This window comes from Pseudophryne corroboree, chromosome 1 (assembly GCF_028390025.1).
Source record: "Pseudophryne corroboree isolate aPseCor3 chromosome 1, aPseCor3.hap2, whole genome shotgun sequence".
Taxonomy (NCBI): Eukaryota; Metazoa; Chordata; class Amphibia; order Anura; family Myobatrachidae; genus Pseudophryne; species Pseudophryne corroboree.
The window spans coordinates 452864302-453008480 of record NC_086444.1 but is presented as its reverse complement, the minus strand read 5'-3'; the positions used below and the strand labels follow the sequence as shown (position 1 = coordinate 453008480).

Genomic DNA, 144179 nt, shown 5'->3' with positions numbered 1-144179 from the left:
ACTACCAAAATAACATAGAATACCTAACCAAGTTACTACACATAAAATACAATAAAAACACAATTACTTTTAAAAGGGGAAGGAGAGAGAGAGAGAGAGAGAGAGAGAGTGGCTTACAATAACAATAAAGGCAATATGGTTATATGGCTGCAGAGAAACTTACACATGTTAGAAACAATCGCTGCGCAGTTAGTCAATGCTGAGAATCTTTGTGGAGAGAATACTTGTTCTTACCCAGGCTGGCTGTCCCTATATACACAACACCCAGCAACAACACAATGGTCCCTACAATACCGCATGGGACAGAAGCTAGACTCCATTTTGAGAAAAACTCACATGATTCCAAAGACTGCAACACATGGTTCAAAGGGGGAGGAGAAAACACCCAGCAGCAGCCATCTTCTACAAACCAACTAATTATATTCCACATTCCAATCCAACTAATTATATTCCACATTCCAATCCAACTTCCTAGAACCATCTTATTCAATTTCACATTCCAAACAAACTTCGTTTATTGCCTACAGTCCATGTTATATGAATCACCAGATCACAATGTAACCACACATCCCAGCATGCCATTGCTACAAAACCCATATTCACAAGTAACTGCATGGCGGTATTCATGATTGACAAGATATATTATAACAAACCAGCACAATCTATTTTAAATCACCATAGGCAAACAAATACCACAAATGCTATGCTACAGGTTGTCTAATGTCCCAGCTACCATCACAGATTCCCAAACAAGTTACAATATCCTAATTAAACCAGCATCATTGACCTTAAAGCCATCTGTCTATATTTCCTTATCTAGCCATGTGAATTCAATACTTAGCCTTTCGCTTGGAGGTCAGTCCTGGGGATGAACCAGCCATGCTGCTGGGTGCTAGCTTAGTTCTGAGTGAGTGTCTGTGCCCTGTGATTTCCAGTGGATATAATCATACCTGCATTCCAGCTGTGGGGGTGTGTCAACCACAGGAAGTGTGTGAGTTTCACAGCATGTGAGCTAGCTGTATCAGTGGCCTTGGTTATGCAAAACGTTGGGTGATGACTAACACATTCCTGTCTTGTGGAAAGCTATTGTTTGGTGAATACAAAACAACCCTGTCTCTGGGTTTTGTTAGGTATTCTCAATGTCCACTTTCAGTTGAGACAATGACATCTCAGCAATCATTCTTCTGGAGAGATTCCTAGAACCCAGGTGTTGGCCCTCTATTGAATTTCAAAGCTTAGTGTAATTAAAGGCTATTGTACTCCGTCTGCGGGACAGAAACTGACTATTCTTAGGTGTAATTTATTCGGAATACAATTAATCTTCAATTACTATTCCTGTCCTTAACTATGCATAAGAACATGTGAAGCCCTTTTAACATGCAAACTATTGTTTGGGGAATCTCTAAGGTCAAAGAGCCATCTTTAATATACCATACTTTGCTGAACTCAGGGGAATATTAACTTATAAAATACATTATTTTGATTAAATATGCAGCGTGCACACACACATGAAGTGCATATATGGCAACGTGCAGCGTGATATTTTTCTGACTTTGACAGTCCACCCTTTGGCAGTCACCAATAACTGCCACTTCCTAAAACATTTCAAAAAGAGAAAAATATATGTCATATGTAAATACATTTCTATGATTGGGTAAGGGAGGAGAGAAGAAGGTAGGAAAAAGGTATGACCTAGTGAAATAGTAAAAGTATGTATGTATGAATCCATGTTTGGGGGGTCATGTATCATCGTGTCGTACGTGTTTTAAATCAAGCTTCGAGGTATTGCGAAGTATACATTTGAATTCCTTCTTATCCCGTATTAAGGGTCTGTGGATGGGCTGTCAAACTTTACTGAGCTCGTTTCGGCTTTTGGTTGCAACAAAATGGGGGAGCACATTTTAGTTGATGATACATGAATGGGGGAGGTATGTGAGTGCTGATATCTGTGCCTGTATTCCCTATCGACTATGTGTGTTATTACCTGAAGGTTGTAGAGATGAAGATAAGAAACAATTATGGTAAATGCAGTGATATTCTATGTGAGGTTAATAAACATTTGTTGATTGGAGTCTTGTCTGATGTCTTGTCTTGATGTACATGTTGACTGTAGTCTCCTTGGGCTTTTGCAAAGTGCGAGCAAAAGCTTTGTCAATGTCCATAGACTTACAAAAAGTGTTGGGCTAGCGTAAAATTAACGTGACTAGGGATAAGGGGGTCTATGGCATAGTCCATCTGTTGTCTGTGTACAAGGTTGTCAGACTTCTTCTTTAGTCCATCTGTTGTCTGTATACAAGGCTGTCAAATTCTTCTTCCAAGCGGATGTCTTTTCACCTTGGAGAGAAACAAAGGAGAAACAGGTGAAAGAAACGGACCGTGGAATCACATTTTCATCACAACAGTGTTTCTATCGTTGGGTCATAAAGCAAATCCATTGGAATTACAATGTCCTCACTCCTTAAACTCATCACCTTTGTACTTCGTTTACACTTTGTTAAAGCCTGAACGCATCTAAATATCAAGCCAATCGATATGACAACACCCAAGATAAACAGAAGAAATTTCCCTACATCCATTATAACTCCTTGAGCCCATTCTCCTAAACCAGAGAACCAATTTCGCGGGTTCAACCATGACACCCAACCGGTCAGCTCATTACCCACAGTAGCAAGGGTGAGATTGTGTCTCCTGCGAAATTCCCACTTTAACTGGAGAATATCGTCCATCTTTTGGTCTATGACCTCGACCAGGTCCTCGGTGCTATTCGTAATATACGTGCAGCATTTTACGCCGTACTGCGTTGCCAGTGTGACACAATATCCACCTGTTACTGCCGTGAGATAATTAAGAACCATCCTATGCTGAACCAGTTCTGTTTTATAAGCTTGGAGCTCCCTTCCGGTATATCTAAAAGTGTCGTCATACATTTCAGTGATGTTGTCTAATAAATTTGCAAGCGCAGATATGTATCTATAATTCAACACTCCTCTGGCGGTGCGAGTGATGTCTAACGCGAGTAGAACCTGAATCCCGGTGGATTCATGGATCAGGTCAGAGGCCGGATGCTCTGCCCTTACTGTCAGTTGCCTTTTAACTACGTGCTCGTAATGAGTGTGAGTATAAGGAGCTTGGGCACCATGGTGAATATCTTTCATTTTGGTATGCGATACAGTCATTACCTCAGGTAGTACTTTTCCAATATAACACAATCCTTCTGAGTTTGGGGCAAGCCGCTCATACGCCTTTCTCCCGCATATGAAATATGCATCATCGGGGAGAACATATGGGACTGAATATGTCATTACCATGTTACACATTTTCCATGTGAACTCTCCTAACCCTAATTCTCCCATCTGTTTAGTACACCTATCAGTTTGTACGATCTGTGCACTGTATCCTGGTGATACTTCTCCAACTCTCATGGTCCTACTTCTTAGGGTATACCTATATCGGAAATATTTTCCACTATCGGCTATGTGGCGTATGAGCTCTGTATCTGTAGGCATTCTATCGGCTCTATGTGAAAAGGTCATGGTTTTGTTATTCCATGACACTTCCCAATTTCCCGGCTTTCGGGGATTGGAAATGTTAAAACATATTAGGGATCTATCCACATGGTATTGGTGGAGCTTCAAACTAGGAGGACTGGAGATTTTAAACCTCCTGTCCACCGGCCTCCCACCACTTAACTCAAGTACCTCCCCTACCGTTAAAGGGAATGGTACTAAGCCTGATTTGCTATGGCCTTGAGGTACTTGAAAGCATACCCAACAATCTGTCTGATTTAACACTTTACCCACTAAGGAGTGTTAGTCACTCAATGGATGCCGGTCCATGTGGATATTAAAACTGGACTGACATTTCTTGATGCACCCATCCTCTACTACACTGTCACAGAGTCTACAGATACAGTTCTTTTTTTTTTTTTCAGCTAACAATCCTTCACAATGTTTACAAATAACATGGCTGCTAGATCGTTTCCGGTACTCGCCTTTGCTTGGTGATTGTGTTGCTATTGGAAATTTACACCTCCGTCTCAGTCATCAGAAACCCATTCTGGATCCTTTCTCGACCTCACTGGTACTCTCACCGAAACAGACTGCTCTGGTCAACATCAGGGTCAACATGAAAACACGGATCACAGTCTCTTGAGGCGAGTCCATCTTACAGGAGGAGAAAAGGAGAAATTTGTAATGGGGGTACAGGAAAACAGTTTGAGGGGGAGAGAAACTTGTTATGATAATTAGTTCTCTAGTCTTGTTGTTCTTCTTGTTCTGCTGTCATCTCAAAGGTGCTGTCTCTCAGTCTTCTAAACATTCTGGTGATACAATATTTCTTCTAGCTCAGCGCTCTTTCTGTAAGGAGAATAAATCTTGCATTACCATTTGTCCAACTAATGTGTGACATACCATCTGTAACGTTATGAGAACATGAGAAAGAAGAGAGAGAGAGAAAAAAAACAACGAGAGAGAGAGAACCGTTCATATATATATGCATCACATATATCAACAATAAACAACAACAGAAAAAAACATTGTCAGATCTTCCGTTCACCATTAGGCTGTCACATCTACATGTCCAATGGTATCCTTGCATAGTCTCTCCCACCAGCATTTCCATACCTACACTCTGTATCTGGCCAGGATACATCGATGCTGGCAGGTCATACTGGGGTTTGGTAGACTTCTGCAAGGACCAAATAGCTATGTGATATTTGGGTCCTGCCGATGAACTTCAGAGATGGGGAAAAGAACATTTACAGATGAATTACAACGTCTACCCGGCCGTCCTTGTGCCTGCAAGGAACTGACCTCCCATTTCATTAACTGTAACCTCAGGCTTACTATCAGTCCTAATGATCACCTTTCCTGATTGCATGTTACAGGTGCGGCCCAAACTCCTTCCTATGTGATCTCTGATTACAATTTGGTGTGTCATAACTCTGCTCATATCTTTGTCTAGGGGGTTTATATGAATTTGGTCTACTTCTTGATCTACAATCTCTTGCAAAATGACCTTCCTTCTGGCAATTATAACACCTTTTCACCTTTGACTTACCCACAGGGATCTGGGGCTTCTTTGTTTCCCTGTGCTTGATGATGTTTTGCTCATGCCCAACAGCGGAGTTCCTTAATGCAGTTACTGAGTTATTTCTCCAGTTAGGTAGAGAGGCTTGTATACTCGTTCTTAATACTTCCTTTAAACCATTTATTAACACCTAAACTGCTACTTTCCTGTAGTGTACATTTGTTTTAATATATTGTTTTCACCCTGACAGGATTAAATTCAATTACATCACCTTGTGTTGGTCTTACAATATGGATTACATTTGTTTGTGCGTGATATATAACACCGTACGTACCTGTGGACACGACCTCACCTGACCCTCCGTTAGGGGGTTTGATTACTGCCTTTACCGGTTTGGTCGCGTCCACCTGGATGTCTTGTGTGATGGCTGCTGGAAAAGGTGCCGACATCGTGCTGGGCTCACTTTCTTGCTTGTAGTCCTGAGGGAAGTTTGACATGGGGTGCGACTTGCACAGGTTAACATTTGTAATTTTTACACTTTCATTTTTATAAACATTATTACATTTGTTACTTTCATTCTTAATACAGTTACTAAGTGCATTTTTATCGTACAACATTGTGCCATTTCTCTGCAACCATAATCCTCTCCATTGCCATGTCTCTCTTCCCAAGATGAGGGTCAGATATGTAAGTTAAATTTCTTTGCATTTCACTTTCCTGTTGCCATAACTGTAAACAATCATAATGTCTAATTCGTTGTTTCCAGGACTTTATGAGACAGATCCTTTGCCTTAAATTATGCAATACCTCTGAGTCAAAACTACCTATCCCAGGAAATGGTGCTTTATCTCCCACAGTCATTCGTGTCCATTCGTCACAAAAGGTCTCAGTGTGGGGACCATATCTTCCCCACATTACTAACCGAGCAGACCCTCGGGGTCTGCAAGCCTCTGCAGCCTGAACTCTGACTGCTAAACGTCCCTGTGTTGTGCACTTGGCTTCCATTGTGGACCTTTTTAACACAGCCTAAAATGCACCAAACACAGAAGTCTACGGTGGAAGTTACCCAAGCTCTTCCACCAGCTTCTTCTACTCCGAGTACAACGAATCCACCCCTTTTTAGCAGACCCACGTAATCATTGCAGGCCCTACCAGCGAAAATTTCTTACTTTACACAAATCACGCTTGCATGTGCTCCCTACAACACGTATGAGGGCAACGACCTCATATCACGTTGCGTTATTGGTCACACATACAACCGTGCGGTCCAATCGTACCACTTATAGACACTTGTTGCCCATAAATGGTAGGATCATTGGAGTCTCCCTACTGTGCTCCAAAACAGCCAGAGCGTAATACCACGAAAACTTTATCACACTCCGTCGCACTAGTTCACCAAGACCGTGCACGCACATTTTCACCTAGACCGTGCTCATCACGTATTCACCTAGACCGTGATTCACCAAGATTTACTTCACCAAGAATTCACCAAGACTTCACCAAGACTTCACCAAGAGGAGTTCAATACACTCATACCGTTTTCAACCCACTATCATTCTATAGTTTTCTGATCAGAAAAATAATTTCCCGTAATCTGATAGCTCTCCCCAGAGGCACTACAGTAAAGTAAGGTATTTAAACTAAGTTTTGGAAACTGAAATCAATTTGTGCTATTATTACATGGCTATACTATACCGCCCCCACTAAAACAATGCTATTGTGCGATTTGAGTTTCGGTGGGCGTACCCAGACGCTCCGTTGCGTAATATACGCTGCGTGCGTCGGCCTTTGTGTTGCGTACACTAGTCTCACCCTTTAGAGACACGTGTATGCCAGCCAGATATGTCCACCGAAATACAATTAACACTTTTATCAAAGTAGATGATCTTTAACCGTAATCATCTACCGAACACCACACAGGTCTCTCCTTGTATCTTTAGGCAAAGCTGTGTGCGTGTTTTACAAATTACCCCTTAATGTATTACTTTTACTCTTTAACTACCAATAGCAACAAATCTTTCTCAGCACGTTATCAATTATGAAATGGCAACCAGGAAAGTGAGATGTGAAGATTACACAAATGAACATGCAATTCTAAATTAATCTAATAACATACATTGATGTAAGCACACGCATATAGATATTACATATAAGTACCAATCACTATTACTTATGATTGACTATGATATAGATTAAATAAATGCATTAAAAAAAAAACTCATTAAATGATGATTTCTTTTTGACAATGGTTGGCTGATTATTTCCTGAGTCAACTGAAAATCAGCCGCTTAGGGGAAAAAAAATGTGACCTTCCCAAAATGGCCGCTGCTCCTCCCCCTTTCACCTCCATGAGGGTCACACAAAATGGTGGACAGACCATGCGGCCTCTTGTCACAAAGAAAGTCATCATTCAAACTCCTAAAGTTATTCTAGGCCTGAGTTTTTTTTTAAAAAACTATATCAAGGCTATGCAGCAACTTTTAAATGTACTTTTAAACCTACTTAAACAGATAAACAATCTAATCTTAATCAAACACGATATGATCCATTTGAACCTTGTTTTGTAACAATAAAAATATATTTTGGCATCTTAAATATTATGAGAAACGCCTTGTCCCTTAAAATTTCCTATCAGCGTCTTACTGATACCACAATACATTAACGTGGATGTTTTTTTTTTTCTCAGCATTTTGCGATGCGTCCATCATTAGCCGGTCAATTACAGCCGCGTTTGTAATGTACAGTGCATCATCAAGAACGTGATATCCCGTGAGAGCCCCAATTGACAATGCCTATTTTGTCGTACTTTAAATCACTTTAAAAGGTTAAGAGACACAGTACGCAATTGGCGCAAAAAGTACCGCAAGGGTACGCCCTTAGCGTAGCAGACGCTGTGCACAGGGTGTGAACACAGGCGTTGCAGATACTTACAGAATTAAACTAGAATAACTATACCTTAAGGAATGTACTTATAATGTAAACCTTTGTGCAGTGATAATGTGTAGATGTAATGCAGTGTAACCTTGTTAGCTTAAAAGCTGTATGAGCGGCTGTGATGCTCTGAGAACCCTTTATCAATATAATAATCAATCAAATACCGGTCTAAGGTTCTAACGCCTTTAAGGAGAGAATGAACGTTCACTTATCAAAAGAATATACAATACAAGTTATACACTACCAAAATAACATAGAATACCTAACCAAGTTACTACACATAAAATACAATAAAAACACAATTACTTTTAAAAGGGGAAGGAGAGAGAGAGAGAGAGAGAGAGTGGCTTACAATAACAATAAAGGCAATATGGTTATATGGCTGCAGAGAAACTTACACATGTTAGAAACAATCGCTGCGCAGTTAGTCAATGCTGAGAATCTTTGTGGAGAGAATACTTGTTCTTACCCAGGCTGGCTGTCCCTATATACACAACACCCAGCAACAATACAATGGTCCCTACAATACCGCATGGGACAGAAGCTAGACTCCATTTTGGGAAAAACTCACATGATTCCAAAGACTGCAACACATGGTTCAAAGGGGGAGGAGAAAACACCCAGCAGCAGCCATCTTCTACAAACCAACTAATTATATTCCACATTCCAATCCAACTAATTATATTCCACATTCCAATCCAACTTCCTAGAACCATCTTATTCAATTTCACATTCCAAACAAACTTCGTTTATTGCCTACAGTCCATGTTATATGAATCACCAGATCACAATGTAACCACACATCCCAGCATGCCATTGCTACAAAACCCATATTCACAAGTAACTGCATGGCGGTATTCATGATTGACAAGATATATTATAACAAACCAGCACAATCTATTTTAAATCACCATAGGCAAACAAATACCACAAATGCTATGCTACAGGTTGTCTAATGTCCCAGCTACCATCACAGATTCCCAAACAAGTTACAATATCCTAATTAAACCAGCACCATTGACCTTAAAGCCATCTGTCTATATTTCCTTATCTAGCCATGTGAATTCAATACTTAGCCTTTCGCTTGGAGGTCAGTGCTGGGGATGAACCAGCCATGCTGCTGGGTGCTAGCTTAGTTCTGAGTGAGTGTCTGTGCCCTGTGATTTCCAGTGGATATAATCATACCTGCATTCCAGCTGTGGGGGGGTGTCAACCACAGGAAGTGTGTGAGTTTCACAGCATGTGAGCTAGCTGTATCAGTGGCCTTGGTTATGCAAAACGTTGGGTGATGACTAACACATTCCTGTCTTGTGGAAAGCTATTGTTTGGTGAATACAAAACAACCCTGTCTCTGGGTTTTGTTAGGTATTCTCAATGTCCACTTTCAGTTGAGACAATGACATCTCAGCAATCATTCTTCTGGAGAGATTCCTAGAACCCAGGTGTTGGCCCTCTATTGAATCTCAAAGCTTAGTGTAATTAAAGGCTATTGTACTCCGTCTGCGGGACAGAAACTGACTATTCTTAGGTGTAATTTATTCGGAATACAATTAATCTTCAATTACTATTCCTGTCCTTAACTATGCATAAGAACATGTGAAGCCCTTTTAACATGCAAACTATTGTTTGGGGAATCTCTAAGGTCAAAGAGCCATCTTTAATATACCATACTTTGCTGAACTCAGGGGAATATTAACTTATAAAATACATTATTTTGATTAAATATGCAGCGTGCACACACACAACGTGCAGCGTGATATTTTTCTGACTTTGACAGTTGTATAGATAAGAAAGCTAAAATATGTATCAATAACATTGTAATTTGGATTATCTGCAGGAAAAGAGAATGATTGGAATCTAGAAATAGTAATGAGTAGAAAAAAAATCAAGTGGGCAGTTTACTTCCTGCTAACATGTATGTGTGGCTCCATCAACATTTCCCTCCTCCAATACCAAAAAAAATGGTAAAGAATAAATGTGCGTACAAATTTTATGTTTTTGTTTGTACCACTTATAATTAATGATGTAGAAAAAAGTGTCAAGGAGCTAAGTGTTATATTTTTTTAGCAAAAAATACACTTGCTAACTATTTTGAGTTACTTATCACAAATGTCTAACTTGTATTTTTTCAAGTTTTTTTGGGTGGCTGCTTGTCTTGCCCTTTGCCTTTAGCACTGTCATGTTGTCGTGCTCTGGTGGAGCGTCTTGGTGGTGATGAGACTGGCGTGATATTTGGAGTAGTCATACCAGAACTGCTGCTTGTTTGCTGTTGGTGCATGCATCTGAGTGTTTCATTCAGGTTAGTGAGGGTGGCATTGAGTTCACGTGTAGCAGCATTTTGATTGTCTACTATTCGGAATAAACTTTCATTAATCTTTTGATTGTTTTGAAAAATGCTCATATAACTTTGCTGTTGTCTGTGCTGTTCTTCCATTATGCGCTGTAAGTTGCCCATGACCTGTGTAATGTCTGTATGCATGAGTTCCATGGTATTGCCTATTCTGGTTGTTTGTTCATTTTGTCTACTCAGATTTCTTGATATTCTTCTGAGGTGAGATGGTAGGCTTGCAAACATTTGTGTCTGCTTACGCAGGCAATCTTCATTAGTGGCCTGCTGTCTAGCCCAAATAGTCCAAAACACCTGATCAGGGCCTTGTGTTCCTGGTGTTGTTGGGCTGTGTTGTGGTGGTGGTGTGCTTTGCTGTGGTGGTGTACTCACAGGTGCTGGGGGGCTCATTCCTTGCATTAATGGCTGCATTTCTAAGATGTTTGTCTCCTCCATGTCACTGTGTTGCTGTTGTTGCGGAGGGATGCTGTTCCCAGGACTCGAAGCTGAAATGTTAAACAAATCTCCGTTAGCTATCCATATGTTTGTGAAATGTAAACAAATCACTACGCATGGAACACATGTCATTCACTGTTGCTTTCAACTATTCTGGCTAGCAACATCATCACTCATAGCTTAAATACATACATATGCCTGTTTGAGGCAAATGTGTCTGGTTACTTAATTGTGAAAGCAAACACTTTCGTTTTATTGTAGCTCACACATACTCCACCATAAAAACACATTGGAATACATAATGTGTTACCTTATAGCTTTGTTCAAACAAACATAGTAATGTTTTTATATTTATTTTGCAATGTTACCTCAAGCACACGTGAAATTTGGAAAAACAACCTTACTTTTTGCAAAAAAAACAACATGCTTTTTTGTTGCAGCATCTTACACACAATGTCATACTGTATGGCTCAAGTGGACATACATATCTTTACTGGATGTGGACAAGGCCATTTAGCTTGGAATCCATTTCAGCTTTTACATACTGCGGTAAGTATTTTAGTTTTTGATGTGTTTTGACTTAATGCGGTTATGAAAGATTTTGATTACGTTCTGACATTTTACACATTTTTTTCAGTTTGATACTCACAATCAAGAATAGGGGAGTGTGGATGACGTCTTGGTGGTGTGTCCAAAATTTGGAGTGGGGGTACAGAACATACGGACGATAATCTTTGTGGCGGGGTAGCCTGCTGTGTTTGTGCCGGGACATACGTTACCTTGCTTTCTTTTCGGCCACAGGTTTTTTGTGGTGATGTCTTACAGAAGTGCCACTTCTGCTGCTCCATACTTCTTTTGATGGACCTTTTAATGAAAGTGCAATTTTGGTATGGCCATTCCTTTACAAGCATACCCTATACTACAATCCCCACTTTACCTGCTTCCGCAGCGTCATCATCATCAGATGTGATAGGAGTTACTGGCCGACGAGTAGTACTGCTTTTTTCTAACACTGTATAAAATAAATAAAATAAAAAAATTCATGCTATTGTGTTTACATCCACCCATTATGCTTATAAACATTTATTCTTTTAGAAATGCTTGGTTTTTATTTACAACAAACATAAGGACCAGAATTAAAAAAAAAAAAAAAAAATAACTAAAAGCATTGACCAAAACACATATGCACTATGGCAACATCAACACAGGAAAACATGTACAGGACACTGACATAGGCCACAAGTTAAAGGGAAAAAAAAAACACACACACACAACTTCATTTTGTATTGAAAGGAAAAATATTACAGATGCAATATATAAATTGCTCTGTGATGTGGCACTCCAAAGACACATTACCACTATATGAGCAAAAACAAAATGCAGCAATTTATATAAAAATTACACTGCAGTGTGGTGTCACAGTACAAATACAAGCAAATAAAAAAGCAAAAAAATATTGTTTTTTTAATTAAATAATTAACATTATCTAAAAATGACATTACACATGTAAGTGGTTTCCAAACCACTTTCCAGTACTCCAGCCTCTAACATGACAACCACTGTTTTTAAAACATTGCACATGGATCACTTAAATATAAAACAGTCACAATTTTAAATGAAAAAACGGCCAAAAGGAAAACAATATTGCAGGACAATTCAGAGACACAGCAAGTCCAAACTACACATGCAAAATATCTTTCATAAAAACACATGACATACAATAAAGTAAGATGTTGGCTTTTGTATAAAACATTAACCAAAACAATGTATTTGCTGACACACACTTGAAGATGGGAGTAATATGCAACGTCACATGACACACATTTAAAAAAACAACATAGAATGTAAATGCAAATACACATGCTCACCATTCTTCCTGGGCCTATCTGAATCCCGGACATGGGTTGCAGAGACAACTTCTGGAGGGATTACACTCCGCATGGGCTCCTCATACTCCAGATAACTTGCAATATAGGGCTGCCCACCACTGGTTTTCCGAGCCGACTTGGCCTCCTTGGCCATTTTGGACTTGACACGTTGCTTTATGTCATAGTACCATTTGCGGCACGTGTCCTCCGTCCGCTTGACCACCCCCTCACTATTGACAGCAGCAACAACTTTCGCCCACAACACCGTCTTCCTCCGTGTTGGCACCTTGGCGGACTCAGGGCCAAATAGCTGTCTCTGATACTTCATAAGTTCACGCACCAATGCCACATTTTCAGCAAAACTAAACTTTACATTCCGCCCAGTCTTAGTAGTGGTGCATGGCTGCGGAGCACTCTGACTGTCACTGTCACTTGAGGCTGCTGCAGCAACCTCACCCACCTTCTCCACCTCACTAACCTCACTAACACTTACCTCCTCCACCTGACCAACCTCCTCCCCCTCACTCACACCCTCCACCTCTGAGTCACACATAATTGTGTGTCTAAACAGTTAACACAGGGAAAAAAAAGACAAACAACACACTCCTCCACTACCACTACACAACTCACACACACACACCCACACACACACACACACACACACAAACAAACAAACACTGACAAGGGACTATAAAGAAAAATAACTTGGACTAAAAATGAGACAAAACCACAAAATACAAGACAACAAGAATGACAAGACGACTTTCAAACACAATACCACACTCAGAAATTGCTACCAACACTCCTCACCAAACCACAAATTCACCTACCTCCACAGCACAACCTCCCTTCTCCTCACCACTAACTAAACCCACGAGGTGCGGACGGTTTGGGGCGTATTTATATGGTTGCGCACAGACACTCCTACCATCTGAAACACAACCAATCACGAACGGGGATGAAAATCGAAACTGAAAGTGAAAATGCGGCCGCAGGAAAAAAAAAACTCTGCCGCGTTTAACTTAGGAAAAAAACCAGCAAATACAACAAATACACGTACGCAAACGACAATGAAGGCCGTAAATGTGCCAAAAAAAACGACTGGCATCGACATCGGAAAACACGAAAACCATAAAGTCGACTGCTTCGTAACTTTGCGTATATGGGCCCTCATTCCGAGTCGTTCGCTCGGTAATTTTCATCGCATCGCAGTGAAATTCCGCTTAGTACGCATGCGCAATATTCGCACTGCGACTGCGCCAAGTAATTTTACAATGAAGATAGTATTTTTACTCACGGCTTTTTCTTCGCTCCGGCGAACGTAGTGTGATTGACAGGAAATGGGTGTTACTGGGCGGAAACACGGCGTTTTAGGGGCGTGTGGATAAAAACGCTACCGTTTCCGGAAAAAACGCAGGAGTGGCCGGAGAAACGGGGGAGTGTCTGGGCGAACGCTGGGTGTGTTTATGACGTCAAACCAGGAACGACAAGCACTGAACTGATCGCAGATGCCGAGTAAGTCTGAAGCTACTCTGAAACTGCTAAGTAGTTTGTAATCGCAATATTGCGAATACATCGGTCGCAATTTTAAGAAGCTAAGATACACTCCCAGTAGGCGTAGGCTTAGCGTGAGCAACTCTGCTAAATTCGCCTTGCGAGTGATCAACTCGGAATGAGGGCCATGGATTCAAAAAGTTGCATGAAAATGCACCCGATACAAAACGAGTTTAAAAACTACACAAACCGACTCAAACACGAATATTAGTAAATATTGCCCTTTGTGTTTATTTAGCCGCTGTTTAGCGGATGAGACTGTGGACTTCTTGGTTCCCCCTTACAGAGGAGGAATTGGATGTTGCTCTTTCCTCCTTTCCACATTGCAAGGCTCTTGGGGTTGATGGTGTTCCGACAGAAGTGTATAAAAAATTAAGAATTTGAATATATTTTAAACATTTTGAAAAAATACATGTAGAATTAATATTTGTCATGTTTCATTTTAACAAAGAGAAGTTTCTATAGAAAAATATACAAAGAGTCGTGACAAATAAAATGATTAGTCTTTCCACCTGATGCTTTTGAAGTTAGTAATTTGTATGTTCAGACAATTACCAAAATTATTAAAGGACTAATAGTTTGGACTAATAGTTTCTATTGAGTTACTTAGCTCATTTGAGTTTAAAATTGGTGTACAAACAGATGTGTCCGCGCTGATCGCGGGTGCGACTATTCACACTATTGCCCAGTACAGGGCAAGGCCGCCCAGCATGTGTGGCACTGCCCCGCGATGCATATCTAATTGCATACGCACCAAATAGAGGTTGGCCCTGTCTTGCTGTGTAAGCAGGGGTCCAGCCGCCATGTTTCAATATGGTGGAAACGCAAGCAATGCCATAGGCCGGCTCAGAAAATGGCCATGATACGTCTGTGTATCCCGATTGCCGATGACCCCTCCGAATCCCCCCCCCCCTAGCGCGGGGTACCTGTCGCCTGTGAATCCTGGGTAGCACACATGCACTATGGCTGGTGCGCGTGAGCAGACCCTATGGACACAGCATCTGAATAAGGTCCTGCATTTGCAAAGGTGCTACGAGCAGCTTTGTAATTGCAGTCCATGCTGAATTAGGGCCTAAGAACTATAATGCACTTTTTGTTAATTACCAAAGGTGAACAGTTTAAGACTGGGTTTTCGCTCTGTCATTACTATTGGACTGGATAACCCTATTTGCTGACGCACAGCGCTGTTTACTGCACAGTTGTTTCTATCTGTATCTCTGCCTCCACAACCCCATTACTTCATTTACCTGAAGGTCTCCCCCAAGCGTCCCTTCTCCCCCCTCTTCGCTCTCTACATCTCCTCACTCTGAAACATCATCAACTACTTTGGCTTTCAATACCATGTATATGCTGAAGACACTCATATCTACCTCTTCTCCCAGCCTTTCTATCTCCATCCTCTCTTGCATCTCCAACTGCCTTTTCCTCCTTCCAGAAACTTGTGCATTGTTCTTTGATCCGCCAGGGTCCCACCACCTCTTCCCCCAACCCCCTGTTTATATCATTATATCTTTTTTGTCCCCAAAATCCATTGCCTCAGTGTCATCTTTGACTCTCCTTCACTCTCTATTTTCAGACCATCTTTCAATCCTGCCATTTCCACCTCTAGTACATTACTAGAATCCAGCTCTTCCTCACCCCGTTGTCACCAAACATCTTATTCACACCCTCATCATTTCTATCTTATGGTGCATACACACAGTGAGATTTTGGCTATCTTCGATTTTGACTGTACTATGTGTCACAACCCGGGCAAGTTTGCCCTGCCAATGGGTCACTTACCCCTCCTGCCGCATGCAGATTCGCTCCATCACGAAGTACTCGTGTCCGCTGTCACTTACAAGACATACAGGCTTCAGTATTTCCCGGCCTGCTAGGCCACAAGCTACATCAAGGCCTGACCTAGAGTACTGCTGCGCCAAGTCCCAATCACCTGACCGTGGTTCAGCCAATCGTTAGCCAGTATGATCTCTCTGCACCATCTGATTCTGCTCAGCGTATCCCAACTAGCCAAGGGATATATGTTCCGGTTAGTGGCTCTCAGTCATCGCTAGTTCATTGTCTAGCTCAGCTCTAGCTGAGTGAACTTAAATGTGAATACAAAAACAATGGAAGGTAAGAATCTACTGCACCCACAGATAACTGAAGTGAGGGCATCCAGGGAGATGTCACTCTATCTCAACCAAAGCAATCACAAAACAAATACAAGAGTCCGCCTTCTGCTGCGCCATCAACAAGTCCTTAAATGGAAATGGTAATGATCTTTCAAGAAATTAAAGTCCCAAACTTTAGAACCCAGAAGAGAGGGCCACTAACAGTCTAGATAATTCAGGGTAAATAATGTTGGAAATCCCAAATGATGGTAATTGACAGATGTATATCGTGAGGAAATGACAGGAGAACTTCTTACAGGTACGCACCGTACTCACATGTACAATGTGCGCAAAGTATCCATAAAGGTATCTTTTTCCTCCTTAAATGCAGCGGGTTCTATCGGTCTTCTTTCTTTTTAGTAGCCCCTCATGAAACAAAGAGGAACAGAGAGGGGTGGGAACCCCAATGGTGTAATACGTTCGGTATACTATCGTCAACAAGATTCAAGAAAACCGAAATGGTAGTATAAATCCTATTTCAAGTAAACGCACCAGCCAATAAGCTCCGATATGTAAATTAACAGTTAGGAGCTGACTGACTGGTGCATTTATCACCTTGCATGTATCACTGGTTTATCACTTCCATATGCCATCTCCAGGTTAATACATCTGCCCCAAAGTTAGGATGGTCTTATGAAGCTCTTCCTCATTCGGTAATATCACCGCAGGTAATCTTAGAATATCAGAACTGAGCAGGAATGGAAGTCAGGATGAAGCAGTAAGCTAAGAGTAACTGATATCCTGTCCTGCAATGGAAGCAGACACTTTCTAGAAAAACTTGCAATCAGGTGTACAGGGGTAGGCTCTACTATTGAAGTAACTGCGCACACTAACCAGAAGTAGCAAACCCTGGTCCTCGAGAGCTACCAACAGTTATCGTTTTCCAGGTCTCCTCACAGAATCACAAGTTAAGTAATTAGCTCCACCTGTGTTATGCACACCAGTGCCAGCAGGAATGTACTGGTGTCTGAACGGAGAGGGATGCAAAACAATTGAACTCACAGACAGACTGGGGAATATGACATTACATACATAGAAGGTGATAGGGTAACAAAATAAACACAAAGTGAACAGAGAAGCCCAAAGGCTAAGAAACTGGGTGTCTCCCTAGTATTAGGAATGCTCAGATGGAAAGAAGCGAGATGTCGTGATTTAATACGTAGAGAACCCGAAATGCTGTTGCTAAGGGCAACAGCAAAACCCTAAAGGGTTACCAACGGGTGTGGCAGTAAACTCCTTGGTCAGAGATGGAATAATAGACACAAGGAGAGTCTCCACAATCCTAGTCCTCACTTGCAGTGCACTGGTTCAGCTTACTGCCACTAAACTGACACCTGAACACCTTGCACAGTGAGAAAGGATTTTGGCAGGCAAGTCTGAGAATACAGCCGCAAACTTGCTAGGTTCACAGAGTAGCAAAAGAACCCCAGCAGGTTAAACGACTGACTCCAGTCTTACTGCTAGGTCTGGATTGGCAGAGTGTAATACCAAATCCCAAGGCCTATTTGCAGTAAGCAACAAACAAATACAAAGTTTACACAGTACTAGCTAGCTTTCAGGAACTGACTAACCAACAAAGATTCAGCAGCATCTGCCTAACCTGAGAAGAGGGTTTATATAGCAGGTGCTGTCCACGCCCCACTCAGACCTCACAGACTGTGAGCACAAAAACCAGCACCGGATCCCCTGCCGTGCACAGAGCCTGTAACCACTGCACAGCAAAAGACCCGAACCGGAGTATCAGCTACGCTCAGGTTACTCCGCTAGCACTTGTCTCCCGGTTGCCATGACGACGTGGCAGCACAGAGCAGGAGATCCTAACAGTACCCCCCCTCTGACGAGGGGTCAAAGAACCCCTACCACCGGGTTTATCGGGGAACTGCGATAAGAAAGAGCGTAACAGTCTGGGGGCATGAAGATCACAACTGCGCACCCACGACCGCTCCTCCGGGCCATACCCCTTCCAGTGCACCAAAAATGACAGCCGACCCCGAACCATCTTGGAGTCAAGAATCCTTTCAACAACAAACTCCCTCTGGCCACGTATCAGAAGAGGGGAAGGTCTTCCACTGGAAGAAGGATTACTAATCGCCCGTTTTAAAAGGGAACAATGAAATGTTTTATTGATACCCAAAGAACGGGGTAGATCTAACTGAAATGCCACCGGATTGATAACCCTAGTGATCTTATAAGGACCGATGAACCGGGGGCCTAACTTACTGACTAACCAACAAAGATTCAGCAGCATCTGCCTAACCTGAGAAGAGGGTTTATATAGCAGGTGCTGTCCACGCCCCACTCAGACCTCACAGACTGTGAGCACAAAAACCAGCACCGGATCCCCTGCCGTGCACAGAGCCTGTAACCACTGCACAGCAAAAGACCCGAACCGGAGTATCAGCTACGCTCAGGTTACTCCGCTAGCACTTCTCTCCCGGTTGCCATGACGACGTGGCAGCACAGAGCAGGAGATCCTAACAACCTGTGGATCTTTTAAAATGTGTCACTGAGTAATGAGTGCACCTGTGCACCAGCTAGGTGAGTTGGAAACCGTGAACAGTTGGTAGCTCTCGAGGACCAGAGTTGGCTACCACTGCTGGTGATGATGGTATTCATACAGGTATACAGTAGGTTATGCACTCTGTAGGTTAAGAGTGGTACTGCACACAGGTAATGGATGTGCACTCTGCAGGTTGTGAATGAAGTGCACTCAAGTACTGGATGTGTACTCTGCAGGCTGTGAGTGAAATAAACACAGGTACTGGCTATGGAAAAGATTAGCAGACAGGAACTGCATAGAACAGCAGTGGTTAACTGCACAGCTTTGCTAGCTTAATATGATTAACAGTATTTAAACACACAGGATTACAGGCAAAATCAAGGTAGGAGAGGCTGAAACAGAACTGGAACCGACAAACTCAAACTTGGGTGTGCACCATGGAAGGTGTACCAGACAGCAGATTTAGCAGTCCATCTAGGACTCAGGAAGCGGCGCTGCTGATGTGTTACGATCCTGATGCTCAGGACAAGGGAGATCTTATGTAGTGAGTCCTGAGCACCAAGACGGAATGCTGGGATTGGGAAATGGGAAGGAAATAGCCCCTAGCACCCTACCTCCGTTGTCTTACCCGTGTTATCAATTCACGCCTGAATGACTATGGTTTCTTGGGCCCATGGCAGCCGCGTTTGCAGGGCGGATTAGGTCTGCCCAACTCCGATGCCCCCTCAGGTCTTAAAGAGAGACAAGGCGTGAACTGAGACAGGGTAATAACAAGGGGACCTCTAACTGAAACAACCACGCTAGGGGCTATAAACTACCTAAAACTAAACGTATGTGCGGCACGCCGCCAAAGGAAAAGAACTACAAAGAAACCACTGTCCACTCCCCTACACGGCACCGCCGAGTTCCGGGGAGGACAGTGAAAGCGGAAACCTCCGCAAATGCACCAATTCAAAGTAAAGTAAACACTAAGCGGCATAGGCCGCAACACGCGGCAGAAGCCGCTACTCACGAAACCGGGCGAGAACCCCAGATGACAAACAGGTTCGCAAGGACTAGAAGGATTCCCAGGACCGGCTTCGGACCTCCAAAGTACCAAAGGGCAGGGAGCAAGATCCACCAAACACGGCTGACAGGAACAGAGTTCTGCAAGGCAGGAACAGCATACAAGAAGCTATCACTGGCGGGGCTGCAGTGTGCTGGCTCACATAAAAAGGCCCTGCTGGCCAATAACAGGAGGGCCAGCAGGACCAGCCCCCAGACCCTAATTACTAGTTGCCGTGCAGCTGCCCTGCTGCACGAGCAACCTAATTAACTATTCTTAGCAACGGAGAACGCGGTCCACCTGTGGCGTCCCCGTTGCTATGCACCCAGCGGCCCTGCATATTGTGCGCACGGCGTCCTGGCGTTGCTAGGCGCTGTGCGGGGGACAGGGAAGGAGAGAGGTGCGGCGGCCGTGACCGCTGCTCAGTCAGGGTACGGCCGAAGACCGCCGCGCCTAACAGTACCCCCCCCCCCTTGAGGAGGGGTTAAAGAACCCCTAGAGCCAGGTTTCTGAGGAAACTCATGAAAGAAAATCCTCTTCAGCTTGGGAGCATGTAAATCTTTATCCAACACCCAAGATCTTTCTTCAGGGCCATAACCTTTCCAGTGAACCAAAAAATAGAGCCGACCCCGAGAAAGCTTAGAATCTAAAACCTTCTCCACCAAGAACTCTTGTTGCCCCTGAACATCCACCGGAGATCTACCCTGGGAAGTCCTCCGAGGAAATCTCCTGGAAGAAAAATACTGTTTCAAAAGAGAACAGTGAAAAGTATTGCCAATTTTGAGAGATCTCGGCAAGCGTAGCCGAAAAGCAACTGGGTTGACCTTCTTAATGATAAGGAATGGTCCAATAAATTTGGGTCCCAATCTAGCCGAAGGTTGTCGGAGCTTGATGTTGCGAGTTGACAACCATACCTTATCTCCCACCTTAAAAGTGCAAGGACGTCGGAGCCTATCAGAAAATTTCTTTTCTCGGAAGGCAGCTTTTCTCAAGGCAAGGTGCGCCTTTCTCCAAATTGTTCTGAGATGGGAGGTTAAGGTCAACGAGGAGACTGGAGAATGAGGAAAAAAAGAGTTGGCTCTAGGATGAAAGCCAAAGACTGAAAAGAATGGGGACTCCTTGGTGGGAGAATGACAAGAGTTATTATAAGCAAATTCGGCTAACGGAAGAAATTCAGACCAATGATTCTGGAGTTTGGCCGAATACAACCGTAAATACTGTTTTAATGACTGGTTAACTCGTTCGGTTTGTCCGTTAGATTGTGGATGGTACCCAGATGTTAAAGAGAGTTTCATATTTAATGAGGCACAAAAACGTTTCCAGAAACGAGCAATGAATTGCGGACCCCGATCAGAGACAATATCCCTGGGCAACCCATGGAGCCTGAACACATGACGGAGAAACAAGACTGCCAACCCTTGAGCAGAGGGTAATCGGGGAAGAGCAATGAAATGAGCCATCTTACTAAAACGATCTACTACCACCCAAATGACTCGAAATCCGGCTGAAAGAGGAAGGTCCACCACGAAATCCATGGATATATGTGACCATGGCCTGAGAGGAATGGCTAAAGGTACGAGTTACCCAATCGGCAATGAACGAGGAACCTTATGCCGTGCACAAACCTGACAGGAATGGACAAATTCCCTTACATCTTTAGAAAGACTAGGCCACCACACCGAGCGAGAGACTAACTCCAAGGTCTTAGTGATACCTGGATGACCAGAGACTTTGTTGTCATGAAACTCAGCTAAAACAGTGCCTCTCAGAAATTCAGGGACAAAGAGACGATCAGCAGGAGTCGGTTTAGGAGCCTGCTGTTGAAGCTGGACTAACTGAGTAAATAAATCCTGTGTGAGGCCTGCCCGGATGACAGATGATGGAACTATGGGGGTAGTAGCAGGATGGTTATTGTGAACCGGAAGAAAACAACGTGACAGGGCATCAGCTTTAGTATTTTTGGAACCGGGCCTGAAGGTGATAATAAACCTGAAACGAGTAAAAAACAATGCCCAACGTGCCTGCCGAGCATTAAGCCGTTTAGCTGACTCAATATATTGCAGGTTCTTATGGTCAGTAAACACTGTAATAGTATGCCTAGCTCCCTCCAGCCAATGCCTCCACTCCTCGAAAGCCCATTTAACTGCCAGCAATTCTCGATTACCAACGTCATAGTTGGATTCTGCGGAGGAGAATTTCCTGGACATGAAGGCACAAGGGTGTAATTCCCGAGACTCCGGATCTTCCTGATATAGGATAGCCCCCACTCCAACCTCTGAGGCATCTACCTCGACTATAAAGGGGAGCTCCGGGTTAGGGTGCCTGAGAACAGGAGCCGAGACAAAGGCCTGCTTTAAGGCCCGACAGGCAGACTCGGCTGCAGGCGACCAATTAGAAGGGTCCGCTCCTTTTTTTAGTCAATGCTACTATAGGAGCGACCAAATCAGAAAAGGTATGAATGAACCGCCTATAATAGTTTGCAAACCCTAAAAAGCGCTGAATTGCTTTTAAATTTGTGGGTTGCGCCCAATTAAGGATGGCCTGGAGTTTTTTCGGTTCCATGAAAAATCCCTGGGGAGAAATAATATACCCCAAGAAGGACACTTCCGTGATGTGAAAATCACATTTCTCTAGTTTTGCGTATAAATGATTCTCCCGTAGTTTTTGAAGAACCAGACGCACATGGGTAATATGTTGTTCCATAGACTCAGAATAAATCAAAATGTCGTCTAAATAAACGACAACGAACTTTCCAAGAAAGTCACGAAGAACATCATTGATGAGGTCTTGAAATACCGCAGGAGCATTTGACAGCCCAAAGGGCATCACCAGGTATTCATAATGACCCGACTGTGTGCTGAAAGCCGTCTTCCACTCATCCCCAGATCTTATTCGGATGAGATTGTAAGCTCCTCTAAGATCGATTTTTGAGAAGATAACGGCAGAGCGTAACTGATCAAAAAGTACTGAAATCAAAGGCAACGGGTAGGTGTTTTTAACAGAAATTTTATTCAGAGCCAGAAAATCAATACATGGTCTGAGCGACCCATCTTTTTTCTCAACAAAAAAGAATCCTGCACTCAAAGGAGATTTCGAAGGCCTAATGAAGCCTTTTTTCAGGCTTTCCTGGATATAATTATCCATAGCCGTGGTTTCTGGCCAGGAGAGGGCATATAATCTCCCTTTAGGTAAAGTGGCCCCGGGAACTAAATCTATAGCGCAGTCATAGGACCGATGGGGAGGCAGAACGTCCGCATTTCCCTTGGACAACTCATCGGCAAAATCCTGATATTCCAGAGGAATAAGTTCTGGGGTAACTGCCGCAACCCGGACAGGATGGGAAATACACTCCTTAACACAAAAAGGACCCCATTGGGAAATCTCCCCAGACCGCCAATCTATGATGGGATTATGAAAGGCAAGCCAGGGGTGACCCAAAACTACTGGAACTGCCGGACAATGTGTAAGGTAAAATTCTATTTCTTCTGAATGTAGGGCCCCCACTGTCAGCAATACTGGAGGTGTGCGGTGAGTAATAACCCCATTGGAAAGCGGACCCCCATCCAAGCCGTGCATGGTGATACGTTTATCTAAGGGTATAAGTGGAATGCCTAAAGCCTTAGCCCAAGCTAAATCCATAAAATTTCCTGCAGCTCCACTGTCGACGAAGGCCGACACCAACGAACTGAGGCTGCCAAAGGAAATCTTTACCGGAACTAATAGAGAATTATTAGAGGAGATTAACTGCAGACCCAAGTGAACCCCCTCACAATTCACTTGGTCAGAGCGTTTCCCGGCTTGTTCGGGCAGTTACGTGCGATATGTCCCTTACCACCACACTACAAAGACCAGAACTTAACCTTCTCGTTCTTTCCTCTGGGGACAGCCGGGAGAGACCCATTTGCATGGGCTCCTCGACGTCCTCAGGAAAAGTATATACACATGGATTAGGCCTAAAAGTTGTTCCTCTTTCAGCCCTCCGCTCTCGGAGACGACGATCAATTTTAATAGCGAGCTCCATGAGTTTGTCTAGAGTCTCAGGAGCGGGGTACTGAAGGAGACTGTCTTTAATCACTTCCGACAGACCAAGGCGAAACTGACTGCACAGGGCCGGGTCATTCCAGCCAGAGTCGTTCGACCAACGGCGAAATTCGGTACAATACACCTCTGCTGGATTTTTGCCTTGCTTAAGGGCACGTAGGTGACTCTCAGCTGATGCTTCTCTATCTGGGTCGTCATATAAGAGGCCTAAGGATTTAAAAAAGGCGTCTACTGATAACAAAGCAGCATCATCCGCTCTTAGCCCAAACGCCCAGGTCTGTGGATCACCCTGAAGTAGGGACATCACAATCCCGACCCGCTGAGACTCAGTACCAGAGGAACGGGGCCTTAAACGAAAATAAAGCTTACAAGCTTCCTTAAAATTAAAAAAATCTTTTCGGTTACCCGAAAAACGGTCAGGTAAATGCATCTTTGGTTCTGGAACCATACTCAGGGAGGCTCGCAAAAGATCTTCCTGCGATCTCACCCGAAGAGTAAGGTCCTGAACCATCTGAGTTAATTCCTGTATTTGGTTAACCAAAAGCTGACTGGGGTTTGGCCCTAAACCTGCCGGATTCATGAGGCCAAATTTCTAGGCCCACCAATACAACGGAAAACATTAAACCCCCTTTTTTTTTTTTTTGTGGGCCGGTGATAATGTTATGATCCTGATGCTCAGGACAGGGGAGATCTTATGTAGTGAGTCCTGAGCACCAAGACAGAATGCTGGGATTGGGAAATGGGAAGGAAATAGCCCCTAGCACCCTACCTCCGTTGTCTTACCCGTGTTATCAATTTACGCCTGAACGACTATGGTTTCTTGGGCCCATGGCAGCCGCGTTTGAAGGGCGGATTAGGTCTGCTCAACTCCGATGCCCCCTCAGGTCTTAAAGAGAGACAAGGCGTGAACTGAGACAGGGTAATAACAAGGGGACCTCTAACTGAAACAACCACGCTAGGGGCTATAAACTACCTAAAACTAAACGTATGTGCGGCACGCCGCCAAAGGAAAAGAACTACAAAGAAACCACTGTCCACTCCCCTATACGGCACCGCCGAGTTCCGGGGAGGACAGTGAAAGCGGACACCTCCGCAAATGCACCAATTCAAAGTAAAGTAAACACTAAGCGGCATAGGCCGCAACACGCGGCAGAAGCCGCTACTCACGAAACCGGGCGAGAACCCCAGATGACAAACAGGTTCGCAAGGACTAGAAGGATTCCCAGGACCGGCTTCGGACCTCCAAAGTACCAAAGGGCAGGGAGCAAGATCCACCAAACACGGCTGACAGGAACAGAGTTCTGCAAGGCAGGAACAGCATACAAGAAGCTATCACCGGCGGGGCTGCAGTGTGCTGGCTCACATAAAAAGGCCCTGCTGGCCAATAACAGGAGGGCCAGCAGGACCAGCCCCCAGACCCTAATTACTAGTTGCCGTGCAGCTGCCCTGCTGCACGAGCAACCTAATTAACTATTCTTAGCAACGGGGAACGCGGTCCACCTGTGGCGTCCCCGTTGCTATGCACCCGGCGGCCCTGCACGCACGGCGTCCTGCGTTGCCAGGGACCCGACGGCTATCGTGTGCACGGCGTCCTGGCGTTGCTAGGCGCTGTGCGGGGGACAGGGAAGGAGAGAGGCGCGGCGGCCGTGACCGCTGCTCAGTCAGGGCACGGCCGAAGACCGCCGCGCCTAACATGATGCTTGTACCACGAACTGATAAGATGCAAATTGTACTGGTAATGAACAGTTGCAAGTGAGGGGTTTAAATAGGGTGCTCTGATCAGTCATTGGTGCCTTTGGCCATGTGGATGCTAGCCCCTCTGTGATTGGGAGAAACCGGAGTCAGCTGATCAATCCAACATGGCGGCACCCATGCAGTGCTGAAGTCAGGAATTGGACACCAAATCACCAGAAGCTAACCGTCATTAATATGTTTATGTTTACTGTAATGGCCAGATGGTGCACCTCAGCAGATGAAGTTAATATGATGCTGTACAATGCAGATTTATTTTTATCTGATAAAAGAAACTATTTTAGATTGTATGTAAATTAATTGGGTTTAATAGTCTATTTTTATTATAATGTCCTCTTATCTTCATTTTTATTACTTTGCATTTTTATGTCTTTTTCCTAGATATGGTTTTCTTTAATATGGTGAATGTTCAGAGCCGGCCCCAACCAATATGATGCCCTAGGCAAGATTTTGGCTGGTGCCCCTTAGCACCACCGCTGGTTCCGCCTCTGACCTTGTACCCCCTATATTTTAAATAGGAACAGTTCGCACATTTGGCACACAGCCCAAAAAGGGGTGTGTTTTTGCTGGCAAGGGGCATGGCCACACAATAACCCCAATTCCAATTACGCCGCACAGTACTGCAACTTTATTCACACATGATCATGCGATAGTGTCCATAATTCATATTACATCCCACAGTAGTATCACTTTACCTTATAAACGTTACTCCTCACAGTAGAGCCCCTTATTCACATTACATCACACTGAATTGCTCCTTATTCACATTACACCACACCCTATTGCTCTTTATTCACATTAGATGACACAATAGTGCCCTTTCTTTACGCAATGCCACATAGTAGAGCACCTTATACACATAATGCCACACATTAGTAATGCATTTACACACATTCCACACAGTAATGCCCCTTACACATATGAGACACCTTATTAATGTCCTTATAAACATAATGCGCCTTACACATTATGACAACCTTTATTAATGCCCTTTTACACATAATGTCCCTTACACATATGCCGCACATTATTAATGCCCTTATACACATAATGACACACAAAGTGCTCCCTACACATTTGCTGCACATTATTCGTGCCCCTATACACATAATGACACACATACAGTAGTACCCTGTTACACATATGCCGCACATTATTAATTCCCTTATACACATAATGACACACATAGTGCCCCCTACACATTTCCTGCACATTATTAGTGCCCCTATACACATAATGAGATGCATTCAGTAGTACCTTGTTACACATATGCCGCACATTATTAATGCCCTTATACACATAATGACACACATAGTGCCCCCTACACATTTGCTGCACATTATTAGTGCCCCTATACACATAATGACACGCATACAGTAGTACCCTGTTACACATATGCCGCACATTATTAATGCCCTTATACACATAATGACACACTTCATGCCCCCTACACATTTGCTGCACATTATTAGTGCCCCTATACACATAATGACACACATACAGTAGTACCCTGTTACACATATGCCGCACATTATTAATGCCCTTATACGCATAATGACACACATAGTGACCCTTACACATATGTTGCACATTATTAATGCATTTTTACATGACACACATAATGCTCCTTACACATATTCTGAACACTACTGCACAACCAACCCACTCACATGCACACAGCACTCACACTGCCACTAACACTGTGACCTCTGCCTCTGCTTGGATACAGATGTGTCCTCATAAATATTGCCTCAATGCTAACGTCGGGCACACCTTTTTTTTTAATGAAAATGCATCTGATTTGCATTGCTATGTGGCTAGGATGCACAAGCAGCTTCTGCTGATTAAAATGATATGCAGCATGCCTATATACTGTGTGAGACTGTGGCTGTATCTGCATATGAAATGCTACACACAGAATATAGGCATGCCGCATATAATTTTAATCAGCAGAAGCTGCTGATGCCCCTAGGCATATCAAATGCCCTAGGCAATTGCCTAGTTTGCCTATGCTTATGGCCGGCTCTGTGAATGTTCACCTTTACAATAAAACATCATTGTTCTGCACCAAATGGCAGGGAGAAAGGGGCAGAGGTTGTGAGTAGAGGGGGCAGCACAGCCTCATTTAAGTCTACCTATGACTTTACCTGTAGGATTTGTGAAACTATGAACCCCCGTGCTGAGGCTTTTAGTTCCACAATATCTGTTGTGCAGAAAATACACTGAAGCTTGGCTAAGAAAATCGAGTCTCTACACTGGTTGCGGGACTACAAATTACAGAGTGCCGAGACATGTGGTTGCAAAATAGTAGACTATAGATTGCATCTCTTCTATACAATATTTACCGATCTCTGTTATTGTCTTGTTTTGGAAATGTATTACAAGTACAGTTGCTGCAAGACTATGTCCAATCAAAAGATCAGTGTAACAGTATTGACCCTTGTCATAAAGAAACTATTTGTCTTCTATGTATCTGTGTGCATATAACTGTATATCTGTGTTGTAAGACTGTCTTTGTGTATCTTATGTAGAACTAGTTATTTCAATAGACTAGTACCTATAGTATGTTAATTAGATTTTGGTTTCCCTTTTGTTTTATACTAGGGGACTGACAATAGATCTATTTGTTACTAACAAATAAATGTTTACTTTGATCATGTCCAAATATGCTAAGACATTTGACAATGGCTTATCACAATCCAAAATACACAGAAGTAAAGGCTGTTTGACTTGAATTTGAATTCTATGTTACAATAGATTTGGCAATATGGTATCACTGGGTTCAGTAAGATTGGCTGCCGCCCAGGATGCCGAATGTCTGTATACCGACATCGGCATCCCATACCGTATCACTGACCAGGGGCCTCCCACTGCCCTGAATTTTAATCTGCTTTTCCACTGAAATCACAAATCCGACCTCGTATATCTAACCCAGCTCTCAGCCAGGATGGACCCAGCTCAGGCCCCATTCCACTGAACTTGGGTCAGCCCTGTAAAACCTCTTGTATGTATGTCATTGAAAATTGACTTTTTTCAGGCTCACAAAGATGAGGTCACCAGAGCCGTCTTAACAGCAGTGTAGGCCCCTGGGCACAGCAATGCACTGGGGCCCCTACCCACCCACCAGCAGTAGGGATGGGGGGTGCAATCAGCGGCATCTTTGATGTTCCGCGGGGGGGTAGGGGGGTTCTATCTTTCGCTCAGCATGTAGGACCTGGAGAAATCATTTCTGCTAATTACTCCTTTACTGCACAAATGGGGCGGGAAGGAGAACACTAAACTGTAGAAGGGAACTTTGTGCTGAATGAAGGGGCCCTGGAACATAACTTCCAGGGTGGTATGGGGTGTTTAATACACAGGGGAGGGGTGGATAGTGGAGTGGGCTTAATATTCATAATTTTCCGGGGGTCAGGGCAGCTTGCTTTACTGAAGATATCTCCAGTTCCTGGAAATAGTTTTCTTAGCTTTAATGGGATAAAAAAAACTAGAGTCCCACCTTTCAGGAGATACTGGGGACTTGGGGATCAGACTTCAGGAGCCAGAGCAATCCACCAACAAATATATAAAACTGCATATTAGGCGTTTGGAGCTGGAGCAGGGACCAGCAGCTTGAAGGCTGATATTTCTGGTTCTGGGCATAGTAGAGACAAGCTGCCAGTGTCCACTGAAAGGGGAGAGTCCTAGATTTGGGAGTGTACCCTCAGAAAAACTCTGAGTCAGCCAGAACCTGAGATATCTGGCTGGGAAGAACAATTAACAGGCTTGGATGGGGACCACTGCTTTGAAGTCGGATATCTCCGGTTCCCCTGGGCCGATTTTCAAAAATCTGGTACCCCTGGAAAGAGGGGACCCTCAGCTATCAGCCTAGGGCCCTTTTACTCATGGGGCCCTTGGGCAAGAGCCCATTGAGCCCATACGAAAAGACGGCCCTGGAGGTCACACAAGGGAAGAAAAGGGAGAGAGGGACTGCTCACACCATTGCAGCAATGATGGCCGGCGAGTTACTACTGAGTAGTCCGCAGTTCCTGACTGTTTGCAGCTTTCTGCAGTTTGATGCATCCACTGAGAGCATGATGCAGCTTCTGACACTGGGGGCTATTCAAATCCTGTAGCAAGTGCTATGGGAAGCTCAAAGTACCGAATATTGATATGTAGCGCGTTTGCAGGATCCGATTGACAGTCTGATGCCATTTTATGGGTGGGGAGAGGGTGACAACGGGCTCCATTTGGGAAAACAGAGGTATATCACTGCCATTTAGGGGGAGGGAAGAGGTCAGGGATCTCCGTCATTGGACAAAGATTTCCTGGCCTCTGCAATGGGTGGCTTGTGTACCACCATGGATGTCACAAGCTGCCCGATGATGAGTGACTGACCCATAGGACGCAGGTTGGATGGCTACTGCAGCAGAAAGTGTCTCCTTGTAATAGAACCCTCCTTCTGCATTACCATACAGTGATATCACTGCTGCTTCCAAGAAAGCAGCAGTGATAGTAATTCCAACCACATCTGAATCAGGCCCACTGTACTGTCTACTGCAATGTTATTTCAGGAGGAGGAGGGTGTAATTTCTCATGGAGAGGGCTAATTTTCAATGTATTTGTGCAAGAGAAGAGCCCTGATTTCATCCACCATGTCTGTGAAACAGCCGAGAATGTGGGTCAGAGACCATAAGCATGGTGAGGCTTTCATTATGACTGTGGAAGACTTTCAGGATGAGCAGTGGATGGCACACTACCCGATGTTGTGATACCCCAACTGTGTACAATGCCATTTTGCCCACATTGACCCCGTGCTACAATAATATGTTGCCTTGGGGGGATCTAATATGGCTCGTGCTGACTAGTGTGACAGTTGGAGGTCACATGCAGCTTCAGAGAGAGGGTGGCTCATGCTGGCTAATGGGACAGTTGGTGGCAGTTAGAGCAGCCATCTTAGGTGTGAGGACGGATAGGGGAGTAGTGATACAGCTCTTTTCGTGGAGACAAGCAATGAGCAGCCCGGTGACTTGCAGTGTGTGAGAAAGCTGCTCATCTATCCTGTGCAGAGTGGTGGTTCCCAGAGACCTGAGGCATTGTAACTGGAGGTGGCTCTTACTCCAGCAGGTCAGAGTAAACGAACAGGCAAGAAACAGGCTTAGACACTGAGGGCGGAATTCAAAGGTTTCTGCTGGCAGCCATTAGATGGCGCCCAACAGAGCTATTCAAATGTAGTGCCAGTGTCTACATTTCAGCTGACACCTCCCGGGGGTGGCAAGCTGAAATGTGTGAAAAGTGACCTGTTGGGCGCCCAAATGGCACTTTTCCCGAATGTACCCATTAGTTTAGTCTGGCACTTATGCAGCTAAATCCAACACTAATGCGATCAGGGGCGATAACAATTGAATTCCTCCCTTTGTGTTACTTAAGTACCATATGTGATTACAGTCTGAGGTAGCCGTCCAGCTACTTGAAAATAACAGTACATTTAAAGAAACACAGCTTATGTTCTTAATGGGTAGAGCAGCTTTACGTAAGGAAACAGAGCTTTAAAGTAGACAGAATACTTCTGATGGGCTATTGCCAGTAGTTATACAAGATAGAGACTTCAAGGATTGTCCAGCAGCCCCTATAAATCGTCTATGGATATTGGTGCTGCACAACTCCAGAAGGATTGTTACTTTGTAAACTAATTTCCTATAGCAAGTGCTGGAAGGAGCACCCACAGTCCAGTTTCTGATATTCAAATTGAAGATGTCACTGCTGAAGTACACCAGGATGAGGATATGGGTGTTGCTGGCGCTGAGGAGGAAGTTTACGAGGAGGATTCTGATGGTGATGTGGTTTGTTTAAATCAGGCACCGGGGTAGACAGTTGTTGTCTGTGGGATGAATAAGCCCATTGTCATGCCTGGGCAAAATACCAAAAAAGCCACCTCTTCGTGTGGAAGTTTTTCTCCACAAATCCGGACAACAGGTGTCAAGCCATCTGTTACCTTTGTCAATCCGTAATAAGTACGGGTAAGGACTTTAACCACCCAGGAACATCCTCCCTTATACGTCACCTGCAGCGCATTCATCAGAAATCATTGTCAAGTTCAGAAACTTTGAGTAAGAGTGTAAGCAGTACACTGACACCTAAATCCCTTCTTCCTCTTGTACCCAAGCTCCTGCAAGCCACACCACCAACTCCCTCAACATCAATTTCCTCCTCAGTCAGGAACGTAGGTAGTCCTGCAGGCCATGTCACTGGCATGACTGACGAGTCCTTTCCTAAATGGGATTCCTCCGGAGGATCCTTGAGTGGTACGCATACTGCTGCTGTTGTTGCTGCTGGGAGTCGATCGTCATCCCACAGGGGAAATCGGAAGACCACTTGTACTACTTCAACTAATCAATTGACTGTCCAACAGTCCTTTGCGAGGAAGATGAAATATGACAGCAGTCATCCTGTTGCAAAGCGGATAACTGAGGCCTTGACAGCTATGTTGGTGTTAGATGTGCGTCCGTTATCCGCCATTTGTGCAGTGGGATTTCGACAACTGATGGATGTAGTGTGTCCCCAGTACCAAATCCCATCTAGAGTCCACATCACTAGGAAAGCGATTCCTGGACTGTACAGGGACATTAAGAAAAGTGTCCTCAGTGTCCTGAAAAATGCGGTTGTACCCAGTGTCCACTTAACCACAGACATGTGGATAAGTGGAGCAGGGCAAACTAAGGACTACATGACTGTGACAGCCCACTGGGTAGATCTATTGCCTCCCGCACCAGTAGCAGCATCTCACAAACGCCAGCTTGTTCCTAGGCAGGCTACCCTGTGTATCACTGGTTTCCGTAAGAGGCACACCGCTGATGACCTCTTACGGAAACTGAGGGACATCATCGCACAATGGCTTACCCCACTTAGACTCTTCTGGGGATTTGTGATATTGGACAACGCCACCAATATTGTACATGCATTACGTCTGGGCAAATTCCAGCACGTCCCATGTTTTGCTCATACAATTAATTTGGTGGTGCAGAAATTTTTGGAAAAATTACATGGGCGTGCAGGAGATGCTGTCGGTGCCCCGAAAAATTACGGGACACTTTCAACATTCAGCCACTGCATGCCAAAGACTGGAGCGTCAGCAAACACTCCTGAACCTGCCCTGCCATCACCTGAAGCAAGAGGTGATAACGAGGTGGAATTCAACACTCTGTATGCTTCAGAGGATGGAGGAGCAGCAAAAGGCCATTCAAGCCTATACATCCATCTATGATATTGGCAAAGGAGGGAGAATGCACCTGACTCAAGTGCATTGGAGAATGATTTCCATGTTGTGCAAGATTCTCCAACCCTTCGAACTTGCCATACATGAAGTCAGTTCAGACACTGCCAGCTTGAGTCAGGTCATTTTCCTCATTAGACTTTTGCAAAAGCAGCTGGAGAAATTTATGGAAGAGCTAAGATGGAGCGATTCTGCAAAGTATGTGGTACTTGTGGATGGAGCCCTTCATTTGCTTTGCCAGGATTCAAGGGTGGTCAATCTGTTGAAATCAGAGCACTACATTTTGGGCACCCTGCTCGATCCTATGTTTTAAGCCTATGTTGTATCTCTCTTTCCGGCAGACACAAGTCTGCAGAGGTGCAAAGACCTGCTGGTGAGAAAATTGTCAACTCAAGCGGAATGTGACCCATCAACAGCTCCTCCTTCATTTTCTCCCGCAACTGGTGCTGCGAGGAAAAGGATAACATTTCCTAGCCCACCTGCTGGCGGCGATGCAGGGCAGTCAGGAGCAAGTGTTGACATCTGGTCTGGACTGAAGGAGCTGCCAATGATTACTGACATGTCCACTGTCACTGCATATGATGCTGTCACCATTGAAAGAATGGTGGAGGATTATATCGGTGACAGCATCCAAGTAGGCATGTCAGACAGTCCGTATGTATACTGGCAGGATAAAGAGGCAATTTGGAGGCCCTTACACAAACTGGCTTTATTTTACCTAAGTTGCCCCCCCTCCAATGTGTACTCCGAAAGAGTGTTTAGTGCAGCCGGCAGTGACGTTCGGTGGGGTGAGGCAGGTGAGGCAGAGCCTTTCCTGTCATACTTATGTTTAAACCAGAATTTTGTCTGAACAAAGTATATGAAAAATACTAATAATTTGTTTGAAATATCTTCTTTGCATTATTCTAATAATTTTCATAGCCCAAACTCTGGAGTAAAAAGTCTATGGCAGGTGAGGCAGTGCCTCACCTGCTTATCTTTTCCGCACATCTCTGATCAAACCTCACCAAATTTCTAGGGGTTTATACTGCTGTACCTTTGTATAATGCCCAGATGTACCCTTCGGTTCATATATTGCATGGAATTCTAGCTCTGGGACTAGCCAGTGCCTCCTGAGCCATTTAGCTCACCGCACGTCCCTGGCAGCCGGTAACCTTGTCAGCGATCAGCGTAGGAGGTTATTTCCACAAAATGTGGAGAATATGATGTTCATCAAAATGAATTATAAATTCCTCCAGGAAGACATTTACCAGCAATTGCCTCCAGAAAGTACACAGGGGCCTGTGATGGTGGATTCCAGTGGGGACGAATTAATACTCTGTGAGGAGGAGGATGTACACACTGAAAGGGGTGAGGAATCGGAGGATGAGGACAACATCTTGCCTCTGTAGAGCCAGTTTGTGCAAGGAGAGATTAATTGCTTCTTTTTTGGTGGGGAGATTAATTGCTTCTTTTTTTGTGGGGCCCAAACAAACCAATCATTTCAACCACAGTTGTGTGGCAGACCCTGTCGCTGAAATGATTAGTTTGTTAAAGTGTGCATGTCCTGTTTATACAACATAAGGATAGGTGGGACACTTCCATCTTGCACTTCTTATTTTTTTTCTTTGCATTATGTGCTCTTTGGGGCCTAGTTTTTAAAAGTTCCATCCTGTCCAACACTGCAGTGCCACTCCTAGATGGGCCAGGTGTTTGTGCCGCCCACTAATGTCGCTTAGCTTAGTCATCCAGCAACCTCGTTGCACCTCTTTTTCTTCTTTGCATTACGTGCTCTTTGGGGCCTAGTTTTTAAAAGTGCCATCCTGTCTGACACTGCAGTGCCACTCCCAGATGGGCCAGGTGTTTGTGCCACCCACTTGGGTCGCTTAGCTTGGTCATCCAGCTACCTCATTGCTCCTCTTTTTTTTCTTTGCTTTATGTGGTCTTTGGGGCCTAGTTTTTAAAAGTGCCATCCTGTCTGACACTGCAGTGCCACTCCTAGATGGGCCAGGTGTTTGTGCCGCCCACTTGGGTTGCTTAGCTTGGTCATCCAGCGACCTCAGTGCAAGCTTTTGGCCTAAAAACAATATTGTGAGATGGTCAGTGTTCAGAATAGACTGGAAATGAGGGGAAATGAATGCTTTTGAGGTTAATAATACCATAGGATCAAAATTACCCCCAAAGTCTGTGATTTTTAGCTGTTTTTATTATTTTTTTCAAAAATCTTCCAGATCCGAAACCAAAACCCGAAAGGGTGGTTTTGGCAAAACCAATCCCGATCCAAAACACGATCCAAAACCAAAACACAAAGCCCGAAAAGTGCCCGCCGCACATCTCTAGTGTTTATAAACAATCACCATCTGCAGATATATCTGCACATCGATTGATCTGCAAAAGTGCGTACCCAGCCTTAGACGCATGCGCAGTTGACAGATAATTGCTCCAGTAAGTAAAAATCGTCTATCTCTGAATCAGGTTCTAAATTATATGAAGGAAATCTTCTTTCCCAGCTGCTAAAAATCTGCAGTACTTCATCTCTTGACCACTTGATGCCAGTATTTGACAATGTTTCTTAAAGACCTTTCTAAAAACATCAATAGTTTGCTCCAATATGTTAATAAAACTGTTCTATACTTTAAAAAAAATAAAATGTTTATTGCATTACAAGAACGCCAAGAACACAGACACACAGTGATAGAATACATATCACATGATATGATCATGTGACTGACAGCAGTGTGTATCATATGTGACACATGCATGCATATCATACAACATTAGAAGCTTTTTCCAGAAGGGTTCAGGTGAGGGAGCAGCCAAACGTGTGAAACAGGGAGGGACAGGGCCACAATGATGCAATTTTTTTGCAAATTGCATTTCAAAGTTGGCGGTCAGCAGGCGGCAGATTCAGAGAGATTTGCCTACTCTTCCCGGAGTCCGGGAGCCTCTCGAGAGTCAGAAGTTTCTGTGATGTTCTGGGAGAATAGACAAGTATTTGGTGCCATCATATTCTGACATGAGTCAATTAATTGGGTGGAGGCGGGGGAACAAATATGGAAAAATAGGAACACCCGGAGCAGGTGTTTCCAAATTCAGCATCTAAATATATTATTTGCATCCAAATGACATCATTAAATACCCCTGATTTTACCTTAATACTACCACACATGCACTATGGAAACATCCAGAATTCAGTAATTGCCACACACATAGCATCGAAGATTAATATAATCAATGTGTTACATTACGGGGATGGTATATGTTGACAGTCTTAATGTCGACATTCACCATTTCTACATAAAAATGATGACATGGTCACAATGTCAACATTGACCATGTCAACACTCATCATGTAGACAGTGATGAACTGTTGACATTTTAAAATTTTGACATATCCACTATTGTGGAGCATTAAAAAACTATGGACAGATATACGTAACAAACTAGATCTGAACTCCCACAGATCACTATACCTTCCGTTCATGGCTAATCCAGACTTCCAGGAGGGTAGGGCGCATTTTCCATTCAACATCTGGCGAATAGGGGGTGTTTCCAAGATAGCTCATTTGGTGGATTTGCAAAGCTTGAGGCCGCTCACATTCCAGGAAGCCCCTGCTAGACATCCAGTTTTACTGGCCTATCCTGTGGACTTTCTATTGGCCCAACACTATGTTTCTGCTACTATTAGCTGTTTCTCACCTATGGATTGGAGCAATTCGATAGATAAATTACTGCAACAAGCCCCTAGAACTAGTAAGGCAATATCAATGGCATATGGATACTTTCGGACGGTTCTAGACTACTCTACGGGACAGGGATGTATCCGGTCCTGGACAGAATGTCTCCCCGGGATCGAGACGACTGACTTGCTTACGGCCCATGCAAAAGCTTGTAAACTGTTTCCCTCTTCTAGGTACAAAGAAATGTCTCTTAATATTTTGCACAGGACTTATTTATCGCCTCATAGAAGATGTCTCATAGGACTAGCTGACACGCATGCTTGTTGGAAGTGTGGTTCTCCCCAGGCAGACCTATATCACTGCTTGTGGACACCTTGTGCAAACCTTGCTACGACTCCCGGTTTTTCTGGTTCCCTGTGAGAATCTGGACTGCTCAAATTCCGGGGGCGGGACCTGCACGGGAGAAGTCCGTGCCGTCATTGTGGGTAGCTGTGACTGTCTGAGCGGAGGCTCTGCACTGCAGCCGTCATCAAGGACAGGAGCTGCAGGCAGAGACTGGATCCGTGTGAGGTCTGAAGGGGGGGGGCAGGGTTAGCAATGCAGGGAGACGCTGTGTTGTGAGTAGAGATGAGCGCCTGAAATTTTTCGGGTTTTGTGTTTTGGTTTTGGGTTCGGTTCCGCGGCCGTGTTTTGGGTTCGAACGCGTTTTGGCAAAACCTCACCGAATTTTTTTTGTCGGATTCGGGTGTGTTTTGGATTCGGGTGTTTTTTTCAAAAAACACTAAAAAACAGCTTAAATCATAGAATTTGGGGGTCATTTTGATCCCAAAGTATTATTAACCTCAAAAACCATAATTTACACTCATTTTCAGTCTATTCTGAATACCTCACACCTCACAATATTATTTTTAGTCCTAAAATTTGCACCGAGGTCGCTGTGTGAGTAAGATAAGCGACCCTAGTGGCCGACACAAACACCGGGCCCATCTAGGAGTGGCACTGCAGTGTCACGCAGGATGTCCCTTCCAAAAAACCCTCCCCAAACAGCACATGACGCAAAGAAAAAAAGAGGCGCAATGAGGTAGCTGTGTGAGTAAGATTAGCGACCCTAGTGGCCGACACAAACACCGGGCCCATCTAGGAGTGGCACTGCAGTGTCACGCAGGATGGCCCTTCCAAAAAACCCTCCCCAAACAGCACATGACGCAAAGAAAAAAAGAGGCGCAATGAGGTAGCTGTGTGAGTAAGATTAGCGACCCTAGTGGCCGACACAAACACCGGGCCCATCTAGGAGTGGCACTGCAGTGTCACGCAGGATGTCCCTTCCAAAAAACCCTCCCCAAACAGCACATGACGCAAAGAAAAAAAGAGGCGCAATGAGGTAGCTGTGTGAGTAAGATTAGCGACCCTAGTGGCCGACACAAACACCGGGCCCATCTAGGAGTGGCACTGCAGTGTCACGCAGGATGTCCCTTCCAAAAAACCCTCCCCAAACAGCACATGACGCAAAGAAAAAAAGAGGCGCAATGAGGTAGCTGACTGTGTGAGTAAGATTAGCGACCCTAGTGGCCGACACAAACACCGGGCCCATTTAGGAGTGGCACTGCAGTGTCACGCAGGATGTCCCTTCCAAAAAACCCTCCCCAATCAGCACATGATGCAAAGAAAAAGAAAAGAAAAAAGAGGTGCAAGATGGAATTGTCCTTGGGCCCTCCCACCCACCCTTATGTTGTATAAACAAAACAGGACATGCACACTTTAACCAACCCATCATTTCAGTGACAGGGTCTGCCACACGACTGTGACTGATATGACGGGTTGGTTTGGACCCCCCCAAAAAAGAAGCAATTAATCTCTCCTTGCACAAACTGGCTCTACAGAGGCAAGATGTCCACCTCATCATCACCCTCCGATATATCACCGTGTACATCCCCCTCCTCACAGATTATCAATTCGTCCCCACTGGAATCCACCATCTCAGCTCCCTGTGTACTTTGTGGAGGCAATTGCTGCTGGTCAATGTCTCCGCGGAGGAATTGATTATAATTCATTTTAATGAACATCATCTTCTCCACATTTTCTGGATGTAACCTCGTACGCCGATTGCTGACAAGGTGAGCGGCGGCACTAAACACTCTTTCGGAGTACACACTTGTGGGAGGGCAACTTAGGTAGAATAAAGCCAGTTTGTGCAAGGGCCTCCAAATTGCCTCTTTTTCCTGCCAGTATAAGTACGGACTGTGTGACGTGCCTACTTGGATGCGGTCACTCATATAATCCTCCACCATTCTATCAATGTTGAGAGAATCATATGCAGTGACAGTAGACGACATGTCCGTAATCATTGTCAGGTCCTTCAGTCCGGACCAGATGTCAGCATCAGCAGTCGCTCCAGACTGCCCTGCATCACCGCCAGCGGGTGGGCTCGGAATTCTGAGCCTTTTCCTCGCACCCCCAGTTGCGGGAGAATGTGAAGGAGGAGATGTTGACAGGTCGCGTTCCGCTTGACTTGACAATTTTGTCACCAGCAGGTCTTTCAACCCCAGCAGACTTGTGTCTGCCGGAAAGAGAGATCCAAGGTAGGCTTTAAATCTAGGATCGAGCACGGTGGCCAAAATGTAGTGCTCTGATTTCAACAGATTGACCACCCGTGAATCCTTGTTAAGCGAATTAAGGGCTCCATCCACAAGTCCCACATGCCTAGCGGAATCGCTCCGTGTTAGCTCCTCCTTCAATGTCTCCAGCTTCTTCTGCAAAAGCCTGATGAGGGGAATGACCTGACTCAGGCTGGCAGTGTCTGAACTGACTTCACGTGTGGCAAGTTCAAAGGGCATCAGAACCTTGCACAACGTTGAAATCATTCTCCACTGCGCTTGAGACAGGTGCATTCCACCTACTATATCGTGCTCAATTGTATAGGCTTGAATGGCCTTTTGCTGCTCCTCCAACCTCTGAAGCATATAGAGGGTTGAATTCCACCTCGTTACCACTTCTTGCTTCAGATGATGGCAGGGCAGGTTCAGTAGTTTTTGGTGGTGCTCCAGTCTTCTGTACGTGGTGCCTGTACGCCAAAAGTGTCCCGCAATTCTTCTGGCCACCGACAGCATCTCTTGCACGCCCCTGTCGTTTTTTAAAAAATTCTGCACCACCAAATTCAAGGTATGTGCAAAACATGGGACGTGCTGGAATTTGCCCATATTTAATGCACACACAATATTGCTGGCGTTGTCCGATGCCACAAATCCACAGGAGAGTCCAATTGGGGTAAGCCATTCCGCGATGATCTTCCTCAGTTGCCGTAAGAGGTTTTCAGCTGTGTGCGTATTCTGGAAAGCGGTGATACAAAGCGTAGCCTGCCTAGGAAAGAGTTGGCGTTTGCGAGATGCTGCTACTGGTGCCGCCGCTGCTGTTCTTGCGGCGGGAGTCCATACATCTACCCAGTGGGCTGTCACAGTCATATAGTCCTGACCCTGCCCTGCTCCACTTGTCCACATGTCCGTGGTTAAGTGGACATTGGGTACAACTGCATTTTTTAGGACACTGGTGAGTCTTTTTCTGACGTCCGTGTACATTCTCGGTATCGCCTGCCTAGAGAAGTGGAACCTAGATGGTATTTGGTAACGGGGGCGCACTGCCTCAATAAATTGTCTAGTTCCCTGTGAACTAACGGCGGATACCGGACGCACGTCTAACACCAACATAGTTGTCAAGGCCTCAGTTATCCGCTTTGCAGTAGGATGACTGCTGTGATATTTCATCTTCCTCGCAAAGGACTGTTGAACAGTCAATTGCTTACTGGAAGTAGTACAAGTGGGCTTACGACTTCCCCTCTGGGATGACCATCGACTCCCAGCGGCAACAACAGCAGCGCCAGCAGCAGTAGGCGTTACACGCAAGGATGCATCGGAGGAATCCCAGGCAGGAGAGGACTCGTCAGAATTGCCAGTGACATGGCCTGCAGGACTATTGGCATTCCTGGGGAAGGAGGAAATTGACACTGAGGGAGTTGGTGGGGTGGTTTGCGTGAGCTTGGTTACAAGAGGAAGGGATTTACTGGTCAGTGGACTGCTTCCGCTGTCACCCAAAGTTTTTGAACTTGTCACTGACTTATTATGAATGCGCTGCAGGTGACGTATAAGGGAGGATGTTCCGAGGTGGTTAACGTCCTTACCCCTACTTATTACAGCTTGACAAAGGAAACACACGGCTTGACACCTGTTGTCCGCATTTCTGGTGAAATACCTCCACACCGAAGAGCTGATTTTTTTGGTATTTTCACCTGGCATGTCAACGGCCATATTCCTCCCACGGACAACAGGTGTCTCCCCGGGTGCCTGACTTAAACAAACCACCTCACCATCAGAATCCTCCTGGTCAATTTCCTCCCCAGCGCCAGCAACACCCATATCCTCCTCATCCTGGTGTACTTCAACACTGACATCTTCAATCTGACTATCAGGAACTGGACTGCGGGTGCTCCTTCCAGCACTTGCAGGGGGCGTGCAAATGGTGGAAGGCGCATGCTCTTCACGTCCAGTGTTGGGAAGGTCAGGCATCGCAACCGACACAATTGGACTCTCCTTGTGGATTTGGGATTTCGAAGAATGCACAGTTCTTTGCTGTGCTGCTTTTGCCAGCTTGAGTCTTTTCATTTTTCTAGCGAGAGGCTGAGTGCTTCCATCCTCATGTGAAGCTGAACCACTAGCCATGAACATAGGCCAGGGCCTCAGCCGTTCCTTGCCACTCCGTGTCGTAAATGGCATATTGGCAAGTTTACGCTTCTCCTCCGACAATTTTATTTTAGGTTTTGGAGTCCTTTTTTTTCTGATATTTGGTGTTTTGGATTTGACATGCTCTGTACTATGACATTGGGCATCGGCCTTGGCAGACGACGTTGCTGGCATTTCATCGTCTCGGCCATGACTAGTGGCAGCAGCTTCAGCACGAGGTGGAAGTGGATCTTGATCTTTCCCTAATTTTGGAACCTCAACATTTTTGTTCTCCATATTTTAATAGGCACAACTAAAAGGCACCTCAGGTAAACAATGGAGATGGATACTAGTATACAATTATGGACTGCCTGCCGAGTGCAGACACAGAGGTAGCCACAGCCGTGAACTACCGTACTGTACTGTGTCTGCTGCTAATATAGACTGGTTGATAAAGAGATAGTATACTCGTAACTAGTATGTATGTATAAAGAAAGAAAGAAAAACCACGGTTAGGTGGTATATACAATTATGGACGGGCTGCCGAGTGCCGACACAGAGGTAGCCACAGCCGTGAACTACCGCACTGTACTGTGTCTGCTGCTAATATATAGACTGGTTGATAAAGAGATAGTATACTCGTAACTAGTATGTATGTATAAAGAAAGAAAAAAAAACCACGGTTAGGTGGTATATACAATTATGGACGGGCTGCCGAGTGCCGACACAGAGGTAGCCACAGCCGTGAACTACCGCACTGTACTGTGTCTGCTGCTAATATATAGACTGGTTGATAAAGAGATAGTATACTCGTAACTAGTATGTATGTATAAAGAAAGAAAAAAAAACCACGGTTAGGTGGTATATACAATTATGGACGGGCTGCCGAGTGCCGACACAGAGGTAGCCACAGCCGTGAACTACCGCACTGTACTGTGTCTGCTGCTAATATAGACTGGTTGATAAAGAGATAGTATACTCGTAACTAGTATGTATGTATAAAGAAAGAAAAAAAAACCACGGTTAGGTGGTATATACAATTATGGACGGGCTGCCGAGTGCCGACACAGAGGTAGCCACAGCCGTGAACTACCGCACTGTACTGTGTCTGCTGCTAATATAGACTGGTTGATAAAGAGATAGTATACTCGTAACTAGTATGTATGTATAAAGAAAGAAAAAAAAACCACGGTTAGGTGGTATATACAATTATGGACGGGCTGCCGAGTGCCGACACAGAGGTAGCCACAGCCGTGAACTACCGCACTGTACTGTGTCTGCTGCTAATATATAGACTGGTTGATAAAGAGATAGTATACTCGTAACTAGTATGTATGTATAAAGAAAGAAAAAAAAACCACGGTTAGGTGGTATATACAATTATGGACGGGCTGCCGAGTGCCGACACAGAGGTAGCCACAGCCGTGAACTACCGCACTGTACTGTGTCTGCTGCTAATATATAGACTGGTTGATAAAGAGATAGTATACTCGTAACTAGTATGTATGTATAAAGAAAGAAAAAAAAACCACGGTTAGGTGGTATATACAATTATGGACGGGCTGCCGAGTGCCGACACAGAGGTAGCCACAGCCGTGAACTACCGCACTGTACTGTGTCTGCTGCTAATATAGACTGGTTGATAAAGAGATAGTATACTCGTAACTAGTATGTATGTATAAAGAAAGAAAAAAAAACCACGGTTAGGTGGTATATACAATTATGGACGGGCTGCCGAGTGCCGACACAGAGGTAGCCACAGCCGTGAACTACCGCACTGTACTGTGTCTGCTGCTAATATATAGACTGGTTGATAAAGAGATAGTATACTCGTAACTAGTATGTATGTATAAAGAAAGAAAAAAAAACCACGGTTAGGTGGTATATACAATTATGGACGGGCTGCCGAGTGCCGACACAGAGGTAGCCACAGCCGTGAACTACCGCACTGTACTGTGTCTGCTGCTAATATATAGACTGGTTGATAAAGAGATAGTATACTCGTAACTAGTATGTATGTATAAAGAAAGAAAAAAAAACCACGGTTAGGTGGTATATACAATTATGGACGGGCTGCCGAGTGCCGACACAGAGGTAGCCACAGCCGTGAACTACCGCACTGTACTGTGTCTGCTGCTAATATAGACTGGTTGATAAAGAGATAGTATACTCGTAACTAGTATGTATGTATAAAGAAAGAAAAAAAAACCACGGTTAGGTGGTATATACAATTATGGACGGGCTGCCGAGTGCCGACACAGAGGTAGCCACAGCCGTGAACTACCGCACTGTACTGTGTCTGCTGCTAATATAGACTGGTTGATAAAGAGATAGTATACTCGTAACTAGTATGACTATAAAGAAAGAAAAAAAAAACACGGTTAGGTGGTATATACAATTATGGACGGGCTGCCGAGTGCCGACACAGAGGTAGCCACAGCCGTGAACTACCGCACTGTACTGTGTCTGCTGCTAATATATAGACTGGTTGATAAAGAGATAGTATACTCGTAACTAGTATGTATGTATAAAGAAAGAAAAAAAACCACGGTTAGGTGGTATATACAATTATGGACGGGCTGCCGAGTGCCGACACAGAGGTAGCCACAGCCGTGAACTACCGCACTGTACTGTGTCTGCTGCTAATATATAGACTGGTTGATAAAGAGATAGTATACTCGTAACTAGTATGTATGTATAAAGAAAGAAAAAAAAACCACGGTTAGGTGGTATATACAATTATGGACGGGCTGCCGAGTGCCGACACAGAGGTAGCCACAGCCGTGAACTACCGCACTGTACTGTGTCTGCTGCTAATATAGACTGGTTGATAAAGAGATAGTATACTCGTAACTAGTATGTATGTATAAAGAAAGAAAAAAAAACCACGGTTAGGTGGTATATACAATTATGGACGGGCTGCCGAGTGCCGACACAGAGGTAGCCACAGCCGTGAACTACCGCACTGTACTGTGTCTGCTGCTAATATAGACTGGTTGATAAAGAGATAGTATACTCGTAACTAGTATGACTATAAAGAAAGAAAAAAAAACCACGGTTAGGTGGTATATACAATTATGGACGGGCTGCCGAGTGCCGACACAGAGGTAGCCACAGCCGTGAACTACCGCACTGTACTGTGTCTGCTGCTAATATATAGACTGGTTGATAAAGAGATAGTATACTCGTAACTAGTATGTATGTATAAAGAAAGAAAAAAAAACCACGGTTAGGTGGTATATACAATTATGGACGGGCTGCCGAGTGCCGACACAGAGGTAGCCACAGCCGTGAACTACCGCACTGTACTGTGTCTGCTGCTAATATAGACTGGTTGATAAAGAGATAGTATACTCGTAACTAGTATGTATGTATAAAGAAAGAAAAAAAAACCACGGTTAGGTGGTATATACAATTATGGACGGGCTGCCGAGTGCCGACACAGAGGTAGCCACAGCCGTGAACTACCGCACTGTACTGTGTCTGCTGCTAATATAGACTGGTTGATAAAGAGATAGTATACTCGTAACTAGTATGTATGTATAAAGAAAGAAAAAAAAAACACGGTTAGGTGGTATATACAATTATGGACGGGCTGCCGAGTGCCGACACAGAGGTAGCCACAGCCGTGAACTACCGCATTGTACTGTGTCTGCTGCTAATATAGACTGGTTGATAAAGAGATAGTATACTCGTAACTAGTATGTATGTATAAAGAAAGAAAAAAAAACCACGGTTAGGTGGTATATACAATTATGGACGGGCTGCCGAGTGCCGACACAGAGGTAGCCACAGCCGTGAACTACCGCACTGTACTGTGTCTGCTGCTAATATAGACTGGTTGATAAAGAGATAGTATACTACTAATATTATATATACTGGTGGTCAGGTCACTGGTCACTAGTCACACTGGCAGTGGCACTCCTGCAGCAAAAGTGTGCACTGTTTAATTTTAATATAATATTATGTACTCCTGGCTCCTGCTATAACCTATAACTGGCACTGCAGTGCTCCCCAGTCTCCCCCACAATTATAAGCTGTGTGAGCTGAGCACAGTCAGATATATATATACATTGATGCAGCACACTGGGCTGAGCAGTGCACACAGATATGGTATGTGACTGAGTCACTGTGTGTATCGTTTTTTTCAGGCAGAGAACGGATATATTAAATAAAACAAACAACTGCACTGTCTGGTGGTCACTGTGGTCGTCAGTCACTAAACTCTGCACTCTCTTCTACAGTATCACAGCCTCAGGTCAATCTCTCTCTCTCTCTCTCAACCCTAATCTAAATGGAGAGGACGCCAGCCACGTCCTCTCCCTATCAATCTCAATGCACGTGTGAAAATGGCGGCGACGCGCGGCTCCTTATATAGAATCCGAGTCTCGCGAGAATCCGACAGCGTCATGATGACGTTCGGGCGCGCTCGGGTTAACCGAGCAAGGCGGGAGGATCCGAGTCTGCTCGGACCCGTGAAAAAAACATGAAGTTCGTGCGGGTTCGGATTCAGAGAAACCGAACCCGCTCATCTCTAGTTGTGAGGCGCTCTCCCTGCTCAGCAATGATCAGCTGTTGCAGATAACTGTCTCAAGACACTTCAGTGCTGATCTCCCTACCTTCCCCACTGAGATACAGGGTACAGCATTGGCAGCCAACCCACAGCCGAGACCCTGCCCGCGACCCCCCTCTTCCCCTCAGAGACGTTAAATAATTTTTTTACCTGATACAGCAGCGGTACCATCTGGAAGTCGAGGCCCTGCCCCTCTCACAGGCTCCGCCCCCTACCATGGCCCGCGATTACTTCCCTCCGCCACCAACTATGAGGATCCAGCACAGAGCTCCTACAGGTAATAGCTCAGTGTAGTCCCCATTTCCACAGCACAGCCACCAATATGACAAGTCCAGTGAACAGCAAAGTGACAGTGTATGGGATCAGTATTTTGACACTAAAATGACATTATGTGTTAGGTCTGAAATCCACCCAGGTCCCCTGCAAGGGCAACAATACAGGGAGGCACTTTGCTGGAGAGACACTACCCCCTCTCAGGATGCAGTCGGGATGCGGGCATTTGGACTCCCGGCACCGGAATCCCGACACACAGGCAGAAGACTGGCGCCGGAATGCCAACATCAAACAAAATGCCGATGCCAGAATCCCGACACCCACATCCCGAAGATAAGTGTGCGGGCACTGTTAGTGTTAGACCGCAGGGGAGGAGGAGGTATAGGTTTAGGCACCCCCGGGGGTGGTTAGGCTGCGGGGAGGTTTGTGTGTGTGTGTGTGTGGGGGGGGGGGGGGGGGTATAGGCACTCCCAGGGAGGATTAGGGTAGGGAAGGAGGGGGCAGGGTTAGGGTTAAGCTGCATGAAGGGATGTGTCCCTGTATATCTTGGCTGTGGGAAGCAGCATATCTCACATACGCATCACTGCCTCCCACAGTCTGCTGCTGCTGGTTGTCCCATTCATGGATATGGGGAAGCAAGAGCATGCGTATGCACGTCCCTGCAATCTCCCGCTAAGCCCGAGTGCCGCACCTGTTTACACAAGTTTATTACTCATTTTGAGAGGGCACTGGCAAAGTAACTAATACCCCTTTCACATCGCACAAATAACCCGGTATCGACACGGCATATTGCCATGTCGAAACGGGTCAGTGTGCGATGTGAAAGGTCCTTTGCAGAATTAGCGGGTCGCCTGACCCAGTAATTCAACCCGGTAAAAAAGAAGGGTTATTACCGGGTTGAATACCGGGTCAGGTGCAGTGTGAATGGGAGCCGCAGTGTGAATGGGAGCCGTTCCGATGCGACACGGCTCCCATTCACAGCATAGGGAGAGGCGGCGCAGGAGATGAGCTTATCTCCCAGCGCCGCCTCCACCCCCGCCCCTGCTGCTGCTGCGCCCCCCGCTGCTATGGCAACCGACCCGGTATATTGCCGGGTCGGAAAGCCAGCAAAGGAGCGCAAATGCCGGATCCCACCCGGTAAGGACACGTTTCTCTTACCGGGTGGGATCCGGCATTTGCAATCTGAAAGCAGCATTATGGAGCTTGGAGTGCCAGACTCGGGACAAATATTATTATAGATTGTAAGCTTGCGAGCAGGGCCTTCCTACCTCTATGACTGTTTGTTATCACCCATTTTGTTATTGTTATTTCAAATTGTAAAGCGCAACGGAATTTGCTGCGCTATATAAGAAACTGTTAATAATAATAATAATAATATATACATATGTTATGAATGTGTGTATGGAAACACACAGTCACATGACCTCCACTGACATCCCGCCCCCTCACTTTCCTGATGGTCGGCATGCCGACCAACAGGAACTATTTCCACTCGTGGGTGTCTATGACACCCATAGAGTGGGAATAGAACCCGCAGCGTGGCGAGCGCAGCAAGCCCGCAAGGGGCTCGCTGCACTCGCCCCTCCCCGCCGGGATCCTGCGTCGGTATGCTGCCGGGATCCTGGCGTCCGTATGCTGACTGGCAGTCTCGTGACCGCCGGTCAGACATACTGCACCCCCGCACCAGCGTACATAAATTTTCTGTTTGTCCGTCTCTTCTAACAAATGTACATGGTACATTAATATATAGTGCACCTATATTATTATTATTACTAGGTGATTCATCGCGCCCTACGGGCGCTCTTCACACCGTCGTTAGCCCACGCCCCGTTAACCCCTGCACACCTTTGGACATACGCAGGCCGGTAGATAACAGAATCAGAAACACAGGGCAGTATAGAAGGCATACAGAAATGGTGTCCGGTTGAGAAAAGATAGAGAGGCGTAGGAGAGGAGAAAGGGAATGTACAGAAACGCTGTGCGATGGGTAAAGGATAGGGAGAGGCAGGGTGGTAGGGAGAGGATAAAGAGAGGGAAGGTGTTAGACAGAAAATACCTGTGCTATAATTGTTATTATATGGAGTATTACCTGCAAAAAAGTTTATGCTATTGGGTAAATATTGCAAGGGGGAAGGGCGTGCGATTGTCAAGGGAGCGTAGCCCTTCGTGAGGGTGTAAAGAGTGGACGCAGGGCACAATGAATAACATAGTGTAGTATATACTGCTAGTGTATGCAGCACAGCTTATACACACAGTGGCCACAGGTATCAGAGCCGCATATACACACAATTGACACAGGTAGCAGAGCTGCTTATACACACAATGGCCACAGGTAACGGAGCCACGTATCCACACAGTGGCCAGAGGTAGCAGGGCAGCTTATACACACAATACCCACAGGTAGCAGAGCCCTTATACACACAATACCCACAGGTAGCAGAGCCGCTTATACACACAGTGCCCACAGGTAGCAGCGCAGCTTAAACACACAGTGGACACAGGTATCTGAGCCACATATCCACACAGTGGCCAGAGGTAGCAGGGCCGCTTATACACACAATACCCACAGATAGCAGAGCCGCATATACACACAGCGGCCACAGGTAGCAGAGCCGCTTATACACACAGTGCCCACAGGTAGCAGAGCTGCTGATACACACAGTGCCCACAGGTAGCAGAGCCGCTGATACACACAGTGCCCACAGGTAGCAGAGACGTTGATACACAACGTGCCCACAGGTAGCAGGGCCGCTTATACACACGATACCCACAGATAGCAGAGCTGCTTATACACACAGCGGCCACAGATAGCAGAGCCGCTTATACACACAGTGCCTACAGGTAGCAGAGCTGCTGATACACACAGTGCCCACAGGTAGCAGAGCCGCTGATACACACAGTGCCCACAGGTAGCAGAGACGTTGATACACAACGTGCCCACAGGTAGCAGGGCCGCTTATACACACAATACCCACAGATAGCAGAGCCACTTATACACACAGCGGCCACAGATAGCAGAGCCACTTATACACACAGTGCCCACAGGTAGCAGAGCTGCTGATACACACAGTGCCCACAGGTAGCAGAGCCGCTGATACGCACAGTGCCCACAGGTAGCAGAGATGTTGATACACGACGTGCCCACAGGTAGCAGAGCCGCTTATACACACAATACCCACAGATAGCAGAGCAGCTGATACACACAGTGCCCACAGGTAGCAGAGATGTTGATACACAACGTGCCCACAGGTAGCAGAGCCGCTTATACACACAATACCCACAGATAGCAGAGCCGCTTATACACACAGCGGCCACAGGTAGCAGAGCTGCTTATACACACAGTGCCCACAGGTAGCAGAGCTGCTGATACACACAGTGCCCACCAGTAGCAGAGCCGCTGATACACACAGTGCCCACAGGTAGCAGAGACGTTGATACACACAGTGCCCACAGGTAGCAGAAACGTTGATACACAACGTGCCCACAGGTAGCAAAGCAGTTTATACACACAATGACCACAGGTAGCAGTGGTGCTTATACACACAATGGCCCCCGGTAGCAGTGACACCTCTTCACACAATTCCCATAGGTAACAGAGGCACTTATACACACAGTGGCCACAGGTAGCTGAGCCGCTTATACACACAATGGCCACTTTTAGCAGCACCGCTTATACACACAATGGCCACTGGTAGCAGTGTCACTTATACACACAATGGCCACAGGCAGCAGCACCACTTATACACACAATTGCCACTTTTAGCAGCACCGCTTATACACACAATGGCCACTGGTAGCAGTGTCACTTATACACACAATGGCCACAGGTAGCACCACCACTTATACACACAATGGCCACAGGTAGCAGTGGCGCTTATACACACAATGGCCACAGGTAGCAGTGTCACTTATACACACAATGGCCACTGGTACCAGAGCCGCGTATACACACAGTGGCCACAGGGAGCTGTGCCACTTATACACAATGGCCACAGGTAGCAGTGTCGCTTAGACACATAATGGCCACAGTATTACTTTTTTTTTATTAATCCAATGTCCATTGGTAGCAACTATACTCACAGAAGTTCAGTGTGTGTGTGGCGGGTTTGGAAAGAGGGTGGGTTCAGTGAGGTGGAGGTGCCTATTCGTGCCGCTGATCACCCCGATTCAGGGAATCACTTGTAGCGGCTGCGGATGGTGTCCGAGGTGCTACATGTGGTGGAGGGGTGGGTGCGGGAGGGGGTCCAGAGGTGTTGCGAGTGGTGGAGGGGTGGGTGCAGTGGCACGGATGGCGGAAAGGGTGCAGAGGTGCTGTGGGTGGGGGAGGGGTAGGTGTGGAGGGGGCGTGGATGGGGGAGGGGGTCTAGAGGTGCTGCGGGTGGGGGAGGTGCGGGTGCGGAAGGGTAGTGTAGATGCTGTTGGTGGGGGAGAGGTGGGTGCGGGGGGCTGTGGATGAAGGAGGGGGTCTGGAGGTGGTGTGCATGGGGGAGGGGCGATGTAGTGTGGGGGTGTTTGGGGAGGTGGGGGTTGCAGGGTGGGTGAGGTTGGGTGATAGGTTCTAGAAGTGCTGCGGGTGGAGGGGTGGCTGCAGTGGAGCCGTGGATGGGGTACGGAGGTGCTGTGGGAGGTGGTCCAGATGTGCTGTGGGTGGGGGAGGTGTGGTAGGTCCATGAATGGGGGAAGGTGTCTATAGATGATGTGGGTGGGGGAGGGGGCCGGAGGTGCTGTGGTTGGGGGAGTGGCGGCTGCGGGGTGTGGTGGGGGTCCGGATGCGCTGTGGGCAGGGGAGGGGGCGGGGGGTGCTGCGGTTGTGGGTGCATACGGGTGGGGGAGAAAGCGGGAGTGCCGCGGGTGGGAGGGGATGTGGTGTATGCTGTAGGTGGGAGGGGGGCATGTGCAGCAGTTGGGGGGCAGATGTGGTGGATGCTGTTGGTGCGGCGGGTGGAGTGGAGGATGCAGGGGTGTAGCGGGGGGGAGAGGTGGGCATGGGTGTGCGGGGGTGCCGCGGGTGGTGGAGGGGTGGTGGGTGCTGCGGGTGTGGGTGCTACGGGTGGGGGAGGGGCGTGTGCCGCGGGTGGGGGCGGATGTGGTGGCTGCTGTGTGTGCCGCGGGTGGAGGAGGTGCGGGTGGGGTGGAGGGTTGCGGGGGGGGGGAGAGGTGGGTAATGGGGGTGGGTTGGTGGAGGGGAGGGTGCGAGGGTGTAGCGGGGGGAGAGGTTGGGAGGTGCGGGGATACTGCGGTTGGGGAGGGGGCGGGAGTGCCACGGGTGGGGGAGGGGCATGTGCGGGGGATGGATGTGGTGGGTGCCATGGGTGGAGGAGGGGCGGGGGTGCTGCGGGCGGGGGTGGGAGTGACGTGGGTGTGGGAGGGGTGGGGGGTGCTGCGGGTGTGGGTGCTAGGGGGTGCGAGGAGGATGTGGTGGATGCCGCGGGTGAGGGGCGGATGTGGTGGATACTGTGGGTGCCGCGGGTGGGGGAGGGGTGGGTTTTAGGGTGCGGGGGTGTAGCGGGGGGAGTGGTGGGTATGGGGGTGGGGTGGGAGTGCCGCGGGTGGGGGAGGGGCAAGGGGTGCCACGGGTTGTGGGTGCTACAGGTGGGGGAGGGGCGTGTGCTGTGGGTGGGGGATGGATGTGGTAGGTGCCGCGGGTGGGGTGGAGGGTGCGGGGGTGTAGCGGGGGGGAGAGGTGGGTATGGGGGTGGGGGAGGTGCGGGGTTGCTGCGGGTGGGGGAAAGGGCAGGAGTGCAGTGCGCGGGGGAGGGGCGTGTGCCGCGGGTGGGGGGCGGATGTGGTGGATGCTGTGGGTGCCGCGGGTGGGGGAGGTGCGGGTGGGGTGGCGGGGGAGGGGGGAGAGGTGGGTATGGCGGTGGGGGAGGTTGGGGGGGTGTGGTGGGGTCTGGATGCGCTGCGGGAAGGGAAGGGGGTGCTGCGGGTGTGGGTGATATGGGTGGAGGAGGGGGCGGGAGTACCGCAGGTGGGGGGCGAATGTGGTGGATGCTGGGGTGCCGCGGATGGGGGCGGGAGGGGTGGTGTAGGGGGGGAGAGGTGGGTATGGGGGTGCTACGGGTGGGGGAGCGGCATGTGCCGCGGGTGGGGGGGGTTTGGTGGGTGCCGCGGGTGGGAGAGGGGCAGGTGGGGTGGAGGGTGCGGGGGTGTAGCGCGGGGGAGAGGTGGGTATGGGGGTGGGGTGGACGAGGTGTGGGGTGCTGCGGGTGGGGGAGGGAGTGCAGCGGGCGGGGGGGGTCGTGTGCCATGAGTTGGGGGCAGATGTGGTGGAAGCTGTGGGTGCCGCGGGTGGGAAAGGTGCGGGGGGGGGTGAGAAGTGGGTATGGGGGTGGGGTGGGGGAAGTGCAGGGGGTGTAGGGGTGGGAGAGGTGGGAACGGGGGTGGGGAAGGGCGGGGGTGCCACGGGTGGGAGAGGAAGGGGGCGGCGTGGTTTGTGGGTGCTACTGGTGGGTGAGGGGGCGGGAGTGGTATGGGTGGGGGAGGGGCTTGTACCATGGGTGGGGGACAGATATGGGGGTGCCACGGGTGGGAGAGGAAGGGGGCGGCGCGGTTTGTGGGTGCTACGGGTGGGGGAGGGGGCAGCCGTGCCACGGGGAGGGGTGGGGGGGTGCTGTGGATGGGGGAGGGTGCGGGAGTGCGGCAGGTGGTGCTGCAGGTGTGGGTGCTACGGGTTGGGGAGGGGGCGGGAGTGCCGTGGGTGGGGGAGGGGCGTGTGCCGCTGGTGGGGGAGGGGCATCTGCTGCTGGTGGGGGAGGGATGGAAGTGCCGTGGGTGGGGGAGGGGTGGGGGGTGCTGCAGATGTGGGTGCTATGGGTGGGGTGGGATTGCCATGGGTGGGGGAGGGGTGGGGGTTGGGGGTGCTGCAGATGTGGCTGCTATGGGTGGGGGAGGGGGCGGTAGTGCCGCGGGTGGGGGAGGGGCGGGGGGTGCTGCAGCTGTGGGTGCTCTGGGTGGGGGAGGTGCGGGAGGGGCGCGGGTGGGGGAGGGGCGAGAGTGCCGCGAGTGGGGGAGGGGTGGGGGTGCTGCAGATGTGGGTGCTATGGGTGGGGGGAGGGGCGGGAGTGCCACGGGTGGGGGGAGGGACGGGAGTGCCGCAAGTGGGGGAGGGATGGGGGTATGCTGCAGATGTGGCTGCTATGGGTGGGGGAGGGGGCGGGAGTGCCGCGGGTGGGGGAGTGGCCGGGGGTGCTGCAGATGTGGGTGCTATGGGTGGGGGAGGGGCGGGAGGGCCACGGGTGGGGGAGGGGTGGGGGTGCTGAAGATGTGGCTGCTATGGGTGGGGGAGGGGGCGGGAGTGCCGCGGGTAGGGGAGGGGTGGGGGGTGCTGCAGATGTGTGTGCCATGGGTGGGGGAGTGAGTGCCGCTGGTGGGGGGTGCTGCAGGTGTGGGTGCCACGGGTGGGAGGGTGCGGGGCGTGTGCCGCGGGTGGGGGGTGGATGTTGTGGAGGCTGTGGGTGCCGCGGGTGGGAGGGGGGCGGGAGCGGCAGTCAGTGGTCGTCCACGGCATTCTCCTCCGGACTCTGTGGCAGCTGAGCAGTCACCGGCTGCAGTGTCACCAGGGTGCAGGGAGTGTACGGGGAGGGGGGAGAGAGGGGAGTGGGCGGAGATGGGGAGGGGACTAGGCGGGGATGGGCAGACCGAGGGAGGGGACTGTTCCTGGCCTGCATCCAGCCACCCAGATCTGTGACTGTGACTCCGCCCAGCGTTAGAAATGCAGGCACAGAGTCACAGGGCTAATATATAGGAGATTATTATTATTATTATTATTATTATTATTATTACGTTTTTTTAATGTTGTTTTTTTGTTTCTCTTAGCATACCTCCCAACTGTCCCGATTTTCGCGGGACAGTCCCGTTTTTTGGGGACTGTCCCGCTGTCCCACCCGCGGGCCACAGTGTCCCGCGGTGGGGGGATCAGTTGGGAGGCTCTGTCAATCGCTGCTCTGCTTAGCAGAGCAGCGGTGAATAGACGCTGTGCGCATGCGCACAGCGTCTATTCAGTGGAGTCAGAGGGAGAGGGAGCATGCCAGCGGCTCACAGAGCGCTGGGCATGTCCCCTCAGTGACGAAAACGGGGCGTGGCTCGCGATAGCGGGTCCTCCCGCGAAGCCACGCCCCATTTCATAGGACACGCCCCTTTTTGGGAGCGCGCGCGGCTTCGCCGCGCGAGTGTCCCGCTCCACAGTTATGGAGGTATGTCTTAGTATTATAGCTATCACCTACCACTGCAGGACACACCCCTGAGTGGCAATAAACACTCCCATAGGTGGTGCTAGACACACCCTTTGGGCAGAGCATGACACGCCTCTGCAACTGTGTGCCATTCTGCTACCACCTGGAATCTCCCTGAAACTGGTTTTCAAAAGTAGGCAAGTATGATGTACTCACTACTATTGTGCTGCTGGAAGTTTTGAGAAGGACAAAGTACAAAGTGTTGTCTAGCTTTTGGCAAGTGCTGTTTTACAAGCTTTGAGGAACAGGACTGTACACAGGGCATAGCTCCTATCACGGGCCCTCATTCATTCAGAGTTGTTCGCTCGCATGCTGCTTTTAGCAGCATTGCACACGCTAAGCCGCCGCCTAGTGGGAGTGAATCTTAGCTTATCAAAATTGCGAACGAAAGATTCTCAAAATTGCAAATAGAAATTTCTTAGCAGTTTCTGAGTAGCTCGACACTTACTCTGCCACTGCGATCAGTTCAGTCAGTTTCGTTCTTGGTTTGACGTCACAAACACACCCAGCGTTCGCCCAGACACTCCCCCGTTTCTCCAAACACTCCCGCGTTTTTCCCAGAAACTGCAGCGTTTTTTCACACACACCCATAAAACGGTCAGTTTCCGCCCAGAAACACACACTTCCTGTCAATCACACTACGATCACCAGAACGAAGAAAAAACCTCGTAATGCCGTGAGTAAAATACCAAACTTCTTAGCAAATTTACTTGGCGCAGCCGCTGTGCGAACATTGCGCATGCGCAGTTAGCGGAAAATCGCACCGATGCGAAGAAAAATAACGAGCGAACAACTCGGAATGAGGGCCATTATTCACTGTTACAGCCTGTAAATTAAAGTTGTTTGGAAAACATCAGGAGTTAGCAGTCTGGGAAATGGGTTTTTGTTGTGACTATCTGGGTGGGTTTTGTGGGGAAGCGGCAGGTCACTACTGTAGCTGCTTGTTTCCCAGAGACAGTAAATCTCTTGAGTGATAGTAGCACTGTACATTGCACTGTACCTAAAACGTTTGCTTGCTCCTTTCTTGTGGAAGTCTGTGTACACTCTGGAGGCTTATGTGCTGGCTGTCCATGCATACATTTACTAGTGTAACAAAATGTGTTTAAATGTATTTGAGATGCCGCCTTATACATATAACCATTTCTTATGAAAATCCCATGATACCGCATCCTGTTTCACTATCTGGCCTGAATTCAGATGTACAGTATGTGAAATGTGTTAAGGCCCCCATCCATTAGTGCGATATTGCCTGTTTTAACTTTTTATGCAATTGAGATGAATTCCTGAGACGGATAGCATGAAAAGTGTCACATTGTATGTCCTTTCCCTGCGATTGTGATGCAAGGCCTGCTCCCGTGTGCATCGCATTGCAGATCACACAGGCTGTAATATTTATCTCAATCACATGGAAATAGGTACACATCGCAGTGCTTTTGAACACTTGCGATTTGGTTGCATGCGATTGATCTCAGAAGTCTCTAGACTGGCAATTTGGACTCTCCCACACACACGCCCAGCAGCAGCAGTGCCAGCAACAGCGGAACGGGACAGCACACTGCTACTTGTGATTCCGGATTCCTTCTTCCAAACAGACTGCAATCAGATTGCACGTGAATACCAACCAGGGACGTCAGAACATTTTTAGGTTGGGGGGGGGCAAGATATCTCATTTCGGCGCCCCTAAATTGCTGAATTGGTAAATGTCACCCCCTCAAACCAGCAGCAGCTCTCCCAATAGCCACACTGCTGCTGGGAGAGCTGCTGGTGGTGGAGACTGGAGATGAGCAGAATTGTCCCCAAAGAGCAGCACCAACAGGGACAGTTTTATTCTTTTCCTTAGGTGGAGCTGACAATTGACATCACCCACTGTAATGGGCCCTACACACTGGCAGATCCGCTACCGAACTGCCCGACGGCGGATACGGCCGACGGTCGACCCAGCGGCGGGAGGGCAGTGACGGGGGGAGTGAAGTTTCTTCACTCCCCCCGTCACCCGGCTCCATAGTACTGCATTCTAATATGGACAATCTCGTCCATATTGGCTTGCATGCATAAGCGACGGGGCACCAATGATGAACGAGCGCGGGGCCGCGCATCATTAATTGTTGGTGCCTACACACTACACGATATGAACGAGTTCTAATTCATTAATGAACGAGAATGTTCATATTGTGCATTTTATCTGCCAGTGTGTAGGGCCCATTAAAGGTTTGTGTTGCAGGTTTAGAGAGAGAAGGAAATCAAAGGGGAGCAACAACAAAGGGGAGAGAGAGAGACTGTGAACAAGTGCAAGGAACAAGATGGGAGCTGGTGGTAGATGTTTATGAAGAGAGAGCAAGAGAGGCAGAGAGGGGAGAGAGCGAGCGGCAGAGAGATGCTGAGAGAGGAGTGCGGCGGGAGAGAGAGAGAAGCAAGATAGGCAGAGAGAGAGAGGAGAGAGTGAGTGGCAGAGATGCAGAGAGAGGAGGGGGACCAAAAGACATAAATAGAGAGTAGAGATGAGACAAACAGAGAGAGGAGAGAGCAACCAGAGATGTAGAGATAGTGTGTGGGGGGGGGGGGGTAAGAGAGAGATGAGAGAGGCATAGAAAAGAGACAGATGTAGGGACAGAGAGGAGAGAGAGATGCAGGAAAGGAGAGAAAGATGCACAGAGAGGAAATGAGATGAGAGAGAGAGGCACGGAGTGAGAAAGAGGCATAGAAAGGAGAGAGGGGGGGCAGAGAGGAGATAGAGAAGTACAGAGGAGAGAAAGAGAGAGGCACAGAGTGGAGAGGAGAGAAATGTTAGAGGCATAGAAAGTAGTGATGAGCGGGTTCGGTTCCTCGGAAACCGAACCCCCCCGAACTTCACCCATTTTACACGGGTCCGAGGCATACTCGGATTCTCCCGTATGGCTCGGTTAATCCGAGCGCGCCCGAACGTCATCATCCCGCTGTCGGATTCTCGCGAGATTCGGATTCTATATATTCTATATAATTCAGATTCTATATATTCACTCGTGCATTGGAAATGTTAGGGAGAGGACGTGGCTGGCGTCCTCTCCGTTTATTAATAATATTTGTGCTGCTTATTGCTTAATTGTGGGGACTGGTGAGCAGCTGTATTATATAGGAGGAGTACAGTGCAGAGTTTTGCTGATCAGTGACCACCAGTATACGTTGTCTGCCTGAAAAACACTCCATATCTGTGCTCAGTGTGCTGCATATATCTGTGCTCACACTGCTTAATTGTGGGGACTGGGGAACAGCTGTATTATATAGGAGGAGTACAGTGCAGAGTTTTGCTGACCAGTGACCACCAGTATACGTTGTCTGCCTGAAAAACACTCCATATCTGTGCTCAGTGTGCTGCATATATCTGTGCTCACACTGCTTAATTGTGGGGACTGGGGAACAGCTGTATTATATAGGAGGAGTACAGTGCAGAGTTTTGCTGACCAGTGACCACCAGTATACGTTGTCTGCCTGAAAAACACTCCATATCTGTGCTCAGTGTGCTGCATATATCTGTGCTCACACTGCTTAATTGTGGGGACTGGGGAGCAGCTGTATTATATAGGAGGAGTAAAGTGCAGAGTTTTGCTGACCAGTGACCACCAGTATACGTTGTCTGCCTGAAAAACACTCCATATCTGTGCTCAGTGTGCTGCATATATCTGTGCTCACACTGCTTAATTGTGGGGACTGGGGAGCAGCTGTATTATATAGGAGGAGTACAGTGCAGAGTTTTGCTGACCAGTGACCACCAGTATACGTTGTCTGCCTGAAAAACACTCCATATCTGTGCTCAGTGTGCTGCATATATCTGTGCTCACACTGCTTAATTGTGGGCACTGGGGACCACCAGTATATTATATAGGAGGAGTACAGTGCAGAGTTTTGCTGACCAGTGACCACCAGTATACGTTGTCTGCTGAAAAACACTCCATATCTGTGCTCAGTGTGCTGCATATGTGATACCCTGAAACTGCAGCCCAAATCAACTGTGGCACTACAGGTGCCAGCATGACTTTAATAAAAGTAAAATGTTTGCTGGAGTTGCATAGCACTGTGCCAGCAGCCTACGGCTTGCAGCACAGAAGGAGTTAACAGCACAGCTCATAGCTATACAGATTAGTCTGCAAAATGCAAAGGGCATGACTCACTCATTTGCAGACTCAGAGTGGGAAACTGAGAGCGGGAAACACAGAGCGGGAAATCCCAGATTTAGAATGTGTCCCTGGGAATGCAAGGTTATAAAAAGGTTGTCCTGCAGCAGCCTAGGAGGAGGACAGTCAGTGAGGAGAGTGAGCAGACAGTGAGAGGAGAGTGAGCAGACAGTGAGGTGGATTAGCCAGAAAGATGTAGCCCCAGTGAGGGCTCCCCACATGTTTAGGTGGGGAGTGATGCCAGCCACAGCAAAGCACTTGATGACAGAGGGAGACATCGCAGTGTGAGAGCAGCAGTATGCAGAATCTAGCGAAAGGGTGATGCCAGGAGAAAAGTGTGCTAATGGTGTGAGTCTCAAGAGGTATCTGGGTGAAGTGGTCGGAAGCCACGCGGCGTGAGTAAGCGCCCCCATGGAAAAGTATCTAGAGAGGTATCTGGGTGAAGTGGGCGGAAAGCCACGCGGCGTGAGTAAGCGCCCCCAAGGAAAAGAATCCTCGCTAAGTAAGAGAGAGAGAGAGACGGTCACCTGATGTGTAGCACTACTGGTCACAGAATGCCCTGGTACGTAATGCTGTTTGCCATGTATATGCCGTTGCGACTAAGCGATGCGCTGGAGGAGGTGCCCTGATGTGTGATCCACTGTAACTTATGCTTTGTGCTGGAGGAGTGTTCACAAGTTATCCCTGCAATCTCCCTGTTTGATGTTTGAATAAACTTTATGCTGTTTATCTGAGATGGGCTGGCGCCCAATTCTTTATGCGCTGCACCGACACCTGTAGTCCACACCCATAATGTACTTGTAGTTAAAGACCTGATTCTTCAGGGGACCCTCTGGTAACTGTGCCTGAACCCATGACCAGCCGGGGCAAGGTAAGGGTGATGTACTATACACAGTGACTGCAGATCTTGCATACCTAATACTAGTGGGCTATCACACATATATCTGTGCTCACACTGCTTTATTGTGGGCACTGGGGACCACCAGTATATTATATAGGAGGAGTACAGTGCAGAGTTTTGCTGACAGTGACCACCAGTATATATAGCAGTACGGTACGGAAGGCCACTGCTCTACCTACCTCTGTGTCGTCAAGTATACTATCCATCCATACCTGTGGTGCATTTCAGTTGTGCGCAGTATATATAGTAGTAGGCCATTGCTATTGATACTGGCATATAATTCCACACATTAAAAAATGGAGAACAAAAATGTGGAGGTTAAAATAGGGAAAGATCAAGATCCACTTCCACCTCGTGCTGAAGCTGCTGCCACTAGTCATGGCCGAGACGATGAAATGCCATCAACGTCGTCTGCCAAGGCCGATGCCCAATGTCATAGTAGAGAGCATGTAAAATCCAAAAAACAAAAGTTCAGTAAAATGACCCAAAAATCAAAATTGAAAGCGTCTGATGAGAAGCGTAAACTTGCCAATATGCCATTTACGACATGGAGTGGCAAGGAACGGCTGAGGCCCTGGCCTATGTTCATGGCTAGTGGTTCAGATTCACATGAGGATGGAAGCACTCATCCTCTCGCTAGAAAAATGAAAAGACTTAAGCTGGCAAAAGCACAGCAAAGAACTAAATCACAAATCCCCAAGGAGAGTCCAATTGTGTCGGTTGCAATGCCTGACCTTACCAACACTGGACGGAAAGAGCTTGCACGCCCCCTGCAAGTGCTGGAAGGAGCAGTCCTGTTCCTGATAGTCAAATTGAAGATGTCACTGTTGAAGTACACCAGGATGAGGATATGGGTGTTGCTGGCGCTGGGGAGGAAATTGACAAGGAGGATTCTGATGGTGAGGTGGTTTGTTTAAGTCAGGCACCCGGGGAGACACCTGTTGTCCGTGGGACGAATATGGCCATTGAAATGCCTGGTCAAAATACAAAAAAAATCACCTCTTCGGTGTGGAATTATTTCAGCACAAATGCGGACAACAGGTGTCAAGCCGTGTGTTGCCTTTGTCAAGCTGTAATAAGTAGGGGTAAGGACGTTAACCACCTAGGAACATCCTCCCTTATACGTCACCTGGACCGCATTCATCAGAAGTCAGTGACAAGTTCAAAAACTTTGGATGACAGCGGAAGCAGTCCACTGACCACTAAATCCCTTCCTCTTGCAACCAAGCTCCTGCAAACCACACCACCAACTCCCTCAGTGTCATTTTCCACCTTACACAGGAAAGCCAATAGTCCTGCAGGCCATGTCACTGGCAAGTCTGACGAGTCCTCTCCTGCCTGGGATTCCTCCGTTGCATCCTTGAGTGTAACGCCTACTGCTGCTGGCGCTGCTGTTGTTGCTGCTGGAAGTCAATCGGCATCCCAGGGGGGAAGTCGGAAGACCACTTGTACTACTTCCAGTAAGCAATTGACTGTCCAACAGTCCTTTGCGAGGAAGATGAAATATCACAGCAGTCATCCTGCTGCAAAGCGGATAACTCAGGTCTTGTCAGTCTGGTTGGTGAGAAACGTGGTTCCGGTATCCACCGTTAATTCAGAGGCAACTAGAGACTTGATTGAGGTACTGTGTCCCCGGTACCAAATACCATCTAGGTTCCATTTCTCTAGGCAGGCGATACCGAAAATGTACACAGACCTCAGAAAAAGAGTCACCAGTGTCCTAAAAAATGCAGTTGTACCCAATGTCCACTTAACCATGGACATGTGGACAAGTGGAGCAGGGCAGACTCAGGACTATATGACTGTGACAGCCCACTGGGTAGATGTATTGCCTCCCGCAGCAAGAACAGCAGCGGCGGCACCAGTAGCAGCATCTCGCAAATGCCAACTCGTTCCTAGGTAGGCTACGCTTTGTATCACCGCTTTCCATAAGAGGCACACAGCTGACAACCTCTTACGGAAACTGAGTAACATCATCGCAGAATGGCTTACCCCAATTGGACTCTCCTGGGGATTTGTGACATCGGACAACGCCAGCAATATTGTGCGTGCATTACATCTGGGCAAATTCCAGCACGTCCCATGTTTTGCACATACATTGAATTTGGTGGTGCAGAATTATTTAAAAAACGACAGGGGCGTGCAAGAGATGCTGTCGGTGGCCCGAAGAATTGCGGGTCACTTTCGGCATTCAGCCACCGCGTGCCGAAGACTGGAGCACCATCAAACACTCCTGAACCTGCCCTGCGATCATCTGAAGCAAGAGGTGGTAACGAGGTGGAATTCAACCCTCTATATGCTTCAGAGGATGGAGGAGCAGCAAAAGGCCATTCAAGCCTATACATCTGCCCACGATATAGGCAAAGGAGGGGGGATGCACCTGACTCAAGCGCAGTGGAGAATGATTTCAACGTTGTGCAAAGTTCTGCAACCCTTTGAACTTGCCACACGTGAAGTCAGTTCAGACACTGCCAGCCTGAGTCAGGTCATTCCCCTCATCAGGCTTTTGCAGAAGAAGCTGGAGACATTGAAGGAGGAGCTAAAACAGAGCGATTCCGCTAGGCATGTGGGACTTGTGGATGGAGCCCTTAATTCGCTTAACCAGGATTCACGGGTGGTCAATCTGTTGAAATCAGAGCACTACATTTTGGCCACCGTGCTCGATCCTAGATTTAAAACCTACGTTGTATCTCTCTTTCCGGCAGACACAAGTCTGCAGAGGTTCAAAGACCTGCTGGTGAGAAAATTGTCAAGTCAAGCGGAACGTGACCCGTCAACAGCTCCTCCTTCACATTCTCCCGCAACTGGGGGTGCGAGGAAAAGGCTAAGAATTCCGAGCCCACCCGCTGGCGGTGATGCAGGGCAGTCTGGAGCGAGTGCTGACATCTGGTCCGGACTGAAGGACCTGCCAACGATTACTGACATGTCGTCTACTGTCACTGCATATGATTCTCTCACCATTGAAAGAATGGTGGAGGATTATATGAGTGACCGCATCCAGGTAGGCACGTCAGACAGTCCGTACGTATACTGGCAGGAAAAAGAGGCAATTTGGAGGCCCTTGCAGAGACTGGCTTTATTTTACCTAAGTTGCCCCCCCACCAGTGTGTACTCCAAAAGAGTGTTTAGTGCAGCCGCTCACCTTGTCAGCAATCGGCGTACGAGGTTACTTCCAGAAAATGTGGAGAAGATGATGTTCATCAAAATGAATTATAATCAATTCCTCCGTGGAGACATTCACCAGCAATTGCCTCCAGAAAGTACACAGGGACCTGAGATGGTGGATTCCAGTGGGGACGAATTAATAATCTGTGAGGAGGGGGATGTACACAGTGAAAGGGGTGAGGAATCGGAGGATGATGATGAGGTGGACATCTTGCCTCTGTAGAGCCAGTTTGTGCAAGGAGAGATTGATTGCTTATTTTTTGGTGGGGGCCCAAACCAACCAGTCATTTCAGTCACAGTCGTGTGGCAGACCCTGTCGCTGAAATGATGGGTTCGTTAAAGTGTGCATGTCCTGTTTATACAACATAAGGGTGGGTGGGAGGGCCCAAGGACAATTCCATCTTGCACCTCTTTTTTCTTTCATTTTTCTTTGCATCATGTGCTGTTTGGGGACAATTTTTTTGAAGTGCCATCCTGCCTGACACTGCAGTGCCACTCCTAGATGGGCCAGGTGTTTGTGTCGGCCACTTGTGTCGCTTAGCTTAGTCACACAGCGACCTTGGTGCGCCTCTTTTTTTCTTTGCATCATGTGCTGTTTGGGGACAATTTTTTTGAAGTGCCATCCTGCCTGACACTGCAGTGCCACTCCTAGATGGGCCAGGTGTTTGTGTCGGCCACTTGTGTCGCTTAGCTTAGTCACACAGCGACCTTGGTGCGCCTCTTTTTTTCTTTGCATCATGTGCTGTTTGGGGACAATTTTTTTGAAGTGCCATCCTGTCTGACACTGCAGTGCCACTCCTAGATGGGCCAGGTGTTTGTGTCGGCCACTTGTGTCGCTTAGCTTAGTCACACAGCGACCTTGGTGCGCCTCTTTTTTTCTTTGCATCATGTGCTGTTTGGGGACAATTTTTTTGAAGTGCCATCCTGCCTGACACTGCAGTGCCACTCCTAGATGGGCCAGGTGTTTGTGTCGGCCACTTGTGTCGCTTAGCTTAGCCATCCAGCGACCTTGGTGGAAATTTTAGGACTAAAAATAATATTGTGAGGTGTGAGGTGTTCAGAATAGACTGAAAATGAGTGGAAATTATGGTTATTGAGGTTAATAATACTATGGGATCAAAATGATCCCCAAATTCTATAATTTAAGCTGTTTTTGAGGGTTTTTTGTAAAAAAACACCCGAATCCAAAACACACCCGAATCCGACAAAAAATTTTCAGGGAGGTTTTGCCAAAACGCGTCTGAATCCAAAACACGGCCGCGGACCCGAATCCAAAACGAAAACACAAAACCCAAAAAATTTCCGGTGCACATCACTAAGAGAAAGAGGGTGCAGAGCGGAGAGAACGAGAGAGGCACAGAGAGGAGAGAGAAGCAGAGCAAGGAGATATAGAGAGGCACAGAGATGAGAGAGAGAAAGGCACAGAGAGGAGAGAGAGAGAAAGTGAGAGGGGGCAGAGAGGAGAGAAAAGGGGAAGGTCAATGAGATTGCATGGAGTCATCATAAAATAAACCTAGCTAAAATGAGATTGCACAGTGTTACTATACACAATACTCAGGCTCTGGAAGGGCGCAGATGCAGAATCCCCCTCAGAGCCAGCTACTGTCCTCCTCCTGTCACTAGCAGCTCCCCACACTCCTCACCTGCAGCCCGGCGCTGAGCTCCTGTGCAGAGATGGATAGATCCGCTGACACGGTGTGCTGCATGGGATGTATGACGTCCCCGTCCCGCGCCACCTTGCTGCTGTCTGCAGGCTCATCCTCGCGCTGCCGGGGCCAGACAGGGAGGGAAGGGGCTGTATCCACAGGCGGGTGCCAGGTGGCCGCAGCACGGAACCGACGGGCAATAGCGGAGCGGGAAGCGCAAAAAGAATCCTGATTGGCTCCCGGGGCACACGTGACGCTGTGCAGTGTAGAGGACAGGAGCAGTGCATCGCGTAGAGGTGTGGCTGGCAGCCGAGACCAGCAGGGAGTTGGAGGGGCGCAACATGCACGATGCTGTTTCTGCTGCGAGTGGAGGACACAGCATGCAGTCACCACCCAGTCTATTTTGTCCACACTGAGGTTGATTGTGGCGAGGAAGATCTGAATGTGGTTAGACAGTATTCCAAAAGCGTTTTCCACAATACCCCGTGCCCTTGATAATCTATAGTTAAAGATCTTCTACTCCTTACATATAGGATAAGTCTACATGTTTGAGATAAGTCTCTCATAAAAGGCAGTGTTCTTTAGGGAGCTACCGTCTGAGGCCCGGCCATTCTTACCAACATCAATGAAGATAAACTCGTAGTTTGCATTTACCACTGCCATCAGAACAATGCTATAGTACCCCTTGTAATTGTAGTACATGGATCCGCTGTCGACAGGTGGGTTAATGCGGATGTATTTCCCATCGATGGCTCCACCACAATTAGGGAAATTCCACCTGGTTTCAAACTCCTGGCCGTTGGCTTGCCATTCTTCAACACTTGCAGTGAACTAGGGAAAAAACAAAAATTACCACATGTTAACTGTTTGTCATTTTACCCCACAGTTTACAACTTTGGAGACAGAAATGTCCAGCACCCCAGACCTCTCTGTGTTGGTGGAACAAGAGGACACCACACAAACTCCGCCAGCACAACAAACAAGTACACCTGTGCCCAGGGGCGGATTGGGAACAAAAATCGGCCCTGGAAAAATTTGTACTAGTTGCCCTACTTTGGCAGCACCAGAGATGTAAGGTCTAGCCATGGGCCATGGCAGCAGCACCCTACCCCCAAGACTTTCCAGATAGTGGGGATGTCCAGTATCAAGGGGAAGTTAAAAGGAAATACAATTAAATGTTATGAGCACATTATATGATACACCTTTAGAATGTAGGAAACTATATAATTCTTTAGAAAGATATATTTTCTTGCTTATTACACCAACCGTATCCCAATCACTATTCACTCAATCTTATATGTCAGCCAAGCAGGCAGACAGAGCATACACTAGATCATCTGCAATCACAGGCTAAGTGGCAAAGCCATTTTCATATATGCAAATTGTTTGGCATCTCATTCATTATGTCTATAAATAGGACCACATGTCCTCAAACAAAGCAGGCCCCGCGGGTGTGTCGGCCCACCTGGAATCTTCCCTGTGGGCCCTATGGCCAATCCGCCTCTGCCTGTGCCTCCTACCACCCGTCCACAAGCTTCTCGCAAAAGAAGACAGAAGCACAAGAACACACAGGAGGATGAGGAGGAGGCTGCTTGCTACCAGCAAGTCAAGAGAGCATTAACAAATCCTCCAGACCGTTTTGCACAGTTTGGAACATACATAGCCACATGTAAACGCGATGCCCCTCTTGACCAAGTGGAACATTATGAGCGACTGTCCCATGAGATGGTGTTTATGATGAGGAGAGGCCGTCTAAGTGATGACACAGTGATTGGTCACCGTTACACAGTCAGCTCAGATTATATGGCCCCACCCCAGCCTACTCCTCCCACCCAACCCCAGCCTATTCTTCCCACCCAACCCCAGCCTATTCCTCCCACCCAACTCCAGCATATTTCTCCCACCAATTCACTGCCTATTCCTTCCGCCCAAGCTGAGTCTACTCCCCCACCCATCTTCTCTAGATTTTTTTCTGCTATGCTGGAGGGTGAGGGTGATGCATTTTAGTTTTTATTGAAAATTTAATATTTATATTCCCAATAAATATGGGGCGGTATGGTGATATATGGTGCTTTGGTTGCAGAGTTTGGGGGGAGGATACACACATGCTGCAAGTGCATAGTTCTGGGGCCGGGACCACTGACTGCACTTTACAGCATGTGTATATTCTCTGGGTCCAATCTGCAACCAAAACACCATATATCACTCCCATGTTAGCAATATATATACCGCACCATATTTATTGGTAATTACAGGGATTGGCTAAAAACCAGACAGGCCTAGATCCTCAAATGCCACACTGTACTGAACCCTCACACTAATCTTGCCCATTTTTTTGAAAAAGTGCTGCAGGTTCCCATCCGAGGGGGGAAGGGGGGGTGTTTGTCTGGGGGTTTATGTGTCAGCAGTCATTGTGGAGAAAGGGAGGGGGAGATTACAGCTGTTCTGCATGATCCAGGGATGTTTTTACAGACCGAAAAAACCTAGACCATACAGAGATGCTGTAATCTCTCTCTTCCGGGGTCCCGCAATGACCGCAGACATATACACCCCATCGTGCTGGAGACCCCGCAAATCGGGACGTATGGGGATGTGCAGCACTTTCTCCAAAATTGCTGGGTTTGATGCAGGGATCCAGTACGGTGTGGCGTAGGAGGTTCCGGACACTTCTGGCTTTTACCCAATCCCTTAAAGTTTTTGTATTTTATACTGTTTATAATAAGGGAGTACTTATGGTTGTTGAAAGCCATGTTGGCTACAGTGCAAATATATGTCCTGTTGGCAAAAAAAAGCACTTTTTTACTTGTTGTATGATACTTTAGCAACAAAATGTTAAGACTTGAGCCATGTTGGCTACAGTGAAAATATATGCCATATTGGCAGTTGTAGTGCACTTTTTTGGAGGTTTTATCCTATGATAAAAAATTATTACTACTCAAGTAAACAAGTGTTGTGTTGCTCTTTTACCTTTAAATACTGGTTATGCAGCACCTTCACGATGGCCTTGCAGGTGTCAGGAATGATCCGCCCCAAAGTTTGAGCAGAGATGAGGGTCCCAAACTTTAGATCTTCTAGTGAACGGCCGGTAGCCAGATACCTCAAGGTAGCCATCAGTCTCTCCTCAGGCGGTAGGGCCCTCCGCATCTTGGTATCTTGCCTCTGAATATAGGGAGTCACCAGGGCCAGTAACTCCTGGAATGTATCATCATCCATCCACAGGTAGTTGCGATAGTCCTCTGGGTTGTTCTCCTTAATTTCAGTCAGCAGAGACATGTGCGAGAGAGTCCCCCTCTTCTTCAGCCACTCCTTTGTCCAGCAGGACATCACCCTCTTCCTTCTCTGAGCCCTGTCACATCTCATCTCATCTTAAGAAAGCCATAGGCTAACAAGAGGTTATAGCGACAGGGATCCATATCATAATAGAATAGGAAAAAAGAAAAGCAAAACAAAGCAGTGCATGGTAGCAATGTGGAACGCTCAGAAGGTACTATAAACCAGACCAGTGTCGGACTGGAGCATAAAGGGCCCACCGGGGAAATGCGAATGTGGGGCCCATGTTTAGGGGTGTGGCCAGTCTCCAGAGTGGGTGTGGCCAGCTGCCACAGAGGCTTGGCTAACCATTAGAAAGTGAATGGTCTGGGCCCCTTATTAAATACATATATAATAAATACTTGTAATGCATGCATTATAATGTATCAGATAAATATTGGCAATGCACTGTAGAAAATACACCATAGTCCTGTGCAGTCTAAGGTAACATATGTATAATGTATAATTCAAGTGCATAGTCTGGAATCTGATCTCTAGAAGAGGAAGTAGGGCATCCCCCCCCCCCCCCCCCCCCCGGGAGGTGGGGCTCACCGGGGGTTTCCCCTGTTCCCCTGTGGGCCAGTCCAACCCTGAACCAGCCTCGCTAGTCACAGAGCAGAGTGTGCTCAGAGTTAAAAATGGCTGCTGTTTACATATGTTAATTTTAGACCACCCCATCAGATCAATCATATGTGAAATTGCAGGTTAAAAAAGGCCTTTGAGATATATCGCATGAGATGGATAGCAGTGTGTTAGATAGCATGAGATAAATCACATGTAAAAAATAACTCAAGTAGTAAATCGCAATCGCAGGGCTCCCGGGAAGCTCCTGGCCAGATTGCAGGAAAATTGGATACAACTCATTGCTGAGATAAAACTACCTAGTGTATGGGGGCCTTTAAAAATATGGTTCTGCAGGACTGAATTGAATAAAAATATTGTGTGGAAGTAGAACACATTATTTCAGTGCATGCATTCTTTGACAAATACAATCTACACAATGAATTATTAAATTGCAGTGTCTACACGACAGACTTAAAAATTATTATAAACATATAATAAAACTACATGTTGCCAAAAATGATATCACCAAGTTGGCGTATAGGTATGCTCGTCATACCTAATGTGCTCGGCTTGCGTCCACCAATGTTACTGTCCAGACTCAAGACAAAAAACGCCGCCCCACTCCTATACTGCTGCAGCCAAACAGTGCTGCATTATATATATTCATTACCATTTACATGTGCTTAATATGCCTATAATGCATCCATGAAGCCTTACGTAGGTGCTGCTTTATGTAGTTGTACGATACGAGCTGCAGGGGACCATTCCAGTCACCCTGCTAATCTGATGCATGAGTCATGGGGCAGCAACAGTACCACCCCTAGGGCCTGCTACCTGGGCAAGAGAGTCAGAACTGGGGAGGGAAGAGGCATTATCACATAGGCAAGGTTCAGTAATGGTGTGTTCACAAAAATGCAGCCCATGCATACCAGCAGTACGCATACACAGTACACTTCTATTAGGATGCAAGTCTTTTGCATATAGGAGGTCATTCTGAGTTGATCGCACGCTGATGATTTTTGCAGCACAGCATTCAGGTTACTACTGCGCATGCGTATGCACCACAATGCGCACGTGCGTCGTACGGGTACAAACAGCATTGTTGCTGTGCAATGCTTCTAACGACGATTCCATTCGCACAGCCATTCGCAAGGAGATTGACAGAAAGAGGGCGTTTATGGGTGGCAACTGACCGTTTTCTGGGAGTGGTAGGGAAAACATAGGCGTGTCCAGGCGTTTGCAAGGCGGGTGTCTGACGTCAATTCTGGGACCGGACAGGTTGAAGTGATCGCAAGGGCTAAGTTCAGACCTACTCAGAAACTGCACAAAACATTTTCGTCCCACTCGGCTGCACATGCGATCGCACATTTGCAAAGCGAAAATACACTCCCCCGTGGGCGGCGACTATACATTTGCATGGCTGCAAAAAGTAGCTAGCGAGCGATCAACTCGGAATGAGGGCCATGGTGCAGGGAAAAAGCCATTGTGCTTCAATAAATATATCAAGTAATAAACCAGGTAACCACAATACTGATACATCTGGAGAAGCATACCGTGCTGCATATGTGTGGATGGATATATTGTACGCTGTTTCAACATTTATTACGCAGTAACGTATGCACATTTTACTTCCAACTCTGTATCAGCGCCTACTGGTATTGTCAATAGGATAAATGCACTCCTACGCGATACCCCAGGGGCCTAGTTTGTGGGTCCCAAGTTAGATATCGCTAGGCATCTGCTCACCCACTGCACTTCTATGCAGCGGTGATACTGCTCCCCCCTGCAACTCCCACGCCCCCCCCTTCCCGTGGTATTGCAAAATGTGCAACATATTATGCATGTTGCATATACTAAAACAATTTGGGCGAGTGTTATTATGTGTTTCCGTATAAACTTGCAAATGCAAGAATTTAATAGAGACTGTTTAAAAAGGATGCAATCAGAATCCTGGTGGTTTGGATGCCGACGGTCAGGTGAATGGCTCCCGGAATCCAGACATCACTCATGATCCCAGTACTGGAATCCCGACCGCCGGCATCCTGTAGGTAAGTATTGGGGTGAGGGTTAGGACCTGGGGGGCTGGTTAGGGTCAGGCACTACGGCTACCCCCTCTCCCCCCGAGTCTTAGACCTAGCTGCCACACCCCGCATTCTTAGCCCTAGCTGCCACCCAGGCGGGTTAGGGGAGGGGTAAATTAATTACCCCGACCGCTGTCGGCATTCTAAAAGTCAAGATGCTGCGGTCAGTCATATGACCACCATCAACCTGACCACCGGGATTTCCTATCACACCCATTTAAAACTATGGCTATTTTATAAAGATAATTAGGCACAAAAAATGTGGTGTCGGTTTGCATGGCTTGTGCGCCACCCAGAGTCAGTGGTAGTTGTTACCCGCTCTTATTACCCAGCTCTAAATACCACCGTGTGGCATTCCTGTGAGGTGTGCCTCCACTGATTGCACACCCTGCCAGCAGCATCTAACACGGTGCACCCCAAATGGGGGCTCTGGTGGTTCGTCTGGGGACAGGATGTGCCCCATGTGGATTGTTCATACAGGTTATATCATACGACTACACAAGTGTCCGTTTTCCCATGTATGCATTGGGCCCATGTATGGCTTACCTTCCAGTGTAACCTCCATAGTGCGCCCAATATGGCTGCCTCATCTGGTACACTTGTGGATGGGATGAAAATACATGGACCTGATAGTTTTGTACCCTACTCTGAACGTTAGGACACTGCAATCACCCCCATTTTGTGTCATCTCTTCTAGGGGTGGACTATTCCACCCAGGGTAATCCTATGCAGTGCGCCGAAGATGGCTGCTGCACCTGGTACCTTGTGAGGGTGGAATACACAGCGCATGGAAGTTATACCCAAAATGCCTACACCAATCCTGCATTATGATTACTCTATGCATTCTAGGTTTTCATTTTTATGTCTGTGTGGCCTGTGTATTGCTGTATTAATCTTCTGTATTATGTTTGTTTTGATGTCTGTAAAGCGCCTTGAGTCCTGTTGGAGAAAGGGCGCTATATAAATAAAAATAGGATTTTAATACCTACCGGTAAATCCTTTTCTCTTAGTCCGTAGAGGATGCTGGGGACTCCGTAAGGACCATGGGGTATAGACAGGATCCGCAGGAGACATGGGCACACTATAAGACTTTGAATGGGTGTGAACTGGCTCCTCCCTCTATGCCCCTCCTCCAGACTCCAGTTAGAGAACTGTGCCAAGGGAGACGGACATTTCAAGGAAATAATTTATTGTTTAAACACGGTGAGTGTCATACCAGCTCACACCTCGAACATACCGCAGAACGTGGCATTCAATAGAACACCAGCCAACAGCATGAAAAATACACAGCCACATGTAACAGAGAATATGTAACACAACCTGTGTGTCAACCCAACCAATAATAAGACACTGCATGCCATGGCATGAACAACGTCAGCAACAGCCTGACAGAAAAGAAACACCACAAGAGTGTAACCATAACCAACAACTGCAGACACATTACGCACTGGGACGGGCGCCCAGCATCCTCTACGGACTAAGAGAAAAGGATTTACCGGTAGGTATTAAAATACTATTTTCTCATACGTCCTAGAGGATGCTGGGGACTCCGTAAGGACCATGGGGTTTATACCAAAGCTCCAGACCGGGCGGGAGAGTGCGGACGACTCTGCAGCACTGATTGAGTAAACATGAGGTACCCATCAGCCAGGGTATCAAACTTGTAGAGCTTAGCAAAAGTGTTTGAACCCAACCAAGTAGCCGCTCGGCAAAGTTGAACCGCCGAGACTCCTCGGCCATCCGCCCAAGAAGAGCCCATCTTCCTAGTAGAATGGGTCTCCACCAACTTCGGTAACGGCAATATAGCCGTAGAATGAGCACGCCGAATCGTATCAGATCCAGCGTGTAACAGACTGCATAGACGCAGGCGCCCCAATCATGCTGGGAGCATACCGAACAAACAGAACCTCTGTTTCCCCAATCTGAGCCAAATTGGTGATATAAACATTCAAAGCCCTGACTACATCGAGAGACTTTGAATCAGCCAATGCGTAAGTAACCACAGGTATCAAAATAGGCTGGTTTCTGCGAAACACAGAAACCACTTTTGGCAGAACTATTATCCGAGTTCTCAATTCCGTTCTATCCACATGGAAGATAAAACAGGGGTTCTTGTGAGACAAAGCCGCTACTTCCGACACCCGCCTTGCGGAAGCCAAAGCCAATAGCATGACCACTCTTCAAGAGAGAAATTTTAACACAACCTTTAATAAAGGTTCCAATCAGTGTGACACAAGAAAACGCAACACCACGTCAAGGTCCCACGGTGCCAATGGGGGCACAAATGGAGGTTGGTTGTGCAGTACTCCTTTCACGAAAGTCTGAACTTCCGGAAAGGTGGCCAATTCTTTTTTTTTTTTTTTAAGAAAATTTATAAGGCCAAAACTGCACTGAAATGGAGCCTAACTTTAGGCCTGCATCCACACCTGCTTGCAAAGAATGGGGAAGAACGACCAAGCTGAAAGTCTTCCGTAGGAGCCTTCTTGAATTCACACCAAGACACATATTTACGCCAAATACGGCGGTAAGGCTTTGCCGTTACCTCATTTCTAGCCTGAAAAAGTGTGGAAATGACTTCACTGGGAATACCCTTTCGGGCTAGGATATGGGGTTCAACCACCACGCCATCAACGCAGCCGCGGTAAGACTTGATACACGCCCTGATCTTCCTGTAAACAGTTCCTTACGTAGAGGAAGAGGCCAGGAATCTCCTATGAGTAAATCTTGAAATACTGGATACCCAGCCCTCCTTGGCTAGACCGGAACAATGAGGATCGCCTGAACCTTTGTTCTTCTTACGTTTATCACCTTCAGAAGGAGTGAAAGCGGAGGGGACACATAGACCGACTGAAAACACCCAAGGTGTCACGAGGGCGTCCACTGCTATAGCTTGAGTGTCCCTTGACCTTGAACAAAATCCATAAGGTCTCTCGTAGAGGCGAGACGCCAACATGTCCAATTGAGGCACTCCTCAAAGACTTGTCACTTCTGTGAAAACTTCTCGATGACGAATGTATTTCTCCCGGATGGAGAGCGCGTCTGCAGAGGAAATCTATTTCTCCGTCGTTAACATCCGGAACGAAGACTGCTAATATAGCGTTTACCAGTCTTTTCACCCAGCGGAAAACTTTTGCGGCTTCTGCCATTGTCGCTTTATCTCCTTACTTACTTACTTACGCCACTGCTGTCAAGTCATCCGACAGAATTAACACGGCAGATCACGAAAAATATGTTAGTTGAAAATAGCTCTTAATTCAAGAAAGCTTACTGCAGACAAGCTTCCCAGCTTGACCTTTTCCTCTGGAAATACTTCCCTTGCAAGGACTGCTGCCCAGCCTCGGAGATCTGCATGCATGGACACCAGGATCTAATCCTGGATCCCGAACCTTCATCCCCCTAGGAGGTGAGAACTGAGCAGATACCACAGGAGCGATATCGTGGCCATCAGGATAATATTCCGGTGCATGTGCATGTGAGACCCGGACCACATCTCTAACTGGTATTTGACCTCTCACTGAAAAGGTCTTTTAGGCCGCACCCATCTTCTTCATCAACGGAACATATTGATGGATTGTCACTGCAAATCTGATCCGACTCTGGATCCTCAGACCTCTTTCCACAGGAAAACACAGAACCTCAATCGTTCAGTATCTACTCTGATACCCACCTCCGACATCTGCGTCGTTGGGAACAACAGCCATTCCCTGTGTTGAAGAACAGTCAGAGAGAAACAACGATTTGCACCACTTGTTTCTTGCCCTTGCCTTAATCAGGAGAGCGTCTCAGTACAGAATAACAATGGCTCTTACTATTGAAAGAAAACCATCATACTGCCATCACTCCGGTGAAATGGCAAAGACAATCCTGGATATCAACCCAGGTAAGCTGAATGCGGAGAAAAACGTATTTAAACCCTTTTCTACCATTACGTGCTGGAGCTCCCTGGCCTGAGAGATTCCATCCTGTAGTTCAACTTTGTAAGTAGAAATCCTTTTTTTTTTTTTTTTTACCATGGACAACAGGACAATGACCTGAACCTGACGCAACTCTGGTATGGCGTCGCGTACTACCTCCCCTTCCAGAGGAGAATCTGTAAGATCTATTTGAAAAATCAGTGAGGGGAAGCATCTGTAAACTCCAGCATGTCCCCCTTTGGATTCTATTATTAACTCCCAGGTCCAAGTCCATTCCCGGACTGACGGAAGAGTATTAGACGAGTTCCCACCGGTGTGGGCTCCAGCCAGATAGACCCAGCGACATGCGGTGGATGTGGTAGAACCAGAAGACAATATCCGCTTCTGCGAACCTAACAAGGCTGCAGAACTCTTACCTTTTCACCTTCCACTATCTGCACAGAAAGGGAAAAAAGAACGGTATCGAACCGGTTAAAATGACTGCATCCCACAAAAGAATGCGTCACCAACCGTTGTGAGGGAATCTAACTCACGAAGGTAGACTTACCAGTATCTGCCAAGAGTGACTTAACTGAGGCATCCCCCAACCGCGGTACACCGTAACAGGGAAAAACTCCAGTATCTCTCGGAGTCAGCCTCAGCATTCCCTTGGCCATACCTCCTGTAGTCGCATGGCAGCCTACTGCAATGTTATAGCGAAGACCCATCATAAGAAACATCCCCTCTCTCTCTCTAGGGTAATTCTATCGAATGCCAAGGTAACCGACCATTTCTGAATGCATGCGCATGTAATGCAAATATCATCAAAGCATATCATTAAAATATCACTTAGCTTCCTGTATACGACCCTATGTGACAGGGCCCCGTGCAGACCAGAAGTTGCCTTTTACTGTATTCTATCCATGACAGGAAAAGAATAAACACTCGGACTACTCGTGAGGATCTGAGACCAACTCGGCACGGCTGACCTAGAGCTTTATCAACAGAATGACCAGCACATGAGAAGGCATAATTTTACTTCAGTATTCATAAGAACTTGTAATATGAATATACATATTTAAATACACATATACACACATCTCCTATATAAATATATATATCATACATATAAGTATTTTGTCTAGAACCCCAGGGTCCCTAGTGACATTAATGTGTGCTGAATGTGTATGACCATGTACTGAATGCCCAAGTCGTGGATCTGACCAGGAAACCTTATGGTCGACATAAAACATAGTATTTGTCGACAACAGGGAGTGGTAACTAGTTAAATATTAACATACTTACGACCCCGAGGGGTTCGAGGGAAGTATATACACATAAATTTAATATCATTCCACCACAATAAAACCACATCTGTGCCATAGCTACAGGCCCATGGAACCGTACCCTATACAGGTATAGGTTATTGACTTCATGTTAATTTACACTCAGTAATAACAGATGGTGCCGACAGGTCACCCACATACTACTGTGTTTACTTTTGAAAAAGCATACAACTACCGACCTGCTGACACTTGATCTACAGACCCAAGTACCATCAGGAGTCGGCAATGCCGACAGAGGGTTCCCATAGCCAGCTTGTGGCAGAGCACACACACATGTCGACACATGTGTACCATAAAGCTATCATGGGTATATGTGACAGGGAAAGCACAGAACACAATTACAACTCATTAATTAACACGCACATTATATTGTATAGTGCTATATTTATCCATTTTGCACTAAAATTACCTTGCCCCCCCCCCTCGTTTTGCACTGTTAGCTGCCTAGCAGTGCTTTTTTGGCGGGGACATGATGAGAAAATGGCGCTGTAACAAGTTGTGAGGGCTAAGCCCCGCCCCCTCTCGGCGCGCTTCAGCCCTTCTAATATTTTTCATATTTATACTGGCGGGGGTCCCTATACAGTGCCTATGCACTGTATATATCTTTTGCCAGTGTCAGGACACGGTATATTGCTGCCATGAACCCTTGTAGAACCGTTGGTGTGTGGGAGCAATGCGCGGTACCTCCGAGACCTGAAGTCTTCTGCCATCACTGAAGTCTTCTTTTTTCCAATACTCACCCGGCTTCTGTCTTCTGGCTTCTGTGAGGGGGTTGATGGCGCGGCTCCGGGAACAAGCAGCTAGGCGCACCAAGTGATCGAACCCTCTGGAGCTAATGGTGTCCAGTAGCCTAAGAAGCAGAGCCCTTAACTCAGAAGTAGGTCTGACTTCTCTCCCCTCAGTCCCACGATGCAGAGAGCCTGTAGCCAGCAGGTCTTTCTGAAAATAAAAAACCTAACAGAAAGTCTTTCCAGAGAAACTCAGTAGAGCTCCCCTAGTGTGTGACCAGTCTCTCCTGGGCACATAATCTAACTGGAGTCTGGAGGAGGGGTATAAAGGGAGGAGCCAGTTCACACCCATTCAAAGTCTTATAGTGTGCCCATGTCTCCTGCGGATCCCGTCTATACCCCATGGTCCTTACGGAGTCCCCAGCATCCTCTAGGACGTATGAGAAATTATTATTATTATTATTATTATTATTATTATCCTAGACCTAAACCTTGTCAAGACAACTTTACCCGATGATTAGTTTGTATAATAGAATACTATGTTATCTGTGGATTATCTTCCCACACTTGTGAGTGTGTTATCAGAGGTTTTAGGACTTGCACAATGCAGATAAAAACTCTGTAACCTTCCATGTACTTAATTATTAAGTATGACTTCTGCCTTTTCTCAGGTAAAAGCAAATGCTTTATCTTCTCTGCCTCAATTTCTCCTCCGTTTCTTATGAAACATTTCGTAACATGATTTTTCTGCTCTCCAACTGCCTGACTTGCTCAATCTCAATATATTTTAAGCAATTCAATTTTAAATATTAGCCATAATAACAATGTATCACTGAAAGGGAAGTAATTCAGTGTGAACCTATCAGCAAAAATACTTTGAAAAATCATTTTATTTTCTTAATTGAATAAATGTTAATTGACTTCTCACATTGGGGCATATACATTATCCTTTAGTTTTACTAATTTATTAAAATTGTGTGGGTTTTTTTTTTCCCCAAATCCTCATTCATTCATATTGTAACAAAGGAGATACAATTAATATCTCCTTTGTGACAGCATGCTTCGATAATTTCTACCCTTCCCATACTTTAGTATGGGGATATAGAAATTGGTACATTCATCAAACTCCCCCCAAAAAAATAAGAATTTACTTACCGATAATTCTATTTCTCGTAGTCCGTAGTGGATGCTGGGGACTCCGTAAGGACCATGGGGAATAGCGGCTCCGCAGGAGACTGGGCACAAAAGTAAAGCTTTAGGACTACCTGGTGTGCACTGGCTCCTCCCCCTATGACCCTCCTCCAAGCCTCAGTTAGGATACTGTGCCCGGACGAGCGTACACAATAAGGAAGGATTTTGAATCCCGGGTAAGACTCATACCAGCCACACCAATCACACCGTATAACTTGTGATCTAAACCCAGTTAACAGCATGATAACAGAGGAGCCTCTAGAAAAGATGGCTCACTACAGCAATAACCCGATTTTTGGTAACAATAACTATGTACCAGTATTGCAGGCAATCCGCACTTGGGATGGGCGCCCAGCATCCACTACGGACTACGAGAAATAGAATTATCAGTAAGTAAATTCTTATTTTCTCTGACGTCCTAGTGGATGCTGGGGACTCCGTAAGGACCATGGGGATTATACCAAAGCTCCCAAACGGGCGGGAGAGTGCGGATGACTCTGCAGCACCAAATGAGAGAACTCCAGGTCCTCCTCAGCCAGGGTATCAAATTTGTAGAATTTTACAAACGTATTTGCTCCTGACCAAGTAGCTGCTCGGCAAAGTTGTAAAGCCGAGACCCCTCGGGCAGCCGCCCAAGATGAGCCCACCTTCCTTGTGGAGTGGGCATTTACAGATTTTTGGCTGTGGCAGGCCTGCCACAGAATGTGCAAGCTGAATTGTACTACAAATCCAACGAGCAATAGTCTGCTTAGAAGCAGGAGCACCCAGCTTGTTGGGTGCATACAGGATAAACAGCGAGTCAGATTTTCTGACTCCAGCCGTCCTGGAAACATATATTTTCAGGGCCCTGACAACGTCTAGCAACTTGGAGTCCTCCAAGTCCCTAGTAGCCGCAGGCACCACAATAGGTTGGTTCAGGTGAAACGCTGAAACCACCTTAGGGAGAAACTGAGGACGAGTCCTCAATTCCGCCCTGTCCGAATGGAAATCAGATAAGGGCTTTTACAGGATAAAGCCGCCAATTCTGACACGCGCCTGGCCCAGGCCAGGGCCAACAGCATGACCACTTTCCATGTGAGATATTTTAACTCCACAGATTTAAGTGGTTCAAACCAATGTGACTTTTGGAACCCAAAAACTACATTGAGATCCCAAGGTGCCACTGGAGGCACAAAAGGAGGCTGTATATACAGTACCCCTTTTACAAACGTCTAAACTTCAGGGACTGAAGCTAGTTCTTTTTGGAAGAAAATTGACAGGGCCGAAATTTGAACCTTAATGGACCCCAATTTCAGGCCCATAGACACTCCTGTTTGCAGGAAATGTAGGAATCGACCCAGTTGAAATTCCTCCGTCGGGCCTTACTGGCCTCGCACCACGCAACATATTTTCGCCAAATGCGGTGATAATGTTTTGCGGTTACATCCTTCCTGGCTTTGATCAGGATAGGGATGACTTCATCCGGAATGCCTTTTTCCTTCAGGATCCGGCGTTCAACCGCCATGCCGTCAAACGCAGCCGCGGTAAGTCTTGGAACAGACAGGGTCCTTGCTGGAGCAGGTCCCTTCTTAGAGGTAGAGGCCACGGATCCTCCGTGAGCATCTCTTGAAGTTCCGGTTACCAAGTCCTTCTTGGCCAATCCGGAGCCACGAATATAGTGCTTACTCCTCTCCATCTTATAATTCTCAGTACCTTGGGTATGAGAGGCAGAGGATGGAACACATACACTGACCGGTACACCCACGGTGTTACCAGAGCGTCTACAGCTATTGCCTGAGGGTCCCTTGACCTGGCGCAATACCTGTCGAGTTTTTCCCAACGGTTTATAATCATGTGGAAGACTTCTGGGTGAAGTCCCCACTCTCCCGGGTGGAGGTCGTGTCTGCTGAGGAAGTCTGCTTCCCAGTTGTCCACTCCCGGAATGAATACTGCTGACAGTGCTATCACATGATTTTCCGCCCAGCGAAGAATCCTTGCAGCTTCTGCCATTGCCCTCCTGCTTCTTGTGCCACCCTGTCTGTTTACGTGGGTGACTGCCGTGATGTTGTCCGACTGGATCAACACCGGCTGACCTTGAAGCAGAGGTCTTGCTAAGCTTAGAGCATTGTAAATGGCCCTTAGCTTCAGGATATTTATGTGAAGTGATGTCTCCAGGCTTGACTATAAGCCCTGGAAATTCCTTCCCTGTGTGACTGCTCCCCAGCCTCGCAGGCTGGCATCCGTGGTCACCAGGACCCAGTCCTGAATGCCGAATCTGCGGCCCTCTAGAAGATGAGCACTCTGCAACCACCACAGGAGGGACACCCTTGTCCTTGGTGACAGGGTTATCCGCTGATGCATCTGAAGATGCGACCCGGACCATTTGTCCAGCAGGTCCCACTGGAAAGTTCTTGCGTGGAATCTGCCGAATGGGATTGCTTCGTAGGAAGCCACCATTTTTCCCAGAACCCTTGTGCATTGATGCACTGAGACTTGGCTCGGTTTTAGGAGGTTCCTGACTAGCTCGGATAACTCCCTGGCTTTCTCCTCCGGGAGAAACACCTTTTTCTGGACTGTGTCCAGGATCATCCCTAGGAACAGAAGACGAGTCGCCGGAACCAGCTGCGATTTTGGAATATTGAGAATCCAACCGTGCTGCCGCAACACTACCTGAGATAGTGCTACACCGACCTCCTACTGTTCTCTGGATCTTACCCTTATCAGGAGATCGTCCAAGTAAGGGATAACTAAAACTCCCTTCCTTCGAAGGAGTATCATCATTTCGGCCATTACCTTGGTAAAGACCCGGGGTGCCGTGGACCATCCAAACGGCAGCGTCTGAAACTGATAGTGACAGTTCTGTACCACAAACCTGAGGTACCCTTGGTGAGAAGGGTAAATTGGGACATGAAGGTAAGCATCCTTGATGTCCAGAGACACCATGTAGTCCCCTTCTTCCAGGTTCGCAATCACTGCTCTGAGTGACTCCATCTTGAATTTGAACTTCTGTATGTAAGTGTTCAAAGATTTTAGATTTAAAATCGGTCTCACCGAGCCGTCCGGCTTCGGTACCACAACAGTGTGGAATAATACCCCTTTCCCTGTTGCAGGAGGGGTACCTTGATTATCACCTGCTGGGAATACAGCTTGTGAATGGCTTCCAAAACTGCCTCCCTGTCGGAGGGAGACGTCGGTAAAGCCGACTTTAGGAAACGGCGAGGGGGAGACGTCTCGAATTCCAATTTGTACCCCTGAGATACCACCTGAAGGATCCAGGGGTCTACTTGCGAGTGAGCCCACTGCGCGCTGAAATTCTTGAGACGGGCCCCCACCGTGCCTGAGTCCGCTTGTAAAGCCCCAGCGTCATGCTGAGGGCTTGGCAGAGGCGGGAGAGGGCTTCTGTTCCTGGGAACTGGCTGATTTCTGCAGCCTTTTTCCTCTTCCTCTGTCACGGGGCAGAAATGAGGAACCTTTTGCCCGCTTGCCCTTATGGGAACGAAAGGACTGCGCCTGATAATACGGCGTCTTCTTATGTTGAGAGGCGACCTGGGGTAAAAACGTGGATTTCCCAGCTGTTGCCGTGGCCACCAGGTCTGAAAGACCGACCCCAAATAACTCCTCCCCTTTATAAGGCAATACTTCCATATGCCGTTTGGAATCCGCATCACCTGACCACTGTCGTGTCCATATCCCTCTTCTGGCAGAAATGGACAACGCACTTACTCTTGATGCCAGTCGGCAAATATTCCGCTGTGCATCACGCATATATAGAAATGCATCTTTTAAATGCTCTATAGGCAATAATATACTGTCCCTATCTAGGGTATCAATATTCTCAGTCAGGGAATCCGACCACGCCAACCCAGCACTGCACATCCAGGCTGAGGCGATTGCTGGTCACAGTATAACACCAGTATGTGTGTAAATAAATTTTAGGATACCCTCCTGCTTTCTATCAGCAGGATCCTTAAGGGCGGCCATCTCAGGAGAGGGTAGAGCCCTTGTTTTTACAAGCGTGTGAGCGCTTTCTCCACCCTAGGGGGTGTTTCCCAACGCACCCTAACCTCTGGCGGGAAAGGATATAATGCCAATAACTTTTTAGAAATTATCAGTTTTTATCGGGGGAAACCCACGCTTCATCACACACCTCATTTAATTCCTCAGATTCAGGAAAACTACAGGTAGTTTTTCCTCACCGAACATAATACCCCTTTTGGTGGTACTCGTATTATCAGAAATGTGTAAAACATTTTTCATTGCCTCAATCATGTAACGTGTGGCCCTACTGGAAGTCACATTTGTCTCTTCACCGTCGACACTGGAGTCAGTATCCGTGTCGGCGTCTGTATCTGCCATCTGAGGTAACGGGCGCTTTAGAGCCCCTGACGGCCTATGAGACGTCTGGACAGGCACAAGCTGAGTAGCCGGCTGTCTCATGTCAACCACTATCTTTTGTAAAGAGCTGACACTGTTAATTCCTTCCAACAGTTCACCCACTCAGGTGTCGACCCCCTAGGGCAGTGATTTTCAACCTTTTTTTACTCGCGGCACACCAAACAATATTTTAAAATTTCCAAGGCGCACCATCAGTTACCCACAGAAAAAACACACACATTGGCCCTCACAGTAAAAACAAATCCACACATACATTGGCCTACACAGGAAAAACAATCACATTGCTCCTTACATAAATCCTATTGCTCCCCACATGAATTATTCACATTATACCCCCATAAATCCATAAATCCTTTTTCTCCCCACATAAATCCTATTGAAATCCTGTTGTTCCCTACAGGAGAAATAAAATAACAAATATTAGCCCATACTGGTCAGCTGTCCTCCTCCCTGTTCCTCAGTGGCGTGGGTTGTTCATAGTGGAGTGCTGCGAATATTGAGCAGTGGGCGGTCGGCAAGGAAAGCTGTGTATGCAGGCGGGAACTGGAAGATGTGTATGCAGGTGGGTGGGCTGGCTGGGTGGTGGGACGCGGCAGCTGTGACCTATGATATCACAACGCCGCATCTTCAAGGCATAGGTCATGGTCGGAGCACGACTGATCCTTTAAGAAGAGCCTGGGCCAACAGTTCACTCTGAAGGTGCAGGAAGCTGCTCTGGCTCCGCGGCACACCTTGCAACTGGTCGCGGCACACTAGTGTGCCACGGCACACTGGTTGAAAAAGCCTGCCCTAGGGGGTGACATCCCTATTACAGGCAATTTGCTCCGCCTCCACATCATTTTCCTCCTCATACATGTCGACACAAACGTACCGACACACAGCACACACACAGGGAATGCTCTGATAGAGGACAGGACCCCACTAGCCCTTTGGGGAGACAGAGGGAGAGTTTGCCAGCACACACCAGAGCGCTATATATATACAGGGATAACCTTATATAAGTGTTTTTCCCCTTATAGCTGCTGTATTGTTAATACTGCGCCTAATTAGTGCCCCCCTCTCTTTTTTAACCCTTTCTGTAGTGTAGTGACTGCAGGGGAGAGCCAGGGAGCTTCCCTCCAACGGAGCTGTGAGGGAAAATGGCGCCAGTGTGCTGAGGAGATAGGCTCCGCCCCTTTTTTGCTGACTTTTCTCCTGCTTTTTTATGGATTCTGGCAGGGGTTAAAATTCATCCATATAGCCCTGGGTGCTATATGTGATGTATTTTCGCCAGCCAAGGTGTTTTTATTGCTGCTCAGGGCGCCCCCCCCTAGCGCCCTGCACCCTCAGTGACCGAAGTGTGAAGTGTGCTGAGGAGCAATGGCGCACAGCTGCAGTGCTGTGCGCTACCTTGGTGAAGACAGGATGTCTTCTGCCGCCGATTTTCCGGACCTCTTCTTGCTTCTGGCTCTGTAAGGGGGCCGGCGGCGCGGCTCTGGGACCGGACTCCATGGCTGGGCCTGTGTTCGATCCCTCTGGAGCTAATGGTGTCCAGTAGCCTAAGAAGCCCAATCCACTCTGCACGCAGGTGAGTTCGCTTCTTCTCCCCTTAGTCCCTCGATGCAGTGAGCCTGTTGCCAGCAGGTCTCACTGAAAATAAAAAACCTAAAACTAAACTTTTCACTAAGCAGCTCAGGAGAGCCACCTAGTGTGCACCCTTCTCGTTCGGGCACAAAAATCTAACTGAGGCTTGGAGGAGGGTCATAGGGGGAGGAGCCAGTGCACACCAGGTAGTCCTAAAGCTTTACTTTTGTGCCCAGTCTCCTGCGGAGCCGCTATTCCCCATGGTCCTTACGGAGTCCCCAGCATCCATTAGGACGTCAGAGAAATTATTTTGGAGTTTAAACGTGAAACTGTTCATCATCCTGAGATTGTGTTTAGTTTCACGAATGTGTGCTGATGCTGTATACTGTCCTGTATACAGCCGGGGTGACAGGCAGGGGAAGGAAGGGGAAAGGGAGGGCGCGAGAGGGGCCGTGGCTGCAGCAGCGCTCACCTCCGTAGTCACTTTGTCCAGGAGACGTGAGGGGGTCACGGCTGTGCATAGCTCACCTCATTACTACAACGGCTCACCTCACGGGTAAGAGGTGGAGGGGGGGCAGGTGGCGAATTGTAAATGTTAAAGGCGCATGCGCAGCATGAGGAAGTCCTTAAGGACGCCTCAGCTGCAGGGTGAAAATTATCACTTTTCTGAAAATCTACTTCGCAAAAATAGTTTTTCGGAGGGGATATTTTTTATGGGACGCATGATGAATTTTGAAAAAATTGTGAAAAGGAACTGAAAGCTAAATATTTTCATTTCATAATTTTTCCATGATAAATCACAGATTCCCCAGTGCTAATACAATTACCACATCTTACCACTTTTTTTGTAGATTAGTATTTTTCAACTCTTGGGTTTAAAACATAGCGCCATTTCAGGATGGCATTATGGTGACTTACTGTGCCGCTTTAGGAGATGCAGGTCTTCAGTGAACAGTCTTATTTTCCTGGTCCTTTTCAGCTTGTGCAATTGCATAGTACTTATTTACTTATTTATTGGCCTTTATATAGTGCACACATATTCTGCGGCACTTTGCAGAGAATATTTGACCAATCACATCAATCTAGGGTTACCACCTCATCCCTTTAATTCTAGACACATATTAATTACACAGGTTTCTGTGGCTGATTAAAACCAAGTGAAATGGAGTCTTGAAGTCAGCCAGCCACAGAACCTGTGTAATTAAAATGTGCCCAGAATCAATGGGAGGAGGCGGTAACCCTACATCAGTCCCTGCCCCAATTGGAGCGTACAATCCATGCAACATATGCACACACACACACACACACACACACACACACACACACACACACACACACACACACACACACACACACACACACACACACACACACACACACACACACACACACACACACACGTCACACACACACACGGGTTAGTATTTTGTTGGGAGTCAATTAGGGCCGTGGTGGAAGTCAAACCCAAGTTCAGTACTTTGCCTCAAGTCTTATCTGTGGATATGCATACATTGGGAATAATGGACAGTGCATTCTTGCCAAGAAATAACTGATACAAAGCTGAACTTTGGTAACTTGTATACTCACAGATGATATAATAAAAGTCGCAGCAGTAAGAGATATATAATTACTTTACTGGTGGTAGTCGAGCCAATAAGCCAAAGTGCAAAGTAACAGACCACTAGAAACCAGCCCAATGCTTCCAGATACCGCCTTCTTTTAAATAAAGTAACCTATGAATGAGATTGGTTTATGTCAGCTGTCTAGCATATGCTAGATCCCTCTGCCATACTGTTTGGCTCTAACAAATTGAAACCCAGTCACTCCAGTCCTATCTATGAGGCAAGCAGGGCAGTTATAGGAGAGCACCTTGCACTGGTGGGGCCCTGCACAACCACTGATCCAAATGCACTACTGTGCATGCTTGGCTTTACCATGTGCCTTCCACTCCATCCTCCATAGAGGAAGGACATGCCCCTGAGAGCCTCCCCAGTGAGATGTCCTTACCTAAGAGAGATCCTGTGTCACCGTGGCTATGGATAAAAGTGGGTGCATACTCCATTGCTACCACTGTTCTGTGTATATACAGGTGTAAGCAGGGGCGGATCCAGAAAAAAATTACAGGGGGGGGGGGGGGGGCACCATAAGGGGCGTGGCTTCGTTGGAATGGGCGTGGCTTTGTTTGAATGGGCGTGGTATTGCAGGAAAAGACTACCTTATACCCCAGTTTTGCAACCTGCACGCCCAGACGTTGGCCACCACAGGAAAGAAAAATAATCCTGATTCATGCCCCTTACATTATTTGTCATTTTTCCTCCTTATAGTAATGCCCAGTATACATTATGCCACATACTGCAATGGCCCTTAGACATTATGCCACACACAATAATGCACATGACACAGTATGCACACACCGTAATGCCCCCGACACATTATGCCACACACCGTAATGCCCCCGACACATTATGCCACACACTATAATGCCCCCGACACATTATGACAGGAATTGCAATGCCCGTTATACATTATGCTACACACTGCACTGCCCCTGATACATTATAGCACATACAATGTCTGTGACACATTATGCCACACACTGCAATGTCCGTGATACATTATGCCACACACTGCAATGTCCGTGATACATTATGCCACACACTGCAATGCCCCTGATACATTATAGCACATACAATGTCTGTGACACATTATGCCACACACTGCAATGACCTTGAGACATTATACCACAATGCCCGTGATATAGTATACCATACACCGTAATGCCTGTGACACATACCGCAATGCCCGTTATACCCTATGCCACACACCGCAATGCCCTTTATATATTATGCCACACTGCAATGACCCTGAGACATTATACCACATACCACAATGCCCGTGATATAGTATACCACACACCGTAATGCCTGACACATTATGACACACACCGCAATGTCCGTGATACATTATGCCACACACTGCAATGACCCAGAGACATTATACCACATATCACAATGCCAGCGATATAGTATACCATACACCGTAATGCCTGTGACACATTATGACACACACCGCAATGTCCGTGATACATTATGCCACACACCGTAATGCCCATTACACATTAAGTCCTACAGTAAGGCTTCTAATTACTTTTCAAATACCTGCTCGTTGTCAGGGGTTTCATGCACTGGGTGTCATGCTCGTTGCCAGGGGTTTCATGCTCTTGGTTCCATGCACGGTGCCAGGGGTTTTCATGCTCAGGGTGTCATGCTCGTTGCCAGGGGTTTCATGCACTGGGTGTCATGCTCGTTGCCAGGGGTTTCATGCACTGGGTGTCATGCTCGTTGCCAGGGGTTTCATGCACTGGGTGTCATGCTCGTTGCTAGGAGGTAGTCCTTGTTGCTATAGCTGTGCTCCCAGTGCCACATATGTCCCCAGTGCCAGATATTCCCCCACGGTGCCAGGTACTCACATGCCCCCAGTGCCAAATATAGCCCCCCCCATGTGCCAGGTACACATATACCCCCCCAGTGCCACATATGCCCACAGTGCCAGATATTCCCCGACAGTGCCACATATGCCCCCAGTGCCAGATATTCCCCCCAGTGCTATATATGCCCCCAGTGCCACATATGCCCCAGTGCCAGATATTCCCCCCCAGTGCCACATATGCCCCCAGTGCCAGATATCCCCCCCCCAGTGCCACATATGCCCCCAGTGCCAGATATTCCCCCCCCCAGTGCCATATATGCCCCCAGTGCCAGATATTCCCCCCAGTGCCATATATGTCCCCAGTGCCAGATATTCTCCCCCCCCCTCCCTGACAAATATGCCCCCAGTGCCAGATATTCCCCCCCAGTGCCAGATATGCCCCCTCAGTGCGTCCCCCCCCCCCCGCTTCCTCCGCCGCCGCCGCCGCTGCACCCCCCGCTCCCCTGCTGTTAGGAGGGACACGGAGGGCACAGTGCACGCCTCCCTGTGTCCCTCCTGTGTCTCCGGCGGCCGCGGGTCACTCTAATAAAGGAAGTGCTCACGAGCGGCACTTCCTTTATGAGACCCGCGGCCGCCGGAGACCCAGGAGGGACACAGGGAGGCGTGCACTGTGCCCTCCGTGTCCCTCCTAACAGCAGGGGAGGAAACGAGACCGCAGACTGACATGCGGACGCTCGTCCGCATGTCAGTCTGCACTAAATCAGTGGCGCCCCCGCAGCCCCTCGCCCCCAAGCCACCGCGAGGGCTGCGGGCTGTGGCGTGCGCACAAAATAAAATAAAAATTCAAAAATCAACTAAAAATGACAGGGGGGGCACGTACCTTGGTGCCCCCCCCCCTAAATCCGCCACTGGGTGTAAGCGCCCGTTTGTCTACACTCCACCTGCTTTATCCCACACGCTCCTGACTGGGGGCGGGATGTACTAAAGGTAAAATAAAGTAAAAACACAATTTTCAGAGATTTTACCGCCTTCCCCATATGTACTAAGCCCGTATTGCCGGGCTTCGGTGCGGAGGGTAATGCCAACTATTGCTGGAATTACCTTAAAGAAGCCTATGGGCTTCTCTCTGCATCATGCTGTCAGAGTGATCAATCTGTGCATGTGCAGACGGACTCCCAGGCCATAAACCCGGAAGTCCAGTGACCGGCACAGATCGCAAAGGGGAGCTCTTATTGGTAGAGCTGCCCTTTGCATTACTAATCGCATATATACTAAGTGTGGCAGGAGTTACACCAAGAGGTTAGTACATCCTGCCCTGGATCTGCTACATGCACTTCAGTATACCTGTTGTATACAACTCTGTATCATCCTGAAACCTGTTCTGCATGGTAACTAAACCCCAAACCTATTTTATCTATCATGTGGACTGACCTCCATCACACACCCCTGGCAACTAAACCAACACCTATAGGATCTGCCAATACTGGCAGAAGAAACCTAATATGTGGACAGAAGACTTTCACTGCAGCATTACGTTGACTACATCACCATAGATACTTTTTTGCAGCAGCAAGATATATAATTTCTGGTGACGATACAGTCTATATCGCTGTGATACAAAGTGATACAGACTGATAGGTACTGCAGCTACTTGTCTGTGATTTATAATAAATATATGTATTTATAACTTCACCCACAACAGCTCTTAGCAGGTTGGGTACGTGAACCCAACAGTCAGGATGCCGGTGGTAAGAATACCAGCTGCAGAATCCCGACAGCCAGAATCCCGACACATTTTAGTAAGTCTGCAAATCCTTCTCCTTACCCTCCTTCTAACCCCTAGCCTTCCCTACCCGCAGCCTAACCCTAACCCTTCCCTCCTGCAGCCTAACTCTCCCCCTAGTGCCTAACCCTAACCCTCCAAGGGTGGCAAGCTGAAATGAACAAAAGATGACCTGCTTGGGCGCTCACATGGGAGTTTTTGCATTGCGCACATTACTTTGGTCTGGATGCAAAGTGTGTGATAAAAAGCACAATTGAATATCGCCCCCCGATCCCTTGTCACTTTAGATGGGATATTAGGTGCAATAAACAATTGAATTCTGCTCAGAAGGTCAGATTCACAAACGCTGCAACAACATGCAAGTCTTTCAAATGCCCGTCTTAAATAGCAGGAGTTATCCCAGTTCTAGTAAACTGAATATGTGCCACTATATGTTTCCAATAACACAAGAACTTTGAGCAAATCCACAGCTAACACCAGATTTGCATAAAGCTATGTACTTTTTATTATGAGAGTTGTTAATATCTTCACCATGCTCATACCGTCCCCTCCCGCCTCCCCCCTCCCCCCCAACTTCTTTCCACAGGATGATGGACCAACTCTGTGGTCACAATTAGCTGCAAACATATGTTGTAATAGGAACATCCCTCTCAGACTTTCAGAGAAAAGTAGACAATGGGGAGAGACAGTAAAAAAGGAGAGGGCAAGTCAGAGGGTGAGACCAGAGAAGGTAAAGAGAGACGGGTCGTTAACGTGTAAGGTGATAACAAAGAAAACAGAAGAAATTGGATTACATCTTGCATGATAGAAAGAAAAGAGAGGGTTGGTGACAAAACAAAAGACCACAGCGCTAAATTTTAAGAAACAGAGAAGAGCAGGGACAGACCGTAATATAACTTGTTTCACTTCTTCTTGTGTTGGCTTCCTTGTGTATATATAGATATGTCACGCTATATATATGTGCATACTTTTATTTATAGAGCAATACACAAGACACTTCTGTCCCTTCCATTATCATTCAAACCTTTATTTGTTCATCATAAAGATGAACATTATTATGAAACCACAAATTACCACAGAAAAAAGATGGTCCGAGAGGTAATAAAGAGAATAAAAGTAATAAAGAGAACGCCATAAACTATAATAGAACCCCCCATTTATTACCATCTGACCCAACCAGTACTATGTGCGGGAGTGGTATGTATTACCGCCGCATGGGATGCTGAATGATAGTATACCGACATCGGCACCCCGAGTGGTAGAATGCCGGCAGGGAGGCAAGTGCAAGCCCCTTGCGGGCTTGGTGGCTCGTTACACTCGCCACAGGTTCTATTCTCCCTCTTTGGGTGTCATGGACACCCATAGTGGGAGAATCACCTACCTCGCCGGCGACGGTATGTTGTTCCTGTCGGGATCCCGGCATCAGCATTGTGACTGCTGGGATCCCGATGAGCAGTATGCTGACCGCATACCCTATGTGCATCTATTTCATCCTGGCCGGGTTTCACACAAGACATGAACGTTAGTTGGCTGATGAATTTATTGAAAAGAAAGGTGTGTCAGTGGTGTGACATGCTTTAGCCACAGACTAGGACATGTATTTATTTACATTTGTATGTATATATGGGGATCTGTTATTCATGTATCCACATTCTCTGCCTAGAATTCTTCCCTGAAATTATATTTTTTGGCAGCTTATCAGTCATTTATATGTGTCATTTGTGGTTTCAAAAATTTCAGCTGCATCCTCCAGATCCCTTGGCCAAAGCAGCAGCTTCTGGGATTTGCCTGAAAACCCCCCTCAAAGCCTCCAGCTCCTGAGTCAGCTGCTGAATGCGACTGCGCAATTTCTCATTCTCTGCCATAAATTCTAGGGCACGCTGCTGAGTTTCCAGATTTCTGCGTTTTGCTTTATCACGGCTCTTCCGCACTGCAATGTTATTTCTCTCACGACGTAGACGGTACTCCAGGCTGTCTTTACTCAGTGACTTCTTACCCTTATGGCATGGCTCTTTCAGTGGAGGGGCAGGCAACATCCCAGACAGGGAGCCCTGGAATCAGAGTTAAGCAAAGATTAATATGTGTATAAAAGGGATAGATGGAGAAGTTGCCCATAGCAACCAATCAGGTTCTAGCTATTATTTTATAGACTGTGGTAGATAAATGATAGCTAGAAACTGGTTCCTATAAGCAACCTCTCCACTTGGTCACTTTAGAAGGTTTGATGCATCTCCCCCTTACTGACACGTCACAGGAAGACTGCTAATTGACATGGGGTGATGGCCCTCATTCCGAGTTGATCGGTCGCAAGGCGAATTTAGCAGAGTTACACACGCTAAGCCGCCGCCTACTGGGAGTGTATCTTAGCTTCTTAAAATTGCGACCGATGTATTCGCAATATTGCGATTACTAACTACTTAGCAGTTTCAGAGTAGCTTCAGACTTACTCTGCCTGTGCGATCAGTTCAGTGCTTGTCGTTCCTGGTTGACGTCACAAACACACCCAGCGTTCGCCCAGGCACTCCCACCGTTTCTCCGGCCACTCCTGCGTTTTTTCCGGAAACGGTAGCGTTTTCAGCCACACGCCCCTGAAACGCCGTGTTTCCGCCCAGTAACACTCATTTCCTGTCAATCACATTACGATCGCCGGAGCGAAGAAAAAGCCGTGAGTAAAATTACTTTCTTCATAGTAAAGTTACTTGGCGCAGTCGCAGTGCGAACATTGCGCATGCGTACTAAGCGGATTTTCACTGCGCTGCGATGAAAAATACCGAGCGAACAACTCGGAATGAGGGCCGATGTTCAGGGAAAGATGATGACTATAGGAAAGATATGGGAGATGTACTAAAGTTTCTAAAAATGAAAAGTGGAGATGTTGCCCATAGCAACCAATCAGATTATTGTATAATTTTCTAGGAGGCAATAGAGAAATGATAGCTAGAATCTGGTTGGTTGCTATGGGCAGCCCATCCACTTTTTATTTTTAGAAACTTCAGCAAATCTACACCTGTGTATGTAAACAGTGTAATTTACCACATTCCACCTAGTACTGCACTGTAAAAGTATTAAAGTAAAAAACAACAACAATATATTGGGTACAAAAACAAATATTTTAAAATAACTGCATTGATATGTACAGTACTTAGGGGGTTATTCAGACATGGACGCAAGAGCTTTACAAGCTGTTTATCGGCTAACGCTCCTGCATCGGTGGTATATAAGGGGTAATTCAGATCTGACCGCTGATGTGCTAAATTTAGCACATCTACGATCGGTTTCTGACATACACCCCCCCCCCCCCCCCCCACCCACCACCAAGGGTGCAAAAGCATCGCACTTCGGCAATGCTTTTGCAACCGCTGAGTAGCTCCCTGACAGCGCAGCTCCTGCGCGCTGGCTGGCGGCTACCCGCCGCATCCCGGGTTGCACCAGTCCGGACATGCCTGCGTTGTCCGGACCACGCCCCACCAACGGCGTTCTAACGCCGTTGGCACGCCCCCTCCCGCCCCCTCCCGCCGCGAGACCACCTCTGCATGTCAATCAGGCAGAGGCGATCGCAGCCCTGAGATGCTGTTAGCATCTCATTGGGCTCCCGGGGTGCGCACGCGCACCCCGTAAAGGGCTTCAGACTGGGATCGCTGCCGCTGTAGCGATCCAGTCTGAATTAGGCCCATAGTACCTGGTATTACACTCTACGCTGTATAAAGGTGTATAGTACCTGGTATTACACTCTACACTGTATAAAGGTGTATAGTACCTGGTATCACACTCTACTCTGTATAAGTACATATAGTACCTGGTATCACACTCTACATTGTATAAATATGTATAGTACCTGGTATCACACTCTACGCTGTATAAAGGTGTATAGTACCTGGTATTACACTGTACACTGTATAAAGGTATATAGTACCTGGTATCACACTCTACGCTGTATAAAGGTGTATAGTACCTGGTATCACACTCTACTCTGTATAAATACGTATAGTACCTGGTATCACACTCTACATTGTATAAAGATGTATAGTACCTGGTATCATAATCTACGCTATATAAAGGTGTATAGTACCTGGTATCACACTCTACTCTGTATAAATACGTATAGTACCTGGTATCACACTCTACATTGTATAAATATGTATAGTACCTGGTATCACACTCTACGCTATATAAAGGTGTATAGTACCTAGCATCACACTCTACGCTGTATAAAGGTATATAGTACCTGGTATTACACTCAGAGGCGTAACTAAGACAGGGCGAGTGGGGCACGTGCCCTGGGCGCCTTGGCAGGCCCAGCAGAGGGGTGCGCTGCTGGGGCCAGGGCATCATGCCCACCCGCCCCCTGTCCCGCTGCAATGTGAGGGGAGGAGAGCGCAGCGTCTCTCCTGACCCTCAATGTGCTCACTGCCGCTGCCGCGCTGCCAGCCCAGCAGCGCTGCGTGTCTGTCCGGTCTCCAGCGGCGTTAGCCAATCAGAGCTTGCGGACCGGCTCCTGATTGGCTGCCGGTCCGCGAGCTCTGATTGGCTAACGAACCGGCGCCACATTTAAGATAGCCGCCGCCGGAGCCCTGGAGCGTTGAGGGGCAGGAGAGGCGCTGTCCTCCCCTCACATAGCAGAGGGCAGCGGTGACTGACGGCCCAACGGGATCCCGACTGAAGTAAGCAGGGGGGGCGGGTCTTGTATCTGGCACTGTGGGGCATTGTAACTGGCACTGTGGGGCATGTAACTGGCACTGTGGGGCATGTATCTGGCACTGTGGGGCATTGTAACTGGCACTGTGGGGCATGTAACTGGCACTGTGGGGCATTGTAACTGGCACTGTGGGGCATGTATCTGGCACCATGGGGCATTGTAACTGGCACTGTGGGGCATGTAACTGGCACTGTGGGGCATGTATCTGGCACTGTGGGGCATTGTATCTGGCACTGTGGGGCATTGTATCTGACACTGTGGGACATGTATCTGGCACTGTGGGGCATTGTAACTGGCACTGTGGGGCATTGTATCTGGCACTGTGGGGCATTGTAACTGGCACTGTGGGGCATGTATCTGGCACTGTGGGGCATTGTATCTGGCACTGTGGGGCACTGTAACTGGCACTGTGGGGCATTGTATCTGGCACTGTGGGGCATTGTATCTGACACTGTGGGGCATGTATCTGACACTGTGGGGCATTGTATATGGCACTGTGGGGCATTGTATATGGCACTGTGTGGCATTGTATCTGGCACTGTGGGGCAATATGTATCTGGCACTATGGGGCGCTGTATCTGGCACTGTGGATCTGACACTGTGGGGCACTGTGTATCTGGCACTGTGGGGCACTGTGAGGCAATTGTGTATTTGGTGCTGTGTGAAAAGGGGACTCTGCATGCGTACTGTGCAAAAATTGAATGAAGGTGTGTTGAGAGACGACACAAGGGGTAGGTGATAATGTGCTGAGAGGCGACACGGGTTAGGTGATAGTCATGTTGGCACGCCCCATTTTCAGTGGCCACACCCCCTCTGCGGCGTGGCCACGCCCATTTTCCCGGCGCGCACCTTTGCGTGTGTGTTTTTTTTGTTTTGCTTTGTTGTTGTTGTTTTTTTTTTTTTGGGGGGGGGGGGCGCCACTCTTCATCTTGCCCTGGGCTCCGTAAACCCTAGTTATGCCTCTGATTACACTCTACGCTGAATAAAGGTGTACAGTACCTGGTATCACACTCTACGCTGTATAAAGATATATAGTACCTGGTATCACACTCTGCGATGTGTAGTACAAAGGTTTATAGTACCTGGTATCACACTCTACGCTGTATAAAGGTGTATAGTACCTGGTATCACACTCTACGCTGTATAGTATAAAGGTGTATAGTACCTGGTATCACACTCTACACTGTATAGAGGTATATAGTACCTGGTATCACACTCTACACCAGGAGTGGCCAACCCATGGCTCTCGAGCCGCATGCGGCTCTTTCTTTGTGTTAATGCGGCTCCCGGCTCCCTGGCTGCCACTGCTCACCATTACACACATGAAGCCTCCTTTGACTGATGTTCAGCAGTTCAGAGGAGGCTTCATGTGTATCTCAGCTCATCTCCGCTCCGCTCTGTGCGTGCAAAGTGACTTCATGATGTCACAGCCACACAGTGCTTGAGAGGCGGAGCCGCAAGATGGACGGATCCCAGGAGCGGGAATACTGCAGACAGCGGGCGCCCAGAGAAGGGAGAACAATCGACAAGGCATGGTAAGTGAGTCTGTGGTGCTCTGCCCTGCCCTATTATGTGACCAACAAGAGGTGGGGGGGGGGTCTCGTTGTTTTGATCTGAAGGGGCGCCCTCTAAGAGCCGTTGGGGGGGGGGGGGGGGAAGAGGACAGAGGCGCTGTCTAAGAGCAGGGGGGAGTACAGAGGAGCTGATTAAGAGTGGGGGGGGGGGGGGGGAGGAGAGGTACTGTCTGAGAGCCGGGAGGGGAAGGGGAGAGAGGTGCTGTCAGAGCTAGGGGGAGAAGAGAGAGATGCTGCCTGAGAGCTGGGGGGGAGAGGAGAGAGGTGCTGCCTGAGAGCTGGGGATGGGGGGAAGAGAGAGGTGCTATATGAGAACTGGGGGGAAGGAGAGAAGAGAGGAGTTTTCTGAGAGCTGGGGATGGGGCGTGACCTTGTGTCAGCTAGATCACACCCATTTTTACTAGGCCACACCCATTTTTGAACGCCCGCCTACTACGCTATATAAAGATGTATAGTACCTGGTATCACACTCTACGCTGTATAAAGGTATATAGTACCTGGTATCACACTCTACGCTGTATAGAGGTATATAGTACCTGGTATCACACTCTACACTGTATAAAGGTGTATAGTACCCGGTATCACACTCTACGCTGTATAACGGTATATAGTACCTGGTATCACACTCTACGCTGTATAGAGGTATATAGTACCTGGTATCACACTTTACACTGTATAAAGGTGTATAGTACCTGGTATCACACTCTACGCTGTATAGAGGTATATAGTACCTGGTATCACACTCTACACTGTATAAAGATGTATAGTACCTGGTATCACACACTACACTGTATAGAGGTATATAGTACCTGGTATCACACTCTACGCTGTATAAAGGTGTATAGTACCTGGTATCACACTCTACGCTGTATAAAGATGCATAGTACCTGGTATCACACTCTACACTGTATAGTATAAAGGTGTATAGTACCTGGTATCACACTCTACGCTATATAAAGGTGTATAGTACCTGGTATCACACTCTACACTGTATAGAGGTATATAGTACCTGGTATCACACTCTACGCTGTATAAAGGTGTATAGTATCTGGTATCACACTCTACGCTGTATAAAGGTGCATAGTACCTGGTATCACACTCTACACTGTATAGTATAAAGGTGTATAGTACCTGGTATCACACTCTACGCTATATAAAGGTGTATAGTACCTGGTATCACACTCTACACTGTATAGAGGTATATAGTACCTGGTATCACACTCTACGCTGAATAAAGGTGTATAGTACCTGGTATCACACTCTACACTGTATACTATAAAGGTATATAGTACCTGGTATCACACTCTACGCTGTATAGTATAAAGGTATATAGTACCTGGTATCACACTCTATGCTGTATAGTATAAAGGTGTATAGTACCTGGTATCACATTCTACGCTGTATAAAGGTGTATAGTACCTGGTATCACACTCTACGCTGTATAAAGGTGTATAATACCTGGTATCACACTCTACACTGTATAAAGGTGTATAGTACCTGGTATCACACTCTACGCTGTATAGTATAAAGGTATATAGTACCTGATATCACACTCTACACTGTATAGAGGTATATAGTACCTGGTATCACACTCTACGCTGTATAAAGGTGTATAATACCTGGTATCACACTCTACGCTGTATAAAGGTGTATAGTACCTGGTATCACACTCTACGCTGTATAGTATAAAGGTATATAGTACCTGATATCACACTCTACACTGTATAGAGGTATATAGTACCTGGTATCACACTTTATGCTATATAAAGGTGTATGGTACTTGGTATCACACTCTACACTGTATACAGGTATATAGTACCTGGTATCACACTCTACACTGTATAAAGGTGTATAGTACCTGGTATCACACGCTACACTGTATAGCGGTATATAGTACCTGGTATCACATTCTTCGCTGTATAAAGGTATATAGTACCTGGTATCACACTCTACGCTGTATAGTATAAACGTGTATAGTACCTGGTATCATACTCTACGCTGTATAGTATAAAGGTATATAGTACCTGGTATCACACTCTACGCTGTATAAAGGTATATAGTACCTGGTATCACATGCTACGCTGTATAAAGGTATATAGTACCTGGTATCACACTCTACGCTGTATAGTATAAACGTGTATAGTACCTGGTATCACACTCTACGCTGTATAGTATAAAGGTATATAGTACCTGGTATCACACTCTACGCTGTATAAAGGAGTATAGTACCTGTTATCACACTCTACACTGTATACTATAAAAGGTATATAGTACCTGGTATCACACTCTACACTGTTTATTCTAAAGGTATATAGGTGGTCATTCCGAGTTGTTCGCTCGTTGACTATTTTCGCTATGCTGCGATTTGTTGCTAAATGCGCATGCGCATGGTACGTTATTTAACTAAAAACTTAGCAGTTTTGCTGTTGTCTGTGCGGCGCTTTTCAGTCGCACTGCTGATCGGTGAGTGATTGACAGGAAAGGGGCGTTTCTGGGTAGTAACTGAGCGTTTTCCGGGAGTGTGCTAAAAAACGCAGGCGTGCCAGGTAAAAACGCGGGAGTGTCTGGAGAAACGGGGGAGTGGCTGGCCGAACGCATGGCGTGTTTGTCACGTCAAACCAGGAACTAAACGGACTGAGCTGATCGCAATCTAGGAGTAGGTCTGGAGCTACTCAGGAACTGCAAGAAAATATTTAGTAGCAATTCTGCTAATCTTTCGTTCGCTATTCTGCTATGCTAAGATACACTCCCAGAGGGCGGCGGCCTAGCATTTGTATTGCTGCTAAAAGCAGCTAGCGAGCAAACAACTCGGAATGACCACCATAGTACCTGGTATCACACTCTACGCTGTATAGTATAAAGGTGTATTGTACCTGGTATCACACTGTATGCTGTATAGTATAAAGGTATATAGGCCCTCATTCCGAGTTGTTCGCTCGCAAGCTGCTTTTAGCAGCTTTGCACATGCTAAGCCGCCGCCTACTGGGAGTGAATCTTAGCATAGTAAAATTGCGAACGAAAGATTAGCAGAATTGCAAATATACACTTCTTAGCAGTTTCTGAGTAGCTCCACACTTACTCGGCAACTGCGATCAGTTCAGTCAGTTTCGTTCCTGGTTTGACGTCACAAACACTCCCAGCGTTCGCCCAGACACTCCCCCGTTTCTTCAGACACTCCCGCGTTTTTCCCAGAAACGGCAGCGTTTTTTCACACACACCCATAAAACGGCCAGTTTCCGCCCAGAAACACCCACTTCCTGTCGATCACATTACGATCACCAGAACGAAGAAAAAACCTTGTAATGGCGTGAGTAAAATTCCTAACTGCATAGCAAATTTACTTGGCGCAGTCGCAGTGCGAACATTGCGCATGCGCAATTAGCGGAAAAACGCTGCGATGCGAAGAAAATTACCGAGCGAACAACTCGGAATGACCACCATAGTACCTGGTATCACACTCTACGCTGTATAGTATAAAGGTATATACAGGTTGAGTATCCCTTATCCAAAATGCTTGGGACCAGAGGTATTTTGGATATCGGATTTTTCCGTATTTTGGAATAATTGCATACCATAATGAGATATCATGGTGATGGGACCTAAGTCTAAGCACAGAATGCATTTATGTTACATATACACCTTATACACACAGCCTGAAGGTCATTATAGCCAATATTTTTTATAACTTTGTGCATTAAACAAAGTGTGTCTGCATTCACACAATTCATTTATGTTTCATATACACCTTATACACACAGCCTGAAGGTCATTTAATACAATATTTTTAATAACTTTGTGTATTAAACAAAGTTTGTGTACATTGAGCCATCAGAAAACAAAGGTTTCACTATCTCACTCTCACTCAAAAAAGTCCGTATTTCGGAATATTCCGTATTTCGGATATTTGGATATGGGATACTCAACCTGTAGTACCTGGTATCACACTCTATGCTGTATAAAGGAGTATAGTACCTGGTGTCACACTCTACACTGTATACTATAAAGGTATATAGTACCTGGTATCACACTCTACGCTGTATAAATGAGTATAGTACCTGGTATCACACTCTATGCTGTATAAAGGAGTATAGTACCTGGTATCACACTCTACACTGTATACTATAAAGGCGTATAGTACCTGGTATCACACTCTACACTGTATACTATAAAGGTATATAGTACCTGGTATCACACTCTACACTGTATACTATAAAGGTGTATAGTACCTGGTATCACACTCTATGCTGTATAAAGGTATAAAGTACCTGGTATCACACTCTACGCTGTATAAAGGAGTATAGTACCTGGTATCACACTCTACACTGTATACTATAAAGGTGTATAGTACCTGGTATCACACTCTACACTGTATACTATAAAGGTATATAGTACCTGGTATCACACTCTACACTGTATACTATAAAGGTATATAGTACCTGGTATCACACTCTACGCTGTATAGTATAAAGGTGTATAGTACCCGGTATCACACTCTACGCTGTATAAAGGTATATAGTACCTGGTATCACACGCTACGCTGTATAAAGGAGTATAGTACCTGGTATCACACTCTACACTGTATACTATAAAGGTGTATAGTACATGGTATCACACTCTACACTGTATACTATAAAGGTGTATAGTACCTGGTATCACACTCTACGCTGTATAAAGGTGTATAATACCTGGTATCACACTCTACACTGTATAAAGGTGTGTAGTACCTGGTATCACACTCTACGCTGTATAGTATAAAGGTATATAGTATCTGATATCAAACTCTACACTGTATAGAGGTATATAGTACCTGGTATCACACTCTACGCTGTATAAAGGTGTATAATACCTGGTATCACACTCTACGCTGTATAAAGGTGTATAGTACCTGGTATCACATTCTACGCTGTATAGTACAAAGGTATATAGTACCTGATATCACACTGTACACTGCATAGAGGTATATAGTACCTGGTATCACACTTTACGCTATATAAAGGTGTATGGTACCTGGTATCACACTCTACACTGTATACAGGTATATAGTACCTGGTATCACACTCTACACTGTATAAAGGTGTATAGTACCTGGTATCACACGCTACACTGTATAGCGGTATATAGTACCTGGTATCACATTCTACGCTGTATAAAGGTGTATAGTACCTGGTATCACTCTCTACGCTGTATAGTATAAACGTGTATAGTACCTGGTATCACACTCTAAGCCAGAGGTTCTCAAACTCGGTCCTCGGGGGCACACACAGTGCATGTTTTGCAGGTCTCCTCACAGAATCGCAAGTGAAATAATTAGCTCCACCTGTGGACCTTTTAAAATGTGTCAGTGAGTAATTAATTCACCTGTGCACCTGCTGGGTTACCTGCAAAACATGCACTGTGTGTGCCCCCGAGGACCGAGTTTGAGAACCTCTGCTCTAAGATGTATAGTATAAAGGTATATAGTACCTGGTATCACACTCTACGCTGTATAGTATAAAGGTGTATAGTACCCGGTATCACACTCTACGCTGTATAAAGGTATATAGTACCTGGTATCACACGCTACACTGTATAAAGGAGTATAGTACCTGGTATCACACTCTACACTGTATACTATAAAGGTGTATAGTACCTGGTATCACACTCTACACTGTATACTATAAAGGTATATAGTACCTGGTATCACACTCTACGCTGTATAAAGGAGTATAGTACCTGGAATCACACTTTACACTGTATACTATAAAGATGTATAGTACCCGGTATCACACTCTACACTGTATAAAGGTATATAGTACCTGGTATCACACGCTACGCTGTATAAAGGAGTATAGTACCTGGTATCACACTCTACACTGTATACTATAAAGATGTATAGTACCCGGTATCACACTTTACACTGTATACTATAAAGGTATATAGTACCTGGTATCACACTCTACACTGTATACTATAAAGGTGTATAGTACCTGGTATCACACTCTACACTGTATACTATAAAGGTATATAGTACCTGGTATCACACTCTACGCTGTATAAAGGAGTATAGTACCTGGAATCACACTTTACACTGTATACTATAAAGATGTATAGTACCCGGTATCACACTTTACACTGTATACCATAAAGGTATATAGTACCTGGTATCACACTCTACACTGTATACTATAAAGGTATATAGTACCTGGTATCACACTCTACACTGTATACTATAAAGGTATATAGTACCTGGTATCACACTCTACGCTGTATAGTATAAAGGTGTATAATACCCGGTATCACACTCTACGCTGTATAAAGTTGTATAGTACCTGGTATCACAATATACCTGTATAAAGATTTATAGTACCTGGTATAAAGGTGTTTAGTGTGAGGATACAGTAGGAAGAGTCAAAGATTAGGTAGATAATATATAAAGATAAGGGCTGCCGATTGATGGATGTAATATTCTCACCTTTAGTGCACGGAGTGCAGAGTGTACACCCTCCATCTGAGGAGAAAGGTGCATTGCAGTCTGTGCACACTGTGCAGCCTGGTACTGTAGAGTGTTGCACACAGTCCTGTGTGATCCTCGTGTCTCCTCCTTGACTATCACTCCCCCAGAATCATATCCTCCTATTCTACGCTCTGGGACCATGCTGTGTGGGTAGCCATACATAGTTGAAGACGGTAACCCATCTGTGGGCATGTATGGATAAGTTCCTTTCAGACGATCCTGTTTAAGGGTAAAGAGATCAGACAGCATTTCCTCTCCTGTTTCGATGTATGTGGACAAATCCACAGAAGTCTCAGGGTCGCAGAGATTACCCCCAACAAGCTCTGCATGTGATCCACCCAAGCGAGAAGGGTAGCCTGAACTTTGGCTCCGTTTTTCAAACTCATAATAACTGTTTTGAGACATTCTCTTCACTGTAACTTCTTCCAGGTTATTTTCTCCTTCTTCAGCACACCCGTCTTTTGAACAAGTGTCCTTAATTTGATGTAAACCTAATGTCTTCTTAATATTGACAGCATACAACAGCTGTGGGGAAAGAAGAGTTAGACACAAAGATCTCATTATTACACATGTATATAGGCCATATGCCTGACACTGTGCCATGCAGTTACTGTGTTACTAAGACCATGCTAAACACATTCCCTCCACCCCACAGTATACTAATGAAGTGGTATACTGCTCTCCTCTGGTTTTCTGGTTACATTGTGGTTAGCTTTCCACACTGGCTAATGGTTTACACTTATCAATGAGGCACCATGTCACACTCTGAAACGCGCATTTCACATACAAAGAGAAACAGAGGAGATCTGTGCAATTCCAAATCACCCATAGATATGCAAAGATGAGTATGCTCGTTCCTGTGCATGCATGTTTTTGTACAATTGTCTAGATGGGGCTGCATACAAACCTGCGTGTGTATTTGTATGTAGGATGTCATGGTGATTTGCTTTGCTGTTAAGAATATTCTATATACAGTATTATCTAAAATGCTTTGAGAACTCCTTCCTGTCAAACAAAGTTTTTTTCCCCAATAACTATTATGTGGCTTTATTATTCAGTGCACTGCACTTTACCCACATCACTGACTACAGTTCACCAATACTCTGCTGCACTCTTGCCTCATGTTTATTGTATAATGTTTTTCTATTTGTTCTGAGAGCCCTTTTATGATTTAGCCCTCATTCAGGTGCCAATTTAACAATGTTTGCAAAATTACCTATTGCTTTGATTCATGATGAGTTTCAGTACAATGATGGGTCATTCCATGAACTGTCCCATATGTGAACATCTGCAGCTGTTGTGGCAAGGAGTGTACCTTGCAATATTCTGATGCCCAGAACAGGACTTGCTCATGTATATAAATGTACTGTTGTAACATTTGTGATGAGTAAAGAAGCCATCTGACTAAGCCAACCACTGTGAAGAGTCATTCATTTGTAAGCAGATTTTTACAAAGTGGTGTTAGAAGTGGGATCCTTCTGCCAGCAGCATTCAGCATGGCGGAGACCAGGAGCTTCCTTGCTAGGTTGCTGAGTGGGGTTAACTGGTCCATAAAAAAAATATTGTTTTATTTACACGTGTGGAAAAGTTATCAAAAAGGCAAATGTGTAAAGTCTATGTTGTGTCCTTGAAGTGAAATAAGTGTTCACACAGTGAGAATTTGTTGCACTTCAAAAGCAACTGCTTGTGAATTTGTTGCAGCAGAGAAAGTGTGTTTCAGTTAAAACAAAAACAAAATGTTTTGTTTTTTTTCTTCTCTCAATGCATTATTGCGTGGTGTAGTTACCTGTGCACAAGACAGCTAAGCAGAAGTTGTTTCTGTGTAAATCCAGTTAAGGGGAAGTTTATTTTTTGGTTTATTGTTCCTCACTAGGTGATAATACGCAGCAGCCGCTGACAGCTAAGACTCTGCAAGTACCAGAAATTGGCTTGTCAGAGAATGTTAAGGAGGTCCAATTTCACTATCCCATCCCCACAAATCGCAAGATGGAGGGAATCCTCTGAGCCTTAACCAATATGGGCGCTATGCAGCAGGCTCAGCAGGGCCAAATGCTGGCCATCGCTAAGGCCCAGGTTTAGAGCAACAAATTGTTGTGGGCAGAGCTCAGTCAGCTCCAGATGGGTGAAAACGGGCCTGCTATGATGCAGAATATGACACTCTCAGATGAAGTTGAGGCCTTTCTGTTGTCCTTTAAGAGGCCAGGAAACTTGGCTTCGATGGTCAACAGCGGAGTGGGTTGCAATATTGGCTACTTATTTGACAGCCTGAGCACATCCGACCTACGTGGATATATGCGAGGACCAGACCATGAACTATCAGCAACTAAAGACCATGATTCTGGCCCGGAGAGGAGTGACAAGGCCTGTGAAGGCACAATAATTTTATGACTGGCAATTTAGGCCGCGGTCCAGAATGTTTGCTCAGCTGGCTGACTTGGCAAAGTTAACGAAAACCTGGTTAGAGCCGACTGAAATCCACCAGTCAGAATCTTGGAGATTCTCACAATTAACCATTGCATGCGGAACCTAAACTAAAATGGGGGTTTTGAAAAACAATCCACAGTCATTTGCGGAGCTTGAGATAGCCATTAACTGATATTACACCCTGGGAAATATGACCCAGACAGCGTAGAAGGTTGTCAGACTGGTCCTCAGGCCAAAACCAGCACAAGATGTTGGCACAGACCACGGGGTGACCCCAGAAGGGTGCTTTGAGGGTGGCAAACCGGAATTGTCCAAATCAGCAGCAACCGGTAGATTGTTCAGTGGGGCGACTAGGCCCTGTGTTCCCTTTTGTTTGACCATATCCTCATCCATGATTAGCCCACTGCTGTTCCAGCTGCCTGTCCTGATACAGCAACAAGCGGTGTTGACGTTAATGGGTTTGGGCAGTGAAATCCCCTAGGTGTCCAGCACTCAGTTTCAGAAAGCCAGATGGTCTGGCTACTGCCAGTAAAGTCTTATACATCCACGGGGCCACCAAGGAATGTGACCGTGTCTGTCTTCCCATTACCTTGAAAGGACAAATGGTGCAAGTGGTAGCGGCAATAGCACCAGGATTGCCATACTCCCTTATTCTGGGGCAAGATATTATACTCAACCAGACCGGTCCAGACATGCTGGCAACTGAATCACCAGCCTAAGGTCCGACCCTACATGATCTTGTTACTCACACCCCGAAACCGAAGGGGAGAAGTCAGAAATCAGCAATATCTGGAGCCTGGGTACCAGGCTTTGGCCGCAATCAGACCAGCATTGCATTCCAGTAGATGTGAAGAAGAAGGCCTGGTCAGAGAAGGATGGGAGGAAACAGAAACCTTGCCAGCTGGTGGAGAAGATTGGTCTCCTGATTTCAGAACTATAACACTCCAAGACTTTGCTTAAGACCAATTAAATGATTATGCATTGCAGAATGTTTACAGATGGATTTGGTGTGATATACTGGCAGACGGGATGCCGGCTGTCTGTATACGGACAGCGGCATCCCATCTGCCAGAATCCCAGCAGCGAGTCCCTTCTACAAAAATAAAATTTATAGGAAAATAAAAGAAGAGACAAAAAAAATATTTCAGCTCTCTGAGGCATTTTTTTTATATTTTGTTAGAATCTTACAAAAACCTGTATTCTGCTTCAGGATGGTTTTAAAATGAAGTAGTTTGAATAATAATTGTCTTTAAATGCCGCAACCTCTGAACACGGGTTTTTGGCACATGAACGCGCATAACCCGTGTTCATGTGCGGTGTGAAAGGTGCCAGGGTTGAAATACCGGGTGGAGTGACCCGGTATTTCAACCCTGCTCTTGAACCCGTGTTCAACAAGGCTCACTGTGCGGTGTGAACGGGAGCCGGGTCGATGTGACCCATTTCCCGCTCACTCTCTATGTATGGACGGCGCTTGGAGATCATGTGATCTGCACGCGCCGCCCCCGACGCGTCACCGCTGACGTCAGCAACCCGGCAATATGCCGTGCTGCTGACTGCGGTGTGAAAGGTGCCTGAGGCTGGTCGCACCCTGGGAGCTCGCGTGTCAGGCTCCCGGGTGCGACCCGCCTCAGGCGGTGTGAAAGGGGTATTAGTAACGTGTGTGTACTTGGTATTTTACATTGACTTCTTAAAATATCAATAAGGCATATGTTGCAATAACGGCAATAACTGCATATGTTTAATGCAGTTTAACTCAGAATAGTTTTGCATAGGTAAACAATGTAGTGATTCATCTTTATTTCAATGAAATATGTCAAATTGTAATTATTACAAGTTTACAAATAAAAGGTTTTGTTTTATTTAATGTTATAATGTTAGTTTTTATTTTACTACAGTTTGGAGGTCATTCCGAGTTGTTCGCTTGCTAGCTGTTTTTAGCAGCCGTGCAAATGCTATGCCGCCTCCCACTGGGAGTGTATTTTAGCTTAGCAGAAGTGCGAACGAAAGGATCGTATAGCGGCTACAAAATAATTCTGTGCAGTTTCAGAGTAGCTTCAGACCTACTCAGCGCTTGCGATCACTTCAGACTGTTCAGTTCCTGTTTTGACGTCACAAACACGCCCTGCGTTCGCCCAGCCACTCCTGCGTTTTTCCAGGCATGCCTGCGTTTTTTCGAACACTCCCTGAAAACGGTCAGTTGACACCCAGAAACGCCCACTTCCTGTCAATAACTCTGCGGCCAGCAGGGCGACTGAAAAGCTTTGCTAGACCTTGTGTAAAACTACATCGGCCATTGTGAAAGTACGTTACACGTGCGCATTGCGCCGCATACGCATGCGCAGAAGTGCTGTTTTTTTGCATCATCGCTGCACAGCGAACATTTTCTGCTAGCGATCAACTCGGAATGACCCCCTATAATAGCAAGAGGTAACATACTGAATTACACATATTCACACTTTTCTAGACATATACAATTGCCCATTTGCTCATATGATATTTTAGTTCAAAGCATTATCGGAATTCTGAAAATTGAACGGCAACAAATATTGGGGCAGATGTATTAACCTGGAGAAGGCATAAAGAAGTGATTAACCAGTGATAAATGCAAGGTGATAAACGTACCAGCCAATCATATCCTAACGGTTAATTTACATATTGGAGCTGATTGGCTTGTGCCTTTATCACCTTGCACATATCACTGGTTTATCACTTCCTTATGCCTTCTCCAGGTTAATACATCTGCCCCATTGTCATTTAAAAAAGTATAAAAAAAAAGTAATACAAAAAAAAATCCTTTTACTTTAGGATTTAGAATTTTGGATAAGGGTTACTCAACCTGTAATACCACAAATAAAAATGATTACTTCCAAATCACATTAATGTGGTCTCTTGATATATTTACACACACACACACACACACACACACACACACACACACACACACACACACACACACACACACACACACACATATAAAATCTATATAGATATATATATAGATATAGATATAAAATCTATGTATATATATATATATATATATATATATTCTATAATTTTTATACTGAGATATGTATTTTGCCTATGAAATGTTTTTTTTTTTAAATACACTGCTCAAAAAAAAATAAAGGGAACACTTAAACAACACAATGTAACTCCAAGTCAATCACACTTCTGTGAAATCAAACTGTCCACTTAGGAAGCAACACTGATTGACAATCAATTTCACATGCTGTTGTGCAAATGGAATAGACAACAGGTGGGAATTATAGGCAATTAGCAAGACACCCCCAATAAAGGAGTTGTTCTGCAGGTGGTGACCACAGACCACTTCTCAGCTCCTATGCTTTCTGGCTGATGTTTTGGTCACTTTTGAAAGCTGGCGGTGCTTTCACTCTAGTGGTAGCATGAGACGGAGTCTACAACCCACACAAGTGGCTCAGGTAGTGCAACTCATCCAGGATGGCACATCAATGCGAGCTGTGGCAAGAAGGTTTGCTGTGTCTGTCAGCGTAGTGTCCAGAGCATGGAGGCGCTACCAGGAGACAGGCCAGTACATCAGGAGACGTGGAGGAGGCCGTAGGAGGGCAACAACCCAGCAGCAGGACCGCTACCTTCGCCTTTGTGCAAGGAGGAACAGGAGGAGCACTGCCAGACCCCTGCAAAATGACCTCCAGCAAGCCACAAATGTACATGTGTCTACTCAAATGATCAGAAACAGACTCCATGAGGGTGGTATGAGGGCCCGACATCCACAGGTGGGGGTTGTGCTTACAGCCCAACACCGTGCAGGACGTTTGGCATTTGCCAGAGAACACCAAGATTGGCAAATTCGCCACTGGCGCCCTGTGCTCTTCACAGATGAAAGCAGGTTCTCACTGAGCACATGTGACAGACGTGACAGAGTCTGGAGACGCCAAGGAGAATGTTCTGCTGCCTGCAACATCCTCCAGCATGACTGGTTTGGCAGTGGGTCAGTAATGGTGGAGGGTGGCATTTCTTTGGGGGGCCGCACAGCCCTCCATGTGCTCGCCTGAGGTAGCCTGACTGCCATTAGGTACCGAGATGAGAACCATATGCTGGTGCGGTTGCCCCTGGGTTCCTCCTAATGCAAGACAATGCTAGACTACATGTGGCTGGAGTGTGTCAGCAGTTCCTGCAAGACGAAGGCATTGATGCTATGGACTGGCCCGCCCGTTCCCCAGACCTGAATCAAATTGAGCACATCTGGGACATCATGCCTCGCTCCATCCACCAACGCCACGTTGCACTACAGACTGTCCAGGAGTTGGCAGATGCTTTAGTCCAGGTCTGGGAGGAGATCCCTCAGGAGACCATCCGCCACCTCATCAGGAGCATGCCCAGGCATTGTAGGGAGGTCATACAGGCACGTGGAGGCCACACACACTACTGAGCCTCATTTTGACTTGTTTTAAGGACATTACATCAAAGTTGAATCAGCCTGTAGTGTGTTTTCCCACTTTAATTTTGAGTGTGACTCCAAATCCAGACCTCCATGGATTAATAAATTTGATTTCCATTGATAATTTTTGTGTGATTTTGTTGTCAGCACATTCAACTATGTAAAGAACAAAGTATTTAATAAGAATATTTCATTCATTCAGATCTAGAATGTGTTATTTTAGTGTTCCCTTTATTTTTTTGGGCAGTGTATATCGACCCAATATCAGGGGTGCCAATATGGCCACCAACCACTACCACTATGGCACTTCTTTCCAGTGCCTGACAGGCCAAAGAGGCCACTGTTCCAGGATCCTTTCTATACAGCAGCACTACACCTGCCTGTTCTGTACTCTGGTGGTGTTGCAGGAGAGGTGGGATTTTGCCATGCGGCGTCGTGTCAGAGGAGCCAGCCAGAAGAGAGGGAACAAGCAGGCAGCCTTCCGTAGGTGAGTAAAGTTTGGTGGGGGGAGCACAGATTGGGGGTGCGACTTTCTTGCATTCAATCTTTTGGAAATTGTGTGCATGCCGTCTTGTGTCTTAGGGGACAATTTATTAACGAGTTTTATCTATTTAAAATTTGTTGTGTATGATAAAGGGTACTCCAGACAATCAGCTCTTACCATCATGTGTTTCAAAAATGACAATTGTGAGCTGATTGGAGCACCATTTTTCATTCCTGTACAGTATTTTAAAATTCTTGGGTACACTGCATTCTATTTTAGTGTGTTTGCATATGTAAATATATATATATATATATATATATATATATATATATAAATATACAAACAATGTCCGGCACTCCAATGAACAATTGATACTGCGCACACACACACATATATATATATATATATATATACTGTATATATTTTACACGCAATATATGAGTCAAAGTATACATCTGAGTATTATACACGGGTGCAGCAGTCTAAACTCCTGGAAATTTGGTGAGTCTTGATCAGAGTGGGCGGAAAAGTTACCCAGGTGGGGCACTGCCTCCTCTGCCATAGACTTTTTACTCCAGAGTTTTGCCTATAAAAATTATTAGAATAATAAAGAGAAGATATTTCAAACAAATTCTTTGTATTTTTCATATACTTTATACAGTCAAAACTCTGGCACAAACGTTAGTATGACAGGAAAGGCTCTGCCTCACCTGCCTCACCCCACCGCACGTCACTGCCTGCACCTATCCAGCTCCAACTAGCATTCATGATGCAAGATAATTATTGTAAAATACAAATATAAAGAAACAGTGTTGGTGTTATCATTTATGAAGCTGTGACCCAAATAAACCAACAAAAACATAATAATAGGTGATTTTTACTATTAAACAAATAAAAATTACATGTATAACAAAAAACAGCAATACATAAAAAAAAGAAAACAATATTACTGTAAATAGTGACTTTAGTGTCATGCTAATTTTCAATAATCAAGGCCGGATTAAGGTTTGTGCTGGCCTCAGAGCAACTAATTTGTAAGGGCCCCTACTAAAAAAAAAAAAAAAAATCAATATGATATGAGGGCGTTGTTATTAAAAGTATCATGTGTAAATACAAATGTGTCAAACACACTGCAGTGCCTCAGTTCACATTATGCCACACAGAAACCCTATTTACATAAGCCCCACTGCTCCTCCATGCTATGGATGTTGCTATGTTTGGGGACCCTGTCTGCCCTGTTGTTAATCCGGCACTGGCAATCATGTACTGTTACATTACCCAATCTGACAGTATGTCTACTGACCATCACTATTCTTTACACCCAAACCCAAATTTCCAATCTTCCAGACACCACTGCTTGAAAAATCTAAAGTTATTGGCAACCCCCCAATTAGAAACATTGGGTGGGTGACAATTGCTCTTTATCAGGCGTCCCTCAACACCGAGCCAATAAGGAATCCATCTAATTAGATTCAAATAGGTCAAATTCTGTATTGTCAAGGAAGCACCAAGGTTCAGCTATGGGAGTTTGTGGCGATAGATTCCATTCTAGCTGTGCAATTGATCCCATTCTGTTACCTCTTCTGTGATCTTTTCTCTTTAAAAATACAGGGTCAGTATACAGTACTTCCCCATTAGATAAGACTGATTGCACTTTCATGTATAGTTGTTTCAGTAACAGTAAATTATATATTTTATTAACATTGCACAAGGTTTACATAATAACAACCGATGTCAACCTAGGTTATTTCTGATTATTTCTGTCTTAATGTCTCAAAGCCTATATCTGTACAGTTTGACTGTATTGTCCAGTGCTATTGTTTCGCAGGTAGTGTTATAATTTGGGGGTCTGTGTACTAAAACTTGGAAAGATTAAAGTGGATGGAGATAAAGTACAAACCAATCAGAATCTAACTGCCATGTTACAGGCTGGGTTTGAAAAATGACAGGAGCTGGTTGGTTGGTACTTTTATCTCCATCCACTTTATCACTCTTCAAGTCTTAAGGGGGGTACATACGTAGAGATGTGTGCTGAGCGATCTAGCACACTCAGCACACATCTCACCCCCCGCTCAGCACTCAGCGCGATGTTTGCTGAGCAGAGGGGGGAACTCACTTTACACAGCGGTTAAGTGAGCGTCCTGACTAGATTGTGCCTGCATGCAGGCACAATCTAGTACCGGCGAAAGCGATGCGCTATAGTTATGGGCATACACACGGAGAGATCCCTGCTTAATTTTTATGCAATCTAGTCATATTCCTTAGAAATTGTGCACGGATCTCTCCGTGTGTAACCCCCTTTAGTACATAGACCCCTTGGTACTGTTCCTTGGACCTGATGGGACTTGGTTCCAAGGTGGATCTGAGAGTTTCAACTGCTACTGCTTCAGTACATCTTGTTATGGCAGGGGAGGAACCAATCATTACACCAACTTACCTGCCTCTAATATCTTTTGTGTGAAATATGCAATTATACTAAGTTTTTTATTGTAAGTTTGTTAATTTTAATAAATCTACAAAGTTTTAAATTAGTATTTCGCTATGAGATATATACATTTCCTTTTACGTCATCTGCAGAGAAATCATGTCGTCTATACCAGGGCTGTCTTTTTGTGTGGGCTCAGTGGGCAGTTGCCCAAGGCCCCTAGGCTGATAGCTGAGGGACCTTTTTCCAGGGGTACCAGATTCCTGGGGAACCGAAGATATCTGACTTCAAAGCAGAGGTCCCGATCCAACCATGTTAATTGCTCTTCCCAGCCAGATATCTCAGATTCTGTCTGACTTAGAGGTTTTTTTTGAGGGTATACTCCAAAAGTTGTGACTCCCCCCTTTTGATGGACACTGGCAGCTTGTCTCTACTATGCCCAGAACCAGAGATACCAGCCTTCCAGCACTAGTCCCTGCTCCAGCTCCACACGCCTGGTATGTAGTTTTATATTTTCGTTGATAGATTGCTCTGGCTCCTGAAGTCTGATTCCCAAGTCCCCAGTACCTCCTGAAAGGTGGGACTATCTAGATTTTTTATCCCAGCTAAGAAATTTATTTCCAGGAACTGGAGATATCTGCAGTTAAGCAAGCTGCTCTCCCACCTGAAAATTCTGAATATTAAGTCCACTCCACTATCGACGCCTCACCTGAGTATTAAATACCCCCTACCACCACCCTGGAAGTCATGTTCCGGGGCCACTTCATTCAGTCCAATCCCCTCTTCTGCAGTTTAGTGTTCTCTCTCCCGCCCCGTCTCCCACCATCTGTGCAGTAAAGGAGTAATTAGCAGAAATTACTGCTACAGGTCCTACATGCTGAGCGGAAGATACAGTAGAACACCCCCTACCGCCCACAGAACATCAAAGCTGCCGCTGATAGCACCCCCAACCACTACCACTGGAGGATGGGTAGGGGCCCAAGTGCACTGCTTTGCCCAGGGGCCTACACTGCTGTTAAGACGGCCCTGGTCTATACTTGGTGAAAGGACGTCAATCATATTCAGATAAGCCCTTTTAATTATACCTCTGGTACAAGGCCTTATATCACATTAGTAAGTTTCAGCACACAGAGGTAGAATGAGAGAGTACTGCACCATTGAAGAGCATTTTGTTGTTTTAGTTTTTCATATACAGATGTAGCTATGCTCATCTTACCTCCATATGGCATGTAATGGGAAAAACTAGTTGCATTACGCATGCCTAAGTTTTCAGTCACAGTGTGGCATATGCAGTCACAGTGTAAAGAACTGAGTATCTGGCAAGTGCAATACTCGTGTTTGTACACCACGTGTCGCTTTGTAAAACCGCCATTGCGCATGCGTGAAGTCTCCACTGTAACGTCAAATGATGCTTCCAGTTTAAGAACTTTTTTTTATATGCTTTTTTATTTCCATTGCATGCCTTACAAAGGTGCCAAGCTCACGGACTTTGCAATTTTGGTAGTGATGTGCAGCAAAGACGCAGTGATACTGTAGCATGCTTTACAAATGGTGGGCTCCAGGGGCATCTGAGATATAAAGTACAATACCATCACTTTATGTCATGACAGAAAAGGGACTGCTTCTATGAAGAGCTGAGTGTGCGTCTATTGACCCAAGCAAACAAGCAGGTACAGTACTATTACTTATGTAGTATAAGGATGGTGCACTTGCGTTCACTTACAGAGACTACCGGTAAAAATAAAAAATATATAATTTCAATCAGTGACATCACTATGTTACTGCTGGTGTGCACTACTGCTAGACCAAAGAAGGCACGTTGCCAGCAGTTATATAGTGATGTTTTTTTTCTTGGTTGGGAAAAAGATGCAGAAAGTTCAATGCAAACATCAAAGTCCTTTTTCGGTGTTGCCCACAAAGTACTGTAATCAGCAGCAGTGGAATTGGAGGCCCGCATTTATTTATAAGACATACTACAGTATCACTGTGTTTCTGCTGCATTTCACTGCCATAATTGCAAGGATGTGTGACATGTTGATACTGTGGGCAGCCTTCCTGCCCCCACTACCCCTGTGAGATTTGTGATGAATAACTCATGCTGGCTTTGATTTGTGGGGAAAGGGACCCAGAGAGCATGACAAGCAGCAAGAAGCAAGCCCCCTGGAGCTATGTATCAGTGTGGTTGTGTAGTGCCACTTTTACTGTGCGATCAAAGATGCACAGTCAGTTTTTCCTATGAGCAGACTGTTCTTTTTATATGTGAAACAAAAGGAGATTATTAATATTTCTGTAGTATAATATTGATAACAACAGATTTCCAAATTGTTTTATTTAAAAAAAAAATTGCCATTTCTGGGAAATGAACCCTGGTGCCTGGGTATGCTAAGCAGTCACGCCATCCGCTAGACCAACGAGGGCATGTTGCAGGCGCTTGCACACCAGTAGTGATATAGTGATAGTAAGCCTGTTTTCTGCCCTGACACAAAGTGATTTCAGGCAGCTCCCATGGAGCCACCATTTATTTGTAAGGTACGATATCACTGCGTCTCTGCCGCCTCATACAGTATCACTGCTGAAATTACAGGGACCATGTGTGACCTGTATTACTGTACATAGAGAACTTTATTTACACTGTAAAGCTTTACAGTACTATAAGTGACTGCCCCACTTGTCAGGGCTTTCTATTGTATACAGTAGTAATCTGTAGTGCCATTTCCACCTGCTGCTATTGATTTTAGCACTGTAGATTTTATTAGTGGAGCAATCACCACCCAGTGGTGAAGCTGTGTATTGCATGCTGTGGATTCTCTTGCGCCTTAGTACGCCTTACCACACCTTACCATGTCAACCTGCGCTATATTTATGCCGTGATTAAGGTGTAAGTATGGCGAAACTACAGCAACAATGAGCGTGGCTACATCTGTATACATGGCGGCAAATACTTGTTCACGTTAATGTTTCCCCAGATGTAATGGGTCATTTTGTTGTCTGTGCTGTTGGGTCTCCCCTTAGTCCCAGATACATAGCCAGAACATTGTTAAACAGAACATCAGAGTGCAGAACATGGCATAATGGAGTATATAGTGTTTGCAGACATACTAGTGCAATATAGTGTATGTCAGAGCAGTCGATGGGGTCTATTTACTAAGCCCTTGAGTGAGATAAATTGGACGGAGATAACGTTCCAACCAATTAGCTGCCAACTGTCATGTTACAGGCTGTGTTTGAAAAATGACAGGAGCTGGTTGGTTGGTACTTTATCTCTCTCCGAGCCTTAGTAAACAGTAACAGAAACATGTCATGATAAAGCAGTTTCATATATTTGAGAGAAGAGCATCATAGCTGTCCCTAATGTGCACAAAAGAGGAATTTATTTGTGCAGTTGGTAAATATTTACTTATTCATTTAAGATGATATATTCTATATACCCCCTTCTTCCTACTGTATCCCATTCTTTTATATTGCTGATAAAGTCATTAACAATAAATACAAAATGATGGAAATAATCAAATAAATACTGCAGGTAAATTTCAAGAGAAAAACAAAATCCATGGACACATTTTTAACTCGTGCTGTCCCAGAAAGTGACTTACAATTGGCAATATTGTGTAACATAGCGTTGCACATATATCAGCGAATAATACAGGGCATGGTGTCTGTAAGAACAGACAGAAGGTGGCAGCTCGAGATTTCCATTCACCTGCACCAATGTGTTCTTTCTGCTGGTACTCAGAGGGTGCAATTCCTACAGCTTATATATTGGTATCATTTGTCATTCTTATAACTAGTCTCAGAAACAGGAATAGGTACCTTTATTCTGATAATTTATCCCATTTTCTCATAGAAACACATACTGACCTGCGCTGTCTATGTCAATTTGCCTTAAAATCTTATCCTGACCTATGCCGCATATACACATCACCAATTTCTCTCATTCAGCCACATTACAATCTTTATCACTTTACAGAATTAAACTGTATAACTTATAATATATAATTGCTTACTTTATTAAATATATGTCAATGAAATAAAAAAAGATCTAGTAATAATTGCTCAATGTCTGTACCTATAGTACTCAGCACCAATGAAAACTGATTAAAGTTCTGTTGAAGTTTTGGCCTATATAATACCTCAGCAATTATGTTCCCCATTGGTCACATGTATCAATGATGCTTATTGGGTCTGTTATAATCTTTATAGTGACTTATGCAAGTCACTTATTGGGTCTGCTATAAACACGTCATTTTGTAATAGTATATTGTGAAAAAGGGATAGACATACAGTTTACACTTGTATCTATCTATCTATCTATCTATCTATCTATCTATCTATCTATCTATCTATCTATCTATCTATCTATCTATCATTCAGTATATGTTGAGTGTAAAGCAAATGGAATAAGCTGGCAAGTGTATTTTACCTGTCTCTCGCACACTCCTGTCCCAGTGTGGGATGTCTGCCTCACACCCCTATAACACCTGAGGTTGATGGCTGGTCTGATCTGAATAAAGGAGGAGGGGGGGGGGACACACATCTTCTATATTACTCTGTGTCCCCTCCCTGTGGCTGACTGATTCCGCCCCCCATGATCTACTCATCAGGAAGACAACTGATTTCCCAATGGGGCTGGTGCAATCCAGACAGTGCTCTAAGTTTATCAGCTTTCACCACACGGCCCCCACAGCACCCACTAACGGATACCTCACAGTGGCTCTCTACAGGGACTAGATATTAACACATTACCTGCCAAAGTGCAATAATAAGGTGAAAGAAAATGTATTGCATAAACCTCACACGTCAGATGCTTCCACACGCCACTCAAGCACACTTATCTTATGAAATAAAGACACCACAACTGTAGTTGGCGTGAAAGGGGTCAGCTTTTATTTTCTGACTGAGAGGGAGGCCTATTAAATACTAAAACTAAAATGCAGACTTCCCTCTCTAACTAAAGGTGGCGGGGAGAAGAACGGTTAAACATAATAAACGTAACATGGGTGATCAACATTATAATACATAAAAACAAGCAATAAAAAACATATGTGTGAGGGAGCCTCCTGCCCCAGATGTTCCGGGATCGGCCTCCTGCCTCCATCCCAGACATCGCAAATCAAAAATCCAAGGACAGGGGTCGACCTTCTGCCACTACCCCTGTCCACCAACGGTTGCAGGGACGGAGGTAAGCTCCGCCCCTACGGGATAAAAAATTGGGCCACTGGCCCCGCCATCCACATATGTTTTATACTAATTATATGGACCCACTTGGTAAAATGATGCCCGTAAACTAATTCTAAAAGATATAAAATTACCTCAAAGTACACCCAAACTGACTAACTGTGAACTCATCATTAAATTTAAGTAACCGTTCAGAAAACCGGCCACCGAAAGCCGACACAATGAACCCAACAGTAAAACAAAACCAACTCTGTTATTTTTTCAGGGCGGGAGGGCGGGTTACGTGAAGACACTGAAAGAGGCAGGAAATGGTGGATTAGCAACCTATATCCATGGCAGTACAGCCCCTATCCACAATCCAGCCAATAGCCTCCCGGTTCCCCCATCTACGTTCCTCCCACTACAAAAACCTTAACCCCTTCCAGGCCAAAGTGATGCACTGAGCAGCGCTCCGCAAGCCCAGACGGTGCGTTTATGCTGCTACTGTCATATTATATTCCTTACGCAGTCTTAAACCTCACACGTCAGATGCTTCCACGCGCCACTCAAGCACACTTATCTTATGAAATAAAGACACCACAACTGTAGTTGGCGTGAAAGGGGTCAGCTTTGATTTTCTGACTGAGAGGGAGGCCTATTAAATACTAAAACTAAAATGCAGACTTCCCTCTCTAACTAAAGGTGGCGGGGAGAAGAACGGTTAAACATAATAAACGTAACATGGGTGATCAACATTATAATACATAAAAACAAGCAATAAAAAACATATGTGTGAGGGAGCCTCCTGCCCCAGATGTTCCGGGATCGGCCTCCTGCCTCCATCCCAGACATCGCAAATCAAAAATCCAAGGACAGGGGTCGACCTTCTGCCACTACCCCTGTCCACCAACGGTTGCAGGGACGGAGGTACGCTCCGCCCCTACGGGATAAAAAATTGGGCCACCGGCCCCGCCATCCACATATGTTTTATACTAATTATATGGACCCACTTGGTAAAATGATGCCCGTAAACTAATTCTAAAAGATATAAAATTACCTCAAAGTACACCCAAACTGACTAACTGTGAACGTTCAGAAAACCGGCCAACTGCCAGGTTACCAACCTGCCACCGCCACCGAACTAAAAAACCCACACAACAAAACAGAAAAACGAACTAAAGAGACCTAAGAAAGCACGAAAGAAAAAATAAGAATTTACTCACCGGTAATTCTATTTCTCGTAGTCCGTAGTGGATGCTGGGTATTCCGTAAGGACCATGGGGAATAGACGGGCTCCGCAGGAGACTGGGCACTCTTAAAAGAAAGATTAGGTACTACATCTGGTGTGCACTGGCTCCTCCCTCTATGCCCCTCCTCCAGACCTCAGTTAGGGAAACTGTGCCCGGAAGAGCTGACATTACTAGGAAAGGATTTGGAATCCAGGGTAAGACTCATACCAGCCACACCAATCACACCGTACAACTTGTGATAACTATACCCAGTTAACAGTATGAACAACAACTGAGCCTCATTTAACAGATGGCTCAGAACAATAACCCTATAGTTAAGCAATAACTATATACAAGTATTACAGAAAGTCCGCACTTGGGACGGGCTCCCAGCATCCACTACGGACTACGAGAAATAGAATTACCGGTGAGTAAATTCTTATTTTCTCTGACGTCCTAGTGGATGCTGGGTACTCAGTAAGGACCATGGGGATTATACCAAAGCTCCCAAACGGGCGGGAGAGTGCGGATGACTCTGCAGCACCGAATGAGCAAACTCAAGGTCCTCCTCAGCCAGGGTATCAAACTTGTAGAATTTTGCAAAAGTGTTTGATCCCGACCAAGTAGCAGCTCTGCAAAGTTGTAAAGCCGAGACCCCTCGGGCAGCTGCCCAAGAAGAGCCCACCTTCCTCGTGGAATGGGCTTTTACTGATTTAGGATGCGGCAGTCCAGCCGCAGAATGTGCAAGTTGAATCGTGCTACAGATCCAGCGAGCAATAGTCTGCTTAGAAGCAGGAGCACCCAGCTTGTTGGGTGCATGCAGGATAAACAGCGAGTCAGTTTTTCTGACTCTAGCCGTCCTGGAAACATAGATTTTCAAGGCCCGGACTACGTCCAGCAACTTGGAATCCTCCAAGTCCCGAGTAGCCGCAGGCACCACAATAGGTTGGTTCAAATGAAACGCTGATACCACCTTTGGGAGAAATTGGGGACGAGTCCTCAATTCAGCCCTGTCCATATGGAAAATCAGATATGGGCTTTTACAGGACAAAGCCGCCAATTCTGACACACGCCTAGCTGAGGCCAAGGCCAACAGCATGACTACCTTCCACGTGAGATACTTCAACTCCACGGTCTGAAGTGGCTCAAACCAATGTGATTTTAGGAAATCCAACACTACGTTGAGATCCCAAGGTGCCACTGGAGGCACAAAAGGGGGCTGAATATGCAGCACTCCCTTAACAAACGTCTGAACTTCAGGCAGTGAAGCCAGTTCTTTTTGAAAGAAAATAGACAGGGCCGAAATCTGGACTTTAATGGATCCCAATTTTAGGCCCATAGTCACTCCTGACTGTAGGAAGTGCAGAAATCGACCCAGCTGAAATTCCTCTGTTGGGGCCCTCATGGCCTCACACCAAGCAACATATTTTCGCCATATGCAGTGATAATGTTTTGCTGTCACATCCTTCCTAGCTTTTATCAGCATAGGAATGACTTCAACCGGAATGCTCTTTTCCATTAGGATCCGGCGTTCAACCGCCATGCCGTCAAACGCAGCCGCGGTAGGTCTTGGAACAGACAGGGCCCCTGCTGTAGCAGGTCCTGTCGGAGCGGCAGAGGCCAAGGGTCCTCTGAGATCATTTCTTGTAGCTCTGGGTACCAAGTTCTTCTTGGCCAATCCGGAACGATGAGTATAGTTCTTACTCCTCTCTTTCTTATTATCCTCAGTACCTTTGGTATGAGAGGAAGAAGAGGGGAGAACACATAAACCGACTGGTACACCCACAGTGTCACTAGAGCGTCCACAGCTATCGCCTGAGGGTCCCTTGACCTGGCGCAATATCTTTTTAGCTTTTTGTTGAGGCGGGACGCCATCATGTCCACCTGTGGCCTTTCCCAACGATTTACAATCAGCTGGAAGACCTCTGGATGAAGTCCCCACTCTCCCGGGTGGAGGTCGTGCCTGCTGAGGAAGTCTGCTTCCCAGTTGTCCACTCCCGGAATGAACACTGCTGACAGTGCTAGCACGTGATTCTCCGCCCATCGGAGAATCCTTGCGGATTCTGCCATCGCCATCCTGCTTCTTGTGCCGCCCTGTTGGTTTACATGGGCGACAGTCGTAATGTTGTCTGACTGAATCAGCACCGGCAGGTTTTGAAGCAGGGGTTCTGCTTGACTTAGGGCATTGTAAATGGCCCTTAGTTCCAGAATATTTATGTGTAGGGAAGTCTCCTGACTCGACCATTGTCCTTGGAAGATTCTTCCCTGCGTGACTGCCCCCCAACCTAGAAGGCTTGCATCCGTGGTCACCAGGACCCAGTCCTGAATGCCGAATCTGCGGCCCTCGAGAAGATGAGCACTCTGCAGCCACCACAGCAGAGACACCCTGGCCCTCGGGGACAGGGTGATCAGCCGATGCATCTGAAGATGCGATCCGGACCACTTGTCTAACAGATCCCACTGAAAGATCCTTGCATGGAACCTGCCGAAGGGAATTGCTTCGTAAGAAGCTACCATCTTTTCCAGGACTCGCGTGCAGTGATGCACCGACACCTGTTTTGGTTTCAGGAGTTCTCTGACCAGAGATGACAACTCCTTGGCCTTCTCCTCCGGGAGAAACACCTTCTTCTGTTCTGTGTCCAGAATCATGCCCAAGAACAGCAGACGCGTCGTAGGAACCAGCTGCGACTTTGGGATATTCAGAATCCAGCCGTGCTGTTGTAGCACTTCCTGAGATAGTGCTACTCCGACCAATAACTGCTCCTTGGACCTTGCCTTTATAAGGAGATCGTCCAAGTACGGGATAATTATAACTCCCTTCTTTCGAAGGAGTATCATCATTTCGGCCATAACCTTGGTAAATACCCTTGGTGCCGTGGACAGACCAAACGGCAACGTCTGGAATTGGTAATGGCAGTCCTGTACCACAAACCTGAGGTACTCCTGATGAGGTGGGTAAATGGGGACATGTAGGTAAGCATCCTTGATGTCCAGTGACACCATAAAATCCCCCTCTTCCAGGCTTGCAATAACCGCCTTGAGCGATTCCATTTTGAACTTGAACTTCCTTATATAAGTGTTCAAGGATTTCAAATTTAGAATGGGTCTCACCGAACCGTCTGGTTTCGGTACCACAAACATTGTGGAATAGTAACCCCGTCCCTGTTGAAGGAGAGGAACTTTGATTATCACCTGCTGGAGGTACAGCTTGTGAATTGCCGCCAGTACTACCTCCCTTTCCTTGGGAGTAGCTGGCAAGGCTGATTTGAGGTAACGGCGAGGGGGAGACGTCTCGAACTCCAGCTTGTATCCCTGAGATACCACTTGTAGAACCCAGAGATCCACCTGTGAGCGAACCCACTGGTCGCTGAAGTTTCCCGGAGACGGGCCCCCACCGCACCTGGCTCCACCTGTGGAGCCCCAGCGTCATGCGGTGGACTTAGTGGAAGCAGGGGAGGATTTTTGTTCCTGGGAACTGACTGTCTGGTGCAGCTTTTTCCCTCTACCCCTGCCTCTGGGCAGAAAGGACGCGCCTCTGACCCGCTTGCCTTTCTGAGGCCGAAAGGACTGTACTTGATAATACGGTGCTTTCTTAGGCTGTGAGGGAACCTGAGGTAAAAAAAAAAAAGTCGACTTCCCAGCTGTTGCTGTGGATACGAGGTCCGAGAGACCGTCCCTAAACTTCCTCACCCTTATAAGGCAAAACTTCCATGTGCCTTTTAGAATCAGCATCACCTGTCCATTGCCGAGTCCATAATACTCTCCTGGCAGAAATGGACGTTGCATTAATTCTAGATGCCAGCCGGCAAATGTCCCTCTGTGCATCCCTCATATATAAGACTACGTCTTTAATATGCTCTATGGTTAGCAAAATAGTATCCCTGTCAAGGGAATCAATGTTATCTGACAGGGAATCAGACCATGCTGCTGCAGCACTACACATCCATGCTGAAGCAATAGCAGGTCTCAGTATAGTACCTGAGTGTGTATACACAGACTTCAGGATAGCCTCCTGCTTTCTATCCGCAGGCTCCTTGAAGGCAGCCGTATCCTGAGACGGCAGTGCCACCTTTTTTGATAAGCATGTGAGCGCCTTGTCCACCCTAGGGGATGTTTCCCAACGCAACCTGTCCGTTGGCGGGAAAGGGTACGCCTTAGTAACCTCTTAGAAATCACTAATTTCTTATCTGGGGAACACCACGCTTCTTCACACAATTCATTTAATTCATCAGATGGGGGAAAAGTCACTGGCTGCTTTTTCTCCCCAAACATAATACCCTTTTTAGTGGTAACCGGGTTAATGTCAGAAATGTGCAACACATTTTTCATAGCCGTAATCATGCATCGGATGGCCCTTGTGGATTGTACATTTGTCTCATCCTCGTCGACACTGGAGTCAGACTCCGTGTCGACATCTGTGTCTGCCATCTGAGGTAGCGGGCGTTTTTGAGCCCCTGATGGCCTCTGAGACGCTTGGGCAGGCGCGGGCTGAGATGCCGGCTGTCCCAAAGCTGTTACGTCATCGAACCTTTTATGCAAGGAGTTGACACTATCGGTTAATACCTTCCACATATCCATCCACTCTGGTGTCGGCCCCGCAGGGGGCGACATCACACTTATCGGCTCCTGCTCCGCCTCCACGTAAGCGTCCTCATCAAACATGTCGACAAAGCCGTACCGACACACCGCACACACACACAGGGAATGCTCTGATTGAGGACAGGACCCCATAAAGTCCTTTGGGGAGACAGAGAGAGAGTATGCCAGCACACACCAGAGCGCTATATAACAGAGGGATTTACACTAATACAAAGTGAATTTTCCCCCCAATAGCTGCTTATATCACCTTTTGCGCCTAAATTTATGTGCCCCCCCTCTCTTTTTTACCCTTTCCGTAGTGTATACTGCAGGGGAGAGCCTGGGGAGCATCCTTCCAGCGGAGCTGTGAAGAGAAAATGGCGCTGGCTGTGCTGAGGAAGATAGCCCCGCCCCTTCAGCGGCGGGCTTCTCCCGCTTTTTTAATAATATTTATGGCGGGGGATTAGGCACATATACAGTTTAAAACTGTATTATGTGCATTTTGCCAACTAAGGTATACATATTGCAGCCCAGGGCGCCCCCCCCCCAGCGCCCTGCACCCACCAGTGACCGGAGCGTGTGGTGTGCTGTGGGAGCAATGGCGCACAGCTGCAGTGCTGTGCGCTACCTTATTGAAGACCGGAGTCTTCAACCGCCGATTTTCTCCTGGAATATTCCGTCTTCTGGCTCTGCAAGGGGGACGGCGGCGCGGCTCCGGGAACGGACGATCGAGGTCGGGCCCTGTGTTCGATCCCTCTGGAGCTAATGGTGTCCAGTAGCCTTAGAAGCACAAGCTAGCTGCAAGCAGGTAGGTTTGCTTCTCTCCCCTCAGTCCCTCGTAGCAGTGAGTCTGTTGCCAGCAGATCTCACTGAAAATAAAAAACCTAACAAATACTTTCTTTTTCTAGTAAGCTCAGGAGAGCCCACTAGGTGCATCCAGCTCTGGCCGGGCACATATTCTAACTGAGGTCTGGAGGAGGGGCATAGAGGGAGGAGCCAGTGCACACCAGATGTAGTACCTAATCTTTCTTTTAAGAGTGCCCGGTCTCCTGCGGAGCCCGTCTATTCCCCATGGTCCTTACGGAGTACCCAGCATCCACTAGGACGTCAGAGAAAATAAGAATTTACTCACCGGTAATTCTATTTCTCGTAGTCCGTAGTGGATGCTGGGAACTCCGTAAGGACCATGGGGAATAGACGGGCTCCGCAGGAGACTGGGCACTCTAAAAGAAATATTAGGTACTATCTGGTGTGCACTGGCTCATCCCTCTATGCCCCTCCTCCAGACCTCAGTTAGGGAAACTGTGCCCGGAAGAGCTGACACAACAAGGAAAGGATTTGGAATCCAGAGTAAGACTCATACCAGCCACACCAATCACACTGTACAACTTGTGATAACCATACCCAGTTAACAGTATGAACAACAACTGAGCCTCCTTTTACGGATGGCTCATAACAATAACCCTTTAGTGTAGCAATAACTATATACATGTATTGCAGAGAGTCCGCACTTGGGACGGGCGCCCAGCATCCACTACGGACTACGAGAAATAGAATTACCGGTGAGTAAATTCTTATTTTCTCTGACGTCCTAGTGGATGCTGGGAACTCCGTAAGGACCATGGGGATTATACCAAAGCTCCCAAACGGACGGAAGCATGCGGATGACTCTGCAGCACCGAATGAGCAAACTCAAGGTCCTCCTCAGCCAGTGTATCAAACTTGTAGAATTTAGCAAATGTGTTTGAACCCGACCAAGTAGCAGCTCGGCAAAGCTGTAAAGCCGAGACCCATCGGGCAGCCGCCCAAGAAGAGCCCACCTTCCTTGTGGAATGGGCTTTTACTGATTTAGGATGCGGCAGTCCAGCCGCAGAATGTGCCAGCTGAATCGTGCAACAGATCCAGCGAGCAATAGTTTGCTTTGAAGCAGGAGCACCCAGCTTGTTGGGTGCATGCAGGATAAATAGCGAGTCAGTTTTCCTGACTCCAGACGTCCTGGAAACATAAATTTTCAAAGCCCGGACTACGTCCAGCAACTTGGAATCCTCCAAGTCCCGAGTAGCCGCAGGCACCACAATAGGTTGGTTCAAATGAAACGCTGATACCACCTTTGGGAGAAATTGGGGACGAGTCCTCAATTCTGCCCTGTCCATATGGAAGATCAGATACGGGCTTTTACACGACAAAGCCGCCAATTCTGACACACGCCTAGCTGAAGCCAAGGCCAACAGCATGACCACCTTCCACGTGAGATACTTTAGCTCCACGGTCCTAAGTGGCTCAAACCAGTGTGATTTCAGGAAACCCAACACAACGTTAAGATCCCAGGGTGCCACTGGAGGCACAAAAGGGGGCTGAATATGCAGCACTCCCTTAACAAACGTCTGAACTTCAGGCAGTGAAGCCAGTTCTTTTTGAAAGAAAATAGATAGAGCCGAAATCTGGACCATTATGGATCCTAATTTTAGTGATTCTCTGCCCATCGAAGAATCCTTGTGGCTTCTGCCATTGCCATCCTGCTTCTTGTGCCGCCCTGGCGGTTTACATGGCGACCGCTGTGATGTTGTCTGACTGAATCAGTACTGGTTGGTTTTGAAGCAGGGGCTCTGCTTGCCTCAGGGTGTTGTAAATGGCCCTTAGTTCCAGTATATTTATGTGTAGTGAAGTCTCCAGACTTGACCACTGTCCTTGGAAGTTTCTTCCCTGAGTGACTGCCCCCCATCCTCGGAGGCTTGCATCCGTGGTCACCAGGACCCAGTCCTGTATGCCGAACCTGCGGCCCTCGAGAAGATGAGCACTCTGCAGCCACCACAGCAGAGACATCCTGGCCCTTGGGGACAGGGTGATCAACCGATGCATCTGAAGATGCGATCCGGACCATTTGTCCAACAGATCCCACTGAAAGATCCTTGCATGGAACCTGCCGAAGGGAATTGCTTCGTAAGAAGCCACCATCTTTCCCAGGACTCGCGTGCAGTGATGCACCGACACCTGTTTTGGTTTCAGGAGGTCCCTGACCAGAGATGGCAATTCCTGGGCCTTCTCCACCGGGAGAAACACCTTCTTCTGTTCTGTGTCCAGAATCATGCCCAGGAAAAGCAGACGCGTCGCAGGAATCAGCTGCGACTTTGGGATATTCAGAATCCAGCCGTGCTGTTGCAACACTTCCTGAGAGAAGCAAGGAAATGGGAATGCACCTGGCGCTAATCACTGACCAGAGTGAGAGCAGCTGAACTCTAAGGGATGATCCAAAAACCCTCTAGCAAAGAATATACAAACAAGAAATGAGACAGCGCTACTGACCCTGGTTTAGAGATTAAAATTATATTTATACGGTGTACATACACAAAGATGACAAAAAATATTTTAAATATAAACAAGAAAAGATACCGGCCAGTATCACATTAAATTAATAAAATTTCATCATAAATTACAATTCTTAGTTAATTGCACATCTATGAAAGAATACTAACCTTGCCATATATGGATGATTGAAAGGCTGCCTGGATAAAGGAAATATATGCTTGTTCATTGGGACATAATAATTCATTGTGCTAAATACCGGGACTGCCAATACAGCATTCATTTAAAGCTCAGAGTATATATTTTTTTCATTAATTCGCTAGGGCAATTTTATGCATATATTATCATTAACATCAGTATTGAATGGTAAGCTAAATATCGTAAAAATAATTCTTTCATAGATGTGCAATTAACTAAGAATTGTAATTTATGATGAAATTTTATTAATTTAATGTGATACTGGCCGGTATCTTTTCTTGTTTATATTTAAAATATTTTTTGTCATCTTTGTGTATGTACACCGTATAAATATAATTTTAATCTCTAAACCAAGGTCAGTAGCGCTGTCTCACTTCCTGAGAGAGTGCTACGCTGACCAACAACTGCTCTCTAGACCTCGCCTTTATGAGGAGATCGTCCAAGTACGGGATAATTATAACTCCCTTCCTTCGAAGGAGTATCATCATTTCGGCCATTACCTTGGTAAATATTCTCGGTGCCGTGGACAGGCCAAACGGCAACGTCTGGAATTGGTAATGACAGTCCTGTACCACAAATCTGAGGTACTCCTGGTGAGGTGGGTAAATGGGGACATGCAAGTAAGCATCTTTGATGTCCAGCGACACCATAAAATCCCCCTCTTCCAGGCTTGCAATGACCGCTCTGAGCGATTCCATTTTGAACTTGAATTTCTTTATATAAGTGTTCAAGGACTTTAAATTCAGAATGGGTCTCACCGAACCGTCCGGTTTCGGTACCACAAACATTGTGGAATAGTAACCCCTTCCCTGTTGAAGGAGGGGGACCTTGATTATCACCTGCTGGAGGTACAGCTTGTGAATTGCCGCCAGTACTACCTCCCTTTCCCTGGGAGCAGCTGGCAAGGCTGATTTGAGGTAACGGCGAGGGGGAGTCGCCTCGAACTCCAGCTTGTATCCCTGAGATACAATTTGTACAGCCCAGAGATCCACTTGTGAGCGAACCCACTGGTTGCTGAAGTTTCGGAGACGCGCCCCCACCGCACCTGGCTCCGCCTGTGGAGCCTCAACGTCATGCGGTGGACTTAGTGGAAGCAGGGGAGGATTTTTGTTCCTGGGAACTGGCTGCCTGGTGCAGCTTCTTTCCTCTACCCCTGCCTCTGGCCAGAAAGGATGCTCCTCTGACCCGCTTGCCTTTCTGAGGCCGAAAGGACTGCATTTGATAATACGGTGCTTTCTTAGGCTGTGAGGGAACCTGAGGTAAAAAAGTCGACTTCCCAGCTGTAGCTGTGGATACGAGGTCCGAGAGACCGTCCCCAAACAATTCCTCACCCTTATAAGGCAAAACCTCCATGTGTTTTTTAGAATCAGCATCACCTGTCCACTGCCCAGTCCATAATACTCTCCTGGCAGAAATGGACATTGCATTAATTCTAGATGCCAGCAGGCAAATGTCCCTCTGGGCATCCCGCATATATAAGACGACGTCTTTTATATGTTCAAGGGTTAGCAAAATAGCATCCCTGTCGAGGGAATCAATGTTGTCTGACAGGGTATCAGTCCATGCTGCTGCAGCACTACACATCCAGGCTGAAGCAATAGCAGGTCTCAGTAGAGTACCAGAGTGTGTATACACAGACTTCAGGATAGCTTCCTGCTTTCTATCCGCAGGCTCCTTTAGGGCGGCCGTATCCTGAGACGGCAGTGCCACCCTTTTAGATAAGCGTGTGAGCGCCTTGTCCACCCTAGGGGATGTTTCCCAACGTAACCTATCCGTTGGCGGGAAAGGGTACGCCATCAGTAACCTCTTAGAAATCACTCGTTTCTTATCAGGGGAACTCCACGCTTCTTCACACAATTCATTTAACTCATCAGATGGGGGAAAAGTCACTGGCTGCTTTTTCTCCCCAAACATAATACCCCTCTTGGTGGTAACCGGGTTAACGTCAGAAATGTGCAATACATCTTTCATTGCAGTAATCATGCATCGGATGGCTTTTGTAGACTGTACATTTGTCTCATCCTCATCTACACTGGAGTCAGACTCCGTGTCGACATCTGTGTCTACCATCTGAGCCAGAGGGCGTTTATGAGCCCCTGACGGCCTCTGAGTCGCCTGGGCAGGCGCGGGCTGAGACCCCTGCTGTCCCAAGGCTGCTGCGTCATCGAACCTTTTATGTAAGGAGTTGACACTGTCGGTTAAGACCTTCCACATATCCATCCAATCAGGTGTCGGCCCCGTCGGGGGCGACACCACACTAATCTGCCCCTGCTCCGCCTCCACGTAACCCTCCTCATCAAACATGTCGACACAGCCGTACCGACACACCGCACACACACAGGGGATGCTCTGACTAAGGACAGGACCCCACAAAGTCCTTTGGGGAGACAGAGAGAGAGTATGCCAGCACACACCACAGCGCTATATAACACAGGGATGTACACTATAATAAGTGATTTTTCCCAATAGCTGCTTACTTATCTTATTTGCGCCTAAATTTAAGTGCCCCCCCCCTCTCTTTTTTACCCTTCTTGTATCCAGATACTGCAGGGGAGAGCCTGGGGAGCTGCTTCCAGCGGAGCTGTGAAGGGAAAATGGCGCTGGTGTGCTGAGGAAGAAGGCCCCGCCCCCTCAGCGGCGGGCTTCTGTCAGGCGTTTGTGTGACTTAATGGCGGGGTTTTTTACACATATACAGTGCCAGACTGTATTATGTGTATAATTTGTGCCAAAAGGTATTATAATTGCTGCCCAGGGCGCCCCAGCGCCCTGCACCCTACAGTGACCGGAGTGTGTGGTGTGCTGTGGGAGCAATGGCGCACAGCTGCGGTGCTGTGCGCTACCTTAATGAAGACAGGAGTCTTCAGCTGCCGTTTTCGTTGTTCTCTTCTGTCTTCTGGCTCTGCAAGGGGGACGGCGGCGCGGCTCCGGGAACGGACGATCGAGGTCAGGCCCTGTGTTCAATCCCTCTGGAGCTGATGGTGTCCAGTAGCCTAAGAAGCACAAGCTAGCTGCAAGCAGGTAGGTTTGCTTCTCTCCCCTCAGTCCCACGTAGCAGTGAATCTGTTGCCAGCAGATCTCACTGAAAATAAAAAACCTAAGAAATACTTTCTTTTCTAGCAAGCTCAGGAGAGCCCACTAGGAGCACCCAGCTCTGGCCGGGCACAGATTCTAACTGAGGTCTGGAGGAGGGGCATAGAGGGAGGAGCCAGTGCACACCAGATAGTACCTAATCTTTCTTTTAGAGTGCCCAGTCTCCTGCGGAGCCCGTCTATTCCCCATGGTCCTTACGGAGTTCCCAGCATCCACTAGGACGTCAGAGAAAGGAAAAAACTATCTAAACATAGAATTTGTCGGCAGATAAGAACCACTTGGCCCATCTAGTCTGCCCCTTTTTTTTTTTTTTTTATATTATTTTTATCTCTAACCTTATTTGATCCTTATTTCTTTGTAAGGATATCCTTATGTCTATCCCATGCATGTTTAAATTGCTCTACTGTCTTAGCCTCTACCACCTCTGATGGGAGGCTATTCCACTTGTCCACTACCCTTTCTGTGAAATAATTTTTCCGCAAATATCCCCTGAACCTCCCCCCCTCCAGTCTCAGTGCATGTCCTCGTGTCCTATTGCTTCTCTTCATTTGGAGAATGTTTCCCTCCTGGACTTTGTTAAAACCCTTGATATATTTGAAAGTTTCTATCATGTCCCCCCTTTCCCTTCTCTGCTCCAAACTATACATATTGAGATTTCTTAGTCTTTCTGGGTATATTTTGTGATGTAGGCCATGCACCATCCTAGTTGCCCTCCTTTGCACAGTCTCTAATGTATCAATATCCTTTTGAAGATATGGCCTCCAGAACTGAACACAGTATTCTAGATGAGGCCGTACCAATGACCTATACAGTGGCATTATTACTTCTTTCTTTCTGCTGCTGATTCCTCTCCCAATGCAGCCAAGCATCTGACTAGCCTTCCTCATTGCCTTGTTACATTGCTTACCTGCCTTTAAGTCATCTGAAATAGTGACTCCTAGATCCCTTTCCTCCTCAGTAGTTTCCAGTACAGTGCCATTAATACTGTATTTAGCTTTAGGATTTTTGAGACCCAAGTGCATGATTTTGCATTTTTTGGCATTAAACTGTAATTGCCAGACTCTTGACCATTCCTCTAGTCTACCTAGATCCTCAATCATTTGTTTTACCCCACCTGGTGTGTCTACCCTGTTGCATACCTTTGTGTCATCTGCAAAAAGGCATACTTTCCCTTTAATGCCATTTGCAATGTCACCAATAAAGATATTAAAAAGCACTGGTCCAAGTACAGATCCCTGGGGTACTCCACTGGTAACATTTCCCTCCTGTGAATGCACTCCATTTACCACAACTCTCTGTTTTCTATCCTTCAACCAAGATCTTATCCATTCAATAATCCTAATATCCAATCCCAAACTTTCAAGTGTATTTAGCAGTCTGCGATGTGGAACTGTGTCAAAAGCCTTACTAAAGTCTAGATAAGCTATATCCATGGCTCCACCTTTATCCATCACTTTAGTCACACAATCAAAAAAGTCAATAAGATTTGTTTGACATGATCTCCCCCCAGTGAATCCATGCTGTTTGGGATCCAGTAAATTGCCGGATTTGAGATACTCTACAACTCTTTCTTTTAAGAGTGTTTCCATCAATTTCCCTACTACTGATGTAAGACTCACTGGTCTGTAGTTGTTTGCCTCTTCCTTGCTTCCACTTTTGTGCAGTGGGACTACGTTTGCTCTTTTCCAGTCCCCTGGAATTACTCCTGTAGCTAATGACTGGTTGAATAATTCTGTCAATGGTGCTACCAGCACCTCTTTAAGTTTTTTTAGTATCCTTGGATGTATCCCATCTGGACCCATAGATTTGTCCACTTTCAGCTTTGAGAGTTCTGTTAGGACCTTCTCCTCTGTAAATGTACTTGTTTCATTTTCCTGAATATCCCTGCAACTTAACTGTGGCCCCTTCCCTTCTCTTTCAGTAGTAAATACTGAGCAAAAATAATCATTAAGATGATCTGCTATTAAATTGTCTCCTTCAACAAGACTCCCAGTGTCCGTCTTTAGTTTTATAATTCCGCCTTTTGTTTTTCTCCTTTCGCTTATATACCTAAAAAAAGTTTTGCCTCCTTTACCCACTGACTGGGCCATTTTCTCCTCAGCTTGACCCTTTGCACATCTGATTACCTTCTTTGTCTCCTTCTGTCTAACAAGATATATCTTTTTGTCTTCATTATTTTGTGTCTGCTTATATTTCCTAAAAGCCATCTTTTTTGCTCTCACAATATTTGCTACTTCTTTTGCAAACCACACTGGCTTCCTTTTCCTTGTGTTTTTCCTAACAGTTTTGATACAAAGGTCTGTTGCCTTCAATATTGCACATTTTAATGTTTCCCACCTCTCCTGCACTGTTTCCAAGTTCCTCCACTCTGCCAAAGAATCGCTTACACATTTTCCCATCCCTACAAAATCAGCCTTCCTAAAATCCAACACCTTTGTTTTTGTATGGGACGAGTCAGTCTCTGTCTTTATGCTGAACCATACTGCTTGATGATCACTGGATCCCAGGTTTTCACCCACTTTTATGTCCGATAATCTGTCTCCATTTGTAAGTATTAAGTCTAATATTGCGTCTTTCCGAGTGGGCTCCCTCACCAATTGGTGGAGGGATGCTCCCTGAAGGGAATTTAAAATGTTCCTACTTCTAGTGGAACTAGCAACAGACACCTCCCAGTTTACATCAGGAAGATTAAAGTCTCCCATGATTATCACCTCTCCTTTTAATGCCATTTTAGTTATGTCCTGCAATAGGTTCTTGTCAAGTTCCTCTTCCTGACCTGGTGGCCTGTATATCACGCCAATACGAATAATCAACTTTTCCCCTGTTTCTATGGTCACCCAAAGGGCCTCAGTTTTTTCTTCAATACTTTGTATTAATGTAGTATTTATGGCATTTTTTACATACATTGCTACCCCTCCTCCGATTTTTCCAATTCTGTCCTTCCTAAATAAAGTATATCCCGGTATAGCTATGTCCCAGTCATGATTTTCATTATACCATGACTCTGTAATTGCCACAATGTCTAGATCATCCCTTGTCATTATTGCAGTTAGTTCTGGGATTTTATTTCCTAAGCTCCTAGCATTTGCACACATAGCTTTTAGAGTTTTGTTTGTGCTTTTTCTGTTCCTAGCTATGTTCTTCTCTCTGCCTATTTTTATTTGTTTTTGATCTGAATTATCTTCTGTTGCTGTGGATATGCTTCCTATTCCCTTTGCCTGCAGAAACAATACCTCTGTGTTGGGGGAGCAGATTTCTTTATTCCTGTTTGGTTAACTGCCCCCCTTTGTTAGTTTAAATAGTTCTTGATGAAGCATCCAAACTGTTCAGTTAGTATTCTTGTTCCCCTTGAAGATGGGTGCAGACCATCACTTTTGTATAAGCTCCTATCTTGCCAGATGGTGTGACTGTGGCCTATAAATCCAAATCTCTCCTCATTGCACCATGTCCTTAGCCAAACATTGAAGTTTCTGATGCAATGAGTTCTGTCTTCCCCTCTGTGTACTGGCAATACTTCTGAAAAAGATACAGTGGTTGCCACCTGCTTCAGAGCAGTCCCTAACTTCCTAAATTCATCTTTTACAGCCATGAGTTCAGCATTTGCCAGGTCATTTGTCCCTAGGTGGACAATGACATCCACCTCCCCATCTTTTCTTGCTGCCTTTACAATTCTTAGCATGCGCTCTTTATCCCTTGGAGCTGTGGCTCCAGGTAAGCACCTTACTTGTTTCTCTACTTCATTTGCATTTCCCAGATGTATTCCTCTAATAATGGAATCTCCCAAGAGAAGTGCAGTCTTTTTTGGAGATGCAATTTTCCTGTTCCATTTCCTGTTCCTATAGTTGGTAGAAGTCCCCATATCCTCCTGTTCTGTAGTGCCTCTATTAGTTGTATCTTCCAGCCCTGCAAGAGTAGCATACGAGTTTTGCAGTGTCACCGCTTGCGGGAGGTGTCTGTGTCCCTCTGGAAATCTCTGCCCTTGAGAGCCCACAGTAGTCCAGGCAGAATGTCTTCTGGTGGCTCTCTGAGGCAGTGGAGGCTTCAAAGACACAGACATCCTACAAATCTCAGCATGCAGTTTTGCTATCTCCTCCTTCAGCAGAGAAAATTGCTCACAGATTGGACAGCAGCTGAGTCTCCACGCTGCCTCTTTCCAAACAAATGCTTTACATCCATTGCACTGCACAAGGCCAAACATTGTATCAGATGTTAATGGTATTGCAAATTTGTGTATCACTTGGTGTATTAGAAAACTCACCTGCTGCTGTTTCAAACTCACTTAATAAGCCAAGTCTCACTTTATAATGCACGCCTCTCACAATGAGCACGCTCACTGAGTCTGGTCACTGTTTATATAGTTTCTCAGATAGCTGTTCTATTCAGCCCCTCCTCCTAATCACTTCACACCTAGATTCAGCCACTCCTCCTCCTAGTTTCTTTACACACTCTAAGAAAGCACAAGTGAAAGCACATAGACAAACACAGCCAAATTCTCACTCCTTTTTCCCACAATATTACAATCCCTATATGGATAGACAGAGAATACTCACCTGCTGCTGTTTCAAACTCACTTAATAAGCCAAGCCTCACTTTATAATGCACGCCTCTCACAATGAGCACGCTCACTGAGTCTGGTCACTGTTTATATAGTTTCTCAGATAGCTGTTCTAATCAGCCCCTCCTCCTAATCACTTCACACCTAGATTCAGCCACTCCTCCTCCTAGTTTCTTTTCACACTCTAAGAAAGCACAAGTGAAAGCACATAGACAAACACAGCCAAATTCTCACTCCTTTTCCCCACAATATTACAATCCCTATATGGATAGACAGAGAATACTCACCTGCTGCTGTTTCAAACTCACTTAATAAGCCAAGCCTCACTTTATAATGCACGCCTCTCACAATGAGCACGCTCACTGAGTCTGGTCACTGTTTATATAGTTTCTCAGATAGCTGTTCTATTCAGCCCCTCCTCCTAACCACTTCACAACTAGATTCAGCCACTCCTCCTCCTAGTTTCTTTTCACACTCTAAGAAAGCACATAGACAAACACAGCCAAATTCTCACTCCTTTTTCCCACAATATTACAATCCCTATACGGATAGACAGAGAATACTCACCTGCTGCTGTTTCAAACTCACTTAATAAGCCAAGCCTCACTTTATAATGCACGCCTCTCACAATGAGCACGCTCACTGAGTCTGGTCACTGTTTATATAGTTTCTCAGATAGCTGTTCTATTCAGCCCCTCCTCCTAATCACTTCACACCTAGATTCAGCCACTCCTCCTCCTAGTTTCTTTTCACACTCTAAGAAAGCACAAGTGAAAGCACATAGACAAACACAGCCAAATTCTCACTCCTTTTTCCCACAATATTACAATCCCTATATGGATAGACAGAGAATACTCACCTGCTGCTGTTTCAAACTCACTTAATAAGCCAAGCCTCACTTTATAATGCACGCCTCTCACAATTAGCACGCTCACTGAGTCTGGTCACTGTTTATATAGTTTCTCAGATAGCTGTTCTATTCAGCCCCTCCTCCTAATCACTTCACACCTAGATTCAGCCACTCCTCCTCCTAGTTTCTTTTCACACTCTAAGAAAGCACAAGTGAAAGCACATAGACAAACACAGCCAAATTCTCACTCCTTTTTCCCACAATATTACAATCCCTATATGGATAGACAGAGAATACTCACCTGCTGCTGTTTCAAACTCACTTAATAAGCCAAGCCTCACTTTATAATGCACGGCTCTCACAATTAGCACGCTCACTGAGTCTGGTCACTGTTTATATAGTTTCTCAGATAGCTGTTCTATTCAGCCCCTCCTCCTAATCACTTCACACCTAGATTCAGCCACTAAAGGGACCTAAGAATGTTAATAATGTCCTCCAGGAAGATCAGCATGCCAGCCGGCGACAAATGCACCCCGTCAGACCGGTATTGTGTCGGATCACGGTAGGAAATACCACCATGCGACACGACCAGCCCGCCATGCTGGAGGACAGCACGACCAACGACCGAATTGACCCGCCTCCGAAACCAGGTCAATCACCCCGGGGTTAAAGGCTCCGCGCCAAGACCGCCGGGGGATGATGTCTGACCAGAGGATGAGGCAAAACGGCCAGTAAGCCATGAGTTCCAGTAGCTGACGCCTGATCTCGAGGCGAATGTCGAGCCCAGTGCGGCGTACCAGATCATTGCCACCCAGATGCAAGACCAAAATCAGGGGGTACCCAAATCGGCCAACTGCCGCCCGAAGCCAGTCCCGCAGGCCATCCCAGCGGAGGCCTCTACGACCCAACCAGCGCACAGCCTGCAGCTCCGGAAACCGGGTGGTGTCGCAGGCCAGAGCCGACACGGACAGCCAATAGATGTAGGAATGGCCGACAAACCATATAAAGTGCGGATCTAACCGCCGTCCTGCACAAGAAGGTGTGACGAAGGTTAAGAAATGAAATAAATAAGGTATGTAAATGAGAAACCTGACTGCGTCCCTAACGGGGCGCCCAATTTGACTTGAGGCAAAAACAAAACTTCGTTAGCCGGCAAAAGCCGAAATTAAAACCAACGATAAAACAAAAATTCCTCAAGGCCCCCGCAATCACAAAGTGCGACTGCGACGAGCGGCTAGTCCTCAAAGGGGCGCACTGGGAGGAAAAGGCCTGATATAGCGTCTGACTGCACCAGACCTCCACCTACCCAGGGCCCGGACTTCGACCTCGGACCAACCCGCTGCAACAGCAGGAGAAGCAGCGCCGATGCGGAAAGAGTGAGTCCCATAGTCGGCCAGAGATAGACCCAGGTACACAATACAACGCCCCAAAACCGACCGGAATTGATATCTGGTCAACGGGGAGCCGTCGCTATGGACGAGCCACCCGGTGGACGTTGGAGGCCGTATGGACGAATATGCCCGGGCCGCGGAAACTGGACAAATGCCCCGCGCACGAGCCGGACCCATTCGAACCCACTGCCCCCTGCCGGCTACGTCAGTCTTGGAGCGCTGAATCCTGCACCATAAACCGTTGGGGCGGACGACGACGTGGGCCTCCAGCATGGGCGAGACAGAAGCCCGAGAGACGGACACCAGCTCACCCACCCTGAACGCACCGTGGAAGGCCATAGTAAAGGCCGCCCGGAAGAGGTGAACCTCGTATCCCGAAAAGCAAATGCTCTGTAGGGATCCCAAAATCCGCCTCAGCAAAGCACCGGTGATCGGCTGGCGAGTATCCGGGAGGGGCGGAGTCGCCCGAGCCCAACCTTTCAACACCCGCCGGAGGAAAAAGGACTTCGTAAAATCTGCTCCCCCCCCGCAGCTGCAGAAAGTAAGATATACCTGCCAGAACCCTGTTAACAGACGCCCGCGAAATCCCGTCGGAGTACAGAACCCAGATGTAGTCTAAAAGTAAATCATGAGAGGTCTTACCACACTGGCCTCTCTCCAGGAGGAAGCGACACCACCGCTCCCAGGCGGCCCGATAGGCCGCAAAAGTTGCAGGGGCCAATGACCTGTGGGCTAACGCCTCCAATCCGGGTGGATGACCTGCCACACAGAAGCAGGACATAATTCCCCATGGAGTAGAGCTGCAGGAGCCAAGCGCCTAAATCGCTGCAAATCGCCGCGTGACAGGGCATCTGCAATTTCGTTACGCACGCCAGGGACATGCTTGGCTCGCAACGTAATGTTGTTCACCAAACATAACAAGACTATCTGCGCAATGACCCGCAATACCGGCAAGGACGTGGATTTTTGGCGGTTGATGGCAAAAACCACGCCCAGATTGTCGCACCAGAAGACAACATGTTTATTACGCAAGGCATCGCACCATAATTCCAAAGCGACCAGAATAGGAAAAATTTCTAGCAACATCATGTTCGTAGTGAGGCCCTTGCGAAGCCAGGCATGCGGCCAAGGAGAGGCGCACCAACAGCCCGCGAAATAAGCGCCGAACCCGAAATCTCCGGAGGCGTCCGTGAAAAGCTCCAGGGACGGGCTAGACACGACCGCCTCCTGCCAAATACAGATGCCGTTGAAACGAACAAGAAAATCATCCCAAATACGTAAATCCCGACGGATTTTGAGGGACAACATGAGGAAATGATGCGGGCATCTAACCCCCATGGTAGCCCGTTCCAATTTTCTACAGAAAACCCTGCCCATGGGGATCACTTTGCAAGCAAAGTTAAACAGGCCCAATAGGGATTGGGCCTGCTTGAGAGTGAGCTTGCCCGCGGACAGTGCATATAGGATACCGTCACGTAAACGCAACACCTTGTCCGAAGGAAGCCTGCAGAGACCACCGACCGTATCAATCTGAATCCCGAGGTAAACCAAGGAGGCGGAGGGACCCTCCGTCTTTTCTGGTGCAACCGGAACCCCGAAGCGTGCAAAGAGGGCCAGAGCCCCCTGCAGCAAGTTGACGCAGCGAGGGGAGTCTGAGGGGCCGATAAAAAGAAAATCGTCCAAGTAGTGGGAAATTCCCCGTTCGCCCGTTGCCTGCTCGAGACACCAGTGGAGGAAGGAACTGAATCTCTCAAAGTAGGCGCAAGAGATAGAACAACCCATAGGGAGGCACCGATCTATGTAATACCCATCGTCCAGCTTAAAACCCATAAACCTGAAGGCGGAAGGGTGCAGCGGAAGGAGACGAAACGCAGACTTGATGTCCAACTTACACATAACTGCCCCCGGGCCAAAAGACCGTATGGTGTCTATGGCCGAATCAAAGGATAGGTAAACGACCCTACACTGGTCAGCAGGGATAGCATCATTAACCGAGGACCCCATAGGACAGGAAAGGTGTTGGATGAGGCGAAATTTGCCCGCTGTCTTTTTGGGCACTACGCCTACGGGGGACAAGACCAAATCTGGCAAGGGGGGTTCCCGGAAAGGGCCTATCATCCTCCCTAACGCCATCTCTGCCTCTACCTTGTGCCGGAGCACGTCCGGAAACTCCCGAGCCGAACGCAGGTTCGTACCCGCCCCGGGACCCACCCGTCCATGTATCAGCAAGGGGAAACCCGAGGCGAAACCCGAGTGTAAAAATTGGGCGTCCACCGACCGCGGGTATCGTCGCAGCCAGGGAATGAGCGCCCGAAGTCTAATTGGGGTGGGAGCTGTGGCCAGCGCCGGTGGCCGCGGGAGCGCGACTCTGTCGGGGCTGCGAGCCAAAAGCACTCCCGGTCCCAGGACTGGGGCAATCCTTAATCCCGTGGCCCCCGCCACATCTGATACAGGAGTGGCGAAAACGACACCGCCCCCCCAAGTCGCATTGGGCATTATTAAAAGCGAAGCATTTCCCATGCCCCGCGCGCCCTGCGCCTCCGCGAAAGCCGGCAGAACGAGAGGCAGGTCTTTTTTGCCCATCGTCTTGCCGTGTCGCCGTCATCAGTGCCGGCCGAACCCTGTGTCAGTTCAGAGCACAATTCCACGTCTTTTTTACCAAAGTTATAGATCTGCCGCCCGTGTTGTTTGTGTCGGAAATCCTCGTCGTAGCGCCGCCAGGCTGATCCTTTGTACTTATGGTACAGCACGTGTATGAGGAATTGATAGCGCACCACGTTCATGTGTTCATCCGGGCGCGTCTCCAGGTAACACGCCGCAAAGATCAACATGCAGCGGACCCAATTCTGGTTGGACCGCAAAGCGTCCTCGCTACCCTGCCCCTTTTTTTAGCCGAAAGCAAGGCTTTACGATCGTCGCTGGTAAGGGCAAAAATGTTCACATATTGGCCCTTACGGATACGGTCCCGGACCCTGAGTCCACGTTGTACCGCCGTATTGGCGCAGTGCACGGTGTCCGATTCCACCGATACTTGGGAAGCGGACGAGGTGGAATACCGACGCTCGCGTCGTCTGCGACGCTTCACCCTGTGCAAGCCACCACCTGAGGAGGACAGACCCTCCGAGGACGTAGAGGCAAGGGAGGAATCTGTGCTCCGACGCCTGCGCCTGCTGCGCTTGCCGGAAATCCTACCCACGCTGCTGTCTATGCTAGAGGTGCTGGAGCGAGTACCCGAACCCAAGCCGCTATGGGGTGTCACCGCGCTCCCCTTGGACCAGTCGGGGTCCGAGGAAGACTCACCTGCTCGAGAGGGAACACCGTCCGTCCCTCCGGCCACCGAACGACTCGTGGATACACCGACGGACTCCATTGCCGACCCGACGTCCGTGGCTGGGGAGACAAAAGATACATTGTTCCCCTGCTCCACCACCGGGCCCGCAGCCACCGGGAGCGGGGCAGGAGGGGGGGCGGTAGTCGCGCCAGAAGACAGAAGCGGGATAAGGGATTGCGCAATGCTATCCGCCAAGGAAGCGGTGGGCCGCCCCAGTCCCCCGGGTACGGAGGATAACAAGGGAGCCACCGCCGACACCACAGCGGCACAAATGGCGGACAAGACGGTGGCGTCCACCAAGGGTGCAGTCGCAGGCGAAGTAAGAACGGACCCGCTCCGCGAGTCACGAGCCCGACGTGAGGTACGCAAACCTCCCGTCGGGAGCAAGGACCCGGAGGATCCCTCACTGTCGGGAATCACGGCACAACCGTCTGGCTGCGCTAAACCGCGGGTAGACCGCCGACGCCTCGACCGTCTACCAACCCGAGCGTCGGCCACAGGAGGAGAAGTCGGAGAGTCGTCACCACTAGAAGGGGGGAGCGCGACGTCGGACTGAGAGCTGACCGCAGAAGCGTCGGCAGGAGACAATTGGACGCGGGGAGGGGGTGCTGGTTCGTGAGCCGCCTGCGCACGCCGCCCCCTAGTGGGGTGAGTTGCCGGCAGGCGCGACCCCGGCCGGTGTCCACCAGGAGCCGCGCGGCCACGGGCGGCGGCCGAACTACTCGCCAAGGCGGGCGCCCTGGAAAGGCCCGGCGCCCCGGGCCCCACCACGGAAGGTGAGGTCGGGCGGGCAGGCCCACCCCCGCACGACAGGCCCCGCACTGTCCGAAACAGGTAATGCCCCCCCCGCTGGTGCGGAGCGGGGGCGACGCCCCACCCCAACGCGTGAGGGCGCTGACCGCATTGATACGGGTAAGGGGGGTAGTGGCACAGAGGGGGTATGCCTCATCTGGGCCCCCCTGCTGTGTGGCAGGTCTGCAGCACGCGCTGGCTGGCCGGACTGCCTGCATCCGGCAGCCGCGCGACCCACCACTGGAAGATACGCCTATGCTGGGGACTGGGGAGAGCCGCCGGGCCGCAGGGTGGGAGCTCCGTCCCCGCCCCACGTGACCCGTGCGGCCATCCGCTGTAACACGCGGCGGGGCCAGGGACGGCAAAACACCGTCACTGGCAAGCCGCCTGAGATGCCTCCTGCTCCCCGGCGCTCCGTCCACCGCCGCTGACCGCAGCGGGGAAGGAGACGGAGAGAGCGCACGTGGGGGAGCGTGGGCGGCCAGCCGAGCTCGGCCGCGCACAGCCCGCGTCTCCCTAGTAGCAGCCGCAGCAGGGCTACCCCGACCCGGCAGGACATCAGAGGAGTCTAAAAGCCGGGCGGGGAGGCCAGCGCTGCGGGTAGGACGGGAACGGGCCGCCATGGTACCAGGGAGGGGGGGGGGGGCTGAGGGGTCACAGCACACAGTAATACACAGGGGAGAGGAGAGGCACAGTAGGAAATAAAAGAGTTAGGAATAGGAGTGAATGCAGAAGTAGGAATATAGGAAAGATAGAAATGGCAAAAAGAGAAGGAAAATGAAACTGGAATTTACTGAAAGAAATGGATAATACTTGCCGCCTCACGTGAAGACACTGAAAGAGGCAGGAAATGGTGGATTAGCAACCTATATCCATGGCAGTACAGCCCCTATCCACAATCCAGCCAATAGCCTCCCAGTTCCTCCATCTACGTTCCTCCCACTACAAAAACCTTAACCCCTTCCAGGCCAAAGTGATGCACTGAGCAGCGCTCCGCAAGCCCAGACGGTGCGTTTATGCTGCTACTGTCATATTATATTCCTTACGCAGTCTAGAATGAGGAATCACTAAGAGTTTGTTGGTTTTGTTATAGAGCAATATTGCAACAATCCATAAATCATTTACAATTAAAGCATGGGTTTCATGTGGGCATACAAACAGTGGGTTTATGTTATCAGATGAATGTTGGAGAAGTGAATGAGAGTTGAGGGTGCAATTCTTAAGACGCTATGGCCTGATTCAGAGGTGGCTGCTACTGCAGAGCGGCTGCGTATTTGCTACTGCGTCTTTATGATAATGCTGTGGTCAGTGGGCATCCTATTGAGACGCCCACCGGCTGCAGTCTGAATCCACTAACGTACGTAGAAAGATGAACTATCGGCACACCATTGTTGCATCATCGAACATTGCACCTGTCCTACGACAGGCATAGAATGTCCGATGAACATGGCCACCAGCGTCAGTGCAATTGCGTCTTTAGCCACAGTCACTGACATCGAAGCAACCCACTTTTGGTAGACACCTCCCTAGTTATCATCCAGAAACACCCACTGAAATCGCATGGATCTTTATGCAATCTCAATCAGCATCTCTGTGCGGCAACCATTGGGACGCATGTGCTGTGCAGCTTGGATGCACGCCTAGAGGGAAACCATTGGCCACTTGTGCATTATGACTTCCCTGGGTCCACCTCTGAACCAGGCCTAGGCGTGAGGCATGCATTTATATGTTGTACCAAGCTGTTGTAGTGGCGGGCGTATGTGGTTTGTGGAGTGGGGTTATTTATATTGCTTCCAATCTTACAATTGAAGTTGCTTATAAAACTGTTGGCAGAAATAGAAATCCAGTTTTCAGAAAAAGTAGAGTTATGGTATACTTTCGTCCATAGGGTCCACAGGGTAGACAATGGGGTGTAGGGGGTGGATAGGACTGGGCACCAAACAGTTAAAGCTTTAACATATTCCAGGATGCTCCAGTCCTTCCCCCCTATACCCCACCAACAGTTCAGGCCACAGCCCAAGGCAGGAGCAGATAGGAGAGAAGAAAGACTGGTACACAGAAGTATCACACTCTCACTCAACAGAGAAGGAAACCGGTGACCAAGAGGAAAAACCCCATAAAAGTCAGGTGCGTCAGGGTGGGTGCCCTGTTGACCCTATGGACTTCAAAGAAAGAGAGCTAACAAAGGTAAGTCTACCATAACTCTCCGTTGCTTCTTCAGATTCAATAGGGCTCCACAGGGGAGACAAAGGGGATGTTCCAAAGCAGTTGTTCAAGGAAGGGATCACTCCTGAGCTGAAAGGAAAATCCAGGGTGCAAATGAAGCATCCTGGGAGGCAAAAGTATCAAAGGCATAAAACCTAAGAAAGGTGTGGACAGGACCATGTGCCTGCATTGTATAGTTGTTCAGCAGATGTGCCACGGCGGGCTGTCCACAAAGGACCCACAGAGCGAGTAAAATAAGGAGAGACTGCATCCGGCACAGGGAGGTCTGCATGTAAGCCTGTGAGATTGTCATACGATGTCTTCAAGCCAGAGTTTGTTTGTCAGCTGGCCAGCCCCTCTTATGGGATCTGTAGAGGACAAAGAGGGAATCCGATTTCTGGATGGAAGTGGTATGATCCACGTAAATCCGAAAGGGCACGGACCACATCTAAGGAGGCCTCCGCCGTCGCGAGGTCCAGGGATTGGAAGCCCAGTACCACTATTTCTTTGTTAATGTGGAAATGGAACATCACCTTGGGAAGGTAGCAAGGATAAGTTCGAAGAACAGCCCTGTCCTGATGAAAGATCAGAAAGGGAGAGCGACAGGAGAGCGCCCCCAAATCTGACACCCTTTGAGCAGAAGCAATAGCCAGAAGAAAAAGAGTCTTTTCCATTAGACATTTGCGGTCCACTGATTCCAGGGGTTCAAACGGAGGTTCCTGAAGCACCTGGAGAACCACTGACAAATCCCACAGAGCCACTGGAGGGATAAAGGGTAGTTGAATATAAAGGACACCCTGAAGAAAGGTGCAAAAATCTGGTAGTGAAGCATTTCTGCGATGGTACCAGACTGACAGTGCAGAAACGTGTACTTTTAGAGAGTCCTGGTGGAGTCTGTAATCAAATCCGGCTTAAAGAAAGGCAAGGATTCAGAAAACTCTAAAAAACAGAGGGTCATGGTGTCATGCAGTGCACCACTAAAAGTATGTATGCCATACACGGTAATAGATCTGGGCTGAGGCCGGCTTCTGCGCTTTGAGCATGGTCTGAACCACAGAGCTAGAGAAACCCTTGGAGCTTAGGAGGGATGACTCAAAAGCCATGCCATCAAAGACAGACGGGCTAGGTCTGGGTGTAGACAGGGACCCTGAGATAACAGGTCTGATCATAGAGGAAGTGGAAAGGAAGCGTCTATGGAGAGACTTTGGAGATCGGAGAACAAATGGTGCCTGAGCTACCAACAGGATGGTGCCTCCTTCTTGCTTGAATTTGCGAAGCCACACGCGCACGCAGGGGGGGTTCCGAGTACCTAGAAACCCCCCCTGGCCGTCGATCCATCAGTGCAGTGCACCGATTTATTTATTTATTTTTTATGTTTTCACAAAGCCTCTGAGGCTGCCGGCAGCATCCAGCAGCAGTGCCTCCTATTGCAGAGAGGCTGGCTGAACGTACAGTAGGGGGAGCTAGCTGCAGAAGCAGCATGCAGCTCCTCCCAGGCAGATCTCCCAGTGGTGCTTTGCAAGAGAGCTGGCCGGATCATGTGCCGGTGAACAAATGTCTGTGGTGTGTGTCAGGTGCGGGTGGCTTTCTTTTCCTGCTGGCCAGGTGAGGCTCTGTGCTGATGCTGTTTGTTTAACTTGTGGTGGGGAGAGATGTGTGTGGTGTGTGTGTGGGAAATGTCTAACGCAGGGGAGGATGGTGTGTGTTTGTGTTTCACTGGGGGTGATCTGTGTCATGTTTCACTGGGGGTCTGTCTTGTTTCACAAGTGGGGAGGGAGTGTGTGTGTGTTTCACTCGTGGGGAGGGGGTCTGTCCAGGGGTGTATCTTCCTATTGGCCAGGATGGCACTTGCCAGGGGCGCCGGCCAAGAGGGGGGCGCCACCCGGCAGTGCCATCCGCGTCAGGGGGTAGAATGACATAGTAGTTCTCACTGAGTACATACCTTAGCAGTGCTCATCCACTGCGGGACTCTCAGAAGCGTATTGCACTCTGACACTCTCTGTGACTACAGTCACAATGATGGTGAATATAACTGGGGAGCGGGGCACTTCCAGGTATGGGGAGAGGCGAGGCACCTCCTCTTCCGCTCCCCTTCTCATTGGTCCCACACGGTCTGTCACTGAACACCAGCCACTACAATCAGCACGAGTCAGCAGTGCAGCATGAGAGCATACCTGTACATTTTCTGTGGTACCGTAGCTGCACTGCATGGTCTATCCAGGCAGTCGGGATCACAGCTTACAAAGAGTTCTGTATGGAGAGGTATCTACACCAGTGACTGCCTGTCCAGCTGTGTTGAGACTACAAGTTCCAGCACACCTTGTCAACTGGATTTGCTGGGACATGTAGTGCCATTACACAGAGAGAGGGGTTTTTAACTGTATATATATGTGCATATATCCCCTTGGTGTCCCTGCCTGCACCCTCCTTGTAATTCCCCTACAGTGTCCCTGCCCGCACCATCCATGCAACTGCCCCCTCAGTGACCCTGCCCATACACTCCTGTAATTCC

The 144179-nt window shown here is 47.0% G+C and overlaps 1 protein-coding gene across 2 annotated transcripts; it reads right to left on the bottom strand.

The window, feature by feature from the left end:
- Positions 1 to 89997: 89997 nt before the first annotated feature.
- CEBPE (CCAAT enhancer binding protein epsilon) lies at positions 89998 to 143756 on the bottom strand. 2 transcript variants are annotated; one of them, XM_063914310.1, is made up of 3 exons: positions 143610 to 143756; positions 101197 to 101763; positions 89998 to 90526 (listed from the first exon to the last, which is right to left on the bottom strand). In XM_063914310.1, exons 1-3 carry the CDS (start codon positions 143622 to 143624, stop codon positions 90212 to 90214), a joined length of 897 nt encoding a protein of 298 aa, XP_063770380.1. In that variant the 5' UTR covers positions 143625 to 143756; the 3' UTR covers positions 89998 to 90211. The 2 variants fall into 2 exon arrangements, with proteins under 2 accessions (XP_063770380.1, XP_063770385.1); XM_063914315.1 differs by lacking the exon at positions 143610 to 143756 and adding an exon at positions 115412 to 115486.
- Between the last annotated feature and the right edge of the window lie 423 nt (positions 143757 to 144179).

Excerpts from the sequence above, each read along its gene's own strand:
- CEBPE (XM_063914310.1), bottom strand. Across the intron at positions 90,527-101,196 it reads CTGCACTCCGTGCACTAAAG|GGCTCCCTGTCTGGGATGTT; the intron begins GTGAGAATATTA and ends CTCTGATTCCAG.